General features: G+C 47.6%; 1 protein-coding gene and 1 pseudogene across 3 annotated transcripts; one reads left to right on the forward strand and one right to left on the reverse strand.

Annotated features, from left to right (window-relative positions):
- Nucleotides 1–50,134: 50,134 nt before the first annotated feature.
- On the forward strand, nt 50,135–101,157 carry LOC146763182 (zinc finger protein 131-like). 3 transcript variants are annotated; one of them, XM_085571097.1, is made up of 9 exons: nt 50,135–50,298; nt 53,850–53,988; nt 58,412–58,513; nt 60,153–60,297; nt 79,056–79,413; nt 79,516–79,738; nt 92,944–93,074; nt 96,209–96,859; nt 99,960–100,308. In XM_085571097.1, the coding sequence occupies exons 2-9, from the start codon at nt 53,865–53,867 to the stop codon at nt 100,044–100,046; spliced, it is 1,821 nt and encodes a 606-aa protein (XP_085427223.1). In that variant the 5' UTR covers nt 50,135–50,298; nt 53,850–53,864; the 3' UTR covers nt 100,047–100,308. The 3 variants fall into 3 exon arrangements, with proteins under 3 accessions (XP_085427223.1, XP_085427221.1, XP_085427222.1); XM_085571095.1 differs by having other exon boundaries at nt 79,056–79,738; nt 99,960–101,157; XM_085571096.1 differs by lacking the exon at nt 99,960–100,308 and having other exon boundaries at nt 79,056–79,738; nt 96,209–98,355.
- A 2,756-nt stretch (nt 101,158–103,913) lies between these two features.
- LOC146763183 (uncharacterized) lies at nt 103,914–106,096 on the reverse strand (annotated as a pseudogene).
- Nucleotides 106,097–143,062: the final 36,966 nt, after the last annotated feature.

Here is a 143,062-nt window from a genome sequence, read left to right on the forward strand (position 1 = left end):
TTTCCGGAGTTTGAGTGTAAGGCTCGGCAGGACGTTCGACCTTACCTCGGCAGGGAGACCAAGCTTCCTAAGCCTAGTAGGAGTCAGGCAAAGGGACTTGGCCGGAGTTTGAGTGTAAGGCTCGGCAGGACGTTCGACCTTACCTCGGCAGGGAGACCAAGCTTCCTAAGCCTAGTAGGAGTCAGGCAAAGGGACTTGGCCGGAGTTGGAGTGTAAGGCTCGGCAGGATGTTCGACCTTACTTCGGCAGGGAGACCAAGCTTCCTAAGCCTAGTAGGAGAGTTAGGCGAGGGGACTTGGCCGGAATTCGAAAGTGAGGCTCGGCAGGACGTTCGACCTTACCTCGGCAGGGAGACCAAGCTTCTTAAGCCTAGTAGGAGTCAGGCAAAGGGACTTGGCCGGAGTTTGAGTGTAAGGCTCGGCAGGACGTTCGACCTTACCTCGGCAGGGAGACCAAGCTTCCTAAGCCTAGTAGGAGTCAGGCGAAGGGACTTGTCCGGAGATCGAGTGTAAGGCTCAGCACGACGTTTGACCTTACCTCGGCAGGGAGACCAAGCTTCCTAAGCCTAGTAGGAGAGTTAGGCGAGGGGACTTGGCCGTAGTTCGAAAGTGAGGCTCGGCACGATGTTCGACCTTACCTCGGCAGGGAGACCAAGCTTCCTAAGCCTAGTAGGAGTCAGGCAGAGGGACTTGGCTGGAGTTCGAGTGTAAGGCTTGGCAGGACGTTCGACCTTACCTCGGCAGGGAGACCAAGCTTCCTAAGCCTAGAAGGAGAGTTTGGCGAGGGGACTTGGCCGGAGTTTGAGTGTAAGGCTCAGCATGACGTTCGACCTTACCTCGGCAGGGAGACAAAGCTTCCTAAGCCTAGTAGGAGAGTTAGGCGAGGGGACTTGTCCGGAGTTCGAGTCTAAGGATCGGGAGGACGTTCAACCTTATCTCGGCAAGGAGACCAAGCTTCCTAAGCCTAGTAGGAGTCAGGCGAGGGGACTTGTCCGGAGTTCGAGTGTAAGGCTCGGCAAGACGGTCGACCTTACCTCGGCAGGGAGACCAAGCTTCCTAAGCCTAGTAGGAGAGTTAGGCGAGGGGACCTGTCCGGAGTTCCTGTGTAAGGCTCGGCAGGATGTTCGCCCTTACCTCGGCAGGGAGACCAAGCTTCCTAAGCCTAGTAGGAGAGTTAGGCCAGGGGACATTTCCGGAGTTTGAGTGTAAGGCTCGGCAGGATTTTTGACCTTACCTCGGCAGGGAGACCAAGCTTCCTAAGCCTAGTACGAGTCAGGCGAGGGGACTTGGCCGGAGTTCGAGTGTAAGGCTCGGCAGGACTTTCGACCATATCTCAGCAGGGAGACCAAGCTTCCTAAGGCTGGTAGGAGTCAGGCGCGGGGACATGGCCGGAGTTCGAGTTTAAGGCTCGGCAGGACTTTCGACCTTACCTCGGCAGGGAGACCAAGCTTCCTAAGCCTAGTAGGAGAGATAGGAGAGGGGACTTGGCCGGAGTTCGAGTGTAAGGCTCGGCAGAACGTTCGACCTTACCTCGGCAGGGAGACCAAACTTCCTAAGCCTAGTAGGAGAGTTAGGCGAGGGGACTTGGCCGTAGTTCGAAAGTGAGGCTCGGCAGGATGTTCGACCTTACCTCGGCAGGGAGACCAAGCTTCCTAAGCCTAGTAGGAGTCAGGCGAGTGGACTTGGTTGGAGTTCGAGTGTAAGGCTTGGCAGGACGTTCGATCTTACCTCGGCAGGGAGACCAAGCTTCCTAAGCCTAGTAGGAGATTTAGGAGAGGGGACTAGGCCGGAGTTCGAGTGTAAGGTTCGGCAGGATGTTCGACCTTACGTCGGCAGGGAGACCAAGCTTCCTAAGCCTAGTAGGAAAGTTAGGCTAGGGGACCTGTCCGGAGTTCCTGTGTAAGGCTCGGCTGGACGTTCGACCTTACCTCGGCAGGGAGACCAAGCTTCCTAAGCCTAGTAGGAGAGTTAGGCGAGGGGACATTTCCGGAGTTTGAGTGTAAGGCTCGGCAGGACGTTCGACCTTAACTCGGCAGGGAGACCAAGCTTCCTAAGCCTAGTAGGAGTCAGGCAAAGGGACTTGGCCGGAGTTGGAGTGTAAGGCTCGGCAGGATGTTCGACCTTACCTCAGCAGGGAGACCAAGCTTCCTAAGCCTAGAAGGAGAGTTTGGCGAGGGGACTTGGCCGGAGTTCGAGTGTAAGGCTCGGCAGCACGTTCGACCTTATCTCGGCAGGGAGACCAAGCTTCCTAAGCCTAGTAGGAGTCAGGCGAGGGGACTTGTCCGGAGTTCGAGTCTAAGGCTCGGGAGGACGTTCAACCTTACCTCGGCAGGGAGACCAATCTTCCTAAGCCTAGTAGGAGTCAGGCGAAGGGACATGGCCGGAGTTTGAGTGTAAGGCTCGGCTGGACGTTCGACCTGAACTCGGCAGGGAGACCAAGCTTCCTAAGCCTAGTAGGAGAGTCAGGCGAAGGGACATGGCCGAAGTTCGAGTGTAAGGCTCGGCAGGACGTTCGACCTTACCTCGGCAGGGAGACCAAGCTTCCTAAGCCTAGTAGGAGTCAGGCAGAGGGACTTGGCTGGAGTTCGAGTGTAAGGCTTGGCAGGACGTTCGACCTTACCTCGGCAGGGAGACCAAGCTTCCTAAGCCTAGAAGGAGAGTTTGGCGAGGGGACTTGGCCGGAGTTCGAGTGTAAGGCTCAGCATGACGTTCGTCCTTACCTCGGCAGGGAGACAAAGCTTCCTAAGCCTAGTAGGAGTCAGGCGAAGGGACATGGCCGGAGTTCGAGTTTAAGGCTCGGCAGGACGTTCGACCTTACCTCGGCAGGGAGACCAAGCTTCCTAAGCCTAGTAGGAGAGTTAGGCGAGGGGACTTGGCCGGAGTTCGAGTGTAAGGCTCGGCAGAACGTTCGACCTTACCTCGGCAGGGAGACCAAGCTTCCTAAGCCTAGTTGGAGAGTTAGACGAGGGTACTTGGCCGGAGTTCGAGTTTAGGGCTCAGCAGGACGTTCGACCTTACCTCGGCAGGGAGACCAAGCTTCCTAAGCCTAGTAGGAGTCAGTCGAAGGGACATGGCCAGAGTTCGAGTGTAAGGCTCGGCAGAACGTTCGACCTTACCTCGGTAGGGAGACCAAGCTTCCTAAGCCTAATAGGAGAGTTAGGCGAGGGGACTTGGCCGGAGTTCGAAAGTGAGGCTCGGCAGGACGTTCGACCTTACCTCGGCTGGGAGACCAAGCTTCCTAAGCCTAGTAGGAGTCAGGCGCGGGGACATGGCCGGAGTTCGAGTTTAAGGCTCGGCAGGACGTTCGACCTTACCTCGGCAGGGAGACCAAGCTTCCTAAGCCTAATAGGAGAGTTAGGCGAGGGGACTTGGCCGGAGTTCGAGTGTAAGGCTCGGCAGAACGTTCGACCTTACCTCGGCAGGGAGACCAAGCTTCCTAAGCCTAGTAGTAGAGTTAGGCGAGGGGACTTGGCCGGTCTTCGAAAGTGATGCTCGGCAGGACGTTCGACCTTACCCTGGCAGGGAGACCAAGCTTCCTAAGCCTAGTAGGAGTCAGGCAAAGGGACTTGGCTGGAGTTCGAGTGTAAGGCTCGGCAGGACGTTCGACCTTACCTCGGCAGGGAGACCAAGCTTCCTAAGCCTAGAAGGAGAGTTTGGCGAGGGGACTTGGCCGGAGTTCGAGTGTAAGGCTCGGCAGCACGTTCGACCTTATCTCGGCAGGGAGACCAAGCTTCCTAAGCCTAGTAGGAGTCAGGCGAGGGGACTTGTCCGGAGTTCGAGTCTAAGGCTCGGGAGGACGTTCAACCTTACCTCGGCAGGGAGACCAAGCTTCCTAAGCCTAGTAGGAGTCAGGCGAAGGGACATGGCCGGAGTTTGAGTGTAAGGCTCGGCTGGACGTTCGACCTTAACTCGGCAGGGAGACCAAGCTTCCTAAGCCTAGTAGGAGAGTCAGGCGAAGGGACATGGCCGGAGTTCGAGTGTAAGGCTCGGCAGGACGTTCGACCTTACCTCGGCAGGGAGACCAAGCTTCCTAAGCCTAGTAGGAGAGTTAGGAGAGAGGACTAGGCCGGAGTTCGAGTGTAAGGTTCGGCAGGATGTTCTACCTTACCTCGGCAGGGAGACCAAGCTTCCTAAGCCTAGTAGGAGATTTGAGCGAGGGTACTTGGCCGGAGTTCGAGTTTAAGGCTCAGCAGGACGTTCGACCTTACCTCGGCAGAGAGACCAAGCTTCCTAAGCCTAGTAGGAGTCAGGCGAATGGACATGGCCGGAGTTCGAGTGTAAAAGTTCGGCAGGACGTTGGACCTTACCTCGGCAGGGCGACCAAGGTTCCTACGCCTAGTAGGAGAGTTAGGCGAGGGGACTTGGCCGGAGTTCGAAAGTGAGGCTCGGCAAGACGTTCGACCTTACCTCGGCAGGGAGACCAAGCTTCCTAAGCCTAGTAGGAGTCAGGCAAAGGGACTTGGCCGGAGTTGGAGTGTAAGGCTAGGCAAGACGTTCAACCTTACCTCGGCAGGGAGACCAAGCTTCCTAAGCCTAGTAGGAGTCAGGCAAAGGGACGTGGCTGGAGTTCGAGTGTAAGGCTCGGCAGGACCTTCATCCTTACCTCGGCAGGGAGACCAAGCTTCCTAAGCCTAGTAGGAGAGTTAGGCGAGGGGACCTGCCCGGAGTTTGAGTGTAAGGCTCGGCCGGACGTTCGACCTTACCTCGGCAGGGAGACCAAGCTTCCTAAGCCTAGTAGGAGTCAGGCAAAGGGACTTGGCCGGAGTTGGAGTGTAAGGCTCGGCAGGATGTTCGACCTTACCTCGGCAGGGAGACCAAGCTTCCTAAGCCTAGTAGGAGAGTTAGGCGAGGGGACTTGGCCGGACTTCGAAAGTGAGGCTCGGCAGGACGTTCGACCTTACCTCGGCAGGGAGACCAAGCTTCCTAAGCCTAGTAGGAGAGATAGGAGAGGGGACTTGGCCGGAGTTCGAGTGTAAGGCTCGGCAGAACGTTCGACCTTACCTCGGCAGGGAGACCAAGCTTCCTAAGCCTAGAAGGAGAGTTTGGCGAGGGGACTTGGCCGGAGTTTGAGTGTAAGGCTCAGCAGGACGTTCGACCTTACCTCGGCAGGGAGACCAAGCTTCCTAAGCCTAGTAGGAGTCAGGCAAAGGGACTTGTCCGGAGTTCGAGTGTAAGGCTCGGGAGGACGTTTGACCTTACCTCGGCAGGGAGACCAAACTTCCTAAGCCTAGTAGGAGAGTTAGGCGAGGGGACTTGGCCGTAGTTCGAAAGTGAGGCTCGGCAGGATGTTCGACCTTACCTCGGCAGGGAGACCAAGCTTCCTAAGCCTAGTAGGAGTCAGGCGAGTGGACTTGGTTGGAGTTCGAGTGTAAGGCTTGGCAGGACGTTCGATCTTACCTCGGCAGGGAGACCAAGCTTCCTAAGGCTGGTAGGAGAGTTAGGAGAGGGGACTAGGCCGGAGTTCGAGTGTAAGGTTCGGCAGGATGTTCGACCTTACGTTGGCAGGGAGACCAAGCTTCCTAAGCCTAGTAGGAAAGTTAGAATAGGGGACCTCTCCGGAGTTCCTGTGTAAGGCTCGGCTGGACGTTCGACCTTACCTCGGCAGGGAGACCAAGCTTCCTAAGCCTAGTAGGAGAGTTAGGCGAGGGGACATTTCCGGAGTTTGAGTGTAAGGCTCGGCAGGACGTTCGACCTTAACTCGGCAGGGAGACCAAGCTTCCTAAGCCTAGTAGGAGTCAGGCAAAGGGACTTGGCCGGAGTTGGAGTGTAAGGCTCGGCAGGATGTTCGACCTTACCTCAGCAGGGAGACCAAGCTTCCTAAGCCTAGAAGGAGAGTTTGGCGAGGGGACTTGGCCGGAGTTCGAGTGTAAGGCTCGGGAGCACGTTCGACCTTATCTCGGCAGGGAGACCAAACTTCCTAAGCCTAGTAGGAGTCAGGCGAGGGGACTTGTCCGGAGTTCGAGTCTAAGGCTCGGGAGGACGTTCAACCTTACCTCGGCAGGGAGACCAATCTTCCTAAGCCTAGTAGGAGTCAGGCGAAGGGACATTGCCGGAGTTGGAGTGTAAGGCTTGGCTGGACGTTCGACCTTAACTCGGCAGGGAGACCAAGCTTCCTAAGCCTAGTAGGAGAGTCAGGCGAAGGGACATGGCCGAAGTTCGAGTGTAAGGCTCGGCAGGACGTTCGACCTTACCTCGGCAGGGAGACCAAGCTTCCTAAGCCTAGTAGGAGTCAGGCAGAGGGACTTGGCTGGAGTTCGAGTGTAAGGCTTGGCAGGACGTTCGACCTTACCTCGGCAGGGAGACCAAGCTTCCTAAGCCTAGAAGGAGAGTTTGGCGAGGGGACTTGGCCGGAGTTCGAGTGTAAGGCTCAGCATGACGTTCGTCCTTACCTCGGCAGGGAGACCAAGCTTCCTAAGCCTAGTAGGAGAGTCAGGCGAAGGGACATGGCCGGAGTTCGAGTGTAAGGCTCGGCAGGACGTTCGACCTTACCTCGGCAGGGAGACCAAGCTTCCTAAGCCTAGTAGGAGAGTTAGGAGAGAGGACTAGGCCGGAGTTCGAGTGTAAGGTTCGGCAGGATGTTCTACCTTACCTCGGCAGGGAGACCAAGCTTCCTAAGCCTAGTAGGAGATTTGAGCGAGGGTACTTGGCCGGAGTTCGAGTTTAAGGCTCAGCAGGACGTTCGACCTTACCTCGGCAGAGAGACCAAGCTTCCTAAGCCTAGTAGGAGTCAGGCGAATGGACATGGCCGGAGTTCGAGTGTAAAAGTTCGGCAGGACGTTGGACCTTACCTCGGCAGGGCGACCAAGGTTCCTACGCCTAGTAGGAGAGTTAGGCGAGGGGACTTGGCCGGAGTTCGAAAGTGAGGCTCGGCAAGACGTTCGACCTTACCTCGGCAGGGAGACCAAGCTTCCTAAGCCTAGTAGGAGTCAGGCAAAGGGACTTGGCCGGAGTTGGAGTGTAAGGCTAGGCAAGACGTTCAACCTTACCTCGGCAGGGAGACCAAGCTTCCTAAGCCTAGTAGGAGTCAGGCAAAGGGACGTGGCTGGAGTTCGAGTGTAAGGCTCGGCAGGACCTTCATCCTTACCTCGGCAGGGAGACCAAGCTTCCTAAGCCTAGTAGGAGAGTTAGGCGAGGGGACCTGCCCGGAGTTTGAGTGTAAGGCTCGGCCGGACGTTCGACCTTACCTCGGCAGGGAGACCAAGCTTCCTAAGCCTAGTAGGAGTCAGGCAAAGGGACTTGGCCGGAGTTGGAGTGTAAGGCTCGGCAGGATGTTCGACCTTACCTCGGCAGGGAGACCAAGCTTCCTAAGCCTAGTAGGAGAGTTAGGCGAGGGGACTTGGCCGGACTTCGAAAGTGAGGCTCGGCAGGACGTTCGACCTTACCTCGGCAGGGAGACCAAGCTTCCTAAGCCTAGTAGGAGAGATAGGAGAGGGGACTTGGCCGGAGTTCGAGTGTAAGGCTCGGCAGAACGTTCGACCTTACCTCGGCAGGGAGACCAAGCTTCCTAAGCCTAGAAGGAGAGTTTGGCGAGGGGACTTGGCCGGAGTTTGAGTGTAAGGCTCAGCGGGACGTTCGACCTTACCTCGGCAGGGAGACCAAGCTTCCTAAGCCTAGTAGGAGTCAGGCAAAGGGACTTGTCCGGAGTTCGAGTGTAAGGCTCGGGAGGACGTTTGACCTTACCTCGGCAGGGAGACCAAACTTCCTAAGCCTAGTAGGAGAGTTAGGCGAGGGGACTTGGCCGTAGTTCGAAAGTGAGGCTCGGCAGGATGTTCGACCTTACCTCGGCAGGGAGACCAAGCTTCCTAAGCCTAGTAGGAGTCAGGCGAGTGGACTTGGTTGGAGTTCGAGTGTAAGGCTTGGCAGGACGTTCGATCTTACCTCGGCAGGGAGACCAAGCTTCCTAAGCCTAGTAGGAGAGTTAGGAGAGGGGACTAGGCCGGAGTTCGAGTGTAAGGTTCGGCAGGATGTTCGACCTTACGTTGGCAGGGAGACCAAGCTTCCTAAGCCTAGTAGGAAAGTTAGAATAGGGGACCTCTCCGGAGTTCCTGTGTAAGGCTCGGCTGGACGTTCGACCTTACCTCGGCAGGGAGACCAAGCTTCCTAAGCCTAGTAGGAGAGTTAGGCGAGGGGACATTTCCGGAGTTTGAGTGTAAGGCTCGGCAGGACGTTCGACCTTAACTCGGCAGGGAGACCAAGCTTCCTAAGCCTAGTAGGAGTCAGGCAAAGGGACTTGGCCGGAGTTGGAGTGTAAGGCTCGGCAGGATGTTCGACCTTACCTCAGCAGGGAGACCAAGCTTCCTAAGCCTAGAAGGAGAGTTTGGCGAGGGGACTTGGCCGGAGTTCGAGTGTAAGGCTCGGGAGCACGTTCGACCTTATCTCGGCAGGGAGACCAAACTTCCTAAGCCTAGTAGGAGTCAGGCGAGGGGACTTGTCCGGAGTTCGAGTCTAAGGCTCGGGAGGACGTTCAACCTTACCTCGGCAGGGAGACCAATCTTCCTAAGCCTAGTAGGAGTCAGGCGAAGGGACATTGCCGGAGTTGGAGTGTAAGGCTTGGCTGGACGTTCGACCTTAACTCGGCAGGGAGACCAAGCTTCCTAAGCCTAGTAGGAGAGTCAGGCGAAGGGACATGGCCGAAGTTCGAGTGTAAGGCTCGGCAGGACGTTCGACCTTACCTCGGCAGGGAGACCAAGCTTCCTAAGCCTAGTAGGAGTCAGGCAGAGGGACTTGGCTGGAGTTCGAGTGTAAGGCTTGGCAGGACGTTCGACCTTACCTCGGCAGGGAGACCAAGCTTCCTAAGCCTAGAAGGAGAGTTTGGCGAGGGGACTTGGCCGGAGTTCGAGTGTAAGGCTCAGCATGACGTTCGTCCTTTCCTCGGCAGGGAGACAAAGCTTCCTAAGCCTAGTAGGAGTCAGGCGAAGGGACATGGCCGGAGTTCGAGTTTAAGGCTCGGCAGGACGTTCGACCTTACCTCGGCAGGGAGACCAAGCTTCCTAAGCCTAGTAGGAGAGTTAGGCGAGGGGACTTGGCCGGAGTTCGAGTGTAAGGCTCGGCAGAACGTTCGACCTTACCTCGGCAGGGAGACCAAGCTTCCTAAGCCTAGTTGGAGAGTTAGACGAGGGTACTTGGCCGGAGTTCTAGTTTAGGGCTCAGCAGGACGTTCGACCTTACCTCGGCAGGGAGACCAAGCTTCCTAAGCCTAGTAGGAGTCAGTCGAAGGGACATGGCCAGAGTTCGAGTGTAAGGCTCGGCAGAACGTTCGACCTTACCTCGGTAGGGAGACCAAGCTTCCTAAGCCTAATAGGAGAGTTAGGCGAGGGGACTTGGCCGGAGTTCGAAAGTGAGGCTCGGCAGGATGTTCGACCTTACCTCGGCTGGGAGACCAAGCTTCCTAAGCCTAGTAGGAGTCAGGCAAAGGGACTTGGCCGGAGTTCGAGTGTAAGGCTCGGCAGGACGTTCGACCTTACCTCAGCAGGGAGACCAAGCTTCCTAAGCCTAGTAGGAGTCAGGTGCAGGGACATGGCCGGAGTTCGAGTTTAAGGCTCGGCAGGACGTTCGACCTTACCTCAGCAGGGAGACCAAGCTTCCTAAGCCTAGTAGGAGTCAGGCGCGGGGACATGGCCGGAGTTCGAGTTTAAGGCTCGGCAGGACGTTCGACCTTACCTCGGCAGGGAGACCAAGCTTCCTAAGCCTAATAGGAGAGTTAGGCGAGGGGACTTGGCCGGAGTTCGAGTGTAAGGCTCGGCAGAACGTTCGACCTTACCTCGGCAGGGAGACCAAGCTTCCTAAGCCTAGTAGTAGAGTTAGGCGAGGGGACTTGGCCGGTCTTCGAAAGTGATGCTCGGCAGGACGTTCGACCTTACCCTGGCAGGGAGACCAAGCTTCCTAAGCCTAGTAGGAGTCAGGCAAAGGGACTTGGCTGGAGTTCGAGTGTAAGGCTCGGCAGGACGTTCGACCTTAGCTCGGCAGGGAGACCAAGCTTCCTAAGCCTAGAAGGAGAGTTTGGCGAGGGGACTTGGCCGGAGTTCGAGTGTAAGGCTCGGCAGCACGTTCGACCTTATCTCGGCAGGGAGACCAAGCTTCCTAAGCCTAGTAGGAGTCAGGCGAGGGGACTTGTCCGGAGTTCGAGTCTAAGGCTCGGGAGGACGTTCAACCTTACCTCGGCAGGGAGACCAAGCTTCCTAAGCCTAGTAGGAGTCAGGCGAAGGGACATGGCCGGAGTTTGAGTGTAAGGCTCGGCTGGACGTTCGACCTTAACTCGGCAGGGAGACCAAGCTTCCTAAGCCTAGTAGGAGAGTCAGGCGAAGGGACATGGCCGGAGTTCGAGTGTAAGGCTCGGCAGGACGTTCGACCTTACCTCGGCAGGGAGACCAAGCTTCCTAAGCCTAGTAGGAGAGTTAGGAGAGAGGACTAGGCCGGAGTTCGAGTGTAAGGTTCGGCAGGATGTTCTACCTTACCTCGGCAGGGAGACCAAGCTTCCTAAGCCTAGTAGGAGATTTGAGCGAGGGTACTTGGCCGGAGTTCGAGTTTAAGGCTCAGCAGGACGTTCGACCTTACCTCGGCAGGGAGACCAAGCTTCCTAAGCCTAGTAGGAGTCAGGCGAATGGACATGGCCGGAGTTCGAGTGTAAAAGTTCGGCAGGACGTTGGACCTTACCTCGGCAGGGCGACCAAGGTTCCTACGCCTAGTAGGAGAGTTAGGCGAGGGGACTTGGCCGGAGTTCGAAAGTGAGGCTCGGCAGGACGTTCGACCTTACCTCGGCAGGGAGACCAAGCTTCCTAAGCCTAGTAGGAGTCAGGCAAAGGGACTTGGCCGGAGTTGGAGTGTAAGGCTAGGCAAGACGTTCAACCTTACCTCGGCAGGGAGACCAAGCTTCCTAAGCCTAGTAGGAGTCAGGCAAAGGGACGTGGCTGGAGTTCGAGTGTAAGGCTCGGCAGGACCTTCATCCTTACCTCGGCAGGGAGACCAAGCTTCCTAAGCCTAGTAGGAGAGTTAGGCGAGGGGACCTGCCCGGAGTTTGAGTGTAAGGCTCGGCCGGACGTTCGACCTTACCTCGGCAGGGAGACCAAGCTTCCTAAGCCTAGTAGGAGTCAGGCAAAGGGACTTGGCCGGAGTTGGAGTGTAAGGCTCGGCAGGATGTTCGACCTTACCTCGGCAGGGAGACCAAGCTTCCTAAGCCTAGTAGCAGAGTTAGGCGAGGGGACTTGGCCGGACTTCGAAAGTGAGGCTCGGCAGGACGTTCGACCTTACCTCAGCAGGGAGACCAAGCTTCCTAAGCCTAGTAGGAGTCAGGCAAAGGGACTTGGCCGGAGTTTGAGTGTAAGGCTCGGCAGGACGTTCGACCTTACCTCGGCAGGGAGACCAAGCTTCCTAAGCCTAGTAGGAGTCAGGCAAAGGGACTTGTCCAGAGTTCGAGTGTAAGGCTCAGCAGGACGTTTGACCTTACCTCGGCAAGGAGACCAAGCTTCCTAAGCCTAGTAGGAGTCAGGCAAAGGGACTTGTCCGGAGTTCGAGTGTAAGGCTCGGGAGGACGTTCGACCTTACCTCGGCAGGGAGACCAAGCTTCCTAAGCCTAGTAGGAGAGATAGGAGAGGGGACTTGGCCGGAGTTCGAGTGTAAGGCTCGGCAGAACGTTCGACCTTACCTCGGCAGGGAGACCAAGCTTCCTAAGCCTAGAAGGAGAGTTTGGCGAGGGGACTTGGCCGGAGTTTGAGTGTAAGGCTCGGCAGGACGTTCGACCTTACCTCGGCAGGGAGACCAAGCTTCCTAAGCCTAGTAGGAGTCAGGCAAAGGGACTTGTCCGGAGTTCGAGTGTAAGGCTCGGGAGGACGTTTGACCTTACCTCGGCAGGGAGACCAAACTTCCTAAGCCTAGTAGGAGAGTTAGGCGAGGGGACTTGGCCGTAGTTCGAAAGTGAGGCTCGGCAGGATGTTCGACCTTACCTCGGCAGGGAGACCAAGCTTCCTAAGCCTAGTAGGAGTCAGGCGAGTGGACTTGGTTGGAGTTCGAGTGTAAGGCTTGGCAGGACGTTCGATCTTACCTCGGCAGGGAGACCAAGCTTCCTAAGCCTAGTAGGAGAGTTAGGAGAGGGGACTAGGCCGGAGTTCGAGTGTAAGGTTCGGCAGGATGTTCGACCTTACGTTGGCAGGGAGACCAAGCTTCCTAAGCCTAGTAGGAAAGTTAGGCTAGGGGACCTGTCCGGAGTTCCTGTGTAAGGCTCGGCTGGACGTTCGACCTTACCTCGGCAGGGAGACCAAGCTTCCTAAGCCTAGTAGGAGAGTTAGGCGAGGGGACATTTCCGGAGTTTGAGTGTAAGGCTCGGCAGGACGTTCGACCTTAACTCGGCAGGGAGACCAAGCTTCCTAAGCCTAGTAGGAGTCAGGCAAAGAGACTTGGCCGGAGTTGGAGTGTAAGGCTCGGCAGGATGTTCGACCTTACCTCAGCAGGGAGACCAAGCTTCCTAAGCCTAGAAGGAGAGTTTGGCGAGGGGACTTGGCCGGAGTTCGAGTGTAAGGCTCGGGAGCACGTTCGACCTTATCTCGGCAGGGAGACCAAACTTCCTAAGCCTAGTAGGAGTCAGGCGAAGGGACATTGCCGGAGTTGGAGTGTAAGGCTCGGCTGGACGTTCGACCTTAACTCGGCAGGGAGACCAAGCTTCCTAAGCCTAGTAGGAGAGTCAGGCGAAGGGACATGGCCGGAGTTCGAGTGTAAGGCTCGGCAGGACGTTCGACCTTACCTCGGCAGGGAGACCAAGCTTCCTAAGCCTAGTAGGAGTCAGGCAGAGGGACTTGGCTGGAGTTCGAGTGTAAGGCTTGGCAGGACGTTCGACCTTACCTCGGCAGGGAGACCAAGCTTCCTAAGCCTAGAAGGAGAGTTTGGCGAGGGGACTTGGCCGGAGTTCGAGTGTAAGGCTCAGCATGACGTTCGTCCTTACCTCGGCAGGGAGACAAAGCTTCCTAAGCCTAGTAGGAGCCAGGCGAAGGGACATGGCCGGAGTTCGAGTTTAAGGCTCGGCAGGACGTTCGACCTTACCTCGGCAGGGAGACCAAGCTTCCTAAGCCTAGTAGGAGAGTTAGGCGAGGGGACTTGGCCGGAGTTCGAGTGTAAGGCTCGGCAGAACGTTCGACCTTACCTCGGCAGGGAGACCAAGCTTCCTAAGCCTAGTAGGAGAGTTAGACGAGGGTACTTGGCCGGAGTTCGAGTTTAGGGCTCAGCAGGACGTTCGACCTTACCTCGGCAGGGAGACCAAGCTTCCTAAGCCTAGTAGGAGTCAGGCGAAGGGACATGGCCAGAGTTCGAGTGTAAGGCTCGGCAGAACGTTCGACCTTACCTCGGTAGGGAGACCAAGCTTCCTAAGCCTAATAGGAGAGTTAGGCGAGGGGACTTGGCCGGAGTTCGAAAGTGAGGCTCGGCAGGACGTTCGACCTTACCTCGGCTGGGAGACCAAGCTTCCTAAGCCTAGTAGGAGTCAGGCAAAGGGACTTGGCCGGAGTTCGAGTGTAAGGCTCGGCAGGACGTTCGACCTTACCTCAGCAGGGAGACCAAGCTTCCTAAGCCTAGTAGGAGTCAGGTGCGGGGACATGGCCGGAGTTCGAGTTTAAGGCTCGGCAGGACGTTCGACCTTACCTCAGCAGGGAGACCAAGCTTCCTAAGCCTAGTAGGAGTCAGGCGCGGGGACATGGCCGGAGTTCGAGTTTAAGGCTCGGCAGGACGTTCGACCTTACCTCGGCAGGGAGACCAAGCTTCCTAAGCCTAATAGGAGAGTTAGGCGAGGGGACTTGGCCGGAGTTCGAGTGTAAGGCTCGGCAGAACGTTCGACCTTACCTCGGCAGGGAGACCAAGCTTCCTAAGCCTAGTAGTAGAGTTAGGCGAGGGGACTTGGCCGGTCTTCGAAAGTGAGGCTCGGCAGGACGTTCGACCTTACCCTGGCAGGGAGACCAAGCTTCCTAAGCCTAGTAGGAGTCAGGCAAAGGGACTTGGCTGGAGTTCGAGTGTAAGGCTCGGCAGGATGTTCGACCTTACCTCGGCAGGGAGACCAAGCTTCCTAAGCCTAGAAGGAGAGTTTGGCGAGGGGACTTGGCCGGAGTTCGAGTGTAAGGCTCGGCAGCACGTTCGACCTTATCTCGGCAGGGAGACCAAGCTTCCTAAGCCTAGTAGGAGTCAGGCGAGGGGACTTGTCCGGAGTTCGAGTCTAAGGCTCGGGAGGACGTTCAACCTTACCTCGGCACGGAGACCAAGCTTCCAAAGCCTAGTAGGAGTCAGGCGAAGGGACATGGCCGGAGTTTGAGTGTAAAGCTCGGCTGGACGTTCGACCTTAACTCGGCAGGGAGACCAAGCTTCCTAAGCCTAGTAGGAGAGTCAGGCGAAGGGACATGGCCGGAGTTCGAGTGTAAGGCTCGGCAGGACGTTCGACCTTACCTCGGCAGGGAGACCAAGCCTCCTAAGCCTAGTAGGAGAGTTAGGAGAGAGGACTAGGCCGGAGTTCGAGTGTAAGGTTCGGCAGGATGTTCTACCTTACCTCGGAAGGGAGACCAAGCTTCCTAAGCCTAGTAGGAGATTTGAGCGAGGGTACTTGGCCGGAGTTCGAGTTTAAGGCTCAGCAGGACGTTCGACCTTACCTCGGCAGGGAGACCAAGCTTCCTAAGCCTAGTAGGAGTCAGGCGAATGGACATGGCCGGAGTTCGAGTGTAAAAGTTCGGCAGGACGTTGGACCTTACCTCGGCAGGGCGACCAAGGTTCCTACGCCTAGTAGGAGAGTTAGGCGAGGGGACTTGGCCGGAGCTCGAAAGTGAGGCTCGGCAGGACGTTCGACCTTACCTCGGCAGGGAGACCAAGCTTCCTAAGCCTAGTAGGAGTCAGGCAAAGGGACTTGGCCGGAGTTGGAGTGTAAGGCTAGGCAAGACGTTCAACCTTACCTCGGCAGGGAGACCAAGCTTCCTAAGCCTAGTAGGAGTCAGGCAAAGGGACGTGGCTGGAGTTCGAGTGTAAGGCTCGGCAGGACCTTCATCCTTACCTCGGCAGGGAGACCAAGCTTCCTAAGCCTAGTAGGAGAGTTAGGCGAGGGGACCTGCACGGAGTTTGAGTGTAAGGCTCGGCCGGACGTTCGACCTTAACTCGGCAGGGAGACCAAGCTTCCTAAGCCTAGTAGGAGTCAGGCAAAGGGACTTGGCCGGAGTTGGAGTGTAAGGCTCGGCAGGATGTTCGACCTTACCTCAGCAGGGAGACCAAGCTTCCTAAGCCTAGAAGGAGAGTTTGGCGAGGGGACTTGGCCGGAGTTCGAGTGTAAGGCTCGGCAGGACGTTCGACCTTATCTCGGCAGGGAGACCAAGCTTCCTAAGCCTAGTAGGAGTCAGGCGAGGGGACTTGTCCGGAGTTCGAGTCTAAGGCTCGGGAGGACGTTCAACCTTACCTCGGCAGGGAGACCAATCTTCCTAAGCCTAGTAGGAGTCAGGCGAAGGGACATGGCCGGAGTTTGAGTGTAAGGCTCGGCTGGACGTTCGACCTTAACTCGGCAGGGAGACCAAGCTTCCTAAGCCTAGTAGGAGAGTCAGGCGAAGGGACATGGCCGGAGTTCGAGTGTAAGGCTCGGCAGGACGTTCGACCTTACCTCGGCAGGGAGACCAAGCTTCCTAAGCCTAGTAGGAGTCAGGCAGAGGGACTTGGCTGGAGTTCGAGTGTAAGGCTTGGCAGGACGTTCGACCTTACCTCGGCAGGGAGACCAAGCTTCCTAAGCCTAGAAGGAGAGTTTGGCGAGGGGACTTGGCCGGAGTTCGAGTGTAAGGCTCAGCATGACGTTCGTCCTTACCTCGGCAGGGAGACAAAGCTTCCTAAGCCTAGTAGGAGTCAGGCGAAGGGACATGGCCGGAGTTCGAGTTTAAGGCTCGGCAGGACGTTCGACCTTACCTCGGCAGGGAGACCAAGCTTCCTAAGCCTAGTAGGAGAGTTAGGCGAGGGGACTTGGCCGGAGTTCGAGTGTAAGGCTCGGCAGAACGTTCGACCTTACCTCGGTAGGGAGACCAAGCTTCCTAAGCCTAATAGGAGAGTTAGGCGAGGGGACTTGGCCGGAGTTCGAGTGTAAGGCTCGGCAGGACGTTCGACCTTACCTCAGCAGGGAGACCAAGCTTCCTAAGCCTAGTAGGAGTCAGGTGCGGGGACATGGCCGGAGTTCGAGTTTAAGGCTCGGCAGGACGTTCGACCTTACCTCAGCAGGGAGACCAAGCTTCCTAAGCCGAGTAGGAGTCAGGCGCGGGGACATGGCCGGAGTTCGAGTTTAAGGCTCGGCAGGACGTTCGACCTTACCTCGGCAGGGAGACCAAGCTTCCTAAGCCTAATAGGAGAGTTAGGCGAGGGGACTTGGCCGGAGTTCGAGTGTAAGGCTCGGCAGAACGTTCGACCTTACCTCGGTAGGGAGACCAAGCTTCCTAAGCCTAATAGGAGAGTTAGGCGAGGGGACTTGGCCGGAGTTCGAGTGTAAGGCTCGGCAGGACGTTCGACCTTACCTCAGCAGGGAGACCAAGCTTCCTAAGCCTAGTAGGAGTCAGGTGCGGGGACATGGCCGGAGTTCGAGTTTAAGGCTCGGCAGGACGTTCGACCTTACCTCAGCAGGGAGACCAAGCTTCCTAAGCCTAGTAGGAGTCAGGCGCGGGGACATGGCCGGAGTTCGAGTTTAAGGCTCGGCAGGACGTTCGACCTTACCTCGGCAGGGAGACCAAGCTTCCTAAGCCTAATAAAAGAGTTAGGCGAGGGGACTTGGCCGGAGTTCGAGTGTAAGGCTCGGCAGAACGTTCGACCTTACCTCGGCAGGGAGACCAAGCTTCCTAAGCCTAGTAGTAGAGTTAGGCGAGGGGACTTGGCCGGTCTTCGAAAGTGAGGCTCGGCAGGACGTTCGACCTTACCCTGGCAGGGAGACCAAGCTTCCTAAGCCTAGTAGGAGTCAGGCAAAGGGACTTGGCTGGAGTTCGAGTGTAAGGCTCGGCAGGACGTTCGACCTTAACTCGGCAGGGAGACCAAGCTTCCTAAGCCTAGAAGGAGAGTTTGGCGAGGGGACTTGGCCGGAGTTCGAGTGTAAGGCTCGGCAGCACGTTCGACCTTATCTCGGCAGGGAGACCAAGCTTCCTAAGCCTAGTAGGAGTCAGGCGAGGGGACTTGTCCGGAGTTCGAGTCTAAGGCTCGGGAGGACGTTCAACCTTACCTCGGCAGGGAGACCAAGCTTCCTAAGCCTAGTAGGAGTCAGGCGAAGGGACATGGCCGGAGTTTGAGTGTAAGGCTCGGCTGGACGTTCGACCTTAACTCGGCAGGGAGACCAAGCTTCCTAAGCCTAGTAGGAGAGTCAGGCGAAGGGACATGGCCGGAGTTCGAGTGTAAGGCTCGGCAGGACGTTCGACCTTACCTCGGCAGGGAGACCAAGCTTCCTAAGCCTAGTAGGAGAGTTAGGAGAGAGGACTAGGCCGGAGTTCGAGTGTAAGGTTCGGCAGGATGTTCTACCTTACCTCGGAAGGGAGACCAAGCTTCCTAAGCCTAGTAGGAGATTTGAGCGAGGGTACTTGGCCGGAGTTCGAGTTTAAGGCTCAGCAGGACGTTCGACCTTACCTCGGCAGGGAGACCAAGCTTCCTAAGCCTAGTAGGAGTCAGGCGAATGGACATGGCCGGAGTTCGAGTGTAAAAGTTCGGCAGGACGTTGGACCTTACCTCGGCAGGGCGACCAAGGTTCCTACGCCTAGTAGGAGAGTTAGGCGAGGGGACTTGGCCGGAGTTCGAAAGTGAGGCTCGGCAGGACCTTCATCCTTACCTCGGCAGGGAGACCAAGCTTCCTAAGCCTAGTAGGAGAGTTAGGCGAGGGGACCTGCACGGAGTTTGAGTGTAAGGCTCGGCCGGACGTTCGACCTTAACTCGGCAGGGAGACCAAGCTTCCTAAGCCTAGTAGGAGTCAGGCAAAGGGACTTGGCCGGAGTTGGAGTGTAAGGCTCGGCAGGATGTTCGACCTTACCTCAGCAGGGAGACCAAGCTTCCTAAGCCTAGAAGGAGAGTTTGGCGAGGGGACTTGGCCGGAGTTCGAGTGTAAGGCTCGGCAGGACGTTCGACCTTATCTCGGCAGGGAGACCAAGCTTCCTAAGCCTAGTAGGAGTCAGGCGAGGGGACTTGTCCGGAGTTCGAGTCTAAGGCTCGGGAGGACGTTCAACCTTACCTCGGCAGGGAGACCAATCTTCCTAAGCCTAGTAGGAGTCAGGCGAAGGGACATGGCCGGAGTTTGAGTGTAAGGCTCGGCTGGACGTTCGACCTTAACTCGGCAGGGAGACCAAGCTTCCTAAGCCTAGTAGGAGAGTCAGGCGAAGGGACATGGCCGGAGTTCGAGTGTAAGGCTCGGCAGGACGTTCGACCTTACCTCGGCAGGGAGACCAAGCTTCCTAAGCCTAGTAGGAGTCAGGCAGAGGGACTTGGCTGGAGTTCGAGTGTAAGGCTTGGCAGGACGTTCGACCTTACCTCGGCAGGGAGACCAAGCTTCCTAAGCCTAGAAGGAGAGTTTGGCGAGGGGACTTGGCCGGAGTTCGAGTGTAAGGCTCAGCATGACGTTCGTCCTTACCTCGGCAGGGAGACAAAGCTTCCTAAGCCTAGTAGGAGTCAGGCGAAGGGACATGGCCGGAGTTCGAGTTTAAGGCTCGGCAGGACGTTCGACCTTACCTCGGCAGGGAGACCAAGCTTCCTAAGCCTAGTAGGAGAGTTAGGCGAGGGGACTTGGCCGGAGTTCGAGTGTAAGGCTCGGCAGAACGTTCGACCTTACCTCGGTAGGGAGACCAAGCTTCCTAAGCCTAATAGGAGAGTTAGGCGAGGGGACTTGGCCGGAGTTCGAGTGTAAGGCTCGGCAGGACGTTCGACCTTACCTCAGCAGGGAGACCAAGCTTCCTAAGCCTAGTAGGAGTCAGGTGCGGGGACATGGCCGGAGTTCGAGTTTAAGGCTCGGCAGGACGTTCGACCTTACCTCAGCAGGGAGACCAAGCTTCCTAAGCCTAGTAGGAGTCAGGCGCGGGGACATGGCCGGAGTTCGAGTTTAAGGCTCGGCAGGACGTTCGACCTTACCTCGGCAGGGAGACCAAGCTTCCTAAGCCTAATAGGAGAGTTAGGCGAGGGGACTTGGCCGGAGTTCGAGTGTAAGGCTCGGCAGAACGTTCGACCTTACCTCGGCAGGGAGACCAAGCTTCCTAAGCCTAGTAGTAGAGTTAGGCGAGGGGACTTGGCCGGTCTTCGAAAGTGAGGCTCGGCAGGACGTTCGACCTTACCCTGGCAGGGAGACCAAGCTTCCTAAGCCTAGTAGGAGTCAGGCAAAGGGACTTGGCTGGAGTTCGAGTGTAAGGCTCGGCAGGACGTTCGACCTTAACTCGGCAGGGAGACCAAGCTTCCTAAGCCTAGAAGGAGAGTTTGGCGAGGGGACTTGGCCGGAGTTCGAGTGTAAGGCTCGGCAGCACGTTCGACCTTATCTCGGCAGGGAGACCAAGCTTCCTAAGCCTAGTAGGAGTCAGGCGAGGGGACTTGTCCGGAGTTCGAGTCTAAGGCTCGGGAGGACGTTCAACCTTACCTCGGCAGGGAGACCAAGCTTCCTAAGCCTAGTAGGAGTCAGGCGAAGGGACATGGCCGGAGTTTGAGTGTAAGGCTCGGCTGGACGTTCGACCTTAACTCGGCAGGGAGACCAAGCTTCCTAAGCCTAGTAGGAGAGTCAGGCGAAGGGACATGGCCGGAGTTCGAGTGTAAGGCTCGGCAGGACGTTCGACCTTACCTCGGCAGGGAGACCAAGCTTCCTAAGCCTAGTAGGAGAGTTAGGAGAGAGGACTAGGCCGGAGTTCGAGTGTAAGGTTCGGCAGGATGTTCTACCTTACCTCGGAAGGGAGACCAAGCTTCCTAAGCCTAGTAGGAGATTTGAGCGAGGGTACTTGGCCGGAGTTCGAGTTTAAGGCTCAGCAGGACGTTCGACCTTACCTCGGCAGGGAGACCAAGCTTCCTAAGCCTAGTAGGAGTCAGGCGAATGGACATGGCCGGAGTTCGAGTGTAAAAGTTCGGCAGGACGTTGGACCTTACCTCGGCAGGGCGACCAAGGTTCCTACGCCTAGTAGGAGAGTTAGGCGAGGGGACTTGGCCGCAGTTCGAAAGTGAGGCTCGGCAGGACGTTCGACCTTACCTCGGCAGGGAGACCAAGCTTCCTAAGCCTAGTAGGAGTCAGGCAAAGGGACTTGGCCGGAGTTGGAGTGTAAGGCTAGGCAAGACGTTCAACCTTACCTCGGCAGGGAGACCAAGCTTCCTAAGCCTAGTAGGAGTCAGGCAAAGGGACTTGGCTGGAGTTCGAGTGTAAGGCTCGGCAGGACCTTCATCCTTACCTCGGCAGGGAGACCAAGCTTCCTAAGCCTAGTAGGAGAGTTAGGCGAGGGGACCTGCCCGGAGTTTGAGTGTAAGGCTCGGCCGGACGTTCGACCTTACCTCGGCAGGGAGACCAAGCTTCCTAAGCCTAGTAGGAGTCAGGCAAAGGGACTTGGCCGGAGTTGGAGTGTAAGGCTAGGCAGGATGTTCGACCTTACCTCGGCAGGGAGACCAAGCTTCCTAAGCCTAGTAGGAGAGTTAGGCGAGGGGACTTGGCCGGACTTCGAAAGTGAGGCTCGGCAGGACGTTCGACCTTACCTCAGCAGGGAGACCAAGCTTCCTAAGCCTAGTAGGAGTCAGGCAAAGGGACTTGGCCGGAGTTTGAGTGTAAGGCTCGGCAGGACGTTCGACCTTACCTCGGCAGGGAGACCAAGCTTCCTAAGCCTAGTAGGAGTCAGGCAAAGGGACTTGTCCGGAGTTCGAGTGTAAGGCTCAGCAGGACGTTTGACCTTACCTCGGCAGGGAGACCAAGCTTCCTAAGCCTAGTAGGAGTCAGGCAAAGGGACTTGTCCGGAGTTCGAGTGTAAGGCTCGGGAGGACGTTTGACCTTACCTCGGCAGGGAGACCAAACTTCCTAAGCCTAGTAGGAGAGTTAGGCGAGGGGACTTGGCCGTAGTTCGAAAGTGAGGCTCGGCAGGATGTTCGACCTTACCTCGGCAGGGAGACCAAGCTTCCTAAGCCTAGTAGGAGTCAGGCAGAGGGACTTGGCTGGAGTTCGAGTGTAAGGCTTGGCAGGACGTTCGATCTTACCTCGGCAGGGAGACCAAGCTTCCTAAGCCTAGTAGGAGAGTTAGGAGAGGGGACTAGGCCGGAGTTCGAGTGTAAGGTTCGGCAGGATGTTCGACCTTACGTCGGCAGGGAGACCAAGCTTCCTAAGCCTAGTAGGAAAGTTAGGCTAGGGGACCTGTCCGGAGTTCCTGTGTAAGGCTCGGCTGGACGTTCGACCTTACCTCGGCAGGGAGACCAAGCTTCCTAAGCCTAGTAGGAGAGTTAGGCGAGGGGACATTTCCGGAGTTTGAGTGTAAGGCTCGGCAGGACGTTCGACCTTAACTCGGCAGGGAGACCAAGCTTCCTAAGCCTAGTAGGAGTCAGGCAAAGGGACTTGGCCGGAGTTGGAGTGTAAGGCTCGGCAGGATGTTCGACCTTACCTCGGCAGGGAGACCAAGCTTCCTAAGCCTAGAAGGAGAGTTTGGCGAGGGGACTTGGCCGGAGTTCGAGTGTAAGGCTCGGCAGCACGTTCGACCTTATCTCGGCAGGGAGACCAAGCTTCCTAAGCCTAGTAGGAGTCAGGCGAGGGGACTTGTCCGGAGTTCGAGTCTAAGGCTCGAGAGGACGTTCAACCTTACCTCGGCAGGGAGACCAAGCTTCCTAAGCCTAGTAGGAGTCAGGCGAAGGGACATGGCCGGAGTTTGAGTGTAAGGCTCGGCTGGACGTTCTACCTTAACTCGGCAGGGAGACCAAGCTTCCTAAGCCTAGAAGGAGAATTTGGCGAGGGGACTTGGCCGGAGTTCGAGTGTAAGGCTCAGCATGACGTTCGTCCTTACCTCGGCAGGGAGACAAAGCTTCCTAAGCCTAGTAGGAGTCAGGCGAAGGGACATGGCCGGAGTTCGAGTTTAAGGCTCGGCAGGACGTTCGACCTTACCTCGGCAGGGAGACCAAGCTTCCTAAGCCTAGTAGGAGAGTTAGGCGAGGGGACTTGGCCGGAGTTCGAGTGTAAGGCTCGGCAGGACCTTCGACCTTACCTCGGCAGGGAGACCAAGCTTCCTAAGCCTAGTAGGAGAGTTAGACGAGGGTACTTGGCTGGAGTTCGAGTTTAGGGCTCAGCAGGACGTTCGACCTTACCTCGGCAGGGAGACCAAGATTCCTAAGCCTAGTAGGAGTCAGTCGAAGGGACATGGCCAGAGTTCGAGTGTAAGGCTCGGCAGAACGTTCGACCTTACCTCGGTAGGGAGACCAAGCTTCCTAAGCCTAATAGGAGAGTTAGGCGAGGGGACTTGTCCGGTGTTCGAGTCTAAGGCTCGAGAGGACGTTCAACCTTACCTCGGCTGGGAGACCAAGCTTCCTAAGCCTAGTAGGAGTCAGGCAAAGGGACTTGGCCGGAGTTCGAGTGTAAGGCTCGGCAGGACGTTCGACCTTACCTCAGCAGGGAGACCAAGCTTCCTAAGCCTAGTAGGAGTCAGGCGCGGGGACATGGCCGGAGTTCGAGTTTAAGGCTCGGCAGGATGTTCGAACTTACCTCAGGAGGGAGACCAAGCTTCCTAAGCCTAGTAGGAGTCAGGCGCGGGGACATGGCCGGAGTTCTAGTTTAAGGCTCGGCAGGACGTTCGACCTTACCTCGGCAGGGAGACCAAGCTTCCTAAGCCTAATAGGAGAGTTAGGCGAGGGGACTTGGCCGGAGTTCGAGTGTAAGGCTCGGCAGAACGTTCGACCTTACCTCGGCAGGGAGACCAAGCTTCCTAAGCCTAGTAGTAGAGTTAGGCGAGGGGACTTGGCCGGTCTTCGAAAGTGAGGCTCGGCAGGACGTTCGACCTTACCCCGGCAGGGAGACCAAGCTTCCTAAGCCTAGTAGGAGTCAGGCAAAGGGACTTGGCTGGAGTTCGAGTGTAAGGCTCGGCAGGACGTTCGACCTTACCTTGGCAGGGAGACCAAGCTTCCTAAGCCTAGAAGGAGAGTTTGGCGAGGGGACTTGGCCGGAGTTCGAGTGTAAGGCTCAGCAGCACGTTCGAACTTATCTCGGCAGGGAGACCAAGCTTCCTAAGCCTAGTAGGAGTCAGGCGAGGGGACTTGTCCGGAGTTCGAGTCTAAGGCTCGGGAGGACGTTCAACCTTACCTCGGCAGGGAGACCAAGCTTCCTAAGCCTAGCAGGAGAGTCAGGCGAATGGACATGGCCGGAGTTCGAGTGTAAGGCTCGGCAGGACGTTCGACCTTACCTCGGCAGGGAGACCAAGCTTCCTAAGCCTAGTAGGAGAGTTAGGAGAGAGGACTAGGCCGGAGTTCGAGTGTAAGGTTCGGCAGGATGTTCTACCTTACCTCGGAAGGGAGACCAAGCTTCCTAAGCCTAGTAGGAGATTTGAGCGAGGGTACTTGGCCGGAGTTCGAGTGTAAGGCTCGGCAGGACGTTCGACCTTACCTCGGCAGGGAGACCAAGCTTCCTAAGCCTAGTAGGAGTCAGGCGAAGGGACATGGCCGGAGTTTGAGTGTAAGGCTCGGCTGGACGTTCGACCTTAACTCGGCAGGGAGACCAAGCTTCCTAAGCCTAGTAGGAGAGTCAGGCGAAGGGACATGGCCGGAGTTCGAGTGTAAGGCTCGGCAGGACGTTCGACCTTACCTCGGCAGGGAGACCAAGCTTCCTAAGCCTAGTAGGAGAGTTAGGAGAGAGGACTAGGCCGGAGTTCGAGTGTAAGGTTCGGCAGGATGTTCTACCTTACCTCGGAAGGGAGACCAAGCTTCCTAAGCCTAGTAGGAGATTTGAGCGAGGGTACTTGGCCGGAGTTCGAGTTTAAGGCTCAGCAGGACGTTCGACCTTACCTCGGCAGGGAGACCAAGCTTCCTAAGCCTAGTAGGAGTCAGGCGAATGGACATGGCCGGAGTTCGAGTGTAAAAGTTCGGCAGGACGTTGGACCTTACCTCGGCAGGGCGACCAAGGTTCCTACGCCTAGTAGGAGAGTTAGGCGAGGGGACTTGGCCGTAGTTCGAAAGTGAGGCTCGGCAGGACGTTCGACTTTACCTCGGCAGGGAGACCAAGCTTCCTAAGCCTAGTAGGAGTCAGGCAAAGGGACTTGGCCGGAGTTGGAGTGTAAGGCTCGGCAGGATGTTCGACCTTACCTCGGCAGGGAGACCAAGCTTCCTAAGCCTAGTAGGAGAGTTAGGCGAGGGGACTTGGCCGGACTTCGAAAGTGAGGCTCGGCAGGACGTTCGACCTTACCTCAGCAGGGAGACCAAGCTTCCTAAGCCTAGTAGGAGTCAGGCAAAGGGACTTGGCCGGAGTTTGAGTGTAAGGCTCGGCAGGACGTTCGACCTTACCTCGGCAGGGAGACCAAGCTTCCTAAGCCTAGTAGGAGTCAGGCGAGGGGACTTGTCCGGAGTTCGAGTGTAAGGCTCAGCAGGACGTTTGACCTTACCTCGGCAGGGAGACCAAGCTTCCTAAGCCTAGTAGGAGTCAGGCAAAGGGACTTGTCTGGAGTTCGAGTGTAAGGCTCGGGAGGACGTTTGACCTTACCTCGGCAGGGAGACCAAACTTCCTAAGCCTAGTAGGAGAGTTAGGCGAGGGGACTTGGCCGTAGTTCGAAAGTGAGGCTCGGCAGGATGTTCGACCTTACCTCGGCAGGGAGACCAAGCTTCCTAAGCCTAGTAGGAGTCAAGCAGAGGGACTTGGCTGGAGTTCGAGTGTAAGGCTTGGCAGGACGTTCGATCTTACTTCGGCAGGGAGACCAAGCTTCCTAAGCCTAGTAGGAGAGTTAGGAGAGGGGACTAGGCCGGAGTTCTAGTGTAAGGTTCGGCAGGATGTTCGACCTTAACTCGGCAGGGAGACCAAGCTTCCTAAGCCTAGTAGGAGAGTCAGGCGAAGGGACATGGCCGGAGTTCGAGTGTAAGGCTCAGCATGACGTTCGTCCTTACCTCGGCAGGGAGACAAAGCTTCCTAAGCCTAGTAGGAGTCAGGCGAAGGGACATGGCCGGAGTTCGAGTGTAAGGCTCGGCAGGACCTTCGACCTTACCTCGGCAGGGAGACCAAGCTTCCTAAGCCTAGTAGGAGAGTTAGACGAGGGTACTTGGCCGGAGTTCGAGTTTAGGGCTCAGCAGGACGTTCGACCTTACCTCGGCAGGGAGACCAAGCTTCCTAAGCCTAGTAGGAGTCAGGCGAAGGGACATGGCCAGAGTTCGAGTGTAAGGCTCGGCAGAACGTTCGACCTTACCTCGGTAGGGAGACCAAGCTTCCTAAGCCTAATAGGAGAGTTAGGCGAGGGGACTTGGCCGGAGTTCGAAAGTGAGGCTCGGCAGGACGTTCGACCTTACCTCGGCTGGGAGACCAAGCTTCCTAAGCCTAGTAGGAGTCAGGCAAAGGGACTTGGCCGGAGTTCGAGTGTAAGGCTCGGCAGGACGTTCGACCTTACCTCAGCAGGGAGACCAAGCTTCCTAAGCCTAGTAGGAGTCAGGCGCGGGGACATGGCCGGAGTTCGAGTTTAAGGCTCGGCAGGACGTTCGACCTTACCTCAGCAGGGAGACCAAGCTTCCTAAGCCTAGTAGGAGTCAGGCGCGGGGACATGGCCGGAGTTCGAGTTTAAGGCTCGGCAGGATGTTCGACCTTACCTCGGCAGGGAGACCAAGCTTCCTAAGCCTAATAGGAGAGTTAGGCGAGGGGACTTGGCCGGAGTTCGAGTGTAAGGCTCGGCAGAACGTTCGACCTTACCTCGGCAGGGAGACCAAGCTTCCTAAGCCTAGTAGTAGAGTTAGGCGAGGGACTTGGCCGGTCTTCGAAAGTGAGGCTCGGCAGGACGTTCGACCTTACCCCGGCAGGGAGACCAAGCTTCCTAAGCCTAGTAGGAGTCAGGCAAAGGGACTTGGCTGGAGTTCGAGTGTAAGGCTCGGCAGGACGTTCGACCTTACCTTGGCAGGGAGACCAAGCTTCCTAAGCCTAGAAGGAGAGTTTGGCGAGGGGACTTGGCCGGAGTTCGAGTCTAAGGCTCGGGAGGACGTTCAACCTTACCTCGGCAGGGAGACCAAGCTTCCTAAGCCTAGTAGGAGAGTCAGGCGAATGGACATGGCCGGAGTTCGAGTGTAAGGCTCGGCAGGACGTTCGACCTTACCTCGGCAGGGAGACCAAGCTTCCTAAGCCTAGTAGGAGAGTTAGGAGAGAGGACTAGGCCGGAGTTCGAGTGTAAGGTTCGGCAGGATGTTCTACCTTACCTCGGAAGGGAGACCAAGCTTCCTAAGCCTAGTAGGAGATTTGAGCGAGGGTACTTGGCCGGAGTTCGAGTTTAAGGCTCAGCAGGACGTTCGACCTTACCTCGGCAGGGAGACCAAGCTTCCTAAGCCTAGTAGGAGTCAGGCGAATGGACATGGCCGGAGTTCGAGTGTAAAAGTTCGGCAAGACATTCAACCTTACCTCGGCAGGGCGACCAAGGTTCCTACGCCTAGTAGGAGAGTTAGGCGAGGGGACTTGGCCGTAGTTCGAAAGTGAGGCTCGGCAGGATGTTCGACCTTACCTCGGCAGGGAGACCAAGCTTCCTAAGCCTAGTAGGAGTCAGGCAGAGGGACTTGGCTGGAGTTCGAGTGTAAGGCTTGGCAGGACGTTCGATGTTACCTCGGCAGGGAGACCAAGCTTCCTAAGCCTAGTAGGAGAGTTAGGAGAGGGGACTAGTCCGGAGTTCGAGTGTAAGGTTCGGCAGGATGTTCGACCTTACGTCGGCAGGGAGACCAGGCTTCCTAAGCCTAGTAGGAAAGTTAGGCTAGGGGACCTGTCCGGAGTTCCTGTGAAAGGCTCGGCTGGACGTTCGACCTTACCTCGGCAGGGAGACCAAGCTTCCTAAGCCTAGTAGGAGAGTTAGGCCAGGGGACATTTCCGGAGTTTGAGTGTAAGGCTCGGCAGGACGTTCAACCTTAACTCGGCAGGGAGACCAAGCTTCCTAAGCCTAGTAGGAGTCAGGCAAAGGGACTTGGCCGGAGTTGGAGTGTAAGGCTCGGCAGGATGTTCGACCTTACCTCGGCAGGGAGACCAAGCTTCCTAAGCCTAGAAGGAGAGTTTGGCGAGGGGACTTGGCCGGAGTTCGAGTGTAAGGCTCGGCAGCACGTTCGACCTTATCTCGGCAGGGAGACCAAGCTTCCTAAGCCTAGTAGGAGTCAGGCGAATGGACATGGCCGGAGTTCGAGTGTAAAAGTTCGGCAGGACGTTGGACCTTACCTCGGCAGGGCGACCAAGGTTCCTACGCCTAGTAGGAGAGTTAGGCGAGGGGACTTGGCCGGAGTTGGAGTGTAAGGCTAGGCAGGACGTTCAACCTTACCTCGGCAGGGAGACCAAGCTTCCTAAGCCTAGTAGGAGTCAGGCAAAGGGACTTGGCTGGAGTTCGAGTGTAAGGCTCGGCAGGACCTTCATCCTTACCTCGGCAGGGAGACCAAGCTTCCTAAGCCTAGTAGGAGAGTTAGGCGAGGGGACCTGCCCGGAGTTTGAGTGTAAGGCTCGGCAGGACGTTCTACCTTACCTCAGCAGGGAGACCAAGCTTCCTAAGCCTAGTAGGAGTCAGGCAAAGGGACTTGGCCGGAGTTTGAGTGTAAGGCTCGGCAGGACGTTCGACCTTACCTCGGCAGGGAGACCAAGCTTCCTAAGCCTAGTAGGAGTCAGGCAAAGGGACTTGTCCGGAGTTCGAGTGTAAGGCTCAGCAGGACGTTCGACCTTACCTCGGCAGGGAGACCAAGCTTCCTAAGCCTAGTAGGAGAGTTAGGCGAGGGGACTTGGCCGTAGTTCGAAAGTGAGGCTCGGCAGGATGTTCGACCTTACCTCGGCAGGGAGACCAAGCTTCCTAAGCCTAGTAGGAGTCAGGCAGAGGGACTTGGCTGGAGTTCGAGTGTAAGGCTTGGCAGGACGTTCGACCTTACCTCGGCAGGGAGACAAAGCTTCCTAAGCCTAGTAGGAGAGTTAGGCGAGGGGACTTGGCCAGAGTTCGAGTGTAAGGTTCGGCAGGACGTTCGACCTTACCTCGGCAGGGAGACCAAGCTTCCTAAGCCTAGTAGGAGAGTTAGGCGAGGGCACTTGCCCGGAGTTTGAGTTTAAGGCTCAGCAGGACGTTCGACCTTACCTCGGCAGGGAGACCAAGCTTCCTAAGCCTAGTAGGAGAGTTAGGCGAGGGGACTTGTCCGGAGTTCGAGTGTAAGGTTCGGCAGGACGTTTGACCTTACCTCGGCAGGGAGACCAAGCTTCCTAAGCCTAGTAGGAGAGTTAGGCGAGGGGACTTGGCCGGAGTTCAAAAGTGAGGCTCGGCAGGACGTGCGACCTTACCTCGGCAGGGAGACCAAGCTTCCTAAGCCTAGTAGGAGTCAGGCAAAGGGACTTGGCCGGAGTTCGAGTGTAAGGCTCGGCAGGACGTTCGACCTTACCTCGGCAGGGAGACCAAGCTTCCTAAGCCTAGTAGGAGAGTTAGGCGAGGGGACCTGTCCGGAGTTCCTGTGTGAGACTCGGCAGGACGTTCGACCTTCCCTCTGTAGGGAGACCCAGCTTCTTAAGCCTAGTAAGGAGGTTGGGCAAAATGCCAAGTAAGAATTGGAGCGAGACCTCTCCAGGGTCCAAGCTTAGAAAGTCCATCAAGAAGTCCAGAAAAAAAAAAAAGGAACAGGACAGCAGAAGACAAAATATGTGAGTGGTATTAGTGGTTATCCTGGGGAAGGGACAGATATAAATGCCAAGAGTGGGAGGTTAGCTCAAAGAGATTAAGTTCAATCAAGAGATTTAGAATACTAAGTTGTGGGAAAGAGCCAGATGAACTATAGTTGCATATCTGTATATTCTGTTTTAGAGGGGGGCACCATTTGAGGTATTTTTTTCTTTTCTTTTTGAGGCCTGGAAATGGGTACAGGTTATAGCAAAAGGAGCTGATCGTTCAAAAGAGATAGCAAAGAGAATTTGCCCTTAACAGGCCATTAGGGCAATAGTTTGACCAATGGGATTCTTGAGAGACCACAAAGGGTTTTGACAAGAGTACAGAAGTATGGCCAGAGTTAAAATTACAGGGAGAGTGGCCATGGTATGGAGCTCAATATCAGTAGATGTATAATCAGCTAAACCAACACCTAGAAACCCTAAGAATATATTTAAAAAGGGAGGAAGAAAAGGCCAAAACCAAAGCCAGAATTATGGTTTCAATTGCTTCAGAAATTGTAAGAGTAGAAACCAACCAATACCATCATATGAAATAAATAAGAGTCTTAACAAGTTCAGGAAACCTGAGGCCTCACAAAGCAACAGGAGGTGCTATTACTGTGGTGAGATAGGACACCTTAAGAAGAATTGTAAGAAATTTCTCCTTGATGAAGCAATTCAAAAAGAACAAGAAGTCTTAAAAGAGATTTCAAGAGGAGACAACTAGGGGTGTCAGGGGCTCTATAAGTTAGGAGATCCGATGAACCATCAAGAAGAGCCCTTGGTAAACTTTGAAGTAGGTCACCATTATGAAGATTTTGAGTTCTTAGTTGACACAGGGGCAGATAAGTCCAGTACCAGTAGGAGTCACCATTGGAAAGAAGGTCTGTGAAGTTTTAGGGGCGGAAGAAAGGCCATTTAAAGCATCTATAGCTGAAAATATAGAAATCAAGGGGAATTGCATATGGGGTATTAACTCAGGAGTGGGGAAGGCATAAAAAGCCAAGAGCCTCCCTCTCAAAGCTACTAGACCCAGTAGCCAGAGGATGGCCAACTTGTCTGCAAGCAATTGCAGCAGCAGCCATCCTAATTGTCCTGGGTTATTAGATAAGCTTGTATTCTATTTGCCATCTGTTGGAGGTTGGGCAGGTTTGTTATCTTTTCCAAGAACAATGGTTTGCTCCAAAGAGGTAATGGTTTGTTAATGGGCCATTGACTGATTCAGTGCAGGGCTGGTAACGTAACACCATCCCATTGTGAGATGCTCCACCCAGAGGGGGAAGCCAAGCACTCTTTTATTGGATAAAAGGGGTACCTTTTGGGGGACAGAGCAGCTCTCTCTTTGCGGGATTCCCAGGGAAGCGGCGGAAGCGCGGTGAGGCGGCGGTGGCGGAGCTCAGAGGCAACCCCAGCGCAGAGGAAGACCGGCCCCACTGCCACCAGATCTTCAGAGAAAAACTATACCCTTCTAAAGATCACCACTTCAGCTGCAATTCATCAGCCACTGCAAGAGGAGCAGCTATCATTTCAACCGGACTGCTACCAACACCCCGAATCCTCAGGTTGTGGACTTTATCACTAGTTTTGTTTGTATTGATTGAATTTGCTTTTTTTAAAATTGTTATCTAGTTTTCTCCTAGTAAAGAATTGTTACTCCCATTCCCATATCTTTGCCTGAGAGCCTTTTAATTTAAAAATCCTAGTAATTCGGAGGGAGGGGGTTTACCTTCTCCATTGCACAGGAGGCTTTTGCCCTCCTTCACAGACTCCTGTCTTGTCAAACCAAGACACTAATAGAAGAAGCTCAAAAGTTAACCCTGCAAGGAAAAATTAAAGTCCATACACCCCACGACCTAAAAACGGTACTAGGCCAAAAAGCTCAGCAGTGGTTGACTGATCCTAGAATATTGAGGTATGAAATCATCTTAATGAACACAGGTGACCTAGAGTTAGTCACCTCCAAATGTCTAAACCCTGCACAGTTTCTTGCTGGAGAACCCCTGGCTGATCTAGAACATGATTGTATTGAACTCATAAATCTACAGACCAAAGTGAGAGAGGATTTAGAAGATGTACCCCTACCATATGGGAGATCTCTTTTTATAGATGGGTCCTCAAAAATAGTAGTAGGGAAAAGAGCCTCAAGGTATGTGTTGCCTTCAGGGGAAGGCAAGGCGACCTGGTTTCAAGGAACAGCACGGCAGCCCAGTCTCCCCTGGGCCACTCGGGCCAACGACACACGCAGGCACCAGTGTGGTGGACGGTCGAAAGCCTTTATTATCTTATTTCATGGGTTTAAATAGTCTTGGGGGACTCTGCTACGTCAGGGGGGGTTGGTAGGGTCTCTAGGGTTAGTCAGGAGTGGAAAACTACTGGGTTAGGTGTGGTTACATTCTTTGGGGTAAATGGATAACATGTTGCAGGGTGAGAGGGGGAAGGGGTCTTTCTTTCCGTCACATCCCGAAATCTTCCGTTCGCCTGTCCCTATCTACTACATCTCCCCCCTCCTTTTCATAAGTAACATGAGGTAGTCGTAGATATAGGCACTGGAGTGAGGTACAAACTTGTAACTTGGTAAGGAAAAAAGGGTTTTTGGTAAACCTGAGTAAATCTCGCAAGGTGAGTTTCGAAGGCTTTTGCAGCTGACTGTGTTCGCACTTTTTGGTTTACAGCATTTGTTGCTGGCCTACAAACAGAATGTTTGCCCGTTCTAGACGGGCCTGAACAAACGAGACTAGCTTGTTCAGCAGGCATGGTCCTATGGTAACAGCTAAAAGCAGTATTGCCAGTGGACCTACCAGGGCAGAAATTAAAGTGGTGAGCCAAGGTGATTGATTGAACCAGGATTCGAACCAGCTCTGCTGGGTTTCCTTGTCTCTCTTTCTTTGAGCCAGTCTATCTCGGAGTTCTGCCATAGAGTCTTTAACGACTCCTGTATGATCTGCATAAAAGCAGCATTCCTCTTTCAAAGCTGCACACAGTCCTCCTTGTTGCATGAACAAGAGGTCCAGTCCTCGCCTATTCTGTAAAACTACTTCTGAAAGCGAAGAGACTGATTTCTCTAGATAGGAGATGGATTTCTCGATCCTCTGCAGGTCTTCATCGATGGTCATTTGCAGCTGAGAGAGTCCGTGCTGTTGGGTTGCGATGGCTGAGACACCTGTGGCTGTACCAGCTGCTCCCAGGCCGAGCAGCATTGCGATAGTTATACCTGTGATTATTTCTCTTTTGTGCAGTCTGTCAGATTCTTCGAAAAGGTGGTACACTTCTTCATCTGAGTGGTATAGGACCCTAGGAACAATCAGAACTTGGACACAGAAGTCAATAGAGTCATTAAATTTGGCAAGGAACACACAAGGACTCACTCCGGATCGCTGGCAAACCCACATCCCAGATGCGGATGGGACTACCCACTTACTGGTCTTTCTGTTGGGCTTGACAACTTTAGTGCAGAAGTTGCCTTTCTGCTTTGCTAAAGTTGCATTACCAAAACATTTGCCTTGTCCTGTGATTTGACTCAGGGTGATCCCTCTGCGGGGAGTGTCCCATCTGCACTGGTGGGGGGCACTGGCTGTGGAGTAACTGAAGGGGGTGTCTAAAGCGATGCCTTCGTAGAAAGGGGGTTTAACATCATAACAAAGCCAACAGGAGTTAGTCAGGTTTGGTTTGGTTTTGTTTAGGGTTAGAAAGGTAGCTTCTAGCATACGAAAAATTGGGTTTGGATCGGACTCGGCTGTGCGGCTTATCTGGAATACATCTGCATGGCCAGCCGGGGTGTCGGTGACTTTTGGGGGCAAGGTTTTGGGGTGGGTTGTGTTTTTCCCTTTTATTTCTCCCCAGTCGGTTAACTGGGCTGGTTCGTATTGTGGCTGCTTTTCGGTGCGGCTTAAAGCTTTACTTGGTTTTGTTTTAAATTGCATTGGCTCTATTCTCTTTGTCTCAGAGTCCCAGCCGGCTCCCGTCAGCTCTTCTGAGCTGCCGGAGCTGCTGCTGGACTCAGAGTCGGAAGTCGAATGCCAGCGCACTTCCGGGGCTCGGTGCCGTTTTGTGCGGCTCCGACCCCGCTCCTCCCCCCGGGGGTGGCGCCGCTGCCGCCCCCCGGGCTCGCCCTGCCTCCTGCAGGGGTGGGTTTCTCCCTTATATGGTGGCAGCGTCAGGCGCGGCTGCCGATCGGCTCCGAGCCCTCTGCCGCTCTCCTCCTCTTTCTCCCGCGCACGCGCATTAGCAAAACTCCGCGCCTCTGGGCTCTTCGCGCCGAGACTGCCCGCGCCCCGCCCCTCCCCTTGGCTGCCGGCGCCATTTTCAAAGGCGTATGGAGGCGGCGTGGGCAAGATCTCCTCCCAAGCCGCGGCTCCCACGGCTCTGGCTTCCCCCGCCAGTCCCTGCCAAAAGAACTCTGCGCGCTGCTGCACCTCCGGTACCGGGTCACCGACCGGCGGTGGCGGGGCGGATGGGGAAGCCGCGGATCTTTGGGAGGTTTCCGCGGGGGGTCCCGGGCCCCGGCCCGGGGAGGGGGGCGACGCGCCGGCCCCCCCCAGATCCCCGCTCCCGGGCGGGTCACCCTCAGGGGCAGTTTGCGTTGCCGCTCCTACCCCTAGCTTGGGTGTAACCAATAAACACGTACGCGCTGCGCTCCATGTCTCCTGCTCTTCTATTGCTTTGCGCAGGGCTTTCTCTACTTTTCCCCACGCCTTAAGGCATTTGCCGCTGCCTGAGGATTTCGTGTCCTCGGCCAGCGCGGCTGTGCATTTTTCCCATATCTCCGGATGCAAAACATCCACAGGGCGTTCAATTGCCCCAAGCTCAAGCAGCCTTGCTATAGCAAGATAAAAGTCTTTGAGCTTACACTCAATTCCCCATTGCTTATGAACCTCACTTACGACCCTGGCGATGGCATCCATGATGATCGCGGGTCCTGGGACGTCTCCCTTGCCGAGAACACGGTCTCACCGGTCTGGCCGCTGCTCTTGTCCAGGCGACACCCGCTGCCCGAGCGAATTATTCCCGGGTTTCGGCACCAGTTATGTTGCCTTCAGGGGAAGGCAAGGCGACCTGGTTTCAAGGAACAGCACGGCAGCCCAGTCTCCCCTGGGCCACTCGGGCCAACGACACACGCAGGCACCAGTGTGGTGGACGGTCGAAAGCCTTTATTATCTTATTTCATGGGTTTAAATAGTCTTGGGGGACTCTGCTACGTCAGGGGGGGTTGGTAGGGTCTCTAGGGTTAGTCAGGAGTGGAAAACTACTGGGTTAGGTGTGGTTACATTCTTTGGGGTAAATGGATAACATGTTGCAGGGTGAGAGGGGGAAGGGGTCTTTCTTTCCGTCACATCCCGAAATCTTCCGTTCGCCTGTCCCTATCTACTACATCATGCTGTCATAGATGGAGAAAGCATGAAAGTCGCAGAAAAAGGGAAACTACCCTCAGATTGGTCAGCCCAGTGTTGCGAAGTCTATGCCTTGAAAAGAGGACTAGACCTATTAAAGGGAGACCAAGGAACTATTTACACAGACTCGCAATATGCGTTTGCGATCATCCATACCTTCGGAAAAATTTGGGAAGAACGGGGCTACCTAAACTCAAAAGGGAAGAATTTGGTGCATGAGAGGCTGATAAAACTAGTATTAGAATCCTTACAAAAGCCCACAGAGATAGCTGTGGTGCACATAAAGGGACATCAGAAAGGACATACCCATGAAGAAGAGGGAAACAGATTAGCAGATCAGATAGCTAAAGAAGCAGCCTCAGACACAACAAGCCCAGTAAAAGCTTTTAGAATGGAAGTAGGACTAAGTAGAGATGGAGAAGAGCCAAGGTTCAGTGAGAAAGAACTAAAATTAATAAAAGAACTAAGATTACATCAAGGGGAACAGGGAGAATGGTTAACTCCAGATGGGCATAAATTCCTGAATAAAGCCCTAGCTCGAAGAGTGCTAGTAGAGTTACATGAACTGACATACTGGGAAATCCAAGGTTTGTGTGACCACTTTTTATGGGAAAATTTATGTATTGGAGTATATGATTTGGCAAAAGCAGTCACAAGAGGGTGTGCAATTTGTTTGAAAACTGACCAAAAGGTAATGAGAAAAACAGCATATGGGGGAGGAAAACTTGTTTTAAGACCTTTCCAGAACATACAAGTAGATTTCACTGAAATACCTTCTATGCAGAGGTACAAACATTTACTAGTGATCGTAGATCATCTCACTCACTGGGTGGAGGCTTTCTCAACCAAAAAGGAAACCACACAAAAAGTTCCAAGAATAATCTTAGAAAATATCATACCTCAATAGGGGCTAGTCAATGAGATTTACTCGACCGAGGTCCACATTTTGTTGCTCAAACTTTGCATCAAGTAACAAAAAGCCCTGGGCATAAGGTAGAGATTGCACACCCCATGGCATCCTCAAAGCTCAGGAAGGGTAGAAAGGATGAATAAAACTCTTAAAAATGTAATAACCATATTAATTGAAGAGATAAAAATGAATTGGCTCAAGTGTTTACCTCTCGCTCTCTTACGCATCAGAACAAGACCTCGGTCCAACATAGGGGTTTCTCCTTATGAAATGATGTTTGGACTCCCTTTTCTAATCACCCCTTTCAGTACTGCAGATTATTTAGAAGGGGAGGCAGCAACTCAAAAATATTTTAAAATCATAGGAAAATCCCTAGAAGGCCTCAGAAAGAAGGGGTATCTTCCCCAGACCTCCCCTCTGGATACCAATGCCCACAACATCAGTCCCGGGAATTGGGTGTTAATAAAATCCTGGAACACCACTCCACTAACCCCCAAATTTGAAGGACCTTTCCAGGTGGTACTCACCACACATACTGCGGTGCGAACCCAAGAAAAAGGCTGGATCCATATCCCCAGAGTAAAAGGACCAGTGCCACCCCCAGACGCCAGACCAGACCCAACAAGGTCACCCACCTCCTCTTGTGCATAGATGGTAATTAAGGGACCAGAAGACTTAAAATTTACTTTAAAGAAGACTTGCTAGAAGCTGATATACGGTAAGGTGGTAACCGCTTCTGAGTTAAGGTACCATGGTCAAAGTTTAAGTACTTTGTAACTATTTAATAAGAGTAAGTGTCCTTTAGAGGGTCACCCAACCCACCTCCTCTTGCGCATAGACAGCAATTAAAAAACCAAAATACTCAAAATTAGCTTTAAAGAAGGCTTGCTAGAAGCTGATATATAAAATTAAGAAAATTACCCAAAGAAACTAACCCTCAAAAGCCAGAGACTGTAAGTTGATGCGGGCTTAAGCCCGATCAAAGAAATAGAGGAGGGATTTGTTATGAACAAAACAGCCTGGCTGGGACACTTGGCTCGACCTAAGTACTGACATTGAAATGTTAATTAGCTAATCGATCCTGGGAATCACCTACACCCCCACCCAAACTAGGACTAGGATGCAAAATAAGCCAGTGGAATTATGGGAGGGGGTTTTGGGGATGAAAAACACCCCAAAATGAAAAAGAGTGGCACAGTGGAGGGGGCTGGATGGGTGTGCTGGTTGGGGAGAAGGGAACCCCATCCCTAGTCTGTGTTTAACCTGTCTCTATAACCTGCAGAGGACCAGATTGGACTGGGCTGTGGGAAGCAGGCACAAGGAATCAGACACTTCCTGGTGTTACCAGGAAGGAAGGAGAGGGATAGCTGCTGCTGGATCTCGGCAGCAGGCTCTGCATATCCCCCCACCCTTCGGCTAACAGTGTGCCAGGAGGAAAGGAGAGAGGACGGTCTGCTGATCGGGACTTCAGATACAGACTGGACACCTCTTCACCTCCGGCTACCAGTGTGTGACGGAGACTCCAGGGACAGACTCTGCACGTCTTCTCACCCTTCGACTTCCGGAAGAAGCTACAACACCCCCCCTGCCGAGCTGACTTTTTAATAAAGAGCTGAACACTAATAAAAGCATAAAACCTGTTCATTTTACCATCTGATTTTTGAACTGCCAAGATAGGTGTATTATGTCTTGACATGCAAGGCTCTAAGGTGCCCCTTTTTATTAAATCTTTGATTACTGGTTTTAATCCTTTTCTTCCCTCTAGAGGGATGTGTTATAAATGAGAATTTATTCAGCCAAATTAAAAATAAAAATCATTTTATTTGCAGTCAAATTCTATCTAGTCAGCCACACGGAAAGGACAGAGCCGTGCCCTGGGTCGACCCTGGGTGTGCAACAAGGAGTCAGCCTCAGCACAGGTTTTCTCCTATGCCTACACACCTCCATCCTGGCACAGGCGGTTTTTATAGGGAAAATTCTGCCTGAGGCCAAGGTTTTAGCAATCAGTCCTTTCTTCTATTCGGAGTCCATATGTTAATAAGGATTTCTTTTTGGTGATGAGGAGAAAAAATTCAATGTTGAGCGTTTACGGGAAGGCTTCATTCACATGGATCTGTCTGAGTATTTCCATGATATTCATCTTGGACGATCAGCACAGACGATCAGCACAGACAATGGCCCATCTCCCGGCCGAGCCACATCCGTTTACTTGTAAATCAGTTTCTAATATACATCCAGTCTCGCCTGTAAAGGGGGGGGGGGGGGGGGGGGGAACTAATACGATGGGCATGATTTAACAGATATCCAATATTACATATTTCATACGAGGAATGGCGCGAATTATATTTACTACACATAACAATCCCCCACCTTCTATATTAGCTCATTAATTCGAGCCTTAATTTCTACCTCTATTCACTCTCAAGGTAGTGTGTTGACTACCTTGAGACTGGCTTTTAGTTTACATCTGGAATATCTTGGTAAATTTTGTAGTTTTGTTCTTTTCCCTTTATTCGCCTTTCAAATTTTGCTAGAGCCTCAGCCGCCCTGCTGTGAGGAATTTCTTCTCCCACTGTCATTATTTTTGGTATTTGATTTGTTTTTCCAAGGGCAGCTTCTGGGTCTGTGGGTAAAGCTGCTATTTGCAACCCCTGTACCACCAAATGGATGAGTCTTATAAAACAGGGGATGAGACAGGGTAGGATATGACTCCTGCTATTGAACATAAAATGAAGAAAATTATTTTCTTCCACCAAGCCCCATCAAACAAATGATCCCACCACGATGCCTGGAGAAGTGAGTTCCACTTTTGTACTGGAACATGGGCTACTTGTTTAATTTTTGTGGTTAGATTTCTAATGTTTTTTCTATAATCATCTATTTCTACACAGCACTGAGATTCGTTAAATTTTCCACACACACCTCCTTCTCCAGCTAGTAATTAATCAAGGGCTATCCTATTTTGATATACAAAAGCCCTCATTTGAGAGTGTTGCTGGGATAATAATTCAAGAGCACCTGAGGTGTGATTGGAGACAATCTCCACTACAACTTGCAACTTTATTAAGCGATTTAAATAGATGGGGGGTTGGTATCCCCACGACCCATCTACTACAGTTACATTCATTATAAACTGGAATTGAGATTTCTCTGTGCTCTTTTGATGTAGTTGATGAGCTGACTGTCCGTTTTCACGGTATGTTTTTGATTTCCCCTTTAATTTGTATACCACCTCTTGTTGAGTGTTTGTCTCAAGACACGGTTTATCAGGCTTACCCCTGCTGCAGTTCTATGAGGTGAGGGATAACTTCTCTGGGTATTTATCCCCAAGTTTCCCCTTGAGGCACATGGCTAGGCTCAGGCTCACCAGATAACTCCCACTGCTAGGATCCCTCTGCCGTTCCCAGCGCCCACTGGGGTGCTCCCAGTGGTGGGGAAAACCACCTTCTTGGCAACAGGAATCTTCATCTGTGATTTCATGATCAGTCTGAGCTGCATACCTGTTTAAAAATGCCTCCCTGGTGTAGTTCAGCAGAGCTTGTGCGTTGTTCAACCTATGACACTCAACAATCATAATTTTAGTTTTGCAAGTAATTTTTCCCTTAATCCGTTCTAATATGGGAAAACATCAGATTATTGAATTTAATTGAAACAATCTCAGCCTTGTGGCTATTACCAGAAAGCGGATAGTCAGGTCTTACTCCTGCTCAAAGCACTCCCACATAACCCACTTAGTTGGAGCAGTCTAACAGTATTCATAAGGGAAGCATACAAAGAGGATACTAGTTACACTCTGGCACTGAAAGTTTGATTGAGATGTTTTCAGTCATTTACTTTGCCGGTGCAGGGTTATCTTCATATCTCCAGGGAAGGAGGTGATTTTCCACTCTGGTGCCTGATCCTGGAGTTCGACTTTCTTTATCCTTGATGCGTGTGTCCACCCCTTTTCTGCAGTTCGTATAGCAGTATCTGTGGTCAAAAGAACAATGAAGGGTCCCTCCCAATGAGACGTTAATGGATATTCTCTCTACACTTTAACAAGCACTTTATCCCCAGGTTGTATTTTATGTATTGAGAAGCTAAGAGGACTTGTGCTGCATTATCACCCCTTGCTTTCACAATTTTTTTAAAATTCTTATTTAACACAATTAGGTATGGTTGTATTTGTCTTATCCTCTAATCTCGGATGCCTTACAGGCATACTGTGGGTATAAGGCATCCTATATAACATTTCAAAAGCTGAAAGTCCTGTTTCAGAGTGAGGCATAGTCCTTATATTTAATAAGGCCAAGGAGAGGCATTTTGTCCATGACATTCTTGTTTTTGACATCACTTTGGCTAATTGGGCTTTTAGTGTTTGATTCATCCTCTCAACTTGTCCTGAGCTCTGGGGGTGCCACGGGGTGTGGTATTCCCAACAAATGCCTAAAGCATCTGCCAATTGCTTAATAATTTTTGATGTGAAATGTGTTCCCTGATCTGAATCAATGTAGCTTACTAACCCATATCGTGGTATAATTTCTTCCAATAAAATTCTTGACACTGTTTGGGCTGTAGCCCGAGAGCTTGGGAAAGCCTCTATACAGTGGGTTAGTTTGTCCACTACGACTAATAGGAATTTGTATCTCCCGACCTTAGGTAGATCAGTGAAATCTACCTGGACTCTTTCAAAAGGCCGGTAAACTGCTGGGCGACTCCCCATTGTTAACCTTTGGGAGTTTGCTCGATTTATTTTTCTGCAAATTATACACCCCTGTACCTCTTGTTTAGCCAATTCGTATATACCTCTGCAGCCAAAGAATCTTAGGAATTGTTCTGCCAGAGCTTGGGCCCCCCAGTGTGTTTGTTGATGTAATCTTTTAAAATTTTCCTGGTGTATTCCTTTGATAACAATTCCCGCCCATCTGGTAACTTCCACTTACCTTCTTCTAACCGTTCCCCGATCTCTTGATAAGCCTTTATCTCTTTTTCAGAGGGGTGGTGGGGGAATTCTTGAGCTTTTCCTTTCCCAAGTTCTGGGGTAGTTTTAACAAAGTAGCACTCTTTGCCTCTTTGTCGGCTAAATTGTTTCCTCGAGTCCTGAATTGCATCCCAGTTTGGTGTCCCTTTACATGGACCACAGCGATAGCTTCTGGTCCCCTAATGGCTTTTAGGATTTGTCTAATTATTTCTTCATGAATTAGCCCTTTTTCCCCATGTGTTTAGCAGAACCCCTATTTTTCCAAAGGTGTGTACTACCCAAATGCATATTTGGAGTCAGTGAAAATTGTTCCCTTTCTCCCTTCAAGTCCCAGTAGAGCCCTGTATACTGCATACAGCTCACAGGCCTGAGCTGACCACCCTGCACTCAGGGGCCCGAATTCTACCACCCTTCCCATCTTCCCATCTATGACTGCATATCCTGACTTTCTTTTACCTTCCACAATTTTTGCAGAACCGTCCACAAACCATTTTTCCCCTTCTTCGAGTTCTTCTTCTTCTAAATCTGGTGGTATTTTGGTCTGTAATTCTACAATTTCAGCACAGTTATGGAGGGGGTCCCCTGGGACTGCCCCAAACAGGAATTGGGCAGGATTTTGTGCCGGGGTAGTCTTTAGCTCTAGGTCCTGGGAATGGGTTAGAATGGCTTCATATTTTGGAAGCCTGGTGTCTGTCAGCCACTTGTCAGCTTTTTGCTGCAAGATGCTTCTTACATTATGGGGGGAGTAGATGGTTAATGAAGCCCCGAATGTTACCTTTTTGGCTTCTTCGACTAATATTGCCACTGCCACAATTGCATGTAAGCAGGTGGGCCACCCGCTACTGACAGGGTCCAGGAGCTTGGATAGATAACCGACTGATTTCTTGGCCCCTGCCCAGTCCTGGGTCAGAACCCCGTGGGCAGTGTGGTTACTCACATCCACAAAGAGCTGAAAGGGCCTTTTTATGTTAGGGAGTATTGGAGCTGCTATGAGGGTTTCTTTTAATCCTTGGTAACTCTCTTCGTCTTTTTTTTTAGTCCACTTAAGTCTGTCTGTGGTAAGTTTGTCATATAAAAACCTTACCTTTTCACTGTATCCTTCAATCCATTGTCTGCAAAAGCCCAGAAGTCCCAGTAATTGCCTGATTTCTCTTTTTGTCTTAGGAGAGGGTAATGCAATTTTCCTGGACCCGGTCTGGATCTAGTTTCTTTTTCCGTTTTTTTAACTAGTGCCCTAAATATTTTACTTCAGGTTCAGTGAATTGTAATTTAGACTTTGAAACTTTCAACCCTTGTCCTCCCAGGAAGTTTAATAAAGCTATGGTTCCAGCCCTGACTTCTTCCTCCTTAGAGCTAGCTACCAATAAGTCATCTACATATTGTAACAGTTTGGTCCCATTCTCATTTTAGGCGTAAAATGCACAACACAACTTTATACTGACTAGCAACAAAACAAATTCACTACTGATTTCTAAAAATTGTGGTTGAGAAGCGAAACGCGCTTAGATTTCAACCCTGCAGAGCAGCAGCAGCTTGTGCTGCTTTTAAAACTGCCGCCTGCAGGATCGGAGACTTCTCACCCTACCTGGCAGAGCCGTGCTCCCCCGCCACCCGTGTGTGGCAGGGAAGCCCGAGCCGGGATCCCCCCGCCACTCACGCTCCCCGCCGCCTCCGGGAGCCGCCGCCACCTCCTGCCGCTATCGGGGTGGGTCGGAGCCCTCTCCCCCTCCTGCCACGGAGAAACCAAAGCCGCTTCGCACCGCTGCGAAGGGCAGGGGCAGGCAGAGCCCCCCGCTCCCTCTGAGCCGGCACTGCCGCGTCTGCCGCTGCCGCAAGGGTTCTAAAAACTGCAGAGCCACGCAACCTGCGGCTGCACGGGGCTCCTCAGCCTTTTTAAAACATTAACTTAAGGGGCATTTTACTGCTCCCCTGTCCCATATTTAAAAGTTTTCCTTACCGTATTCCAAGTCAGTGTCTGTAAGCCGTTCCACGAAGTCAGCAACCCGCGTGCTAAAATGTGTATTTCAGTCCTGTCCCGGACTGAGCCTTACCAAGTGTTTAAACCGGTCTGTTTCCGACCGAACCTTGACAACCTTGTTACCTCACGGCGAACCGGTCCGTGGGTTTTCAGTTGGAAGAACAGTGAGCTCTCTTTTACCTTTTTGTCGGGCTCCCCGAGCCCGGGGCCAGTGAGGTTTACCATTTTCTCAAATCCACGAGAACGTACCTTCCCTCCCCCGACCCGTCCATGGGTGGATCCCTGCAACTCCCCGAGTTTCAGGTCGTATGCGTGTTGTGAGTATACCGGAATCCTTTCGCTTCCCCCGTGACCGATCACCTCCCTCTCGGGCTAGTTGGAACTGCGACTCGTTGGGGTTTGCACTTGCGCCATGACTATGTCACGTCTCACACACACACCCACTCACACCCCACTCAACCACGCGATACTCATGGCTCCTTTTCCCGCGTGGATTCTTCGTGCACGTTGATTTTACAAGTGAAAGTTTGCTGCTGCAGCCTCGGAGATTTAGCTCTGAGTTCCGAGAGCTCTGGGCCCGTTTATACCCTTTCCTTAATGTGGCTTTTCGGCTGTTTTCGGAATCTGGTTGGTCCCGTGGAGTTTCTCAGTCCTGTCCGGCCGCTGAAATCAGCGAGGCGCCGCCCGGATCAAGGATAGGGGAACCCCCTGGATACCCCAAACCAGATCGCGTCGGGGTCACCAAGATTGTTATAAATGAGAATTTATTCAGCCAGATTAAAAATAAAAATCATTTTATTTGCAGTCAAATTCTATCTAGTCAGCCACACGGAAAGGACAGAGCCGTGCCCGGGGTCGACCCTGGGTGTGCAACAAGGAGTCAGCCTCAGCACAGGTTTTCTCCTATGCCTACACACCTCCATCCTGGCACAGGCGGTTTTTATAGGGAAAATTCTGCCTGAGGCCAAGGTTTTAGCAATCAGTCCTTTCTTCTATTCGGAGTCCATATGTTAATAAGGATTTCTTTTTGGTGATGAGGAGAAAAAATTCAATGTTGAGCGTTTACGGGAAGGCTTCATTCACATGGATCTGTCTGAGTATTTCCATGATATTCATCTTGGACGATCAGCACAGACGATCAGCACAGACAATGGCCCATCTCCCGGCCGAGCCACATCCGTTTACTTGTAAATCAGTTTCTAATATACATCCAGTCTCGCCTGTAAAGGGGGGGGGGGGGGGAACTAATACGACGGGCATGATTTAACAAATATCCAATATTACATATTTCATACGAGGAATGGTGCGAATTATATTTATTACACATAACAGATGGGATATTGCTTTACTCTTATGGGGTCTTCTGGTCTCTCAATTTTAATGTGTATTGGTTCCATGTCTAATTTTCCAGCTTTCTCCGGGTGTGTGCCAGACCCTGGGATCAATTTTATTTTCATCTTCGGTAGTTAGGTTGTATAAACTTACCGTGAGTTGTGAGTCTTTTGCAATTATACTTATTCCTAATGTTACCATAAAATCCCTTCCCAGTAAATTGTATTCTGTTTCTTCCACTAATAAAATATCTCCAACACAGATTTTATTATCTGATTCTATTTCTACATTTTTTAGGATAGGGACCTGAAAAGGTTCTCCTTTTGCCCTGATCACAGTCATAAAATCTGTACCTTTGATGCACCCAGGAGGTAGTTGTTTGACTGTGTTTTTTTCTGCTCCAGAGTCAACTAAAGAGACTAGTTCCTGTTTTTGGGGTCCAACATTTAATTTTATCAAGGGCTCTCTAGATGTCCTTGACCCCAGATTGTAAAGCCCCTGACACCTCTATTCCTCTTGAAAGACCATTTCATCCTTTATTCGTTTCTTACAATCCTTCTTGAGGTGTCCTTTCTTTTTACAGTAAAAACATTCAGGGGCACTTACCTGTTTGTTTGTCTTTTGTGTGTGCGCCGGCTTTCCCTGGTGCCCCGGGGCTGGAGCTGATGTCGCAGCCGTTTGTGTTTGTGCTTCCCTTACTGCTGCTACCAACACCCTGGCTTGTGTTTTTTGTTTTTCCTCATCCCTCCTCATATATACCTTTTGCGCTTCACTCAATAGTTATTGTAAACTTCTTTCTTGCCAATTATCTATTTTCTCTAACTTCCTTCGAATGTCCTCCCATGATTTAGCCACTAATTGTGTTTTTTAAAAGGACCACCCCCACAGGGGATTCAGGGTCCCTACCGGAATACATTTGAAGGCTTTTTCTGAGTCTCTCCAACCACTCGGTGGGAGTTTCATCCTTTCCCTGGCATTCCCCCAATGCCTTGCTAATGTTTTGTCCCTTGGGGACCGCTCCCCGAATACCTTATATTACCATGTTCCTCAATTTGATCATTTTTGCTTGGTCTGCCTTCGCCTGAGCGTTCCATAATGGTCTTTGTTCTGGCCACTTTTCCATCCCACTCCCGCCCTGGGGGTTCCTGAATTCCCAATCCTTTATGGCAGCCTGCCTTATCATATCTCGTTCTTCAGCATTAAACAAATATCTTAATATACTTGAGATATCGTCATATGAATATATACTATTTCCCAAAAATTCATCTAACCTCTCCACCACACCCAAAGGGTCATCCATTAATTTCCTCATTTCCTTTTTGAAAGCCCTTACATCCCCGGTGTTGATGGGAACATTTACAAACCCGATGATTCTGGGAGCTGTAGGGACTACTCTTAAAGGGTATAGATTAGGTCTGTCCCTTTCATTATCGCTATCTCCCGTGTTTTCTCTCCTCGTTTTCTGCTGGGTTCTACTGGCAGGAAGAGATGTCTTTTTCCCCGGTGTGGTGTGCATGTGTGTGTGTGTCGCTGTGCTGTGTGGAAGGGGGGTTTGGGGACTGAGAAGGTCCCGGGGCGCCTGCATCAGGGACTTGTACATTAGGTGGCGGTGCAGGCTGAGCCGAGGGTACTGATGGGGGAGCTGCCAGGACCCGTGCTTGAGCTGGGGGAACCTGGTATGGGGGGGGCAGGTTCTCTAGGGGTTCCCAGGTTTTTTCTGAGCTTACCCTCTTGCCAGAGGTCTTAATAGGGAACAGCCGTGCACTGGCATATTCCCATAGCCTGGCATAGTCCAATTCCACATCGTCCCACTCCTCTTCCTTGTACAAGTGATCCGAGAGTGCTTGGCAAAGCTTATTTTCGAAGGTACCAAAAATGGGCCAGTATTGGTATTTTCCAATTTCCATATTTCCCCATACTTCTACACAATACTGTATCATTTTTTCTTTGGACCTTTTCCGTCTCACAGAACAGTCCTCCCAGTGTTCTAACATCCAACCCAGGGGACTTTCCCTCGGAATCTCAGGGAATTCCTCTGTTTCCCCTCTTCTTGTTTTTGAGTGCATACCTTTTCTTGCTCTCAGGTGTTCACCCTTTCCTGGTTTAGGATTTTTTCCTTTTGGTCCCCCCTGCACCTTACTGTTTTTTTGTCCCATATTAAAGTTTTCCTTACCGTATTCCAAGTCAGTGTCTGCCAGCCGTTCCAAGAAGTCAGCAACCCATGTGCTAAAAATGTGTATTTCGGTCCTGTTCTGGACTGAGTCTTACCAACTGTTTAAACCATCTGTTCCCGACCGAACCTTGCCAAACTTGTTACCTCACGGCGAACCGGTCTGTGGGTTTTCAGTTGGAAGAACAGTGAGCTCTCTTTTACCTTTTTGTCGGGCTCCCCGAGGCCAGAGCCAGCGAGGTTTACCATTTTCTCGAATCCACGAGAACTTACCTTCCCTCCCCTGACCCGTCCGTGGGTGGATCCCTGCAACTCCCCGAGTTTCAGGTCGTATGCGTGTTGTGAGTATACCGGAATCCTTTTGCTTCCCCCGTGACCGACCACCTCCCTCTTGGGCTAGTGGAACTGTGGCTCGTTGGGGTCAGAACTCGTGCCGTGACTATGTCACGTCTCACACACACACCCACTCACGCCCCACTCAACCACGCGATACTCACGGCTCCTTTTCCCGCGTGGATTCTTCGTGCACGTTGATTTTACGAGTGAAAGTTTGCTGCTGCAGCCTCGGGGATTTAGCTCTGAGTTCCGAGAGCTCTGGGCCCGTTTATATCCTTTCCTTAACGTGGCTTTTCGGCTGTTTTCGGAATCTGGTTGGTTCCTTGGAGTTCCTCACTCCTTTCCGGCTGCTGAAATCAGCAGGGCGCCACCCGGATTGAGTATAGGGAACTCCCGGATACCCCCAAACCAGATCACATTTGGGGTCACCAAGATTGTTATAAATGAGAATTTATTTAGCCAGATTAAAAATAAAAATAATTTTATTAGCGGTCAAATTCTATCTAGCCAGCCACACAGAAAGGACAGAGCCGAGCCCGGGAGTCGACCCTGGGTGTGCAACAAGGAGTCAGCCTCAGCAGAGGTTTTCCCCCATGCCCACACACCTCCATCCTGGCACAAGCGGTTTTTATAGGGAAAATTCTGCCTGAGGCCAAGATTTCAGCAATCAGTCCTTTCTTCTATTCAGAGTCCATAGGTTAATAAGAATTTCTTTTTTGGTGATTGTGGGAACCCCAGCCTTATTCTGGGTTCCCATGTGGTGGTGAAATTCCTCCTCCAACCCGTGCTTCCAAAGAAAAACTCCGCAGGCTTTAGCTGTTCGGCCTCAAGGCAGTTTATTGCTGGTTATCTAAAAGATTGTCTTCTTGGGCTGTAGCTGCTTGGTCAGCGGCCTGGGAAGAGGCACACACACACCCTGACATCCTCTCTATCTGCTGTCTTTTTCTTCTCTCTCTCTGCCCAGGGCTGCTGCTATCTTTTATATGATATATTACGTAGTACATGTTTATAGTTTTCCCCCAATACCTACTACCTATATTACAAAGTGCTTTTCTACTCTAAACCAATCTGTGAGTGCCAACATCACCAAGAACATGGAGGTAAGGAAAAAGAAGGAGGAAGAACAGGATCAGCCCACTTTCCTCCATCTTAGAATTTCTGACCCCCATGTACAAAGTGAAAACCCCCCTATACATGTGCTAAAACCCCCCTGTACAATACTAAAAAAATTTCCCCTCTACTTTGTAATTACTTTTACTATACTATCTAACCTTTTGTGACTGCTTGTTCCACCTCCAAAGTTGGTAATTCATTCCATGGCTCAAACTCAAAATCACAGCTGTTTTTCAGCTTTCTGCCAGGGTCTAAAATGCTTCTGACCAAGGCCTGGAACCTCTAAAAATGTCTGAGAGACATTTTGAGTTCCCACAGGTGATGAGGAGAAATAATTCAATGTCCGGAGTAGGTGAATTCTTGTTGGGAGTTTATGGGAAGGCTCCATTCACATGGATCTGTCTGAGTATTTCCATGATATCCATCTCGGTCGATCAGCACCGATAATGGCCCATCTCCCGGCCGAGCCACATCCTTTTACTTGTTAATCAGTTTCCAATATACACTCAGTCTCGCCTGCAAAAGGCGGGGGGGGGGGGGGGGGGGGGGGGAACTAATACAATGGGCATGATTTAACAAGTATCCAATACTACACATTTCATAGAAGGAATGTCGCGAATTATATCTACTATGTGTAACAGATGGCAATGGGGATGCCATCTTGGATATAGCCAAGGATATCAGAAAAATAGGCCATGTCCAAGTCCAGAAATTGGAATCAATACCAGAAGCTAGTTGGTGGGACAATTTATTTGAAATGGAATGGTGGAAAAAGCTAAGCTTCTTCCTCTTATGTGCAGCAGCTGCTTTATTATTTCTTCCTTGTTTGATTCCCTGTTTTATTCAGTTAATCCCCAGTGTAGTCCAGGGTATGTCAGTAGTGGCAATGCCTATGGATTCAAAGTTGGCTATATCCATAACAGAACAAAAGATAAAAGTGTTAAAGAAACAAGACAAAACAAAGGACCCATTCAATGAAGCTAAATTGATTTATTAAAAACATGAGCATATCACCAAAGTTAAAAATAAGAATTACTGGTCAAGCCAAATGATTTATAAAAAGGAAGAGGAGGGATTGTGATAAATGTATTAGTGTTGGCTTTCTCAATTGTTAGAGTGAATACATGTGTTTTATAATGTTGACTTTTGTAAAAGAAGTTTTGCTGAAGTTTAGAGTTATTTTAATGCAAATGTTGTGTTTTGATGCCAGTGTTGGTGAAGAGTTGTTGTAATGTTAACATTTAACCAATCAAGGAATCAAAACCTGTTGAATGTATCAAAAAGTAACAAATGACCACAACTAGGACAACTGCACATGCTCAAAAAAGGCGGGATGGAGGAGGAACTATGTTAAAATTTTTGAATATGTATAACCGTTTCTAAATATGTATTTGGCTGATGCAATACCCAGGGTATATAAGGGGTGTTGCTGTATTGACTGGCATGCCTCTGGCTGTCAGTCAGCTCTTCTTTGCCATTTATTGGTAGAGATTGCTTTCTTGTAACTTGATTGGAGGTCAGGTTTTGCCATGCTGCACACCCAAAGCAACAAGCTTTTCCGTACCCAACTGCCCCATGTAAGGGGCACATGTGCACGCCTTCTTTCTACCTGTCCTAGACAACCCAGGCTGTCTGATGGCAACAATACAGAGGTGGGGAAAATGGAACTATGGAGAAACCAGAGGACATCTAAACAACAATAACATAACTATACATCACTAAAGCTTTTCTTAATATTCACACAATAGTAATTCCTTAATTGCGAGAGCCAATCATCTAATTATCCATCTATAACACATGAGGGGTGAGGAATTGAGATTATAAAGGTATAATTGCCCAGGGATTTTTTTTGTTTGAGGTCCCTCTTAAGAAACATCCAGCTTAAGCTATAGTGTTTTTGTGAAAAATGCATATTATATGGCTCTACGCAGATAGTTACTATATGTATTATGTTATATTGATTAGTTGTGCTGTATTAACATTTTAATAGTATGGTAAATGTAGTTTTGTAGTTAAAATGAAGCTTTAGTAGTTAAAATAGAAACTATGTATGTGGAGTTTTTTTTAAAGGAATGAGATACTCTCTTTGAGATAACAGTCACAGAACACGTAAATCTTCCTAAGTAGAATTTATGGTTTTCTTATCAGAAGAAGCTAATTTCTTCAGACTTTGGTCAGACTCGAAGACACCATGGGGATTAAAGGAAGCAGTTGAAATATGACAGTTTCTTGTTTTAAATAAAATGTATGCATAACCATGAAGTATATATGAATATGCAACAGTATTGTTTTAAAGGTTATTCCTTTGTTCACAAGGCATGCTTGTAGTGGCTTAAGTGCCCGAGAGCATCTGGACACCCGTAATTCTTTGCTTTTTATTGTCTTATAATTGTCCTAAATCTAAATTTTATTACTCTAATTGTATTACTATTTTTATACCCATTTTATTATTATTAAATTTTAAACATTTTAAAAATCAAGTGATGGCCTTTTTCACATTATTAATAAAAAGGACTACATAGAAGAAGCTCCTTTCGACTTATTGATTCAGCAGAAACCTAGATTGAACCCTATTATGGTGGTTAGCAAGTATAATTTCTGTAACACTGTAAAGGCAGTCGATTATTGCCAACACTTGGTTACAAGTAATTTGCACGTACTTGTCGGTTCATTTATGAAACTGGCAAACGTAGATACTTTAAGTCTGGGGGAAAAAAACGACGGTGTTTAATCTTATCCTAATGTTGAATTAAATTGCATTTTTCTTTCATGTTCGGAAAGCATCCGTGCTCCTCCCAGGGGCGGAACAGTCAAAACCCCTCTCACAGCCAACCGCCCTGCCAGGCGCCATGGCCAACCGCCGGCGCTAGGATTCCCACCACAGCTCAGGACCGCGACTGCGCGAAATAACCGTCGGACCCGCTAGTTCCCGCGGCTACCCCACCCCGCGTGGGCACTACCTGCTCCCCTGCGGAGAGAGCTAGCGACACGGAAGCGGGCTAGGGGAAGTAGCACCCCTGCCCCCCCCCCCCCCCCCCGCCGTTCCAAGGCCCAACCCGGCCGGCTGCGGCGCCTCACGGCAACGTCACCGACCCCCAACGGCCGCTCCCCACCCGCAGCCATACAGTGTTGACACACGCACACGTCCCATACTACAACTCTCAGGATGCTCCAAGCAGTCGAACCACTCCCCTCACTACTTGCGCACCCTGTCGTGTGAAAGGTGACCCTACCGTCACTTCCGCACGCTGTGCAGGCCGGGAATGCGAGTAACGATTGGCCGGCGCCTGCCCTGCTTTTCAACGTGCAGGGGAGCAGGAAGCGGTAACGGCAGAGCGAGCGCGACAGGGTGAGGGGCTCTTTACGGTGAGTTACCCAGCAGAACTGTCTCCAGAGTGTGACCCAGCCGGGAATTGAAAAGGAATCGATTTAATGCGCCCTTTGATGACGTAATAACGACTAATGAGGTGGCGGTGTGCTAAACGCATGGTTCGGGCCGGCACTGGTTGGGTCCCTTCCTCAGGGGAGCCCTTGTGGAATACTTGCGCCTGCCGGTGGTTGCACATACCTCTCTCGGAATGCCCGTGCCCGTGTCCGGCAGGCACTTAGCGCTGATTAGGCCTTTTGTCACTTCTGAGACTCGGCGGACGCACATTTGCTTCTCCGCCTGAGGCGGGCTCTGCTGCCGCCTTTCGATTGGCGGGGTTCGCGCAGACTACTGTCAGCGCCCGCCAGTGGGGCTGCGGCTGTCCGCGGGGCTGTGAGGGGCTTTGACAGGGCTGGGCCTCGACCTCGCTTTCGAGAGCTTCGCGCAGACTCGAGCTGACGGGAACTACAAAGGGTTTTGGCGGCGGGTCGCAGCTCTGCCTCTCAGCTGCTCTGGACAACGTGAGGCTTCTGCCCCTTGGAAGTGCGACACTCCAATGTATGCCATGTATGCCCTGCCCTGCTTGTCAGGGCGTGGATGCCTTGGTTATCTCTGTCTTAGTGATAGCGAGGCCTTTTATGTGATTGAGAGGGAACTGAGGGGCTGGCTTGTGTCCTTGCTCTGTGGTTGCTATCTTTGAAGAAAAATAAATAGAAAAGTGCACAAGAAATTCTCATGTCTGTGTTATTTTCCAGCAACTACTGCTGTTACCCACCAAACACCCCTCATTCTCCTTTCCTGATGTGGCTACAATGAAATGGCAGGGGTTTGTCCTGTTTTCAGTCTGCCGTTCTGTGTTGTCTGCTTTGCCTGCCTGCATTTGCATACAAATATAGACAAAGAAAACAAATATCTTGTGCCTGAAATAAGAGGAGTTCCTGTTGAAATCCAGGAGTGTGGAAGTAACAAGATGTCTTTATTGAGGTAGATTTATAAGAAAAAAATTTGTTAATTGTGTGCATATTGTGAGATGCATCTAGTGTCAGAAGTTAATAAGGTTAAGTCAGTAGTCAACTAGGTCTACTGAAAAATCCAGGTAAATAACTGGATGAATCCAGTTTTCATCATTCATAAATGAGTCTGCATGTTAGTGTCAACTTGGATCACTTCTGTCTGTCTTCCTTGGTATCTTGGTTTTTCTCTGAGGACTGCATTTCAGTTCTTGCTCCAAAGTAGTCATGCTCTCATTGAACATATGCTGTTCTGTTGGGCTTTCTTCTGCAATACCACTGAGTCTGAAATGAGAAGATTCAATGAATGCTACAACTGTATTTAGATGGGCGATAAATTCACTTTTTTTTTTACTAGTCTTGTGTTAATTCAGGACAATAAATTATCTATCATAAGTTGTTTTTTTTAATTTGTGAATTGTAGTGTTCTGAGAGACTGTAACTTTTTAAAATTTCTTGGATTGGGGGCTTGCTCTGTTATTTTGGGGGTGTAAGATCTCCCTATAAATACAATTTGGAAGTAAATTCTGGATAGGTGGAAATAATGAGATTTGAGCTTGAAATTTAGTTTGGTTTAACTTCTAGGGAATTACACTTTTAACTGCAAGTCATTTATCAATGTACAATATGTCAAAAGTGGGCAAGAAAAAATTAAACAGTGGAGTAAATGGCTGACAATTTTCTACATGAAACTTTATGGATGAAACTTTATGAATGATGGATGGAAGAAAGATGCTGATCATCTCTTAGAGCCGTCATTACAGATGAGGTGAAGGCAGCAGCATTCTTTTCCTTCAACCTCACTTTCTCTCTTGCCCTCACAAGATCATGATATGTATTTCAGCATCTGCTTGGCAAAGCAGTGATAGCAGATAGAACTAGACTTCCATAAGCAGTTGCTTCTGCTCTTTTCCATCTCTTGGCAAAATGATTTCTCTGTGGGACAGTTTTTCTGAGATGCAAGAAAGTGTGTTTTGTGGCAAAAATAAGAATTCCACAATTTCTTTTACCTTATGTCTGTTAGAAGACAATAACTTTGCTTTTATCATAATCAGGTAATTCTTCTTCAGTATGTGTTTGTTGGAAGCAAGGTAGAATTTACACATATGCTCAGGGATGTTAGCAAGCATGGTGGCATCAGCTCAGGAATTTACAATTCCAGTCACATACAAAAAATCTGCACAAGTTAGGGAACACTTGCTATCTAGTTTCTTCTAGCAGTCTAAAGAAAACTGCTTCTTAGCCAGACCTAATTTTCCATCTCTGTATTCAATATTTGGTTTGATACTAGCAGCTCTCCTAACTTTCTTCCTTTTGTCCATACTAAGTACAAAAATAAAGGATTTTGAGACATACCCTTCACTATAAAAGTAATTCAAAACCTAATGACAATCTTCTTTCAGAAACCATATGTTCTTCAAAGTGAGTTAGACTATGACAAGAAACAAAGTTTCTGCATTAATGTGACTTTGAAATGTCTTTGCTTTTTCTGTGGCATTCTCAATGTGAGCCATGTGAATGTGGAAGTTTAAGATGAGTGCTGCTGCACAGATCTGAAGTAATTTTTCCCAGAGTTAATTTGTAAAATGCTTTCATTGAAGCATTTGAACTCTCTCCAGAGATTCTTTTGCATCAGCAGCACACCCTCTGTGTCTCATCCACAGGCACAGACTTCTGCTGAACTTTTTGAAGTTTGAGGATCTCTGCAACTCCCACCTCCAGCTATGTTTGTTGTATAAGTGAGGGAGGAATAGCCATGAGATTACAAGCCTATATGTCTCTTTTAAAAGTTGGCAAAGAATATTTCACCTTGTAGGGGGAGAAGTGTAAGAAGCCTGGGTGAATAAGAAGCTCTTTGCTCCTGGGTGTGACAACACATTAAATCCCTGGCAACTCCTGTGTACCCAGAAGCTGAAAAGTGCTGTTTTATTACATCCTTATTTAAAGGAAGTAAACATCTTGCATTTACTAGATACAAAATGTGACTTAAGTATGAAAAATTTTAGAACCATTCTTTCACAAAGAGGATTGATAGAATTGCACGAAGTAACTATAAAAATTATGACATTATGTTGCCAAGATGGAGAACAGTTAGCTTTGGAGATGTTACACCCCTGCAGCATTTGCTTTGAGGGAGGTGGATCCTTGCTGAATTTGTAGAATAAAGAAATGCATTTATGAACTTTGACTATTTCTTCATGCTGTCGCAGTTTGAGACAAGTTAGGAGGAAACATTCTGAAATTGTCTCCTCTGAAGAAGGCAGGTCTTGGCACTCCCTCCCTCCACCAAAAGGAATTTCTTGGAGGAAAGTGAAAATAACTGTTTATAAACTACATATAAAGAAAGCCATATTTCATTAACCCTCATGTTTCCTACCTGACAGCTACAATCAGGTAAACCTGTTACCAAGACAGTTTGATGTTTCAATTGGTTTTGTAGTCTATGAAAAGTGCTAGTTCATGTCTGTATAATAAGATGACTGTGCATAGTACTTTCTAAGTGGCACAGTATTCTTACTGTTCTACCACATCTTTTGCAGACTAATCCTTTTGCCATGGAAGCCAAAGAAATTATGGAATGTATCCAGGAATTCCCTGAACACTATAAAGTTATTTTGGATAGACTCAATGAACAACGTGAGCAGGACCAGTTTACAGATATCACGCTGATTGTTGATGGTATGTATACACTTGAGAACCAGTTGGTACCCACAGAATTCTGAAAGCTGTGCTGGGAAGCTGTTGGGTTTGTCATGGGTCAACTGTCAAACTGGGCTGCTAACATTCTTGGCTCCGTATTGGTGTGTGAGTTGCTTGCAGAGTTTCAGTTATAAATCTTGGGCTGAACAGAGTCTCCAGCAGAGATTAATAATTTTGTTTCTGCTTTTAATAGAATCCCAGAATGGCCTGGGCTGAAAGGGACTTTGAAGCTCATATGGTTCTAACCCCCTGCAATGGGCAGGGACACCTTCCATTAGACCAGGTTGCTTCCAGCTCCATCCAACCTAGCCCTGAACGCTTCAGGGATGGGGCAGCCACAGCTTCTCTGGTCAACCTGTGCCAGGGCTTCACCACCCTTACAGGGAAGAATTTCTTCCTGACATCTAATCTAAATCTCCCCTCTTTTAGTTTTAAACCATTCCCACTTGTCCTATCACTATCTGCCCATGTAAAAAGTCAGTCTTTTTTTAAGCCCCCTTTAGGCACTGGAAGGTGCTCTAAGGTCTTCTCAAAGCATTTTCTTCTCCAGGCTGAATAGCTCCAACTCTGTCTGCCTGTCTTCATAGGAGAGGTGTTTCAGCCCTGTGAACATCTTTGTGGCCTCCTCTGGACCTACTATAACAAGTCCACATTATTCTTGTGCTGAGGACTCCAGACCTGGATGCAGTGCTCCAGGTGGGGTTTCATGAGAGCAGAGTAGAGGGGGAGAGTAAGGAGCCCCTTCCAAACAAGGGGCTGATCTTGTACAAATATTGGTTGATTATTTAAAAAGAAAAAAAAACAGCTTGAAATAAGGTTGCCTTCTTGCTTCTTGGGTATCTGCCTACTATTTTAATCTATAGTTAAAATAAGGTAGAACAACTCACTTATCTTTTTCTATGTGTTTGAAAGACATAAGTATTAGCTTAAAAGGAAGATAGAGATGCAAATGCTTATTATCTCATTAGAAAAGGTGGTGTCTTATAGGTCACCTAAGATTGCTTCTTATCCCAAACATGTTTTAGAATGGGTGAGCACTTCAGTGAAGATAGGCAGTGTCTACTAGGACAGACCTAGGTAAAGGAGTACCACTTGATCCTTAAAAGGATAGCAAGAATTCACTTGAAAGAAAAGGGACCTACAGAGCCTGGATTAGAAAAAAGTAAGCATATGAAGAAAAAAATCATTACTTGGAATCACCATAGTTTCACTGACAACACTTGCACAAAACTTATCCTGAATGTTTGTTCCTGCTCTAGTATTACCAAATCCACATGTTGAGCTCAAAATAGTTTTCTTGTGCAGCTGTGTAGTTCTAATACATGTTGGTTCTCTTTCCTCTGTCCCATGGAGCCTTCTGGATGTTCATGCCTGGACCAGGGGGAAGGCAACACTGTGATGGGAATACACAGTCTGGAAAACAGCAAGAATAGAGCTAAACCAATTTTGCTCTGCAGGGATCTTTATGATGGCAGAAATGATGATTGAATACATCCATATGTAAGAGCAGCAAAATCCAAGGAGACCTTTGTGTTGATTTTGCACAGCCTAGATTTTGGTAGCAGAGGAGGGCCACAGAAGTAGCTTCTGTGAGAAGCTCCTATAAGCTTCCACCATGTCTAACAGAGCCAATCTCTGATAGCTCTGAAGATGGACATGCTGCTGGCCCAATTAGAGAGGTTGGTAATGCCTCTGTGATGACATATTTGCAAAGAAAATCAAAACAGTGCACGTGCAGTTTTTCCAGGGGTGGTGAGATGCTGTGGCCGCCGCCATCTTGGTGCAGCCCGTGGTGAGACTTGCCTGCCTGGCCGCCCCTAGCTGGCCACCCCGTAGCTAGCTGCACCACGGGCAGAAGGGCAGGGGTGGCAGCAGTGGCTTCTCCTTCCCAGTGCCCCACATGAAGAGAGGCATTAAATAGCGCCAGCTGCCACTGCCCACATGGTGGTAGTGGGGCCGGCTGGCCACAAACATGGCGAGCAACTCCCTGGTGCAGAACCTAAACACGATTGACCTTTTGGCACTGTGGTATCCTGCAGGAATCTTTGAATTGGTGGAACTTGTTGACAATTGTACTTATGGACAGTAGTTTTTCTTCTAGTCAGAGAAGAGGAGGAAGTGAGGACATGTGAGGGAAAACAATATGGTGGCAGCAAGGTCAGTGGAAAAAAGGGGGGAGGAGGTGCTCCAAGCACCGGAGCCGAGATTCCTCTGCAGGCTGTGGTGAGGACTGGTAAAGTAAGCTGTCCCTCTGCAGCCCATAAAGTCCACGGGAGATGCAGAGATCCACTCACAGCCTGTGAAAGAAGTACTCACGCTGGAGCGGGTGGATGCTGGAGAAAGCTGTGATCTAGTGGGAGACCTGGATAGAGAAAGTGGGCCCATGCTTCCACAGAGAGGGCTCTTGCTTCCAGGCTGGAGCAGCCTATCCTTAGAGGACTGAAGCCTGTGGATGAGTGACCCATGCCGCAGCAGTTTCAGAAAGACTGTTTGCCTGTGACAGGGACTCACATTGCAGCAATTTTGGCAGGACTGCTGCTCATGAGATTGGAGCCATGCTGGAGAAGTTCACGGAGAACTGTCTCCCATAAGAGGGACGCCACAGCATAGCAGAGGAAAGACTCCTCTCCCTGAGTGAACAGAAAAAGGTCTTGGGTGACGAACTGACCAAAATCCCCATGCCCTGTCTCCCTGCACTGTTGGTGGGAAAGAGGGAGGGGTTGGGAGGGAAAAAAGGTGATTCAAAGTCTTATTTTACTTCTCATTATCCTCCTCTGACTCTGTTAATAATAAATTTAACTTATACCTTTAAATTTGAACCTGTGTTGCCCTTGGAATGTTTTCTCCTAATCCTCATCTGTCATGGTTTGACACTGGCCCAATGCCAGTCACCCATGAGAGTCACTCACTCACCCTTCCCTGCCACAGCTGAGCAGAGGAGAGAAAAAAAATTTATGAAGGGTTCATGAGTTGAGATAAGGACCAGGAGAAAAACACTTCAAGGGCAAAACAGGCTCAGCTTAGAGGTACAAAGTGAATTTATTACTAACAGAATCAGAGGAGGATAATGAGAAGTAAGATAAGCCCTTAAAACACCTTTTTTCCCCCCCCAGCCCCTTCCTACTAACAATGCAGAGAGACAGGGCATGGGGGTTTTTGGGTCAGTTCATTACAGAGACTTTCTTCTGCTGCTCTGGGAGAGGAGTCCTTCCCCTGTGAGACCATGGGATCCCTCCCACAGGAGACAGTTCTCCATTAACTTCTCCAGCATGGGTCCACTCTCACAGACATCAGTCTTACTGCACCTGCTGCAATGTGAATTCCCCCCACGGGCAATCAATCCTCCCAAAACTGCTGCAACGTGGGTCACTCTTCACAGGGTGCAGTCCTCCAAGGACAGACTGCTCCAGCCTGGAAGCAGGGGCCCTCTCTCTCCACCGGATCTTTCACTGGATCACAGCCTCCTCCAAGCATACACCCACTCTGGTGTGAGCCCTTCCCCCACGGGCTACGGGTGGATCTCTGCATCCCCCATGGACCCATGGGCTGCAGGGGCACAGCCTGCTTCACCATGACCTTTGCCACAGCCTGCAGAGGAATCTCGGCTTCAGTGCCTGGAGCACCTCCTCCCCCTCCTCCACTGACCTTGGTGTCACCATGTTGTTTTCTTTCACATGTTCTCACCTCCTCCTCTTCTCTGACTAGAAGAAAAACTGTGTGACTTTGCTTTGATTTTCCTCTTAAATATGTCATCACAGAGGCATTACCAACCTCTCACATTGGCCCAGTTTTGGCCAGCAGCATGTCCATCTTCAGAGCTATCAGGGATTGGCTCTGCTGGACATGGTGGGAGATTGCAGCAGCTTCCCACAGGAGCCACCTCTGTGGCCCCCCTGCTACAAAAAGCCAGGCCATGCAAAAACAATACATCATCTCAACTCATGAGCCCTTTGTTAATTTTTTTCTGTCTCCTCTGCCCAACTGAGAGCAAGAGAAGATGAGCAAACAGCTTTTGTGGGTACCTGGCATTTGGCCACTGTTAAACAGCGGCAATCTTGGATAAAATCTGAGAGCTGAGCCCAAGACACACAAGAAAAAGTTTGAACAGGAATTTCCCACAACCTAAATATTTGAAAAGAGAAACTCTTGAGTGAGTCCTTCAGCTGACTGAATTGAAGAGCTTCAACAAGGTCACTGATGTCAGCAAGGATCTGCATAAGATGGGACAGGCTAGCTGCAGTGGTATCCCATATTACAAGGAGACATGCTAAGTATGAGCTGCTGGAATAGATTTGTAGACTGGGTGATTCTGCAGCTGTTCTCTTATCTGCATCTGCACTTATTCTGCACCATGAGTGAAGAAGGTGTTATCCAAAACCAAATTTTTTCTCTCTCTTTGTAGGTCACCATTTCAAAGCTCATAAGGCTGTTCTTGCTGCCTGTAGCCAGTTCTTCTACAAATTCTTCCAAGATTTCACTCAGGAGCCCTTGGTGGAGATTGAAGGTAGTCTTATTCATGCAAATTAAAGCCTTCAGAGTTGTGTGCTCATGCTCAAAATGAATGTAGTATCCCTGGTATGGGCTTAAATGCATGCTTGATCATATTGATTAGTTTTCTAGATATCAGCTCTTGAGTTGTGAGGTAATGTTGTGGTTTAACCCCGACTAGCGACTAAGCACCACAAAGCCAGGCTGGCTAATTTTCCACCAGTGGGATGGGGGGGAGAATCAGAAGTGTAAAAGTGAGAAAGGAACTCGTGGATTGAGATAAAGCTAGTTTAATGATTAAAAAAAATAGTAATTTTGTGAAAATTATAAGTAAAAGAGGAAAGGGAAAAAAAAACTCAAGGAAGACAAGTGATGCAAATTAAAACAGGTGCTTGCCACCAACTGACCAATGCCCAGCCAATCCCCTAGCAATGGCCCCTCCACCTGCCTCCCACACACACTTTATATGCTGAGCATGATGTCATATGGTCTGGAATATTCCTTTGGTCAGTTGGAGTCACCTGTCCTGGCTGTGTCTCCTACCAACTGCCCACACACCCCCAGTCCGCTCGCTGTCAGGGCAGTGTGAGAAGCAGAAAAGGCCTTGGCTCTGTGTAAGCACTGCTCAGCAGTAACTGAAACAGCAGTGTGTTATCAACACTGTTTCAGCACAGGAAGGACATCGACCTCTTGTAGCAAGTATGGAGGAGGCCACCAAGATGATCAGAGGGCTGGAGCACCTCTGCTATGAGGAAAGGCTAGGAGAATTGGGATTGTTCAGCCTGGAGAAGAAAAGCTTCAGGGTGACCTAATTGGGGCCTTCCAGTATCTGAAGGGAGTCTACAGGAAAGATGGAGAGAGACTATTTACAAAGGTCTGGAGTGACAAGACAAGGAGGAATAGCTTCACACTGACAGACAGTAGGTTTAGATTAGATATTAGGAAAAATTTCTTTACTGTGAGGGTAATGAGACCCTGCACAGGTTGACCAGAGAAGCTGTGGCTGTCCCATCCCTGAAAGTGTTCAAGCCCAGGTTGGATGGAGTTTGGAACAACCTGGTCTAGTGGAAGGTGTCTCTTCCCATGGCAGAGGGTTGAAATAAGATGATCTTTAATGTCCCTTCCAAACCAAACCATTCTATGATTGAGCAGAGATCCAAAACATAGCCCTATGCTAGCTACTGTGAAGAAATTTAAATCTGTCCCAACCAAAACCAGTACAGGTAGCTATTGCCACTGGAAAAAACTTCCCCTGAAGAAAAATTAGAAAAAAGATACCTTTGCTGGGATGCAAGAACAGGATAGATATGGAGTAATACCTTCCTAGTAGGTAAGAAGAAATTTCCTGGAGCAATACAGCTTCTAATAACTTGCTGCTCAGAGATCTCAAGAGAGAGAGGTAATATTTTTATGTTTAAATTTGAACCTTTTTATTTTATACAAGTAGCTTTTTGTCCATCTTATCCTTTTTATCTTTGTCATGGAATGACTGTAGTTGTTCCACATTTACCTGTTTCTATAGTAGACTTTTTATTCCACTGTGAGCCTTTCAAGGGTGGCATCTTCTTGAAACTGGCTATTGGAGTACTGTGAGCAGGCAAGTGTGAAAGACTGAGGAAGTGTTAAAAGAGACTGTTTTTCTTGCTTGTAAACAGGTGTAAGTAACATGGCATTTCGTCACCTAATTGAGTTCACCTATACAGCAAAACTAATGGTCCAAGGTGAGGAAGAAGCAAATGATGTTTGGAAAGCAGCTGAGTATCTACAGATGTTAGAAGCTATCAAAGCACTTGAAATCAGGTAAACACATAAGCTTTTTTCTTCCCAACACTGAAATGTAGAGTCTTAAGAATCTTTGTATGAGAGCTGCCAGTATTTTCTAGTGCTCTTCTTTATCCTGAAACCTCCTAAACTCATGTGGTATTGTAAACTCTTCTACTATATACTATAAGATATGAGTCAGAATTATACAAGCTAAACAAATGAATGTCACATTCTTTGGGCTAGAACTTGATGACAAGTGATATGGCTGGTAAATGTTGCAGACATTGTAGGGCTGTGACTTTGTGATAACTAATACCAGGCCTCTATACTGACTGCCTGCACCTGATTGACAGCTGGCTGTACAGAGATGATATCTCTCCGATAATTAGACCATATTAACAAGTTTGAACTACTCTTTTGATTTCATGCAGCTTTATGCTTTCAAGAGAATAGGAAGTGTTTTTAAAGCTTCTTGTTGCAAATTTGTCTCTCAAATTTCTTGAACAAATGTAGTTGTTATAATTGGTTTTATATAGGATCAGTACTTAATCAAATGTTGCTGTAGCACCTGTTATCCAGTACAAGGAACTGTAATCCATTACCAAACTTCAACCTGAGAAAAGCAGGTGCCATTCCCATCATGCTATTTTTCTTCCCCTTCCTTCTCTTTCACAAAGTGCTGTCATGTTCTCATTTCTTCTGTATGCTATACTGTTCTTCTGTCATTGTCTAGGTTTGGAAAGACAGGTGTCTTCTAAGGAAGGCAGAAGCCTCCCCTGAAATGGAAAATGTAAACCCCCTCCCTCTGAATTGTCATAAAATTGAAATTAAGGGGATCTCAAGCAAAAATATGGGAGCAGGAATAACAGTTCTTTATTAGGGAAGAAAATAAAAAAAAAAAAACAAAAAACAATGCAGTAAATCAAAACAACACTGACAGAGTCAGAATACAACCTGACACCTTGTTAGTCAGGGTCTTGGTAGCAGTCCAATTGGAATTGTGGCTGCAGTCCTCCTGGAGTGTCAGGTGTGGTTCTGTTGGAGCAGTGATCCTGTAGAAGGGTGTAGTCTTCCTCTGAAGATCCAGTGGAAGAGACAGCTGTTCCTCTGGGAATCCAGTGGAAAAGCTGTTTTACTGTCCCAAAATTTCAGATTATATCCAGGTAGGAATGCTTGGCTCCTCCCTCTGGGTGGAGCATCTCACAATGGGATGCTGTAATTTTATAAGTCATGCAATGACAGTCAATGGCCCATTAACAGAAGATGTCTCCCTGGAGGGAAGATTGCTTTATGGAAGAGATAAGGAAAACTGCCCAATTAACAGAAGATAACTGCCACACCTCCAACAGATGGCAAATAGAATACATCTTGCCTTTCAATCTAGGACAGTCATGAATCAGGGGGAGTGGCAATAAATAACTCCCAGCATTACAGTTATCCTTGCTTTCTCTTCTAGAACACTAAAAGGTTTTTGTGTTCAGGCTAAGGAAAGACTTGTTTCTTTTTTGTTTCCCCATAAACACACTAAGCTAAGGAGAATGGCTCTGACACTGAGTTCCTCTAATAACCAACCAAACAAAACCTCTATGACATGGTACCCTGGAAACTTGGTTTTCAACATCACAACATCAGTGGTTTTTTTTTTGTTTGTTTGTTTTTGTTTTTTTTTGGAATCAAGCAATTCTGTTCATTGGTAGTAGAGCTCAATAACTATGTTGAGTTTTTTTGATAGAAAAGATAGGATTGTGCATTTCTAGTTCTGCTCTCCAACCCAAACAATACCCTTTTTTGACATTTTTGAGATTAAACATGGTATCACCAAAATAACTTTTTTTTTCATTTAGGGAAAAGCAGACCTTTGCTGTCTGAGAAATTTAAGACACTTGAAATTGAAAAACTGTATTCTAATTGGTAATACTTTGAGTCTCTGTACACTGGTAGAGCTGTTTAACCGGAATTCATATCAGTCCATCAGGCTAAACTGTCTAGTCTGCAATTAATTCTCACTAATGTATAATGTTTGTTGGTTATGCAGCACTAGTAAATGCTGTAATTCTTATGTTGCAAGGAAATAAATGTTTGGCTTAACACACACATGGTGCAAGCCAGTCTATTCTTAGAATTATTTCAATTTTTCATAGATTTTTGGGTGAGTGTTTTTCATTAGAAAAACAAACTTGAGTACCACTCAGTCTCAGTTTTCTCCTTCACAGTAGGAAGGGGAAAAATTGAAATACAGTGCCTCTAGCTGAGCTTTAATTAAAAGGGGCAAGCATCAGAAACTTCAGCTAAAGTAGAGGTTATTATAGAACTAACCATTTGTGTAATGCATCAAAGAGTTGCACAGCACATAATCTAGACTTGAAAGAAAACAACTAGCTGTTATTCCTTGAGGTCCAGTGTATTGTATGTATGTATCCTCATTCAGTTCCACACCTGAGCCACACAATGTACTCAAGGACAGTAGTCTCCTCTTTGCTGAACTGATTATTATTTTTGTATGTGTTCCTGGAGCTCCTTGCAGTAACGTGCAAAGTAACTGTCACATTCTAGGCATCAGAAATATGTCCTAGATGAAACTTAAGTTTAGCTGCTGTGTCTTCCTGTGTCTGAATATAGTAAAGTGCAGTTTAATAAGCTGTATCCTGCATTAGGTCATTAGTCACACATCTCTACTGTATGACATACTGATACTGGAGAAAAACCTTATCACCCCTATTACTAGAAAACCTGAAAGTGATAGGAAGTAGGTTACATAAAAGGATTTATAAGGCTGCAAAGGAAGGTAAAGGTACAAAGTACTGTGATTACAGTCTGATTTGAGAGGAAGATAGCCACTCCTTTTCAAAACTGATAATCAGTAGTTAGACCTCCAGTATGTAAGTGCTGTGGATAATGAGTATGTGACTTGAAAGCATAGCCCCAGTGTCTTGGGGTGATTTTATGATGATGCTTTATTCCCTGTCTGCTTTATGACCAGAAAACAACTGCTGTAGCTTTAAGATGGACCTGGGGGATGGGGCAGGGAGCCTTGGGCTCCTGCGCGGTGCTCTGTTCAAGCTATCTCTCTCTGAAGTGGTTGGCACCTACATGGATTGTTACTTCATTGACTTGTTTGCTGGATTAATTTTCGCCAACTTAGGCAAGAAGCTTCTGGGCTTTTTTCTGGTTTTTTTTTTCCCTTCCCCTGGCCTGGAGGCTTTTCATTGGCAAATCCTATCGGTAGGTGTTTTTGGGTTTGTGGTTTGTTTTTTTTTCTCCTGACTGAGGAGCCTGCGGGGTGGCCCCGGCTGGTCCGAACCCCAGAAAGACCGAGCCAGAGAAAGAAGGGACATTAAGCTCCACCAACTTTTCCGGCTGAGAGGAGAAGGCTCACACCAGAAATCCAGTAGGTTCCCAGCTGCTTTATGAACTCTTTTCTTCTCCCCTGACAAAGAGCAGTCGCCGTCTTTGCCTCTCAGCCACACGGCAAGGTGGGAGTGGGGGTGTAAAGTTCAATTTTCTTTTTTTTTTTCCTGTGCTTTGTGGGTATCTTGCTTTGTTAGTAAAGAGTTTGTGTTTGTTTGTTTTTTTTTTTTCAATTTCATCCCCTGGTATCCATTTTTCTCATTGACAGAAGAAAAGGGAGCTATTGAAGCCTTCTCATTTTAGAGAGAAAAGCTCATTTTACAGCGTTTTTCTCCTAGAATTTGTCTCCAAACTGAGACACCCCATCCACTCTGTCTGTGTTTGAGATGGGATGCTATCTCTGACATCTTGGAGGAAGGGGATTTTGTATTTATGGTGCAAGGAAAAGAAGATCAGAGCTGGAAGCTGTGCTTAAGCCCAGATAAATTAAATTAAAATACTCTATTCACATCCCAGTGGCATTTTTCTTTTTTACTACAACTGATAGCTGTGTGTTTTCCTAAAGTATGAGGTGTTATAATAATCACTGTGTGAAGTCACAGCTGTAGTGTTTTGTAAGAAGCTCTAAGTGCTGCAGGCACTTTCATGCACTCCAGAGCTTGAGAGGTGAATCATGTAGGAAGAACTTGAATCTTATTTCTGAGTAGGCAGGCCAAAATACAGCATTTTACATTTCTTGTATAAACCTATGTCATTAGGCTAACTGACCTTTCTTCTTGATAGGTGTTTTCTATCATTCAAATGGAGCTCTTAGCATTCAGAAACACACATAATCATGGGATATGATTATATGCAGGTGCTTTTATTAAGAGCTCTGGGAGTCGGGGTACAAACCCAAATCTGACTCTGACATGGCTTTCGAGCTGAACGTATTTTATATTCTATCGTTATATAACTTACATATTAATTATTAAACTTATATTGTTCTATTGTATACATTGACATGAGTTTCTTGTGATCTTTCTTAGGTCCCTGACCACAGTTTCTCATGATTATTCTTATGATTGTTATAAATGAGAATTTATTCAGCCAGATTAAAAATAAAAAATAATTTTATTAGTGGTCAAATTCTATCTAGCCAGCCATGGAAAAAGACAGTGCCGAGCCCGGGGTCGGCCCTGGGTGTGCAACAAAGAGTTAGCCTCAGGAGAGGTTTTCCCCTATGCCCACACACCTCCATCCTGGCCCAAGCGGTTTTTATAGGGAAAATTCCACCTGAGGCCAAGATTTCAGCAATCAGTCTTTTCTTCTATTCAGAGTCTATAGGTTAATAAGATTTTCTTTTTTGGTGATGAGGAGGAATAATTCAGTGTCTGGAGTAGGTGAATCCCTGATGAGATTTATGGGAAAGCTGCATTCACATGTATCTGTCTGAGGATTTCCATGATATCCATCTTGGGTCGTTTATGCGATGATCAGCACCCGATGATCAACACCTGGAATCCCGATGGTCAGCACCTGGAGTCCAGACATGGCCCATCTCCTGGCCAAGCCACATCCTTTTACTTGTAAATCAGTTTCCAATATACACCCAGTCTCGCCTGCAAAGGGGGGGGTGGGAACTAATACAAACGGGCATAATCTAACAAGTATCTAATATTACATATTTCATACAAGGAATGGCGCAAATTATATTTACTACACATAACAATCCCCCACCTTCTATATTAACTCATTAATTCGTGCCCAAATTTTTACTTCTACTGACTCTCAAGGTAGTCTACCTTGAGACTGGCTTCTAGTTTATATATGGAATTTCCTGGTAAATTTTGTAGTTTTGTTCTTTTCCCTTTATTCGTCCTTCAAATTTTGCCAGAGCCTTAGCCGCCCTCCTGTGAGGAATTTTTTTTTTCCAGTGTTATTATTTTTGGTACCTGATTTGTTTTTCCATGGGCAGCTTCTGGGTCTGTGGGTAAGGCTGCTATTTGCATCTCTTGTACCACCAAATGGATGAGTCTTCTGTGGATTTTAGCCCCCCACAGACCCAGCAATCAGACAACTTTAGCTCTGTGGATATTTCCTGCATTTGATCCACAAAAAGATTCTGATCTAAGGCAGGCAATCCCCATTTTGTATATTGTTTTTCCAATTGGTCATACTGTTTGCTTATGGATTTCAGCCTTTCTTGTTCGATTCTCTTTTTCCTCATCTCAGCTTTACCTCTTGCATTACTTGTTTTATCTTATTTTTTTTGATCTATCCTTTCTTTATCTTTGGTGAAACAAAACATTTTATCATACTGCAGACAGACTCTGTCATCCTGATCCCCTAAGAGGTCTAGAATGATTGGCTCAGCTTCTAGAGGTATCTTATTTTTATATTTTACGTTATTCTCCACCCAGTAGGTTTTTCTTCCCCATTACACACATATCAATTTTATTCGGATTGTAACACATTGGGTTAGCTTGGAAATAAGCAACAAAGATAGACTCCTGCCTTCCCCCAACCCATACAGTACGGTTACATCTGTTATAAACCGGAATTGAGATTTCCCCTGTGCTCTTTCAATGCAGTTTATGAGCTGACTGTCCGTTTTCACGGTATGTTTTTGATTTCCCTTTTAATTTGTAAAACCGCTGTTGAGTGTTTGTCTCTAGACACGGTTAATTAGGCTTACCCCTGCTGCAGTTCCATGAGGTGAGGGATAACTTCTCTGGGTATTTATCCCCAAGTTCCCCCTTGAGGCACGTGGCTAGGCTTAGGCTCACCAGGACTATTCCCACTGCTAGGATCCCTCTGCTGTTCCCAGCGTCCCCTGGGGTGCCTCCAGCGGCGGGGCAAACCATCTTCTTGGCAGCAGGAATCTTCGTCTGTGGTTTCATGCTCAGGCTGAGCTGCAGACCTGTTTAAAAATGCCTCCTTGGTGTAGTTCAGCAGAGCCTGCGCGTTGTTCAACCTATGACACTCAACAATAATAATTTTAGTTTTGCTAGTAATTTCTCCCTTAATCTGTTCTAATATGAGAAAAAAACAGATTATTGAATCTAATTGAAACAATCTCAGCCTTGTGGCTATTACCAGAAAATGGTTAGTCAGGTCTTACTCCTGCTCAAATCACTCCTACACAACCCACTTGGTCTGAACAGTCCAAACTTTATAACAGTATTCACAAGGGAAACATATAAAAGGATAATAGTTACACTCTGGCACAGAAAGTTTGATCGAGATGTTTTCAGTCATTTACTTTTTTGCAGGGTTATCTTCATATCTCCAGGGCAGGAGGTGATTTTCCACTTTGGTGCCTGGTCCTGGAGTTCAATTTCTTTATCCTTGATGCGTGTGTCCACCCCTTTTCTGCAGTTCATATAGCAGTATCTGTGGTCAAAAGAACAATGAAGGGTCCCTCCCAATGAGGCGTTAATGGGGATTCCCTCCATGCTTTTACAAGCACTTTGTCCCCAGGTTGTATTTTATGTATCGAGAAGCCAAGAGGACTGTGCTGCATGATCACCCCCTGCTTTTGCAATTCTTCAAGATTCTTATTTAATGCTATTAGGTATGGTTGTATTTGTTTATTCTCTAATCTCGGATGCTCTACAGGCATACCATGTGTATAAGGCATCCCATATAACGTATCAAAAGGTGAAAGTCCCGTTTCGGAGTCAGGCATAGTTCTTATGTTTAATAAGGCTAATGGGATGCATTTTATTTATTACATTTCTTTTTAATATCAATTTGGCTAATTGGGCTTCTAACATTTGATTAATTCTTTTGACTGGCCCAGAACACTGAGGGTGCTACGGGGTGTGATAGCCCTATCGAATATCTAAGGTATTTGCTAATTGTCTGATAATTTTTTAAAGTAAAATGTGTTCCTTGGTCTGAATTAATGCAGCTTACTAACCCATATTGAGGTATGATTTCTTTTAATAATATTCTTGATTCTGGTTGGGCTTCAGCCCGGGAGCTTGGGAAAGCTTCTATCCAGTGGGTTAGTTTGTCTACTATGACTAATAAGAATTTGTATCTCCCGGCCTTGGGTAGATTAGTGCAATCTACCTGGACCTTTTCAAAAGGTCAGTAAACTGCTGGGTGACTCCCATTGTTAATTATTTCTTCATGAATCAATTTTTTTTCTTGTCTGTTTAGCAGACCTCTTTTTTCCTAGATTTGCCCAAAGGTGTGTACTACCCCAAATGAATATTTGGAATCAGTGAAAATTGTCTCCTTTTTCTTAAGAAGTTTAATAGGGCTATAGTTCCTGCCTTTATATCTTTCTCCTTAGGACTAGCCACTAATAGATCATCTATATATTGCAACCATTTTGTCCCAGGAACTGGCACGAACTCAATAATTTTTTAAGGGATTGGCTAAAAAGATAAGTCTACAAACCCTTGAGGGAGAGAGGTTTATCTTAATTGCTGTTTTCTTTGTGTCTCCAGGTCTTCCCACTGGAAGGCCAAGTAGTCCCGACTTTCCTCAGCTAGAGGACAAGTCTAAAAGGCATCTTTTAGTTCCATTACACTATAATAGAGTATAAGGATTAGAGACCGTGGGTAACTGTTATTAGGTTTTGTATTGCCAATTTAGGTGTGTTATGTCTGGACATGTGGGGTTCTAAGGTGCCCCTTTTATTAAATCTTTCATTATTGGTTTCAATCCCTTCTTTCCCTCTAGAGGGATGGTATACTGCTTTACCCTTATGGGGTCTTCTGGTCTTTTAATTTTAATGTGAATTGGTTTCATGTCTAATTTTCTAGCTTCTCCCGGAGTGTGCCAGACCCTGGGATTAATTTTCTTTTCATCCTCAGTAGTTAGGTTGTATAAACTTACCATGAGTTGTGAGTCCTTTGCAATTATACTTAATATTACCATTAAATCCCTCCCCAATAAATTTTATTCTGTTTCTTTCACTAATAAAACATCTCCAACACAGATTTTATTATTAGATTCTAGTTCTACATTTTTTTAGGACAGGGACTTGAAAGGGTTCCCCTTTAGCCCCAATAATAGTCATAAAATCCTTTATTTTGATACATTTAGGAGGCAGTCCTTGGATTGTGGTTCTTGAATAAACTAAAAAGATTTACAGTAAGAGCATTTAGGAGCACTTGCCTGTTTTGTCCTTTGTCCCGGCTTCCCTGGGGGCTTTTGAGGTAGCGCTGGTTTTCCGGTTGTTTGGGCGGTTTTACATTCCCCGTATGGGAATGTTTACAAACCTGATGACTCTGGGGGCGGCTGGGACTCCTTTAAAGGGTATAGATTAGGTTTGTTCTTTTCTTTATCGCTACCCTCTGTGTTTTCTCTCCTCATCTTACACTGAGTTCTACTGGCGGGACGAGATGTGTTCTTCCCCTGTGAGAAGCGTGTGTGTGTGTGTGTGTGTGTCCCCATGTTGTGTGAGATGAGGGGGGAAGGTTGAGAAGGTCTCGGCGTGTCTGCAGCTGATATTTGTGCATTAGGGGCGATGCAGACTGATCTGGAGGTGGGGGGTGACTGCCAAGACCTGTGCTTGTGATGGAGGAATTTGGTATGGGGGTGGCAGCTTTCCCCATACTTACCTTACAGCCAGTTGTCTTAATAGGGAATAGCCACGCGCTGGCATATTCCCACAGCCTGGCATAATCCAGCTCCTGATTGTCCCACTCCCATTTTAGGCGTAAAATGCACAGCACAACTTTATACTGACCAGAAACAAAATTAATTCGCTACTGATTTCTAAAAAACGTGGTTGAGAAACGAAAGCACTTAAATTTCAGCCTTGCAGAGCAGCAGCAGCAGCTTGTGCTGCTTTTAAAACTGCCGCCTGCAGGAACGGGGACTCTTCCACGCCACATGGCTGAGCCATGCTCCCCCGCCGCCTGCGAGTGTCAGGGAAGCCCGAGCCGTGCTCTCCGCCACCACCGGGAGCCCCCTCTCCCTCCCCCTCCCACCGTGGGGAAACTAAATCCGCTCCGCACCACTGCGAAGGGGAGGGGCAGGCAGAGCCCCCCCCCCCCCCCCCCCCCGGTCCCTCCGAGCCGGCACCACCGCATCTGCCACTGGTGCGCAGGTTTTAAGAACAGCAGAGCCACGCTGCCTGCGGCTCTACGGGGCTGCGCAGCCTTTTTAAAACATTAACCCAAGGGGCACCTTACTGCTCTCTTGTCCCACATTTAAAAGTTTTCTTTACCGTATTTCAAGTCAGTGTCTACAAGTCGTTCCAAGAAACCAGCAACCTGCGTGCTAAAATGTGTATTTCAGTCCTGTCCCGGACCGAGTCTTACCAAGTGTTTAAACCGGTCTGTTCCCGACCGAACCTTGCCAACCTAGTTACCGCACAGCGAACTGGTCTGTGAGTTTTCAGTTGGAAGAACAGTGAGCTCTCTTTTACCTTTTTGTCGGGCTCCCCGAGCCCAGAGTCAGTGAGGTTTACCATTTTCTCGAGTCCACGAGAATGTACCTTCCCTCCCCCGACCTGTCCGTGGGTGGATCCCCGTAACTCCCCGAGTTTCAGGTCATATATGTGTTCTGAGTATCCCGGAGTCTTTTCGCTTCCCTCGTAGCCGACCACCTCCCTCTTCGGCTAGTGGAACTGCGGTTTTATTGGGGTCCGCACTCGCGCTGTGACTATGTCACGTCTCACACACACACCCACTTGTAATGAACAGGTTTTATGCCTTTATAAGTGTTCAGCTCTTTATTAAAAAGTCAGCTTGGCAGGGGGGGTGTTGTAGCTTCTTCCGGTAGCCAAAGGGTGAGAAAGACCAGAGTCTGTCCCTGGAGTCTCCGTGGCACGCTGGTAGCCGGAGGTGAAGAGGTGTCCAGTCTGTATCTGAAGTCCCAGCAGACCGTCCTCTCTCCTTTCCTCCGCAGGGTGGGGGGGGATGTGCAGAGCCTGCTGCCGAGATCCAGCAGCAGCTATCCCTCTCCTGCCCCCCTGGTAACACCAGGTAAAGTGTCTCTCTTTCTTGTGCCTGCTTCCCACAGCCCAGTCCAATCTGGTCCTCTGCAGGTTATAGTGACAGGTCAAACACAGACTAGGGATAGGGTTCCCTTTTCCCCAACCAGCACACCTATCCAGCCCCCTCCACTGTGCCCCTCTTTTTCATTTTGGGGTGTTTTTCATCCCCAAAACCCCCTCCCATGATTCCACTGGCTTATTTTGCATCCTAGTCCTAGTTTGGGTGGGGGTGTAGGTGATTCCCAGGATCGATTAGCTAATTAACATTTCAATGTCAGTACTTAGTTTGAGCCAAGGGTCCCAGCCAGGCTGTTTTGTTCATAACACACTCACACCCCCCTCAACCATGCAATACTTATGGCTCCTTTTCCCGTGTGGATTCTTCGTGCACGTTGATTTTACGAGTGAAAGTTTGCTGCTGCAGCCTCGGAGATTTAGCTTCGAGTTCTGAGAGCTATGGGCCCGTTTGTACCCTTTCCTTAATGTGGCTTTTCAGCTGTTTTCAGAATGTGGTTGGTCCTGTGGAGTTCCTCAGTCCTGTCTGGCCGCTGAAATCAGCGGGGCGCCGCCCGGATCAAGGATAGAGGAACCCCCTGGATACCCCCAAACCACATCACGTTGGGGTCACCAAGATTGTTATAAATAAGAATTTATTTAGCCAGATTAAAAATAAAAATCATTTTATTTGTGGTCAAATTCTATCTAGCCAGCCACACAGAAAGGACAGAGCCGAGCCCAGGGTCGACCCTGGGTGTGAAACAAGGAGTCAGCCTCAGCAGAGGTTTTCTCCTATGCACACACACCTCTATCCTGGCACAAGTGGTTTTTATAGGGAAAATTCTGCCTGAGGCCAAGATTTGAGCAGTTAGTCTTTTCTTCTATTCAGAGTCTATAGGTTAATAAGATTTTCTTTTTTTGGTGATGAGGAGAAATAATTCAGTGTCCAGAGTAGTTGAATTCTTGATGAGAGTTTACGGGAAGGCTGTATTCACATAGATCTTGTTATAAATTGTGACACGGCAATTTGAAGTGTCTTAATTCAATAAAGCAATTTTATTGAAATTAGCAAGCGAGTAAGGCAGGCAAAATCCAGCGCTGGGCGGCCGGGGAGTCTCCTGCTCCACCAACGGCGCGCAAAAATGTTCTGTCCCAACCTTCCTTTTATCCCCCCCCTTCTCCTTGCAGACGTGACTCTCCAAATGTAGTCTGAGTCTGGTCGTTGTGATAGCTTCTAAGTCTCTTCTTTTGAGATACAGCAAGCAGACCAGATACACACACACCCAGGACTGTAATCTCAACCTCCTTATCACCTTGTAAGCAAATAAGCATTTCAAAGACACACCAGTACATTCTTAGCCACTATCTTATGCAAAACAAATTAGGTTAACATACCACAGTATATTCTTATGCAAACCAAGGTAAGCAAGCATATTACAGTGAACAAATTATCTTTTACTTATCTCAATTTCCCCCTTTTCTTGTTCATCTTTATTTTGTTCACTGAATTTTTGTAACTCCTGGTGACTTAGTATTAGGGTCTCATCCACATTGTGTATGGGTTCATATTTTGCCCTAATGAGCATTAAATGTGCTGCCTCTAATCGTCCCTTTACTATTTTTATTGCCTTATTGAAGATGCATGGCCTAAAGGTCAGTCCCAATATTATCAGTATCAGAGGTCCTGCAAGGGTGGATAACAAGGTAGTTAACCAAGGAGATTGATTGAACCATGATTCATACCAACTTTGCTGTGCCTCTCTTTCCCTCTTTCTCTGCTCTAATCTTTTCCTTAATTCTGCCATGGTGTCTGTAACAATTCTAGTATGATCAGCGTATGCACAGCATTCCTCCTTCAGGGCTACACACAATCTCTCTTGTTGTAATAATAGCAAGTCTAAACCCCTTCTGTTCTGCAACACTACTTCAGATAGGGACCTTAATGATTTTACCAATCCATCGATGGCCTGCTCAATTTTACTCAGATCTTCATTTACTGAAATTCTTAATGCTTTAAATTCCTTTTGTTGATTTACTAGGGATGCCACCCTAGTTCCAGCTCCTATTCCCCCGATGGTAAGGAAAGTTGCAATAGTTAAGGCAGTGAGGGGTTCTCTTTTCATTAGATGGTGTTCTGGCACAGTTTGTTGTTCATATATGTAGTCACTTGTATGGTAGGTAATTCTGGGCATAATCGTTACCTGGATGCAGTAGTCTTGGCTTGGATTAAACAGTTTCAGTGAGATGCACGGTGTGACACCCAGAGTGTTACATACCCACTTAGTGTTAGCTGCTGGCAATAGCCAGTCAGCCGGTTTCTTTTCACCTGTTTCTATTACTCCACAAAGGTATTCTCTTTGTGTTGGGATTTTTCCTATGCATCTCCCTTTCCCTGTTACCTGAGCCAAGGTAAGCCTCGGTGTTGTCTCTTTACCCTTTTTCCACAAACACTGATTCGGATTAGTTCCATTCACTCTTCTGGGCTTTGCAGTGACCCCTATGGCTTCATAAAATGGGAGTCTTAAATTATAGCACAGCCAACAGTCTTCCGTCAGTTTTGGGTTGGTTCTATTTAGGACACCATAACTTGCTTTCATAACCTTCCAGAGTATATTACCCTCCTGGGTTTTTTCTTGTTCGTCTCCTGAAGTGTTTTCATTCTGAATTTTATTCTGGGTCTGATCCTTTTCTTTTGTTTGGTTAGCTAAAACAACCTTCTTTTTTAATAACACTGGGTTTGGCCCTACAGGTTCAGGATCAGGGGGCACAAGTTCCTTCTTTATAAATATTAAGCTACCAAAATTGCCAAAATCAGCCGAATATAAGCGAACGCCCCAAGTTTTTCCAATTAACCATATACTATCCTCTGGCCTTAATGCAGTAATTTGTATATTCCTGCAAATATTTTCTGGGGGTTTATGACCTGTCCAGTAGCCGGGAGGAATACAACCATCTGGCTTCTAGACCACCTTAATGTATGGATCAGGAGTGGGGGGGGGTCCCATGTACCAGCTATTGTTTCACAACCCCAATATGCACAGTAATATTGTCCAGGACTATTGCAATACCCTTTACCAGGATTTGAAGCAGGACACATATAAAACTATGAAACCCAATGGGAACCCTAACCAGTACCTAAGGATGCCACAGGTAACTGGAAAGTGGGAGCTCCAGCTGTAGTATTGCTCCTTATAACTCGTGAATCTTCCCATCTTCCTAAAGTCCACTTGAAAGGTTCATGAGTTGTTACTTCCGCAGTATTACAATATATACAAAGGAAAATCACAAGCAGTAAGCAAATGGCATGTGGGGTCTGGTTTCTCACACTGCAACAATTATACCCTTGAGCCCAAAAACTATTTCTGCTTTTGTTACTCCCAGTCCCGGGGTAGTTCCGCAAATATTGTTTGCGTATTCCATCCTGAGGGCTCCTTCCTCCACAGCTGTTTACTCCTCTGCCTCGCCTGTCGACTCGGGTGCTTCGAGCCACAGGGGTACCATCTTCTCGGCAGCAAGAGTATTCTTCAGGAGGGGATTTATGCCCTCTAGTGCCTTGCCGCATGCAATAAGAACGCCAATTTTGATCTTCTACCTCTGATGCGGTACAACTGACCCCTTTTAGGTCTTTCTTACAAAGGCCTTCTATGATCTCTGCCACAAATGGGCTCGGCTCGTTTGTATGGTAGCAGTAATTTGAGAAAATTTCCCACCACTCTTTAGATTCCAATCGGATTTTCCCTCTAGTCACTTTACAGGTCAGTACCCAAGCTGTAATCTCTCTTTGTATGTTCCAACAGGAATTGCAAGTTCCTCGTGGAGGATACCTTCTGTTGCAATGTGACTACCACCGTTCCCCACACACCTTACAGATATAGCATACAAAAGGATAGCAATTACAGTTTTGATTTTTACACTTTACTCTAACACTTGAATTACTAATTAGCCCACTATCTAAGTAATATAAGTCTGATGTGTATTCAATCTGATAAGAGTCCATTAGTTTCTCTGTAACTTCAATTTCAGGTTCCCGGGAGGACTGGTTACTTGCTACACAGTGTTGTTAACTGGTCCTTTTACTCGACTGGCATGTGTCCATCTTCTTTCTGCAGTCCGAATTGCAGTTTCTGTAGTGTGTAACACAAGATAAGGACCTTCCCATTGTGGGGTTAGTGTAGATTCTTTCTAGGATTTTATTAACACATAGTCTCCTGGGTATATTTTATGTATTTTTAAATCTAAAGGGGTTCTTTGCGTAATGATTCTTTTTTCCTAAAGTTCATTGCGGCGTTTCATTAAGGCAATAATATATGAGGTTATTTTATAGTCCTTCAACTGGGGGTGGTCTCGGGGTTCCTCTAAATCATATGGCATGTGGGGTCCCCTATCAGAATCTATTGTTTTTACTATCCCATATCTAGGGATTATTTCTTCTAATAATATTCTGACCACTGTCTGAGCAGTAGTCCGAGTAGTGGGGTAAGCTTCTACAAAATGGGTGAGATGATCTACTATTACTAACAAATATTTATATCTACCCACTTTAGGCAATTCAGTGAAGTCTATTTTTATTTTGGCAAAAGGCCTGTGAGCTAATTCCCTTCCTCCCATGGGCCTTTCCCTAAGATGTTTTCTGTTTACTTTTTGACAGATCAGACAATCTCCCACTACTCTTTTAACCAAATCATAGATTCCAATACTTATATATTTAGTGGCAAATTGATCTACTAATGCCTGAGTTCCCCAATGAGTTTGGTCATGCAATCTTTGCAAAATTTCTGAGGCCTTGCTTTTAGGTAAAACAGTTCTCCCATCTGGGAGCTTCCATTGCCCTTCAGACCCCTCCTCAATTCCCATCTTTTGTAATTTTTCCTTTTCTTGAGTGGTAAAACTATATATTTGCCATTTTTCTTTGGGGGAGTCCACAGATACAGTGTCGCTCTGCCCCATGTCCCCCCGAGTTCGTAGGGCTGCTTTCTTGGCTTCTTGGTCAGCTAAATTATTTCCCCTGTTTCTAAAGTCCAATCCTCTCTGGTGTCCCCTTAAGTGGACTACAGCAATTTGAGCCGGGCCCCTTAAGGCATTTAAAACTTGGACAATTAGCTCTTGATAAATTAGATCTTTTCCCTGTGAGTTTATAAGTCCCCTTTCTTCCCAAATTTTCTAAATGTGTGCACTATCCCATATGCATATTTAGAGTCTGTGTATATTGTTCCAATTTTTTCCTTTTAATAACCTTAAAGCCCTGAGTACTGCATATAATTCATAAGCTTGTGCAGACCAGGAGTTACTTAGTGGTCTAGATTCAATTACCTTTACATCTTTTTATGGATTTGCAACTACTGGAAACCGGGCCAAAGTCCTCTTATTTATTTCTCTTAAATCGTGCACCAATCTGTAGGACCCATCTGACTTCTTTACAGGCAGGATGGGAGTATTGAAGGGAGACATACAGGGCTCTAAAAGCCCTTTTTCCAATAACCTATCTATTTCAGGTTTTAGTCCTAATTTTCCCTCCCTAGGGATAGGGTATTGTTTTATTCTTACGGGTTTGCCAGAATCACTCATTTCCACTGAGAAAGGCTTAATCTGCAATTTCCCCACCGTTTCTGGGGTATACCACACCTTAGGATTAATTTTCTTTTCATCCTCCACTCTTAAAGGGCAGAGCTTTATCTGTAATTCTTTATTTACAACTTCTAAATTAATACCCAATTCTATTATCAGATCTCTCCCTAATAAATTGTAATCTGCTTCAGGTACCAGTAGTAAAGAACCTATACCAAATTTGGAATCAGTTTCTACTATCACATCCTTGATAACAGATACCTCAAAGGGCTCTCCTTTTGCCCCAATTACATGTACAGTGTCAGATGACTTTTTACATCCAAGTGGCAAGGCTTGCACCGTGGATCTTTCAGCCCCGGTATCTACTAAAAATTCCATCTCTTGTTGTTGGGGTCCTACTTTAAGCTTTACCAAGGGCTCCTTATGATGTTTCTTCCCCAACAAATAGAGCCCTTGACACCCCTAATCTTCCTTAAAGGCATTCTCATCCGCTATCTGTTGTTTGCATCCCCTCTTCATATGTCCCTTCTTTCCACAGTAGAAGCAGACAATTTCACAACCTCTTCCTTTTCCTTCTCTAGAAATATAACTCTGCTCCCGATTCTCCCTTTGTTCTACATTCCTTGCATGGGAATTAGGGTTAGGCCCTTCCCGCACACTTCCATACAATAATGTATCATTTTAACTTTGTCTTTCCCTTTTCTAGATGGGAAATCATCCTAATTAATTATCATCAAACCCAAGGGGCTTGGGAATCTGGGGAAGCTTAGCATGGGTCCCCTCTCCCATGGGACCAGAGGGCTTGCTTTTCCTCTGTCCCATCTTCCGGAGTGCACTCAATTTCTCACACACGTGCTCCCCTGGTTCGTGGCCCAGCCCCTCGCGGGGAATGGAAAACGCACTAATACAGAGTCCGCACTCACTTGGTCTCCACGAGACCTCTCACACACAGCACTCCGGGAAAACCACCCCAAACCGAGCGGGAAACCGGCCTATACTCACGCGTCCTGCGTCTTCGCTGGTTCTTCGTGCACAAAGATTACAGGGGTAACCGGTTCTCTTTTGCCCGTTACTCAATTTAGGTTCGTCGGTGGAGAGTGATCAGAAAGCCTGGGGCAGCCGGGCCGCCATAAGGGCGGGGCGCCTCCCGATCGTCCCGTAGCGACTGATCTACTTCTCCATCCGAGTCACGGCACCAAATTGTTATAAATTGTGACACGGCAATTTGAAGTGTCTTAATTCAATAAAGCAATTTTATTGAAATTAGCAAGCGAGTAAGGCAGGCAAAATCCAGCGCTGGGCGGCCGGGGAGTCTCCTGCTCCACCAACGGCGCGCAAAAATGTTCTGTCCCAACCTTCCTTTTATCCCCCCCCTTCTCCTTGCAGACGTGACTCTCCAAATGTAGTCTGAGTCTGGTCGTTGTGATAGCTTCTAAGTCTCTTCTTTTGAGATACAGCAAGCAGACCAGATACACACACACCCAGGACTGTAATCTCAACCTCCTTATCACCTTGTAAGCAAATAAGCATTTCAAAGACACACCAGTACATTCTTAGCCACTATCTTATGCAAAACAAATTAGGTTAACATACCACAGTATATTCTTATGCAAACCAAGGTAAGCAAGCATATTACAGTGAACAAATTATCTTTTACTTATCTCAGATCTGTCTGAGGATTTCCATGATATCCATCTTGGACGATCAGCACTGATGATCATGATGATTAACATCTGGAGCCCAGACATGGCCCATCTCCTGGCCAAGCCACATCCTTTTACTTGTAAATCAGTTTTTAATATACATCCAGTCTCGCCTGTAAGGGGGGGGAACTAATGCGACGGGCATGATTTAACAAATATTCAATATTACATATTTCATACAAGGAATGGCACAAATTATATTTATTATACATAACAGTGGTCAAATTCTATCTAGCCAGCCACAGAAAAAGACAGTGCCGAGCCCAGGGTCGGCCCTGGGTGTGCAACAAAGAGTTAGCCTCAGGAGAGGTTTTTCCCTATGCCCACACACCTCTATCCTGGCCCAAGCAGTTTTTATAGGGAAAATTCCACCTGAGGCCAAGATTTCAGCAATCAGTCTTTTCTTCTATTCAGAGTCCATAGGTTAATAAGATTTTCTTTTTTGGTGATGAGGAGGAATAATTCAGTGTCTGGAGTAGGTGAATCCCTGATGAGATTTACGGGAAAGCTGCATTCACATGTATCTGTCTGAGGATTTCCATGATATCTATCTTGGGCCATTTATGCGATGATCAGCACCTGATGATCAGCACCTGTAGTCCAGACATGGCCCATCTCCCGGCCGAGCCACATCCTTTTACTTGTAAATCAGTTTCCAATATACACCCAGTCTTGCCTGCAAAGGGAGGGGGGGGGGGGAACTAATACAAACGGGCATAATCTAACAAGTATCTAATATTACATATTTCATACAAGGAATGGTGCGAATTATATTTACTACACATAACATGATTAAACAGTAATTATATTTACTTACTAAACAATCATCTCATCTAACATTTATATCATTTATCATGTACTAGCTACACAGTGCAGTTCTAGCAAGTACTAGTTCTTCATGTGCTTAATGTATTTATTTTTCTAGGGCCTACTAAGCTTATTTTCATGTTAACCCTAAATCCCCATTATTTTAAAACCCTTTTACTATCAGAGCCATTTAAAACACTTTAATAACCTTATGTTAAAGGCTCCACAGCTTTAACTGTGCTGTTCTACAGCTCTAAGGAGTATAGATTAAAGACAAATTAACATCTGAAATGGGTGCAGGTTGTGTGGGCACTCATCATTCAGCTTTGAGAAACATCTAGCTAGTGTTTAATGCAGAAGCTCAACATCAGGCAGGAATTGTTATGTAAGTTCTTATGGATCTTAACTATGTTTATGTAAATGTTTTGCAGGAACAAAGAAAATTCATCACCCTTAGAATCAAACGAAAGACAAGGTAAAAATAAAGCAAAAAAGAGGAAGATTGCTGAAACGTCTAATGTTATCACAGAAACACTGCCATCTGTAGAATCAGAGCCTGTTGAAATTGCGGTTGAGTTTGCTGAAGGGACGATTGACGTGGAAGATGACAACATTGAAACACTTGAAGTAGCTTCTGCAGAGCAATATATAAAGTACATAAATACAACAGGTACATCAGATGAATCTGCTTTGGCTCTTTTGGCAGATATCACCAGTAAGTATCGTCAAGGAGAGACAAAATGTCAGATTCAAGAAGAAGGTGGTGCAACTGATCCCTCATGCAAACAGGTAGAAGATATTGAACTTGTGGAGCTTCAGCTGTCGCATGTGAAGAATTTATTCCACTGTGAAAAATGTAACCGTTCATTTAAATTGTTTTACCATTTTAAGGAACACATGAAAACACACTCTGCTGAGAGTTACAAGTGTGACATATGCAATAAAAGCTACCTACGAGAGAGTGCTTTGAAACAACACCTCACCTGTCACCACCTTGATGAAGGTAGTGCTAGCAAGAAGCAAAGACCTGGCAAGAAAATACATATATGCCAATACTGTGATAAGCAGTTTGATCACTTTGGACATTTTAAAGAGCACCTCCGAAAGCACACAGGTAAGAACACTGATATGGTCCTGTTCTTGTGGCTTTGGGTCTAGCATGTGTTGCATGTTTTGGGGAAAGAGAAAATATGCTGAAGAAAATGCATGAGTCCTGAGTGCTAGAAATACTTGACTTGTAATTGCAACTAAAATGCTGGTTTTGTTTTAAATTTTTTTTTGTTTGTTTTACATTGATATAAAGTTTGAGGGATTGAGGTGGTTAAAAATAGATGCCTAAAACCAGAAAGCACTAATGAAGCTTCTCTTTTCAGTCTATTAAATCTTAAAATATTTTTCAAAATAATTTCTTAAAGCATGGTTTTTTTTTTCTTGAAAAGTACCAAACTGAGGAGCTGCCATGGCATGCTCTTATTTTCAGAGTTCTACTAGTAAATGTTTCTGTTGAAATATAATCTAAACCATGAGCTTCTCAGTGGAATATATATTTTAGAGTTTATTTTACTAACAAAACATCTGAGCAAATGGCTATTAATGCATTAGGCATAAAGTACCCCCTTGCTCTTGATATCTCATCTGATTTAATTTTCTTTGTTAATTAACTCAGCAAAACATTTCTAGTGACTATAGCAGACTTTTGTTACTGTAAAATCTGCCTCTTTGAACAGTATCTTTTGAGTAGAAAATTACTTGTGTTTCTTCTATATAATATGGGAGGTTAAGATGCTATTTCTTCATGTCACTGAAAAGTCTGTAGTATCTGAATAAGTACTGAGTATTCTATAGATAGCTCTCTGAATGTAAAATATATGTTGTCCTGATCTTTCAGACATTTTTGTTTGATATATCAGTCATGAATCATCACTAAGAATTTAACAGAGGGTAGCAGTCTTATTTCTTTTGCAGATTGCTGTTGCAAAAGCCTTTTAATTGGAACTTCTTTGTATCTGTATATGACACTGAATCAAATCTACTCCAAATAGCCCCTTAAAAGTTGCATTTATGAAAATTCTTTGGCAAATGCTTCTTCCCTATGAAGCAGGGAGTGTTTCTCCATTATGACCAAGCCAAATGCAAGCTACCTAGCAAAAGTCTTTTCAGAGAAAAGTTTGTGGAGGATTGGGTTAACAGAATAAGCCAAATATAACAGTATATTCATTGCTGTTGTGACAGAAGGATTTTGGGGATGAAGCAACTTAGCATATCACAGGAGGTGCAGAATACATTCTAAATATTTATTGATGCAAGTATCACACATGGAATCTAATTACTTACAGTTCCAATGATGTGCTTGAAGCAGCCAAATTAATCAGCCCATGTCTGAAAACTCTGTAATTGAAGTAATTTGTATGCGGATTATACAAACTTCTTGAGAAAAATTCATCAAGGTCTTTGCCATTCTTCATGAATGCAAAATATGTTTCACAGGTATTGTACATTGAACTGCAAATAATATCTCCCATAGGAGTGAATAAATGGACGCTATTTACATACCAGGAATAAATGATCCCAATAAGTTAATTTGATAAATGCCTACCTTTGTGTTTCTGGGGGAGAAAAAAAGAAAGAAACCCAAACAAAAGACCCCAACAACCTTACTATATCTCTCTAAACCCAATCTAAACAATGATATGGCAGCTTTATGGTTATGGGTGAATTCCCTGGTATTTCTTAAATATTGGGCAAGTAGAAGCCACTGTGTTATTATGAATGTCTTTGGGTTAAAAAATATTTATTTTGGGCAATCCCCTTCCTGTGGCTGCAGGATTATAAAGGTCCAACAAAATATTGGACTATCTTAGATCAGAATTTATGTCCTGTGAGTTACTTATGATTGGCAAGTGAAATCTGGCCTGTTCTCATAAATGGAAAAAAATTGTTAGATCAGGCCAAGAACCCTCCCTCTTTAGTCTTATCTAAGCGAGATTTTTTTGAACTCATAGTTTAATGACACCCAGGGGAAGATCAGCAAGTTGTCACCTTTAGCAGAGGAGTTCAGTTACCAGCTCACCAGTGTACTTATAAAGCTAGAGGAAGGCTGATACACTCTCTGTCTTCCATTGCTGCTGCTGAAGTCACTGCATTGATTTGCACTGTGCAAGAAGTCACACAATGTCTTTTTGGCATTTGGATATTGCCACTGTTGTCTTTGAATTGTCAGTTTAAGATACTTTAGGCAGAATATGAAGATTGTTGAAGAATATGGGTAAAAATAGTATAAATCTGTCCTTAACTGGGCAGTGCCTCACTTCAAGTAACTCTTTAAATGCGATGAGATTGCAGAGCAGGTGAAGGTTTGTGGTGTGAGTTTTGTTCTGTAATATTCATAGAATCATAGAATGGCCTGGATTAGAAGGGACCTTTAAGCTCATCTCATTCCAGCCCCTCCTGCTATGAGTGCCTTCCACTAGACCAGGTTGTTCCAAGCCCTGTCCAACCTAGCATTGAACACTTCCAGGGATGGGACAGCCACAGCTTCTTTGGGCAACCTGGGCCAGGGCCTCACCCTCCTTACAGCAAAGAGTTTTTCCTAATATCTAAACCTACTTATTTTCAGTTTTAAACCATTCCCCCTTGTCCTCTCACTCCAGGCCCTTGAAAATAGTCTCTCTCCATCTTTCTTGTCAGCTCCCTTTAGGACCTGGAAGGGAACAATTAGGTCATGCTGGAGCCTCTCTTCTCTAGGCTGAACAATCCCAGTTCTCTCAGCCTTTCATAGCCAAGTGTCTCAGTTTAAAAGACAGATGTCTGCCAAGGAAGGTGGGAATCTTCCCGGAATGGAAAAAATTACCCCCCTCCCTCCAAATTATCACTTTGAAATTACAGGGTTTCCAGGCAAAATTAAGGGAAAAGTAATAACAGTTCTTTACTGGTAAGTTAACTATGACTATAAATATAACTATAAATCAGAACAAACAACAAAAACAATAACAAGTTTTCCCGCCTGTTAATTTTTCCCTTAGGTGTAGTTAGAACCACAACCGACAGGGGGCACTGTTGGCTCCTAGCAGGGCAAAGATACTGCCCCTTGTGGCTTCAGGGGGTGCTCTGACACAAGCTTGGCAACCTCTCAGGTAATGGTGGTGGGAGCTCGAGCAAAGAAGAGGACAGGAGATTGCTCCTTTTGCACAGCTCATGGGCAGCAGGTGTTTCTGGTACCCCCACTGTCAGCTGGCATGCTCTGGGGCTGTGGGCAAGGCTTGGTCACAATGTCGGGCTACTGTGCAGAGAAGTGGCCCAGTGGGAGCAGCCCCAGTCCTGGCAGCACCCCACACGTTGGCTCTGGACCCCCAAATAGCTGAGAAACAGGGAAAAAACAAGCAGGCTTTCAGTGTAGAAACTGCAGCGGATTGAAGTCCTGGAGCCTAACACACAGGAATAGCCATGGCCACCACACTGTAGGCCAGGGTCTGGTGGGACATGGTCCCGGTCCCAGGTGGCACCACATGCGCTAGCTCTGGACTCCTGAATGACAGGGAAGTGGTGCCAGAAAAAAAAAGAGGGCAACAATATTTCAAGCCAGATGCACTCATTGTGTCCCCTTGTGGCCACTGATGCACGGACAGACGACTCTTCAACTAGTTAAAGTTGAAAAGAAGGGTATTTATTGCAGCACGCTGGACATGTGTGGAATCATTTCCAAATACATGTGCAAGGAGTCACAGACTCGTGCTCTCTATTTATACAGAAAAGGTTTTACATATCCAAGCGGTTTCTAAGGACACATAATACATAATCATTACCTGCCTACTTTGTATTATAATCAGCTGAATATCCATTACAGCTGTGCAATTGTACTCCCTTAATTGGGTCAGTGGGATTTTGAAATAAGGGAGAGTGGGCATATTGGAGGAAGAAAGACGTCTTCCTCATGGTGAAATCTTCGCCCATGGCCAGTTGGCAGGACTTTTTGATCTGCTGGTCATGGTCCAAGCCTCTCCTAACTGTTTGACTATTCTTAAGGCAAGGTATTTTTATGGTCTCTGCTACTTCACAATTGCTACATCTATCCCTGTCACTCCTAGCTTCTCTTTCCTAATGTATTTGTTACTCTTTAACTAAGGTACTTGATTCTTGCCACCTATATTACTAATTTAGCTTTCTAACTAATTTTAAAATCTTAATTAAAATATGCAATTTTCTACTATCCCAGTTATATTCCCATCTGGCCCCTCGACTCATCTACAGTTTTCAATTATCCTAAATATATTTCCAGCTGACCCCTTGACTCACTGCTGCCACCTCGATCCTGAACCAGAAGAGAGCAAGAGTGAGAGAGTCCTAAACCCCACCCCCCCTCTAGGTCCCAGGCCGAGCTTACACCTCTCACAATATCCCCTGAGCCACAGAAAACCTGGAAGGCAAGGCTTTTAAAAAAGCCTGTACTGAAACAGGGGCTCTCCCCACCCCCAGCCCCACACACATCTAGTCCCTTGCCTTAAAGATACAGTAACCATTTTTTGGGCACAAAGCAGAGGATCAGGATATATACTATCATAATAACTCACTCCAAGACAGAAAGATGCTCCATCCCTCTGATCATCTTGGTGGCTCCTCTGAACCCACTCTAACCAATCTATGGCCTTTCTGTGCTGGGGACCCCAGAGCTGGCGGCAAAACTGCAAGTGATGTCTCACCAGAGCAGAGGGGCAGAATCCCCTCCTCCCCTGCTGCCCACACTGTGGGATAAGCCCAGTTCACAGGGGGTTTCTGGGTGCCAGTGCACACGGCCAGGGCATGTCCAGCCTCTCACCCACCAGTACCCCCAGGTCCTTCTCCCCAGGGCTGCTCTTGATCTGTTCATCCCTCAGCCTGGATTGATCCTGGGGATTGTCCTGACCCAGGTGCAGCACCAGCACTTGGTCTTGTTAATCCTCTTGAGATTCTCATGGGCCACTTCTTGAGCTTGTCCAGGTCCCTCTGGATGGCCTTGTCCTTCAAGTGTTTCACCTGCACCACTGAGTTTGGTGTCATCTGCAAACCTGCTGAGGGGTGCCCTCAACCCCTTTGTGTGTGTCATTAATTAAGATATTAAATAACACTGTGTAGCAGGTTGACCCTGGCTGGATGCCAGGTGCCCACTCAGTTGCCCTTTCCCACTAGGACAGGGAAGAGAATAAGATGGAGAACAACCAGCAGGGTGAGATAAGGCAGTTTTATTATAGTAAAAGAAAGAAATAAGCAGAGATCTGTGCACGTATGGGTTAAAGAGAAAAAAGGTCAGTCTCTACTTCCCATCAGCAGTGATATTTGGACACTTCCTGGGAAGCAGGGCTTCAGCACACATAATGGTTCTTCCAGAAGGCAAACATTAAAAACTCATTAATTGCCCCGCCCCCCTCCCTTCCTCCTCTCTCCCTTAGCTTATCTATCTGAGCTGATCTCATATGGTATGGAATATCCCTTTAGTCACTTTGGATTAGCTGGCCTGGTTGTGTCCCCTCCCGGGATCTTGTGCACTCCCATCCCCTTTGATGGGGGAAGGAATATCAGAGGGACAGTGCTGCTTAGCAGTAGCCAAAACACTGGTCTGTTATCAACACCCTTCCAGCTACCAATGCAAAGCACAGCACTGTGAGGGCTGTGAACTTTACCTTGGTGTCCTAGTTTAGGGCAAATTTGGGAGAAAAACCTCTGGAAGGAGCCCCCAGAAAACAAACCCCCACGGCCCCTCCCCACCCACCTGGTTCGGGAAAAATTTTCTCTGAGAGAAGTGGAAAAGAACCTGTTTATTTAACAAAGCACTCCCCAACACCAAAAAACAATTAACAACACCAGATGACAACAAAACTCTTTCACCACTCTGAAGAGATGAACAAATCCAGAAAGTCTTTCCTGGGAGTGGCCGCCCGGGTCTGGATGCTGGGGATTGGTCTCCAGCACTGGGGATGGCTGCTGCAGATCACAAAACGCAGGCTCTCAGTGTTCCTCGGTGTTTCCAGGTCCCAGTCCGGAGCAGGTTGGAATGATATTCAGGAAAGGGAAAGGGAAAAAACAGTCCAGGGAAATAATTGGACTCTTTAGCTAAACTAACTAAAAAGCAAAGGCAAAAGCAGAAGCAAGCAAAGCAAAGCAAGCAAAAGCCAGCAAGCAAAGCAAAAGCAAGCCAGCCAGCACTAGCCTCTTCTAGACAACAGACCATGGGGGGAGGTGAACCAGCTGATAACATGACAAAACAAACCTTCACTTTCAGAGTCAGTTCTGAAAGTACAGAACATAATATCAGACATAAACAGAACACACGATTGGGGATACCAGCATCATAACGTCACCCCATGACATTTGGTCAGACCCAATACAATCTCCATCCCTTATTCCATACCATTTGCGTCATGCTCGGATCCCATAAAATATATATGCTCTCATTACTAGGATGCTTAAACCATGTCTATACCAAACATATATTTTATTAACTATTATTGCCTGTCCTTTCACATGCCTCCAGGTGGTCTCCATTCCATCAGGATGTGGGGTCAGGACAGGAAAAATAGTACACTTGATAGTTCATGGTTGAGCACTGCCACCATCCGGTTCATCACTGCATTCTTTTTGCTCCTCGCAAAATTCGTTCTTTGTCAGTTCATGTCCCTCCTGCTGCTTTACCTTCTGTAACATACAACTTACACTATAGGTTATTCTTACCCCAAGGTTGAATCTCCTTGAGGTACACACTGGGTCTCCCCATCCTCCTGCATCACCCACCAAGTACACCCAGGTCCTTGGGCAAAGACAATCCCATGAATGGGTTTGCCTTTTCCCATGGGGGAAGAAATCCACACTGTCTTCACCAGCCACTTCCCTGTGTGTAGTGCAGGGACCTTGTCTCCTCCCACAGTGTCGAAGGGCTTCGTTTGGGTGGGACGAGGGCAGTTAGCAGATCCCCTAGTGTTGACTAACCAAATGGCTTCTCCCAAGTTTGCATCCCAGTGCTTCCATGTCCCATTACCAGAAGCTAGGGAGTTCTTATAAAATGATGGAAGCTGGACTGGACAAAACACAGGTCAAGACAATATGGTTAATGCTACATTCTCCGTTTATTGTTTATAAGATGGCAGTTTATATACACTTCAATATAGTTTACAGATTGTGAGCACACTATCATTTGTCAGCAAACATTGTTTCTGTCTTAAGGTGGTGTCATGGTTTGACACTGGCACAATGCCAGTGCCTCCATGAAAATGTGATCCCTCCCTTGAATGCTGTGAAGTGGAATCTAGAACAGAGCAAAGCAGGCCCAAGCTTAATAACAAGGGAAAAAAAAACTTTATTAAGCTACTACTACAAAAGGAAAAAGAAAGGAAAAAGGAAAAAAAAAACACACAAGGATCAAATGAAAACCTTGCAAAGCATTCCTCCCCCCACCACCCAACTCCCAACAAACCACAGTGAGACACAATCTGGACCCCAATCAGGTTTCCACCCTCCAAACAATCAATACTCAGTCCATCGAGGGAACAGAGTCTCTCCTGTGCCACAGACCCCCCATGAAAACACAGCTCCACATCCTGTGTTTCCATGTCACACATGGCACCGCCCGGAGAAAAGTTTGCCATGGTGACCCTTCTCCTTTCTATGCACAGTGCTCTCACCACCAATGCATGGATGGACAGACTGCTTTTAGGATTTTTTCCTTTCAAGGATGCCCTGCCAAGAGGGAAGAAAACAACAGTTCAGTTTTTCATTGTTTGGGACCACAGTCCCCCCCATTTTCCCCTGGGGCCGAGGGCTCAAGAACAGAGATCTTCTTCTCTTCTCTTTCCTTTCCAGGACAGGGGGCGCCACCACAAACCCCCTAACCTTTTCTCCGTTCACTCCACTTTGTCTTTTTTCCCAGCTGAAGCAGGTCTCTTGACTCACTGGCATCCTCCCAAAACACAGTCTCTCTTGGAGGAGATTGGTTCAGGTTGTGGCTAACACGGAAAAGTCCAGCCAAAAACCACTCCTTGTCCCTCTCCCATCTAGAATTCCTCCTTCTAACATCCCAGGGTCCAAGGTGTCCTTCTTCCTCTCTTTCAAACCGAGGAGGGGAAAGGAAAAATTCACAAAGCTTTCATTTCTCAAGGAAGGGTTAAAAGTCCGAACTCCCAGGGATGGCTCGATGCCCGGACATCCAGCAACTCCCACGCACTGGGCACCTTGCAGCTCCCCCCGCTCCTCCTCCCTCGCGGTGGAATTGCTGACAGAACTGCCGCTGTCTCTTTCTCTCTCCCTCTCGGGAGAGAAACTCTGGGGGGGGAATGGAGACATCCCAGATTTCTTCCACCCTTCCATCTGCAGGGGCCAGCCCGGTTCCAGTTCTTCCACCACCCTTGGGGCCTACCTTCATCAGGCCATGGGCTTCCCCTCCCCCACCCAGCTCGTGGCTGGGCAGGGGAGAGTTTGCACTGCACGCTGACCGGAACCAAAGAGAGTGAGTTCCCCTGGGAATTCTGCTTTCAACCCCTCTGTGTTCTCAGAGGCATGTCCACCTTCAATTGGTCAATATCCAAATTGACCTCTTGCTTCCGTAAAAAATTCTCTTTCCGTGTCAAACCACGACAGGTGGCTAGAGCCTCACAATGCAGACTCACACCAATTCACACTCAGCTCATTACTTTGTGGTCACCTTAACATAATTTCTAACTGCCACAACTATTTTCTTACTGCGTCAGATGCTTCCAAGGCCTCACCGAGGCCCACATCTGAGGCCTAGACTGGGGGGGAGCTCAACCTCCACTCTAAATATAAATTGTGTCCTCCCTCTTCTCAGAAACCCGGTAACAATTACCTAACGCTCTTACCATAGTTTTTAGCAGCCCATTATAGTTTTCAATCTTCCCAGAGGCCTGTGGATGATAGGGAATGTGATATAGCCACTTAATTCCATATCTCTTTGCCTAGGAGTTTATAAGATTATTTTGAAAGTGAGTCCCGTTGTCCAACCAAATTCTATCTGGGCTTCCATGTTGCCACAAAATGTGTCTTTCAAGACCTCAAATCATGTTCTGGGCGATGACATGGTTTACTGGGTATGTTTCCAGCCAGCCAGTTTTGGCCTCTACCAGGGTGAGCATATAACTCTTGTCTTGGTGTGTTCATGGCAGTGGCCCAATGTAATCAATTTGCCAGGCTTCGCCATACTGGAAGCCCAGACACCACACTCCACTCCAAGGAGGCTTCACTCGTGTGGCTCACTTGATGGCAGCACGTTTCACACTGATGGATAACCTGTGAAATAGCTTCCATGGTCAGGTCCACGCCTCAATCATGAGCCCATCTATGTTGCATCCCTTCCAAGATGCCCTGATGTTTCATAGGCACATAGGGCTATAAATAGCTCACCCTTTCTTTCCAAATCTAGGTCCACCTGAGCTATTCCAATTTTGGTGGCCTTATCTACCCATTCATTGTTTTGATGCTCCTCAGTGTCACAACTTCTGGGCATCTACATGATGTACTTTCAGAGTAATGTTTTCTATTCATGCAGCAATGTCCTGCCATAATGCAGCAGCCCAGATTGGTTTACCCCTGCATTGCCAATTGCTTTTCTTCCACTGCTGCAGCCATCTCCATAGAGCATTAGCCACCATCCAGGAGTTGGTATAAAGTATGGGCCACTTTTCTCTCTCAGCAATCTCTAGGGCTAGTTGAATGGCTTTCACCTCTTGTCATGGTTTGACATGGAAGTGAATTTTCTCAGGAAATGGGGTCAAACCAATCAGTGGTCAGGTTTGGATATTGGCACTTGGAAAGGAAGAGTAAGGCTAACCTTTGTTCTTTGTTAGATGCAGAAAGGAACTTTGTAACTGCAGATGAGAAGGCAGAGGTGCTTAACACCTTCTTTGTCTCAGTTTTTAGTGAGAAGACTTGCCTTCAGGATAACTGTCCTCTTGGGTTGTTCGATGATATCAGGGAGCAGAATGGTCCCCCCATTATCCAAGAGGAGGCAGTCAGCACTTCTGAGATGCTTGGATATTCATCAATCCATGGGACCAGAGGGGATCCATCCCAGGGTGATGAGGGAGCTGGCAGATGAGCTTGCAAAGCTGCTCTCCATAATTTACCAGCAGTCCTGGCTCACTGGTGAGATTCCAGATGACTGAAAGCTGGCCAATGTGATGCCTGTTCATAAAAAGGGTGGGAAGGAGGATCCTGGCTGGTTAGCCTGACCTCTGTACCAGGTAAGGCTATGGAACAGTTTATATTGGGTGTCATCACACAGAACTTAGAGGATGGCCAGGGTATCAGACCCAGCCAGCATGGGTTTAGGAGGGGTAGGTCGTGTTTGACCAACCTGATCTCCTTTTATGACCAAGTGACCTACCTGGTGGATGCAGGAAAGGCTGTTGATGTTGTGTACCTGGACTTCAGCAAGGCCTTTGACACTGCCTCCCACAGCATACTCCTGGAAAAGCTGGCAGCCCTCAGCTTGGACAGGAGCACTCTTTGCTGGGTTAAGAACTGGCTGGATGGCCGGGCCCAGAGAGTGGTGGTGAACGGTGCTGCATCTAGCTGGCAGCCAGTCACCAGTGGTGTCCCTCAGAGATCTGTGCTGGGGCCAGTTCTGTTCAATATCTTTATTGATGACATGGATGAGGGGATTGAGTCTTTCATTAGTAAGTTTGCGGATGACACTAAGCTGGGAGCATGTCTCAATCTGTTGGAGGGTAGGAGGGCTCTGCAGAGAGACTTGGAATGATTGAATGGATGGGCAAAGTCTAACAGGATGAAGTTTAACAAGTCCAAATGCCGAGTCCTGCATTTTGGCCACAATAACCTCCTGCAGTGCTATAGGCTGGGGATGGTGTGGCTGGACAGTGCTCAGGCGGAAAAGGACCTGGGGGTACTGGTCGATAGCCAACTGAACATAAGCCAGCAGTGTTCCCTGGTGGCCAAGAAGGCCAACGGCATCCTGGCCTGTATCAGGAATAGTGTGGCCAGCAGGACCAGGGAGGTCATCCTTCCCCTATATTCAGCACTGGTGAGGCTGCACCTTGAGTACTGTGTCCAGTTCTGGGCCCCTCAGTTTAGGAAGGATGTTGAGACGCTTGAGTGTGTCCAGAGGAAGGCAACGAGGCTGGTGAGGGGCTTGGAACACAAGCCCTATGAGGAACGACTGAGGGAGCTGGGGTTGTTTAAACTGGAGAAAGGGAGACTCAGAGGTGACCTTATCACTCTCTACAACTTTCTGAAAGGTGGTTGTAGTCAGGTGGGGGTTGGTCTCTTTCACCAGGCAGCAACTGACAGAACCAGAGGACACAGTCTCAAGCTGCATCAAGAGAAATATAGGTTGGATATTAGGAAAAAGTTTTTTACAGAAAGAGTGATAAAGATCTAGAATGGTCTGCCTGGGGAGGTGGTGGAGTCACCATCCCCAGATGTGTTTAAAAAAAGACTGGATATGGTACTCGGTGCCAGGGTTTAGTTGAGGTATTAGGGACTCAATCTTGAAGGTCTCTTCCAACCTAGTGATTCTGTGAATTCTGTGAATTTTACCCGTTTTAAAGATGGGGACAGTGTTTCTCTTTTTCCAGTCACATGGGACTTCACCTGACTGCCATGGCTTTTCAAATATTGTGAAGAGTTGCTTGGCAACTACATCAGAAAATTCCCTCAGGACTCTGGGATGCATTTTATCACATCCTGTGGACTTATGTGCATTTAGGTTCCTCAGGTGGTCATGAGCCTGATCATAGAGTGGGAGAGACTTTGTTCTCCCAGTCCCCGTCCTGCTGTCCATCCATTTGACAGGTGTGGGATGAGAGGTTGGCATTGAAGACTGAGTCAAAATAGTTGAGTGCCTCAGCCTTCTGTTTGTCTATTGTTACCAGTTTTCCAGCACTGTTTATCAGGAGGTAACACTTTCTTTGACGTTCCTTTTCTGGCTGACAGACCTGTAGAAGCCCTTCCTGTTATTCTTTGTGTCCCTTGCCAGGTTCAGTTCAAGCTTCATCTTGGCCTTCCTCATCCCATCCCTACCACAACCAAACTCCATCTCTATACTCTTCCCAGGATAGCTGTCCTTGTTCCTACTGCCTGTGCATTTCCTTCTTTCCCTTTAGTTTGACCAGCAGTTCCCCACTCAGCCATGCCAGTCTCTTGCCTTGTTAATTTTTTTACTCCTGGGGATCACCTCCTGAGGTATTCTTTGGGCTCACTAGTGTATTTGGTTGCTCGTGCAATTTCTGTGATTTTTGATCTGTGAGACAGATGGTAGTTCAGCATACTCTGCATTACCTGTACAAAAGTTTCCAAAAATGTAGCCTTTTTTAACCATTAAGGGGAATGTTCCCTCCATTTAATGTTTTTCTGTGGCCTTTGGGTGTATAAGTGAGAATTATAGGCTACTTGTGGATTTCTTTTAAAAGTTAGATGCTGCTGAATATCTTTATTTCTCAAAATACAGGTTTATTTGCTTTCCATCTCAGTTGTCAATAATTACTACATCCCTGAAAATGTAGGCTTTTAAACTGAATTGAGCTAGAATAGCTTCTTATGTTACTAAATGAAATGTCTCAGCCTCTTTTGGAGTTCATTAAATAGTTTGTTTCAATAGTGATGTTGGTATCAGTACCTCCACAGATTAATTATCAGACTTAGAAACGCACTGTTACTAATTTTTTGTACTTTAATTTCCTTGAATGTCATTGTATTTGTGCATGATTAAATTAGTAAACAGAGACAACAGTTGTTCTTTGTTACTATTTGATGATGGTAATAGCAGTATACTATTTTGAATTAAAGTTCCTGGGCTTGGTTTGTTTTAATACCAATGCATTGTTACTTCATGCTCATTCTGTGCCAACTTCTTTTTCTGGAGCTTATTTCAGCTCTCAAGCATAAGCTGTCATTGTTCTTGAAAATAAAACTTTGTATTATTTAAATACCTCCTTCTTTAATGTGTCACTTTGTATATACTAATGTTGAGTTTTTAACTGTTATTATCAGGTGAAAAGAGAGAAATAGTTCCTATTTCTTTAAGATATTTCATGAGAGTAGTAGCCTAACTTTCATAAAAACCTGAATATACCCTAAATAACACTGGGAATTATGTTACTTTATCATGTTTGTGGGTTTTGGTTGGTTTTGTTCAGTTTGTTTTGTTTTTATAAATGAGAGTTATGACTCCACATTAGGTTTAGATAGAATGTATTTTTCTTCTGTAGAATAGTCCAGTTGGCCACATCTTTACAGCATATTTATCAACCTACACAAAAGGAACAGCTGACCAAAAACTGGCTGGTTTTATACACTTACAAATCCTCGTGTTTGTCTTAACAGGTGAAAAACCATTTGAATGTCCAAACTGCCATGAGCATTTTGCTAGGAATAGTACACTCAAATGTCACCTGACAGCATGTCAGTCTGGAGCTGGAGCTAAAAAGGGAAGAAAGAAGCTCTACGAATGTCAGGTGGGTAATAGAAGTAGCAGACTCTGAGGCTAGACACCTTCCTGTGCTGAGGGAGGGAGTGTGAGAGTACTGAGCAGGAAAGGCATAGAGAGTGGACTTTTGTATCCAATAACTATTTTTAGCAAACTAAATTATAAAGGCTGCATTCAACCATGACATGAAGGTAAATTCTTATATCTAAGTAGTTGTGGATGTGACAGCCTGGTCAGAGAACGAGAAAACTAGATGAGTTTTCCCAGAATCGGCTTGTGAGACTTTAGGGAGTTGAAGATAAACAATGATAGCTTATTATTATAAACAACCTGCAGGTGTTGTTTTCCTACTCTCTGTTTTCCTGTTTTTCTCAAAGATTGTTTATAAGAAAGGCATTTTGTTAATTAGCCAATCAGGTGAAATGTATTGATTAATTGACCAATCTGGTCTATCTGTATTGGAACAATGTATAAAAGGAGAAAATTTGAAGTAAAGCAGCTATGCTGTGCAAACCAGCCTTCTAGTGAGTCTGTGTCATTTCTAACTCAACAGCGACATCTAGTTCCATTTAAAATATGAAATTACTGATATGGAGCTTCATAATAGTTAATAAGTTAGAGTCTTGTGAGTAGGTAAGTGTTCATCTGCATCTTAATAAGCTTTCTGCTTCTTGATGTACAGACATAGGCCTTTCCTGCTTGTGAGCATGCTTCACTAAAGTACAAAATACAAAGTACTATTTTATTTCCTGTAGTGGTAGCTCTCTGGTCAGAGAGAGAGAAAGCTATAGCTAAATTTTCCCAGAATCAGCCTGGGAAGCTTTAGGGAGCTGGAGATAAACATTGATAGCCAAATATTAAAACAGCCTGCAGGTGGTGTTTTTCTAATAATCTATTTTGCTGTTATTTTCATAAGATTGTTTAAAAATGGGTGTCTTGTTTATTAGCCAATCAGGTGAAAGGTATTGATTAAATGACCAATCAGGTCCACCTGTAGCGAATTAAGCTATAAAAGAAGAGAGGATGAACTAAATGAGGCCTTTGCCACTTTGCCTTCTGATCCAGCTACATGTCATCTCTGACTCAATGGTCACAATTTCCTAATTTATTATCTTTGTTTAATACTGATATACTGACTGGCTGGAAAGTAATTTCAACTTATGATGACAATGTCTTTTAAGCAAATATAAATACTGTAGATGGATAGCTAGGGTACTTGGTTGCTATGCAACTGACGTGAAAAGCTGTTCAGAAGAATATTACTTAGCTTTTAAAAGTTGATTCTGAAAAGCTAGAAAATATGAGAGCTGAGATTGGTTGTAGCATTTTTATTTGCCATTTTACTGTCCCACTTCTGTGACAGTCTCAAATAAGGCTCTCACCTTATTCAATTCACAGAATTGCTGTGGTTTGAAGTTAAATTGGGTCATGTAGTAAAGAAAACTATTGGATATTGGCTTTATTTGTTTGAAAAAAAGAGTGATCTTATTCACAGAAAGCAACAAATACTGCAGGAGGTGAATAAATTAATAATTTAATCAGAAGTTTCTCCAATGCTGTGGCGTTGCTTAGTTGTTATACTAGATTGAAGTTAATTCTTGGGAGCATGCCTTTGTCATAAAAGGTAAGGTTTTTTTTGAACATGAGAACTGCTATATAACACAAAATTGTACCTAGTAGCTTCACTGAAGATACTGTTTTGTCTTTGTGACCCTTTGGTTTAATTACTTCACCTTGTAGCTTTCTGTTACAGATAACTGTGAATGTGGGTTAGTGTTATTTCAGCCTGCAGCAACTACAAGAATTCTTGCATAAATTCTTGATTTTTTTCTTCTTAAAACTGAATTTGAATAGTGCTCAATAAATAAAATCTTGACTCACTGAACAAGAAGGAAAAGACAAAATTGCACTTGCTTGATGAACACTTTGGATGCTCTTTAGTGAATGCCTTGAGTACTGAATTAGGCTCCACATGGCAAGAACATTTAATTATGTGCTTGGGCATGACTGATAGTCATTACCTTTATGTAGAACTAATTAATTTTGAGTACTTATCTATAAGGTTAGTATTTTAAGAAGTCGGTGTGTGCAACTTCTTTCTAAAGCATGAGCCTAGGGGACACACATATACAAAAAGCATGTTGCTAGCATCACAAATGTGGTTTTAAAATTTCAACAGCAAAATGGGGATATTCCGTTCCATTACACAGACCCATTCCTTGTGTTAATCCCAGTCAGATACTCCATCATCCTTTTGTGCTGTTGCTGTAAATTGAGGAGATGGAACATTCTGTTTCAAAATTATTTGTCAAGAGTGAAGGGGTTCCAACAGTGAAATGCATGTTCTTTGCTTCTTTCTGAAGCCAAGAGCACCACTATGGACAAAAACCCCTGACCCTGTTTCTTTACTCCAAGCCTGACTACCCCACTCTTCTCTCTCTTCTACCCTGGCACCTCATTCATTTCTGCAGTCTTTGTGTGTTGTTTTCAAGCTACTTACCTCACTGCCAGCTGAAGGGAAATGTGCTCATGTGCTTTATGAAAATAGTATGTCTGCAGTCAAAGCAGTGCTTTTAGCTGGAAGAGACTTTAAAATAGGGAGTTTTAAGAGATTCTTATCTGCTGAAATCGCTCAAATATTTTTTTTTTTTGAAATGGCAAAATGTGAGAGTTTAGTCTATCCAGCTAAATCTTACAATGCCATGAACAAATGAAAACTGATAAGTAAAAGTAGGCTATTGGTACTGCATCTAGAACTTCAGTAAAAGGACAGTTTGAATTGCACTTTGATCGTATTATTACATAAATAGATTTCCACTCCAAATTCTAGCATCAGATATTTATTGGGGTGTGGATCTGTATGTGAATTTCACATAAAGTTAAAATAAGAAAGCTTTTACATGCTGTACTGACTCATTAATTTTGTAGGCATCCTCTGTATGCACAATTTTAAATGGCTCGCTATATCTTAAAAATAAATAAATACCAGGTCTTCTGTTCATTTGAAGCTGATTTCTCTGCTTTTACCTCTAACATACATGGTGGGATTTTTTAATCCAAGTAGCCAGAAGCTATGCTATGTGAAGCCGTGATCTGAAATAGGCGCTATACTTTGTTATATTTCTGTTGGCACTGTTTAACGCACTGTATCTTTTGTTTCAGGTTTGTAACAGCGTGTTTAACAGCTGGGATCAATTTAAAAATCATTTGGTAATACATACAGGTGTCAAACCCAACCACTGTACCTTATGTGATTTGTGGTTTATGCAAGGCAGTGAGCTGAGAAGGCATCTCAAAGACATGCACAATATTTCAGAACAAATAGTGACAGAAGAAATTCTTCCAGTGGAAGCTATGGAAGCTGAACCAGTAACATCAATGACTATAATAGAACAAGTGGAACAAGTCCACGTCCTACCAGTAATTCAGGTACAAGTGGATCCTGCACAGGTAACTGTGGAACAGATGCACCAGGATCTCATACAAGACAATCAAGTGAAAGGCACACAGATGGAGGAACTGCAAGAACAGGTGCAAATTAGTTATTTAGAAGTTGAACATGTTCAGACTGAACAAGGTGCAGAAGTTCATGTGGAGCAATTACATGTTGGGCGTGTAAATCAAATACAGATGGAAGAAGTACAGGCAGAACTTATAGATGGAACAGACCTTGAACAAGTAGAATATGAAAGCGTTGATCAAGGAGAAGCAGAAGAAAATGAAGCCAGTAAAATACATGATGCTGATACAGAAGATCATGAACAATCTGAAGACTTAAAAACTCAACAATTAGTAGACACACAGAATGAAAAGGTGGATAATTAGGAAAAATTACCACACTGTGCAGCTTTAAGAATGAAGTACCCAATTATTTTTGCTAGCTTTTACATTGGTTTTTGAACCAATGGTCTGTGGTCACCTTTCCAATATGCTGTCCTTAGGAAGCTAGACAAGTGGACCAAAGTTAGTTTTCTTCATGTAGAACTAAACCTCTCATATGTGAAAAATAATTTTACCATTCACGTAATGCCATGGAACAGAAACCACCACAGCTTTGTTAGGATTTTAATAACGAATAGCTTGTATCATTTACATCATCCCTAGGTATATGTAAGAGTAACTTTGCGTCTTTTCCTCTTGCTGTGGCAGAAGAATCAGTAAAATCTGGTGGGTTCTAATCTAAGTGGATAATCAGGTACCTGTGAATTTTCTGGGCAGACTGTTTGCTGTTTCCTAACAGCAGTCCCTAACTTTCAGGCTGGGGAAAAAACATTGTTGCTGGAGGTCTCAGAGCACAAAAATACTGTGCCTTTCCAACAAGGGTGAAATTTCCACAAAGCTCCTAAAGAGAGTGTTCAACCTAGTTTAATTAAAGACAATGCAGATAATGTTATAGCGCTTTATATTTTTTGCTTAAAATTGTCAGCTACTGATTTAGGGATTTTTTTCATTAAATTTAGGAGGGGATGAGGGAAGAAACATTCCATGTGGAGGCAGCAGGACACTTTAAAAGGGACACTTTAAATTAGGAAAAGCTCAGTAGAATCTGTGATAAACATGAGCTGGAAGAAAGCTACCAACAGACTCTTCTTTTATAAATTGCCATTTTTGTAAAGGAATATTTTTAAACATATAGAAAAGGCTCGTCTATATGGTATCAGTTTCCTAACTTTTTTAAATGAAATTCTGACACTTGACACAAAGACATTGTACTAAAAGTAAAAGCCATAGGTATGAATGCTAAAATGTGAATTGAAAAGTAGGAGTGCAAATATTTTAATCAGTATTAGACAACAAAACAATAGCATCTATGAAATATTGCATTATTTTTGTAATTCAATAAATTAGGAACAACTGAGTGACTGTCAATTACAGTGCCAGATCCCAGTGGCAAGAATCAATATAATTTTAATAACTTTACATGAATGGCCTATTAATCTTAAGTTTGTTTAAAAAATACTTGTCTGTCTCTATGTTTAAGGATGCTAAGAACTTCCAATTCTCAATTATTGCCTTGAGATTAGAGGTGCCTCCCTGCTTCTGAAAAACTTACTTTGTTTTCAAAGCCCTAAGTAAAGGAAATTTTTGCAAGGATGTTCCCTAATGCTCTTGGTATTCCTGTAGATCTTGCTTAAAATCAGGCTTTTATATTCAGTCTTCTCCAAATGCAAAATTATTTCTTGAGATTTGTGTTTTTATTTAGTATCATTCAAAATGATTCTTGTGTTTCATCGTAGCTAGCCTTGGAGAAACTGTTGCAAAACAAGCATGAATCTCAATTAAAATTTCAAACAATTTAATTAACGTAATTTGCATTCTTTTTTTGTGATGTTTTGTATCATGGTGCGTTGGGAGACAGAGAGATGACACGACATCGAGGTTTCATGCAGCAGAGAGCCTTTATTGGTGTGCACAGTCCTTTTTATAGGCTATTCAAAAGACTGCATTCAACTCTGGTTACCACTCAGCTATTGACCAATAGCTACCTGCTTGCGTTCATATCAGAGACTGGCTCTCGGTAGCCAAACCCCTCCTCCTCTTATGAGGCATACAGTCCATCTTATGCCATGATAGTTTTGTATGTTCTGAGATGCAAATAATATGGGATGAGATTATGTGCAGAGAAAAGAATGTGGCCTGATGTTAATCATGAAAGATAGTGATTGGATTTATACCTAGCTTCTGATAAGAAGCCTGTCTTTTGATAACATGAAGGGGGTGTAACATGCTTAGCTGCATAACTCTCAATTTTTAGGCATTTATGCATATAGACACCAGATCTGTATCAGTGGAATTAAAGGAACAATCTGGTTGTGTCTAATTAATGAAACTAACTTAGGCAATTTAAGTCCAATGTAAATTGAGCAGTTAGATGATATTGATAGCAGGGCTATAATTTGGTAAGCACAGTTGGGCTATTTTTTGTTTTGTTTGCTCTCTCCTTTTTAAGAACAGCTTGCAAATTTGGTAGGAGAGAAATGATGCTTTGTTGTTGTGCCCAGTGCTGCCTCTATACAGACTTCTGTTGAGCCTGGGTGGGAATGCAGTGTGGGTATGACCAATCTTCTCCTCACCCTGAGGGACAGGGTGAAAGGCTCTCCTCAAGTAATAACTCCAGTGGAAAGTGTTTCCCCTTGCAACCCCCTCTTCCCTAGAATTTCCTTCCCAGTGTCTCTCGGGGCTCTGTATAGGGGGGTTTCTGACCCCCTTGCCAGGGTCCCAGACCTTCCAGGGCAGCCAGAGGGATGCCCTGGATTCCCACATCCAAATTGCTTCTACCAGTGGAGTCCCCCATGCCTCCTTACTGCAACAGCAACTGCAACTGCAGGAGGGATTATTGACTTGGAGAGGCAGAAGTTCTGTTTGCCCCCTGTAACAGCCACCTTGCCATCCTCTTTCTGCCACAAATGTCTGTATAGACCTACAGACCTCTCCAAACTATATACCTATGCTCCATTGGAGGAGTTCTTTCCTTTAAATAAGTATATACTGCTGATCCCCAGAGTGCCCTGTGTTATGCAGGTACTGGTCTGTAGCTTGCAATGAGGCAGCATGCAGCTGCACTTTTTGCCTGGTGCCTGCAGTGGGCTGTGTCACATGAAATGAATGCTTGAATTTATGCTGAATGAAACTAATTGGCTAAAGCACTGGAGTCAGGCAGTGAGAAATGGAAAAGTTGGAATTAAAAAAAACCTGTGAGGTGTGTCTGGATACAAAATAAAAAGTGATCATTAAATTGAGACTTGTGGATTTATATACAATATTCATGAGAGGCCACAAACTACTTCTGAAAGAAGTGCAGGGAGAGGAAAGGGTGTTGATTAATAGTTTGAGATCTGCTAAGTTATTCACACTATAAGAAAGGATTAGCTGCTTTTTTGAAAATAGTTACAAAAGCATGTTTCATTTGCAGGCTTATGAAGATGGAATTGGATGTCAATCCTGTGTGAGATGGTCACTAGAGGAGGATCATGCAGCTTCTGCTGATTCAAGCTTGTAGTGGAATTTTTAATTAGCTAATGGTGCAGAATATGGTGGTCTCTTACACAAATTCTGTAACTCAGTATTATTTCGAGTGAGGAAACATTTAAATAGATGTTTAATTTGGTTGCTTACTTTTAAGGACTGAAGTATGTGTTCTATAGGGACTATTGTGAAAATGTAACATGCAGTTAGAATTTTTTTTTGCTATTTCTAACAACTTCTTAAACTGTAGTGTTTGCTTCTAGAAAATAATTTTTAAATTAAAGCAACCTGTTTACAATGAAAATACAAGTAATTTGTAGCTTGTTAAACACTTGGCAGCTCAGGCAGGTACAACAGAAGCTGGAGCTCACTAGCTCAGATCTTGTAAGGCTTCAGCCATGGCTAGACCTAACTGTGGGAGCATGCCTGTCTTTGCATCTTGGCCACAGCTTTGCGTGCAGTGTTAGTAATGCTCTCACAGCTCTTTCATACTTCTTTCCGTAACTGGAACCTTGACATCTATAAACGTCTCTGCTGGGACTTGTCTTTCCAATTTCTTTGAGAGCTTGGTGGCCTGTTGAGGAAATCGAACTCAGAGTCCTCATAAAACTTATTTCTCTGTACTCTACAAAATTAATTTTCATCAGAACCGGATTTATCAGGGGATGTTCCAGGCAAACTGTCGTCATCGATGTTATTATCACTGTTTGTTGGTATCTCTGCCTGTGGACACACATGGGTGAATCTGCTCAGCACCCAGACTGGACCAGTACCTGTTGAAACACACATATAACCTCTACCATTAAACAACACCGGACTTGGCCCTGCCATTCGCCAATCTGCATGTCCTTGTGATAAATGTAAAGTCCTGGAATTGATTGCAGTCTTCCTTCTTTCACTGCTTGGTGGTGTATCACTACCACAGGTTCTTCTTTACCTTCTCCCAAACACAAATAGTTTAGAGTGAACAATACTTTTGACAATCGGTTAAACACATCGGTTTCATCGCTTTGCTTTTGTTTTCCTAGGTATTCTTTCAGGGTATGATTGGCTCTCTCTACAATGGCTTGACCTGTAGATGAGTGAGAGATCCCTGTAGTATGTTTCACCCCCCACTTCTGCATAAATGTAGCAATTTGTTGACTAACATAAGATGGAGCATTATCAGTTTTGATTTCTACAGGTACACCCATTAGTGCAAAGCAGGCAAATAAATGCCTTTTCACGTGCAGAGCCTTTTCCCCTGTTTGTGCTGTGGCCCAAAAAAATCTAGAATAAGTATCTACAGTGACATGGACAAATTTCAGTTCCCAAACTCGGGAACAGGAGTTACATCCATCTGCCACAACTCCAAAGCTTTCAGACCCCTTGGATTTGTGACAAGTCCGAGGCCAGGCCCATTATGACTACATTGAGGGCAGGTTTGAACAATCCCCTGTGCATCATTCATGGGGATCTGAAACTGTCGGTGCATGGCTCTCGCATTTTGGTGGAATGTTTCATGACTGTTGCGAGCTCTCTCAAAGCTATTCTGTGGGGGAACATGGACAGCATAACTGACCACAGCATCCGCCAGTGCGTTGCCCTCTCCCAAACCACTGTTACATTGATGACTTTGAATGTGCATGATACAAAAGACATGCTGGTGTTGTTTCAACACGCTCTGCAACTGCAGGAACAGTTCTCCAAGATGTTGGTTTTGGGTTCTTCTGAGGAGTGCATCCTCAATTCTCTGCACAACTCCAACTACATATGAGTCTGAAACAACGTTGAGTGGTTCTTTGTTCCAGGTGTGGAAAGCCCAACACACGGCCTTCAACTCAAGGGTTTGTAGACTATCTTCCACATCACCTCTGATTAGATGTTTCAACCATTTCTCTTGTTGTTGCCAAACGCACACAGCTCTTTTTGATCTTTGGCCAGCATCAGTAAAAACTGTCTTTCCTTCCACTGGTTTCAATGAACACAAGGATCTTTCCAACCACTGATAACGACTGATGAAATGCCACATCGGGCCTTTTGGTTGTTTGTTGTGCACCACTCCTGTGAAACCTAACAATGCTTCCTGCAGCACAGCAGAGTGTCTGAGCAGCCATTCCAGATCTTAATTTTTCACAGGAACACTGATGTCTGCTGGTTCTTTTCCATCCATTTCTAAAATTCTGTCTCTGTCTTTTCATATCAATGCAGCAAGAGCATCTGTCCTGCCCATTACACGACTTCTTGGTTGAATGGGTAAAAACACCCACTGAAGCAGGATTGCTGTTGATCCATGTTGGGACTCCGTCTTTTTCTTTTGCCATTGAAAGACAATGGCAAGCGGAGAAGCATCAGCGTTGGAGAGGAACAGTGACAACGGCAAATGTTCAATGCGACGAGCACTTCAACCATGTTGTAATTTTTCTGAAACCCGAATCAAAGCTTCTTGTTGTTCAGGGGTGCAGACTCAAGGGCTGTTGGCATCACTGCCATGGAGTCATGGCAAAAATGGTTGCAGATCATCATTGGTGGTTCCTACAATGGTACGAACCTACTGCAGGTCTCCAAAGAGTCTCTGGGCATCATGTAAAGTAGAAATGTTAACATGTAAGGTAAGTTTCTGGGGTCAAATTTGTGCATCTGTGATCAGCCAGCCTAAGTATTTCCAGGGGGCTGATCGCTGTATTTTTTCTGGGGACACTGTCAATCCATGCTTTTTAAGTTGTGAAAAGAGCCAATTCAAGTCTGCATCTGCCAACGGTTGTTTGGTGGTAATGAGAATGTCATCCATGTAGTGATAAATCATTGCATTGGAAAAATGTCGACAAATTGGTCGCAGGGCCCAGTCAACAAGCAGCTGACACATGGTCGGAGAATTGTGCATTCCTTGAGGGAGATAAACCCACTCATATTGTTTTGGTGGTGCTGCTCTGTTGATAGATGTCACAGTGAAGGCGAATCACTGGGTATCTTGTGGATGAAGTGGAATGGTAAATAAACAGTCCTTTAGATTGATGACAACAATGCTCCACCCCTGTGGAATCATGGTTGGTGCTGGCAGCTCAGGCTGCAAAACACCCATTGGCTGCATCTGTTCACTCACTTTTCGTAAATCATGCACCAGTCTCCATTTTCCTGATTTCTTGGGGATGATGAAAATTGGGGTGTTCCATGGACTGACAGAGGGCCAAACGTGTCCAGCTTCAAGTTGCTCTTGTACTAATTGGTCAGCAATTTGCAGCCATTCTTCTGACATTGGCCACTGCTCAATCCACATGGGTGTTTCAGTCAACCAGGTAATTTTGAGGATGGGAGGCTGCTCTGCTGTGGCCATCATGGAAAATGCTGATCGGTGGTCAAAACCATCCCAAGCTGGGAAAGCACATCTCTGCCTATCAGTCCTGGAAGCAGTTTGGGTAAAGGCATGACATATACTTGAGTCACGATAACTTGATTGTCTTAAAAAATGATGCTGATGGGGTCTCTACTTACTGAAGGAATCTTCATTCCACCCACTCCTACAATGTGGGAACTCAGAGCTCACAAAGGCCAGTTGGATGGCCAGTACATCTGATTGATAATTGAGACATCTGCTCCTGTATCAAGCATTGGTTCCAATCGAACACAGTGTGAACCATGTTGTAGTTGTACTTTCTTGTATGGATGATCTTTCAGGTTAATTGTAAAGAAGACATCGTGGCCAGTGGATCCAAAGCCATTGTCTTGTCTTTCAGATGAAGTTGGCTCTTTTGGGCGCTGGCGATGTGGCAGGAAATTTACAATTGCTACAATTTGGGCAATCTTGCTTCCTTTGGGAATTGTCACAGGTGGTTGCAAGGCATGAACCATTATTTTCACTTGACCAGTGAAGTCTGCATGAATGACGCTGGGAATCACAATCACACCTTGTTTACTTGTGGAAGATCTCCCCAGCAACAAACCTCCAACTAGAGAAGTTGTGCTGTACATTGGACCATTAGTAGGAATTAGGGTTACCTTTCTATCATTCAGAGTGACTTCTGTTACTGTGGCCACATCGATTCCAAGACTTCCCCAGGTGGCAGGTGAGTTGTTCAACAGGAAGCTGTTCTTGGAGTCTGTGGGTTCAGGGCATCGATTATTTGTTCACACGATGCCTCGACGCTGCGCTGGCTGTTTCCCGCTCTGTGACAAGCTTCTGTAGCATGATTGTCAGTGTTGCACCTGTGACACCACACAGTCTTTTGGCAGTCTCGTCGGAGATGACCTGTTCCACCACATCGAAAGCAAGTGGTTTTAGATGATCTAAGGTTAGGTTGACTCTTGCTGCGACAAAGAGAGTTGTTACCATTGCTGCCTGATAAGGCAGCTGCAATTATGTGTCCTTGTTGTTGAATTTCATCCTGGATAGTTGCTGTGAATGCCACAGTTTGATTGCTTTGTTCTGTGTGTGTGGCTCTGACAAGCATCTCATCGACTGGACAGCTTTGAGGAAGGGTGGCTAAGATGGTTCTTGTGTGTGAGTTAGCATTTTCAAAAACAAGTGAGCAGAATAAATGTTCCTGAACGTTTGGTGGCACATCAGGAGCATCCTTCAAAGCAGCTGCCAGCCTATCAATAAATTGTCCAAATGGTACAGTGGTTCCTTGCTTTATGGTCGCATAGGATGCTGATTTTTTCTTATCTGGTACCAAAAGCAAAGCTTGATGGGCCAGCTTCTGTGACAATTGATGCATTTCAATGGGGAAGGTAAGTTGCACTTGGTTGGTTGCTTGTGGTCCATGCCCAGTCAGCATATCTGGCTGGACTCCATAAAAAAGGATCCCCAACATCTGTATGTTTGTTGGCCTCTTCAATTGCGAAACATCTCAATTCCCTTTCAAACATGGGAAACTGGGAGGGTGTCAGTAGCAGGGAGGCAATACTAAATGAATCAGCGGGACAAAGCACATCTGCTGTAAATATATATTGAATGATGTTCCTGGCTACTTCTGACCTGATCCCATAAGTGGACACTGTCTGCTTAGCTGATTGTAGGATTTTCCACTCATGGAGCTCCCACATGGCATCCGTGGGGGGACGAGGGGCTGGCGCCGACTCGATCTCATCTCCACCCCGGTCTCCGCCTTGATTTCCGCCCTTGTGTTCCGCCTCCTGACTCAGCTCCGTTTCGTCACCAACTCCGCCTGCCTCCTCAGGTGTCACCCCGCTTCCCGAGGGACACGGCGAGGCTACTTCCGGGTTCGCATCACTCCGCGGGACCGCCGAGCTGTTAACATCCGCTGTCTGCGGGCGCACTTCCGCCTCTGTCATGCCCGCGCACCCTCTCGGTCTCGCGCCGGCCGGCTCTGCGCTCGCTTCTATATGAGTGACAAAATCCTTAACAGAGGGACTGACTGGAGCCTTCTGCCTTCGCACTGGCCGCATGTTACAAACACTAAAGAATTTTTCAACCCAAGATGGCTTCTGGACCTCTAGCTGTTCCGGTGTGGACCGCTCAAACGCCTGAATTCTGGCTTATGCGGCTTTTTTCTCCGCGGCCATGCTTTGCAAGGTATTTAAAACCTTTTTCCAAATACATCTGAACTCCAGTACCATTTTCTTGTCTTTTCCACCCTCAATCACTGCGTCCCAAAGCAACTGCCCCAGTTCTTGCCGTTCGGTTTCACTAAAAATCAGTGAAGGCTTTTGCAACTTGCCTTTGTTCCTTGCCCACAAAACCAACTGTTCTAAATCGGCTTCTTTAACTTTTTCAGCTCTCTTTGAGAGAATATGGAAGAGAATCCGCAAGGAAGCCTGCAGGTCCCCATCCATGGTGAATTTTCACCCTCTCTGTCTGCGGCTTACCTCAAACCACCTCCGCGGGGCGCTCCATTCACTTTTATTTGGCGCGGCAGCACTCCTGCTCCAGCTCCCAGCCCCGGCCATGTCCCCACCTGCTGTTCAGGCCTCTCGAACACCAGGGTATTTTTTCTGCTCCAGCAGGCTCCCGCAGCCAGTGATGCAAAAAGCCTTTTTTCCTCCCGTCAAGAACGGCACAATTTGGATTCTGGAGTCTTTAGCTTCGTTCACTTGATCCTTGTTTGCAAAAGATCGAATTTAGGATCCCAGTCTCCGTCGCTATAAAGCAATGTGGACCTGATTTTCGTTGCGTGACTCAAACTCGTCTACCCATTAGCCTAAAAGTAATTTGGGAGCCTTCGGAGCGTCCTGGGTCCCTGGTTCAGGGCGCCACTTGAACTCAGGGTCCTCATAAAACAGGAAAGCTGGACAGGACAGAACACACGTCAAACCAATATGATTAATGCAACATTTTTATTCGAGAGAAGATGGCAGTTTATATACACTTCTACATAGTTTGCAGTTTACAAAGGCACTTTCATTGGCAAGCTAACATTGTTTATCTTTGTCTTAAGGTGGCCTAAACCTCACACTATAAACCTATACTACTTCACACCCAGACAGCCCTGTGCTTCTCATCACACCTTAATACAATTTCTAACTGCGCCACAAGCTCTTAATTTCTAACGTTGTCAGAGGCTGGAAGGTCTCACAAGGCCCAGATCTGAGGCCTAGACTGGAGTAACTCAAATGTCATTCCAAACACAAATCATGCCTTCTCTCCTTCAGAAATGTTGCAACATCCCACAATTCCAATAAAGATTTGTAGGAAATTGGTATGTTTATTCATACTGCTGTGGAGCATTTCGGGACTCATTGCCCTTTAATGCACATGCGTACTTCTGAGAACTCTTGATCCTTTTTTATTACCCTTACTAATTTCCATATGCATAGAATGTCACAATAGGTTCATGCATATTCATTCTGCTGATTTCACGTTACACTCACAGCTAGTTACACTTGTACTCAGTTTTTGTCAGAAAGTACAGAAAGAACTCCTGGGTCACTGCCCTGTCTGTTTCAAGGTCCGAGGAGTCTTTCTTATCTCTTATCTTTTAGTGTGGAAATTTGCATTCTTTCTCCTTAGCTGGGGTAGTTTTTCTAGGCCTGCAGTCACCAGACTAAACAGCATATTTAGCAAGCTCAAAGTAGCACATTTCCCCTAAATCCAAATGGATTCCTACCCTGTTAAATTTTTACTGTCTCACCCTCCCTGGTACATCAGAGGCCCATGCCCCGGGAAATACTTGACTTAATATCTCTTCACTAATTTCCTCCTTAATTTCAACGGCTGTTAATGTTAAACTTAACACCTTTATGTACTTTTTATCATTCACCTCCAGAGTAACCTCCCCATTTTTGAATGTAATGGTTGCTCATAACTGCTCCAATAAGTCTCTCCACAAAAGTGCCTTTGGCAAATTTGGCACATACAAAAACTTGTTTCCCCCATTGTTTGCCCAATTTATATTTCAGAGGTTTACAAAAATATGCCTTCTCAGACTGGCCAGTTGCTCCCCGCACTACAACATAATCATTCTCCACAGGTACTAAAGCTTTATTTAAAACTGAATATGTGGCCCCTGTATCAACCAAAAATTCCACTCTTTTCCTTTCTTCCCCCAGCCTCATTGTTATAACCAGTGCATCCGCTGGGATGGAATCCCCTGGTCCTCCTCAGTTGTTTTGTACATGCGCAACCACTTGTCGGTCACCTCATCTTCGTTCTGGGCACTGGTTTTTCCAGTGACCAGTTCTTCTACAGATTGCACACTGGTGTGAAAAATGCATATTTTATGATTGGCTTTTCACAAATGTTACAATGGATATTATATGTGTAATGTTAGAAAGTTATGCTTTAGTATTAATTCTCTTAAGTAGTGTGTTAAATATAGTTTTAGGTTTCAACATAATGTTAAAATAGAGACTATGTATGTGGGGAAGTTTGTTTTTTTTAGGAATGAGATACTCGCTTTGAGGAACACCTAAATCTTCCAAAGGAGAGGAATTTATGGCTTCTTATCAGAAGAAGCTAATTTCTTCAGGCCTTGCTCAGACTCGAAGACGCCAGGGGATTAAAGGAAACAGCTGACATACAACAGACAGAGTTTCTTGTTTAGAATAGAATGTATGCATAACCATAAAGGATGTATGAATATGCAACAAGTGTATTGGTTTAAGGGTGATTCCTTTGTTCACAAGTTATACTTTTCGTGACTTAGTTTCCGAGAGCATCCAGACGTCTGTAATTCTTTGCTTTTTATTATCTTGTAATTGTCCTAACTCTAAACTTTATTACTCTAATTGTATTATTATTTTTATAACCATTTTATTATTATTAAACTTTTTAAAATTTTAAATCCAAGTGATTGACATTTTTCACACTGGTTTCTGCCCGGCTGAGGTGGACCTTGTCTGGGTGGTCCCTGCTTGCGTCTCCCTTGCCTTTCCTCCTGTACCACTGCTACCAACTTTTTCATTCCTTGTTTATATCCTTTTTCCCAGTTACTAAATACTCTCCATGCCTCTTCTAGCAAGACTTCAAGGTTTCTCCCTTCTCGCCCTCGAATTTTCTGAAGTTTGCGCCTAATATCTCCAGCAGACTGTCCCAAAAATTAATTAACTAGCTGATTCATCCGTATCTCAGACCCTGGATCCAATGATGTATGGCGACGCATAGCATCCTTTAAACGCTCTAGAAACTCAAAAGGAGTCTCAGAAGGCCCCTGCTTAATAGAATACAATGCAGACCAATTTATGGTCTTTGGAATAGCTCTTTCCACTCCTCTTGCTATCCACTCCTGATAATCTGCTAATTTCCTTACTTCTGCTGATACATTGGGATCCCATCTTGGGTCTTGGAGGGAGAAATATTCTCTTACCTGCTTGCTCTTGCAGTGATCCTCTGCCAAAGTTCCTGCTGTCTTTAAGATCAGCTGTTTTTCTGTTCCAGTGAAAGCATCCAGTAGTAACTGGATGTCAGCTCAATCTGGATTGTGTTGCTTGATAACATATTGTTCACGTTTGACAGTAAGTATCGGATTGATGTGATAATTCCTAGAAATCCTTTCCTATGCCTCTAAACCAAGAGTGGTAAAATGGCACTTTAATCATTAATTTCCCTCCTTCTGGTCCCACTGCATCTTGCAGAGTGGCCTGTAACGCTGCTTGCCTCCTAGTTCTGGATGAAATTGGACTGCCAGGAGGGGGACGGGTTTGACTGGATGTGCCTTCAGAGTCTGAGCCCTCATCCCTTTTGGGAAAATCCTCCTCATCCTCATCCTCATCCTCCCTTCTCCTAGGAGGAGCTTTTAACAAATCAGATATATCTCATTCTTGTGCCTCAGCATGATAAACTTTGTCCGATCTCATACATTGCTGTCCTGTATTGCATGCTGAACAACATTTGATTTGCCCTCTCTTTACTTTGTTTTCCTTTTCAAGAGCTAACACCAGTGGGTCAGAGAGAGCTCTGAGCCGACAGTCCCTCTGCCATTCCAGATGATTTCTTAAAGCAAAAAACATATCGGCATACCAAACTTCATCCCATTTACCTTCCAGTCTTAAAAACAGCATTAACTGCAATAAGGTATTATAATCTAAAGTTCCAGAGGGTGGCCACTTCGCTCCATCCTCCAAGCTGTATAATGGCCACCAGCGTGTGCAATATTGCATTAGATATTTTTTTTTTTCCGAGCCGCCCCTACTGGCGACTTCCTTCCAGTGGGCCAAGATACACCCCAAGGGTCTAGCCCAGGGAACTTGTTTGCTCTGGTTAGTTCCCATTATCTCCTTGTCCTATATTGTTTCCACCTTCACAGAGCCTCACAGTCCTTTACCAGTTTTCCTCCTACACACACCCCCAGGTGGCAGGTATCAAATGTGATCTTCCGCACACAAGCTTTAAGATCTTAGGTTCTGAATCAGCTTGATCAGGAAACCTTTGATTTACACTTGGGACATATGCCCTGACACCTACTAGAACAGCAATACCAGTGCCTCTCACAAACTCTGCACTGCAATAGTACCCAGGCAGAGTGCCAGCCTCTTGATGCACCAAAGGCTCCCGGGAATTGTCCGCAGAGGCAGGCTATTCCGTTTATCACTTTAGAGATTTCTAAATCCTCTACGGCATGTTGTTCTCAGTCCAGACTTACAATATTACCAGCTGAAGTCTGATAGAGCCCCTTTAAATTAACTCATTTGTCTCCTCTATCTATCCAGTAATTACAGGATTCACAAACGCCCAGGGATCAAGTCCAAACCACTGAGGCAGAGGAACCCCCTGAGTTTGTCTAGCCATGGTTAAAATGTGCACATTCTACACAAATTACCACCTTTAAACACAATAACTGTCCTCACTCACGTTTCTCCACTTGTTCCACTTCTCTGTGGGGCACTCCCTGACCCCACAGCCTGTCCCAGCTGGCACCCTGGGCCTCACCAGGGGTGCTTCAGATGCAGGTAGAACTCCCCTCTGCGTCACGGGTACACTCACTCGCTTGCTTTCTCATACACCATGCACTCACACAATTACAAACACATTAACATTAACCACAATGTCCGGACACCACAAGCACACAAAATTCGGGTTCACTTGACTCACCCCCAGAGTCACTAACGGTCGCTCTATCGAACAATGAACCCGTCCCCAGTCGCTCTATCAACCAGGGGACCTTTGCTGCCCACTGTGCACTCGGCCGATGGCTGCCTGCAAGTACAGGGATGAGGCTGTGCACTCAGACGTCTCTGAGCGGCCTACCAGCAGCCCTATCTCTCTCTTCCCCGGGGCCCTTTGATATACATACCATTTATCCACACACCAGCAGGTTGTTGTCTGTCTCTGCAGGAGGCAAGTCGAGACTGAGCAGAGCTCCTTCAGGGAAAATCCCGGGGTGCACCTAGGAGGTCCGCCCCGCTCTGCCCGTGTGAGGACAGAGATCTCCTGGCTGGCCTTGTCAAAATTATTTGCGGGTGTCATGGTTTGACACTGGCACAATGCCAGTGCCCCCATGAAAATGTGATCCCTCCCTTGAATGCTGTGAAGTGGAATCTAGAACAGAGCAAAGCAGGCCCAAGCTTAATAACAGAAAAAAACTTTATTAAACTACTACTACAAAAGAAAAGAGAAAACTAAAGAAGGGGAAAAAAAACCACACAAAGATCAAATGAAAACCTTGCAAAACATTCCTCCCCCCCCCTCCACCCAACTCCAACAAACCACAGTGAGACACAATCTGGACCCCAATCAGGTTTCCACCCTCCAAACAATCAATACTCAGTCCATCGAGGGAACAGAGTCTCTCCTGTGCCACAGACCCCCCACGAAAACACAGCTCCACATCCTGTGTTTCCATGTCACACATGGCACCGCCCGGAGAAAAGTTTGCCAATGGTGACCCTTCTCCTTTCCATGCACAGTGCTCTCACCACCAGTGCATGGATGGACAGACTGCTTTTAGGATTTTTCCTTTCAAGGATGCCCTGCCAAGAGGGAAGAAAACAACAGTTCAGTTTTTCATTGTTTGGGACCACAGTCCCCCCCATTTTCCCCTGGGGCCGAGGGCTCAAGAACAGAGATCTTCTTCTCTTCTCTTTCCTTTCCAGGATGGGGGCCCACCACAAACCCCCAAACCTTTTCTCCGTTCACTGCACTCTCTGTCTTTTCCCAGCTGAAGCAGGTCTCTTGACTCACTGGCATCCTCCCAAAACACAGTCCCTCTTGGAGGAGAAGATTGGTTCAGGTCGTGGCTAACACGGAAAAGTCCAGCCAAAAGCCACTGCTTGTCCCCCTCCCATCTAGAATTCCTCCTTCTAACATCCCAGGGTCCAAGGTGTCCCTCTTCCTCTCTTTCAAACCGAGGAGGGGAAGGAAAAAAATTCACAAGCTTTCATTTCTCAAGGAAGGGTTAAAAGTCCGAACTCCCAGGGATGGCTCAATGCCCAGACATCCAGCAACTCCCATGCAACTGGGCACCTTGCAGCTTTCCCCCCCCCCCCGCTCCTCCTTCCTCGCGGTGGAATTGCTGACAGGACTGCCGCTGTCTCTTTCCCTCTCGGGAGAGAAACTCTGGGGGGGTGAAATGGAGACATCCCAGATTTCTTCTACCCTTCCATCTGCAGGGGCCAGCCCGGTTCTAGTCCTTCCACCACCCTTGGGGCCTACCTTTCAGGCCATGGGCTTCCCCTCCCCCACCCAGCTCGTGGCTGGGCAGGGGAGAGTTTGCACTGCACGCTGACCGGAACCAAAGAGAGCGAGTTCCCCTGGGAATTCTGCTTTCAACCCCTCTGTGTTCTCAGAGGCGTGTCTACTTTCAATTGGTCAATATCTAAATTGACCTCTTCCTTCCGGAAAAAATTATCTTTCCGTGTCAAACCACGACAGCGGGAAAAAACCTAACTCCACAACTTGTAAAAATTGTAAAGCCGGTATGTTTATTACAGCGCTGGACGCATGTGGGGATGGTTCCCCCTAAAGAACATGCACACCCCTGAGAACATCCAATCCTTTTTTATTCCCCCTTACTAGTACATATGCATGGAGTTTCACAATAGGTGCATGCATATTCATTTTATTGGTTTCACATTACAACTTGCAATTAGTCCTTGTACAGAGAACTCTGATAATTTTGTCTATCTCTTGCAAACTCAGCTTTGGTTTTTTACTTTGTTTCAAAGTTCAAGGGGCCTGTCTTATCTCTTCAGCTTGGAAATTTGCATTCTTTCTCCTAAACTGAGGCATTTTTTACGAGCGCAGCAGAGCTACCAGACTAAACAGTATATTTTACCTATGCTAGCAAGCTACTGTTATGTGTAGTAAATATAATTAGTGCCATTCCTTGTATGAAATATGTAATATTAGATACTTGTTAGATTATGCCCGTTTGTATTAGTTCCCCCCCACCTTTGCAGGCAAGACTGGGTGTATATTGGAAACTGATTTACAAGTAAAAGGATGTGGCTCGGCCAGGAGATGGGCCATGTTGAGACTCCATGGGACTCCAGGTGTTGATCATCAGGGGCTGATCATCGCATAAATGGCCCGAGATGGATATCATGGAAATCCTCAGACAGATCCATGTGAATGCAGACTTCCCGTAAAATCTCATCAGGAATTCACCTATCCCGACACTGAATTATTTCTCCTCATCACCAAAAAAAAAAAGAAAATCTTATTAACCTATGGACTCTGAATAGAAGAAAAGACTAACTGCTCAAATCTTGGCATCAGGCAGAATTTTCCCTATAAAAAAAATGCTTGTGCCAGGATGGAGGTGTGTGGGCATAGGGGAAAAACTCTGCTGAGGCTGACTCCTTGTTGCACACCCAGAGCCGACCCCAGGCTCGGCTCTGTTCTTTCCTTGTGGCTGGCTAGATAGAATTTGACCGCTAATAAAATTATTTTTATTTTTAATCTGGCTGAATAAATTCTCATTTACAACAATCCTGGTGACCCCTTACATGATCTGGTTTGGGGGTATCCAGGGAGTTCCCTATCCTCGATCCGGGCGGTGCCCTGCTGATTTCAGCAGCCGGACAGGACTGAGGAACTCCACGGAACCAACCAGATTTCTAAAACAGCTGAAAAGCCACGTTAAGGAAAGGGTATAAACAGGCCCAGAGCTCTCGGAACTCAGAGCTAAATCTCCGAGGCTGCAGCAGCAAACATTCACTCGTAAAATCAATGTGCACAAAGAATCCACGTGGGAAAAGGAGCCGTAAGTATCGCGTGGTTGAGTGGGGCGTGAGTGGGTGTGTGTGTGAGACGTGACATAGTCACGGCGCGAGAGCGGACCCCAACGAGCCGCAGTTCCACTAGCCCGAGAGGGAGGTGGTCGGTCACAGGGGAAGTGAAAGGATTTCAGTATACTCACAACACGCATATGACCTGAATCTCGGGGAGTTACAGGAATCCACTCACGGACGGGTCGGGGGAGGGAAGGTACGTTCTCGTGGACTCGAGAAAATGGTAAACCTCACTGGCTCCGGGCTCAGGGAGCCCGACAAAAAGGTAAAAGAGAGCTCACTGTTCTTCAAACTGAAAACCCACGGACCGGTTCGCCGTGAGGTAACAAGGTTGGCAAGGTTCGGTCGGGAACAGACTGGTTTAAACACTTGGAAAGACTCAGTCTGGGACAAGACTGAAATACACATTTTAGCACGTGGGTTGCTGACTTCTTGGAACGGCTTACAGTCACTGACTTGGAATACGGTAAGGAAAACTTTTAAATATGGGACAAGGGAGCAGTAAGGTACCCCTTGGGTTAATGTTTTTAAAAGGCTGTGCAAGCCCCGTGCAGCCGCAGGCAGCGTGGCTCTGCAGTTTTTAGAATCCGCGCGGCAGCGGCAGACGCGGCAGTGCCAGCTTGGAGGGAGCGGGGGGCCTCTGCCTGCCCCTGCCCTTCTCAACGGTGCAGAGTGGCTTTGGTTCCCAGCGGCGGGAGGGGGAAGGGGCTCCGACCTACCCCGATAGCAGTGGCGGCTCCTGGAGGCAGCGGGGAGCGCGGGCAGTGGGGGAGCTCGGCTCGGGCTTCCCTGACACTCGCGGGTGGCGGGGGAGCACAGCTCAGCCACGTGGCGTGGGAAGTCCCCGTTCCTGCAGGCAGCAATTTTAAAAGGAGCACAAGCTGCTGCTGCTGCTCTGCAGGGTTGAAATCTAAGTGCTTTTCGCTTCTCAACTGCAGTTTTTAAAAATCAGTAGTGAATTTGTTTTTTTGCTAGTCAGTATAAAGTTGTGCTGTGCATTTTACGCCTAAAATGGGAGTGGGTCAATGAGGAGCTGGAATATGCCAGGCTATGGGAATATGCCAGTGCTCGGCTGTTCCCTATTAAGACCTCTGGCAACAGGGTAAGCTCGGAAAAACTTGGGAACCCCTAGAAAACCTGCCCCCCCCATACCAGGTTCCCCCAGCTCAAGCACGGGTCCCTGCAGCTCCCCCATCAGCACCCCCAGCTCAGCCTGCACCACCACCTAATGTACAAGTCCCCGATACAGGCGCTCCGGGACCTTCTCAGCCCCCAAACCCCCCTTCCACACAGCATGGGGAGGCACACACACACGCACACCACACTGGGGAAAACACATCTACTCCTGCCAGTGGAACCCGGCAGAAAATGAGGAGAGAAAACACGGGAGATAGCAATGATGAAAGGGACAGACTTAATCTATACCCTTTAAGGGAAGTCCCCACAGCTCCCGAAATCATCGGGTTTGTAAATATTTCGATCAACACCGGGGTTGTAAGAGCTTTCAAAAAGGAAATGGGGAAATTAATAGATAACCCTTTGGATGTGGCGGAGAGGTTAGATGAATTTTTGGGAAATAGTATATATTCATATGATGATATCTCAACTATATTAAGATATTTGTTTAATGCTGAAGAACGAGATATGATAAGGCAGGCTGCCATAAAGGATTGGGAATTCAGGAACCCCCCAGGGCGGGAGAGGGGTGGAAAAGTGGCCAGAACAAAGACCATTATGGAACACTCAGGCAGAGGCAGTCCGAGCAAAAATGATCAAATTGAGGAACATGGTAATACAAGGTATTCGGGGAGCCGTCCCCAAGGGACAAAACATTAGCAAGGCATTGGGGGAATGCCAGGGGAAGGATGAAACTCCCACCGAGTGGTTGGAGAGACTCAGAAAAAGCCTTCAAATGTATTCCGGTAGGGACCCTGAATCCCCTGTGGGGGTGGTCCTTTTAAAAACACAATTAGTGGCTAAATCATGGGAGGACATTCGAAGGAAGTTAGAGAAAATAGATAATTAGCAAAAAAAAAGTTTACAGGAACTATTGAGTGAAGCACAAATGGTATATATGAGGAGGGATGAGGAAAAACAAAAGACACAAGGCAGGGTGTTGGTAGCAGCAGTAAGGGAAGCACAAGCACAAACGGTTGGGACATCAGCTCCACCCCGGGGGTCCCAGAGAAAGCCGGCGCACACACAAAGGACAAACAAACAGGTAAGCGCCCCTGAATGTTTTTACTGTAAAAAGAAAGGACACCTCAAGAGGGATTGTAAAAAATGAATAAAGAATGAAATGGTCTTTCAAGAGGAATAGAGGTGTCAGGGGCTTTACAATTTGGGGTCAAGGACATCTAGAGAGCCCTTGATAAAATTAAAGGTTGGACCCCAAAAACAGGAGCTAGTCTTTTTACTTGATTCTAGAGCAGAAAAAAACACAATCAAACAAATACCTCTTGGGTGTATCAAAGGTAAAGATTTTATGACTGTGATTGGGGCAAAAGAAGAACCCTTTCAGGTCCCTGTCCTAAAAAATGTAGAAATAGAATCTGATAATAATATCTGTGTTGGGGATATTTTATTAGTGGAGGAAACAGAATACAATTTACTGGGGAGGGATTTAATGGTAATATTAAGAATAAGTATGATTGCAAAATACTCACAGCTCATGGTAAGTTTATACAACCTAACTACTGAGGATGAACATAAAATTGATCCCAGGGTCTGGCGCACTCCAGGGGAAGCTGGAAAATTAGACATGGAACCAATCCACATTGAAATTGAGAGACCAGTAGACCCCATAAGGGTGGAGCAATATCCCATCCCTCTAGCGGGAAGAAAAAGATTAAAACCAATAATCGAAGATTTAATAAAAAGGGGCACCTTAAAGCCTTGCATGTCAAGACATAATACACCTATCTTGGCAGTTCAAAAATCAGATGGTAATTATCAGCTAGTACAAGACTTAAGAGCAGTAAATCAAAGAACAAAAACCCTATTTCCCACGGTCTCTAATCCATATACTTTGCTGAACAATGTGTCCCCGGATGATAAATGGTATAGTGTGATTGACCTAAAAGATGCCTTCTGGACTTGTCCTCTAGCTGAGGAAAGCCGTGATTATTTTGCCTTCCAATGGGAGGATCCAGACACCCACAGAAAACAACAATTAAGATGGACTTCCCTCCCTCAAGAGTATAGACTCACCAAATCTTTTCAGTCAGGTGTTGGAGGGGTGCTGCGGGAGACAAGACTCAAGATATCATGATCATCAAGTCTCAGTTTATTGTAACAAATTACACAGTTTATATATACTCGCTAATTAGCTCATGCATATTGCAAAAGCCAAGCTCCTAATTGGTTGCTATGTGACTTGTGCAACTATCTCGCTCTACTGTCCTTGTAGTTAGTACCTCTTTGTTCCTCTTTATCTTTTCTACATACCAAGCAGTTTCAATCATCCTGATTTCTGCACACCATCTGCTTTCAGGGTCATGCAGACCTTGCAGCAGTCATGTAGCCCTTCATACTTTGACCAATTTTACAGTTTCATGTCCCTTGCTATTTAACCATTCTTCTGCCAAGCTCTCTACACTTCCCCCATTTTCTTTTTGCACAACAAGGTGTGCATTCAGCATTTTCTGTAAAAGCTGTTGTATCAAGCCTTGCAAGCAAGTAAACACACAGGGCAAAACAAGCAAAAGTATCATAATTATGCTTAGAACTATTATGCCGTATTTGATAATGTCTCTTAACCACGGCCCGATCCCCAATCCCTTCAATGTGTAATGTCGTGTAATGCGCGACGTTGATCTGGCATCAGATGAACTGGAGTACAGGGATCGGTTCCTTTGAGTAGTGGGCGTAGTTTGTCTAAAAGAGTATTAGGAATTCCAGTAACTGGCTTGAGCCATTGTAGGTTGTCCAAAAGCTTTTGCGCTTCATGCAAAGTAGTGACTGATGCCTGAATAGATAGCTTCTGTGGTGTAATTCGCTGTTGAGTGATTGTCCATCCCAAGTATTTCCATGGAGTAGAAGTTTGAATTTTGTTAGGTGCGATGGTGAGAGAAGACTTCTCCAAGGTATGCAGGATATCATGGATTTGAGAATCTGAAAAGGGGGTTGCTTGTGCAAACAGGATATCATCCATGTAGTGATAGATGATGGTATCAGGCATGTGTTGTCTCAACGGTTGCAGTGCTGTATCCACATACAGCTGACAAATTGTAGGGGAATTACGCATCCCTTGTGGCAAAATTGTCCATTCAAATCTTTTATCTGGCTCACCACGATTGAGGGCAGGGAGAGTAAAAGCAAACCTTTTAGTATCTGCAGGATGCAGAGCAATGGTAAAAAAGCAGTCTTTCAGATCTATCACTAAGATGGGCCATTCTTGTGGTAACATAGTAGGATTCGTCAGCCCAGGTTGCAGTGCTCCCATAGGTTCCATCTGATCGTTTACTGCTCTGAGATCATGCAAGAGCCGATAATTGCTCGACTGTTTTAGAATAACAAAAATCGGAGTGTTCCAAGGGCTTGTGGAGGGCCTAAGGTGTCCTTGCCTGTATTGTTCATCAACTAACAGATGTGCCTGCTCCAGACTTTCCCGTTTTAAAGGCCCCTGCTTAACTACCACAGGCTCGTTAGTAGTCAATGTAAGTGGTAGTGGGAAAGTCCAAGTAATGGCCGTCACCGAAAAGAATGATCATTGGTAAGGACTAGGCCCAGCTGAGCCAGTGTGGAGTTGCATTATTTGTATGTTTTATTATCACTATATTGTGTATTGGTTTATTCCTTTGTATCCCCATGTACAACTTGGTTTATCCCCAGTTTTCCCACCTTGTCCTCCCTTCCCGCCTTTCCAGTATCTATCCATCACCCTGGAAGAGGCACTTTACCCCTCCCTGGTGCCTTGTCTGTCACTCGGTGTCCCTTCCCATCCATCCAGAAGCTTCCACCTTGGGCACTGGGTGATTGGGCGAGGGCCTGGGGCCCCTCTCATATTCTTCCCCCATTGGACCACGTTATATCACCCCATCCCGGGGCCACTCCCTACCTCTATCCCTATTGGTTACCGGTCTTCCCCTCCCTTACAGTTTATAAGCCGGTGCAAGCACCTTGTGCTCGTTCCTGTTGGTAGGCACCGTTCTGGAATATTTGGCCCCGTTGGGCTGCAATAAACCTGGACTTCGCCCCCAACAGGATCCACTCTTCATTTATCACCACGAGGCTTGCCAGCGCTGCCCGGGACCCACAAAGGCACTCTCCAAAGCCCAGCTGGGACCAGTGGAGGGTGCCTCAATCGCCCGCCCTCGCCCCAGAACGAGAGCTAGCCGGGGCTGAGAACAGGGATCTGGGGCGGGAGCGCGGCAGCTGGCGCCCAACAAGAGGCCCTTTCCGTGGCGTTGGACCCCTCGTCTGAGGATTTTTAGGGTCGTTCGGACCCGAAGACTCGTCCTCCTGACCGTCAGCTACCCCGGCGGGAGCAGACCCACGTTTTAGTGGGTGGCGCTCCCGGGGACAGGACCGGCAGCTCTGGAACGCACCTCCGGAGACGGTCCTCTCGAGGTGAGGTTTTACGATTGGGCTTTTCGTTTCTTCCCTACCCTCCCGGACCCCCTGGTTGGTATAGGGGCCCCTGGCGCTTTCCCTGTCCTTTTTGGTTGGGGGTTTGTCCCTTTTTGGTGGATTTCTTTCTCCCTGGGGTTCGGGGAAAAGATCCCTGTTTTTGGTGCTCCCTGGCGAGCTTCCGGTGCTTCCCTTCCCGGGCGGGAAGCTATAAGGACTTGGGAAAGAGCGGGTGGGGCAGTCTTCTGTTTTTCGTTTTTGTTTCCCCAATCGTAAACTTTGCGGCACCTTTTAACTTCAGGCAGCATGGGTGCAAGGCTGTCCGTGCCGCAGAAGAGCGTCTATTCCCAGGTTGTGGGTATCCTTTTAGCGGGCGGCATAAAGGTTAAAAAATCACAAGTTAAACGGTTTGTTCGGTGGCTGTCGCAAACCTTCCCGGACATTTCGCCAGCTAAATTATACCAAGTGCCCTTTTGGGACCAGGTAGGGAGAGATATCCTGCGGCAGTCGGATCTCTCTCTCTCCAAATTCACCCATTTGGCTCTCCAAATTCAGGATATTATTAAAAATCATTACGAAAGTCTGCCACAGCCAGCCGCAAACAAACCGATCCCCAGTTCGGATGTTAGTTCGACTAACCCTACTCCGCTTCCCTCTCCCTCTCTCCCGAAGTCGGGTATTCTCAGACAGGCATCCCGGCATTGCCCGCAGGCAGATTCTGGCCCCTCTGAGAATATCCTTGACTCCCCGCAGGACGGTGCAGGCACTGTCTCTGCTTCTACCTGTTCCCCTTCTTCCCCGCGCTGTACAGCCCCGTCCCGTGGAAACTCTGTTCGTTTTAAATTGTTCCAGACCCCCGAAGATCCCTCATCCCCCATCCTCCATCCCCAAACCCCACGAAATGGCTTCCCTTCTTCCCCCTTCCCCAGGACACAAGATGGTGGACGCCACATGGCTTTTCCCGCCACTTGTGCTTCTTCTTCCCATGATCCCTATCCTCCCCCCTCCCAAAATCCCTTCCGGCAGACCAACCCTTTCCGGTCCCACGACTTCTCCGCCCACCTCTCTCCTCCACCCCCTGCAGACTCCTCCTCCTTGAATTATTCAACATCCCACCCCTCAGCTCCACCCCCGGGGAGGGGAGTCCCCAACATACCACTCCCCCTGCCCCAGACCACGCCTCGTCCCCTGGTTCCCACGACCCCACTTCCAGTTCCCACGCTTTCGGTTCCGGGGGGGGGGAGCGTGGGAACCCCGATCCACCCCAATCCCTACCTACCTTCTCGGCCGCACCTGTCACTTATACCCCGCGGCGGGGGGGGAGGCCCCTTGCACAGTGGTCCCCCATCCCCCAGCAGACCATCAAAGAGCTCTGCAAGGCCCAGAAGGAGTTCGGGAGGGAAAGCGAATATTTTAGAGGCTTATTGAAGGCAACCCTCTCCTCCAAAGAATATGTCCCCGCAGACATTCGGACTCTCTTCTACTGCCTTATCACCCATGGAGAATTTTTAATCTGGGAATCCGAATGGAAGCGGGAGATCAGGGAGGTGTTGCCTGACCTCTGGGCCAATGCAGATAGCTCTAGGGATGAAGATGGGGCAATAATATCCGTAGACCACTTGTGCGGGGAGGGGGATTGGAAAATGGGGACCAAGCAGGCAGAAAAAATACCTCGAGAGGCGCTGCAGGTCGGCACCAGGGCGGCAGAAAAGGCGTTTTTTAAGTTAAGACCCAGCGGTATGGCTATTAACTTCTTGTCCCTAAAGCAGGAACCCTTAGAACCTTTTGTCGCGTTCGTGGATCACTTGCACCACGCGATGGAGGCTCAGGACCCGGATGAGAAACTGAGAGAGGGGATGCTTTCTATGGTAGCAAGGCAGAATGCAAACAACACTTGCAGGCAAGCAATCCTCAGTCTGCCCCTGGACCCTGAGCCTACACTTCAAAGCATGATGCAAGTCTGTGCGAGGAAGGTGATGGTTCCTGCTAAGGACATTCCAAGGACTCCTAAACCACCAACAAGGAGAGTGGCTTTTGCTGCAGCCGTGACTCCGCCAACCACCCCTTCTCCGGACCGCCGCCCCACAGGAGCACCCCCGAGGAGTAACCCGCAACATCAGGCTTGCAATTTGTGTAGGCAGAAGGGACATTGGGCTTCCCAATGCCCGCTGAGGGACGAGTTTTTTAAGTTTAGGCAGCAACATGAGGGGAGGACTGCCCCCAACCCTGGGGGAAAACAAAAAAACTAAGTCATCAACGCAGTCCCTCCCTGCGCGAGGACATAAATATGGTGGGCTATATAACACCAGAGGAGGGGAGGGACAAACACCTGCAATGCCCACCTGAGGACATTTCACCGGACTGGACACATCAGACTATGGCTGACGAACCAGCCTATATGAGGGAGGACGTGGATTTCATATCCACCGCTTGGCTGGGTCGAGACCCGAACCAGCCCAAGCCAATACTTAACATCGTATCTGATTTCTCCCCATATAGGTTGGCCCTGACCGAGGCTCTACATCTAAGGGACAGCGACTGTCATTCCATCGCCGTTGACACCGAGAACCCAGGAACCTGGAGGAACCTCCACAGTAAGTACATCGTTCTTGGGGACACAAAGTTCACGCCTCTCGAAGTCACCATTGCACCATCCCTGACATCCAAGAACACCGAGCAATTAGTGGTGTGGCTGCACTGCTCCCATCCTCCGGTCTTCCTTCCCAAGGGCCAAATCATCGCCCAAGCTATTCCAGTACCTGGGCCTCCGGCACACCCTGAGGATCTATGGAAGAAATCAGCAAAGAAGAGTTACCAGGTGTGCCAGGCCCAGGTCATAGGGAAGGAAAGGCCAAAACTGTCCTGCTACATGCGGAAGGATGGGGAGTACAAACACCTAAGCGGTCTCCTGGATACAGAGGCAGACGTGACAGTCATTCCTTCACGGGATTGGCCGTCACGCTGGGAGTTGCAAAACATGGCGGGAAAAATTCAAGGCGTAGGGGGTTCTCAATTGGTTAAACAATCAAAAAACATCGTAAAATTTGAGGGGCCGAACGGGCAATCGGCCTATTTACGCCCGTTCTTATTAGATTACACGGAACCCTTGTGGGGGAGAGACCTGATGGCCCAGTGGGGGGTCACAATTAACATCCCGACCCCCCAGGTTTTTCGGGCAACGGTCACTGAGGAGCCTCCTACCCGGAAATTTAATTGGCTCACAGACACACCAGTGTGGGTAGAGCAGTGGCCGCTCAATAAACAAAAATTAAAAGCACTCCGAGAGCTCATGAAGGAGCAACTCGCCAAAGGGAATATCCAGGAAACAACATCTCCCTGGAATTCCCCCGTCTTTGTCCTGAAAAAACCTGGCAAAGACGAGTGGCGCCTCCTCCACGACCTCCGTGCTATCAACAACGTAGTAGAAGATATGGGTCCTCTCCAACCAGGGATGCCGTCCCCTACGATGTTACCAGAAAATTGGGAATTGGCTGTAATTGATATCAAGAATTGTTTCTTTCAAATTCCCCTACACCCTGATGACGCACCACGGTTCGCCTTCTCGGTTCCTTCCATCAACCGAGAAGCCCCAATGGAGAGATACCACTGGAAATGTCTCCCCCTAGGCATGAACAACAGCCCAACCATTTGCCAGTGGTACGTCTCTTCATTGCTGTCCCCTGTGCGTGCAGCCACCGAGGGCGTGATCATCCAGCATTATATGGATGATATTCTTATTTGTGCCCCCAACAACGATTTACTTACACACGCGCTTGAACTGACAACCAGTGCGTTGGTTGCTGTAGGGTTCGAGCTGCGAGAAGATAAGATTCAAAAGATGCCACCTTGGAAGTACCTGGGTTTGGAAATAAACAAGCGGACCATTGTTCCGCAGAAATTGCCCATAAAAAATTCAATTCGGACTCTAGCCGACGTGCAGCAGCTGTGTGGGTCTTTAAACTGGGTGAGACCCTGGTTAGGTATTAACAACAGAGACCTAGCCCCTCTTTTCAATTTATTGAAAGGGGGGGAAGAGCCTAGTTCTCCCAGGGAACTCACTCCAGAGGCCAAAGCTGCTTTGCAGAAGGTTCAGGAGGCAATGTCTGCCAGGCAGGCCCACAGGTACGATCCGGGCCTGCCCTTCAGATTCATCATATTGGGCAGACTGCCACACCTCCACGGAGTCATCTTTCAATGGGCAGACCCCCTAGGAAAGGGCAAGGATCAGGACAAAAGGGACACACTCTCCATCATAGAGTGGGTATTCCTGAGTCATTCACGATCCAAAAGAATGACACTGCCACAAGAGCTGGTGGCAGAGCTAATCCGCAAAGCGAGAACGCGGATTCGGGAGCTGGCGGGGTGTGACTTTGAGTACATCCACATTCCTTTGAAATTGAAATCGGGCCAATTCACAAAGGCAATGTTGGAACACCTGCTGCAAGAAAACGAATCATTGCAGTTTGCACTGGACAGCTACACCGGAAAAATTTCCGTTTTGAGACCGGCCCACAAAATTTTCAATTCGGAAATCCAATTCACTTTGTCAGAGAAACAGATTCAGAGCAAAAAACCCTTAAAGGCTCTAACAGTTTTTATGGACGCGTCCGGAGGGTCCCACAAGTCAGTAGTGACTTGGAAAGATCCTCAAACTCAGCAGTGGGAGGCGGATGTTGTTGAGGTGGAAGGATCCCCTCAAGTAGCTGAGTTGGCCGCAGTCGTTCGAGCTTTTGAGTGGTTCTCTGAACCTTTCAATTTGGTCACCGATTCGGCCTATGTAACGGGTGTAGTGTCTAGAGCACAGGATGCAATCCTGCAAGGTGTCTCCAACGATGCCCTTAACAGGTTGCTCTCAAAGCTGATAAGGCTAGTCTCCCACTGAGAGCAACCATTTTATGTGATGCACATCAGGTCACAGACCGACCTGCCGGGGTTCTTGGCGGAGGGCAATCGGCGTGCCGATTCCCTCGCTGCCGCCCCCGCACAGCTGGCGCCGCTCCCAGACAAGTTCCAGCAAGCAAAGATCAGCCACCAGCTCTACCATCAAAATGCGCCCAGCCTGGTGAGGCAATTCCATCTCACCCGTGACCAGGCCTGGGCCATTGTGGCCACATGCCCGTCCTGTAAGTCGCTCCCACTACCATCGGTGAGCGCAGGGGCTAATCCCAGGGGTCTGAGGTCCTGTGAGGTGTGGCAGATGGACATTACTCATGTCCCCTCCTTCAGGAGGATGAAGTACGTCCATGTCTCCGTGGACACCTTCTCCGGAGCAGTTTTCGCCTCTGCCCACACGGGGGAGAAGGCCAAGGACATGGAGAAACACCTGATACAAGCCTTCTCCATGCTGGGCGTCCCAAAACTGATAAAAACAGACAATGCCCCCGGGTACACGTCCAAGGAATTTGCAGGCTTCCTGCAGCAATGGGGAATAGAACATAAAACTGGCATCGCCTATTCCCCATCAGGTCAAGCCGTGGTAGAGAGGACTCATCAGAGTATTAAAAGAATGCTCAAACAACAACAAGCGTCATCCAAGAATGAGTCCCCCCAGGTTCAGTTGGCGCGGGCCCTTTTTACACTAAATTTTCTAAACTGTTCCTTTGAGTGCCTCAACCCCTCCATCGCGAGGCACTTCAATTCATATGAGCCAAGCAAGGTCAGGGAGAAGCCGCCGGTTCTCATTAAAGACCCTGAGACCTGGCGGCAGGAGGGACCCTATGACTTGGTCACCTGGGGACGGGGGTACGCTTGCGTATCCACGCCCTCAGGCCTGAGATGGGTCCCTTCCAAATTCGTCAGACCATACGTCCCTAAGACCAAGAAGAGAGAACCAGACAGTCCTCAGGTTAGGCACGCCACCCTCAGACGGCGGAGAAGGTCCCCCTCACCTGCTCCCCCCTCTTCCCTCTCTGGCTCCTGGGATTCTCTGTTCCCCTTTGAGTTGGACCTCCCCTACCTCGAATATTAATTTATATTTCAGTTGTTTTCTAGAAAAACAGGACTTTTGCTGCTGCTGGGACTCATTGTGTTTATTATAAGCTTTAGCGTAGTGATGAACTGGAACCCTTGAACAAGGAAGGGTTCCAAGAAGAAGAATTTCCAGAAGAAGGAAACATCTGGTTTCAAAATGAGCCCAGAGACTGTGAAGCCCCTGTTTAAATACTTATTTTACCCTCTTCCCCTCTCTTTCTTTTTAAGCAAAAAAGGAGGAGATGTGGAGTTGCTTTATTTGTATGTTTTATTATCACTATATTGTGTATTGGTTTATTCCTTTGTACCCCCATGTACAACTTGGTTTATCCCCAGTTTTCCCACCTTGTCCTCCCTTCCTGCCTTTCCAGTATCTATCCATCACCCTGGAAGAGGCACTTTACCCCTCCCTGGTGCCTTGTCTGTCACTCGGTGTCCCTTCCCATCCATCCAGAAGCTTCCACCTTGGGCACCGGGTGATTGGGCGAGGGCCTGGGGCCCCTCTCATATCCTTCCCCCATTGGACCACGTTATATCACCCCATCCCGGGGCCACTCCCTACCTCTATCCCTATTGGTTACCGGTCTTCCCCTCCCTTACAATTTATAAGCCGGTGCAAGCACCTTGTGCTCGTTCCTGTTGGCAGGCACCGTTCTGGAATATTTGTCCCCGTTGGGCTACAATAAACTTGGACTTAGCCCCCAACAGGATCCGCTCTTCATTTACCACCACGAGGCGTGCCAGCGCTACCCGGAACCCACAAAGGCACTCTCCAAAGCCCAGCTGGGACCAGCGGAGGGTGCCTCAATCGCCCGCCCTCGCCCCAGGAGGAGAGCTAGCCGGGGCTGAGAGAAAGGGATCTGGGGCGGGAGCGCGTCAAGCCAGGACATCACGGCCAATTAAGCATTGAACAGCAGGTGGTAAGGTTGTTATAGAGAGTGCTGCAGACGCCTGTCTCCCTTCAATTTCAACAGTCAGCACCGGGGTGCGGCTCGCAAGTGTCATCCCACCGATACCGCTCACCGTGGTTGCTGCAGGCTGGGTGGGCCAAGACGCAGGCCAATGACCTGGGTCAATAACACTAGTATCTGCACCTGTGTCTAAAAGTCCTTTAAGCACAATGCTATGTCCTTGATGAATCAGGCGGCAGGATTTCTTGGGGCGGATGTTGAGATCTAAGGTAAGCAATGCGAGACCTCCTGTTGAACCAAATCCTTCCGGAGTCCTAGGGACTCGGGACATAGGTTCCAGTCCTTTGGTCATTTGTGGGAGTGGGATCAACTGAGCAATCCTTTGACCTTTTGGTACCGTCACAGGGGAATATGACGTATGGGCGATGATCATTATTTCGCCACAACAATCGGCATCGATGATCCCTGGTTCCACAAAGAGGCCTAATATAGCGGCTGAAGAGTGGCCAATAATGAGTCCTCCCATAATTTGTCCGTGTATTTGTAGGGGGCCATGGATTCCAGTTGGAATTTTATATGGTTTCGAAGTTAGGAGATCAGTCTCTACTGCGGCTGCCAAGTCCAGGCCGAGGCTCCCGCAGGTGGCAGGTTGGAGTTGCTGGGGTGCTTCGCTTCTGCAGCTGCCATTTGTGTCCCGGTGCGGCCACTGTTCGCGCTGCTCTGGGAGTTTCCCTGCTTCTTTTGGCATGTGTTGGAGTTGTGGGTATTTGATTGGCACCTGCCGCACCAGACTCCTGTCGCTCCGCATTCTTTTCAAACGTGACCTAAGTTCCCACAGCGGTAGCATCTTATTCGTGCCCCTCCGGTGGTGTTGGAACGGGGGCGCACAGCTGCAGCTTGAAGGGGAGCAAGGGCTGCTAAAACCTGATTTTGAGAGCTTATTGCTTGTTCCCGCAACCCCTGTCCTATTTCTTGCAAAGCATTAACCAATAGCGCCTGAGATCCAACTGGTACTGAAGCAGCCTTCTCTAGCAATGCCTGGACGGTCCAATCCCCAGGGATGGAAGTAATCAAATTTCTGGTTGTGGAATTGCTATTCTGCAGTATGCACTGTTTAAGCAGGGCATCCTGCATATGATCGGCCACCCCTGCTTTGGACAATGCCTCCATTATCTTGTCCACGAAGGCGCCAAGAGGCTCCTCTCTGCCCTGTTTAATCCCCATATATATTGGGATTCCACCCAGGGTTTTGACCTTGTCTATCGCTCTTCTTGCCACTACTGTGGCTTCCCTTAATTTGTCAGGTCCTAGTGCGGCCTGTTGTTCCAAACGTACATGGGCACCCTGTCCCAGAAGCTCGGCTACAGTAAGCCCTGCTAAAGGATCCCCCTGAGCCCTTGGTAAATTGGCGCTTATTTCCGCTTCCTCTCTCCAGCATGCCTCAAAGAGTAAGCGTTGATGTGGCGTAAAGATCAATTTGGCCATTCCCCTGACATCAGATGGTAATAAGGTATGAGCACTAAAGATAAAATCAAGCATTTGCCTAGCAGGCTCACTGGTGATACCATAGCTCCCCACAGTGGCGCGCAGCTGTGTCAAAATTTTCCAGTCCATGCTCTGGACCTGCGCATTGTACCCCCCTTGGCCATTTGGCGTAAATATCACTGGAAAAGCAAGGGTTTCCTGTGCTGCCATGAAGAGCTCAGCGTCCCCCGTCTGCATGCCCTCCTGTGCAACAGCAGCCCATAACTCACGTCTTTCTTTAGCCATGGCCTCCGCGAGGTCAGATTCTGCCCCAGGGACAGGCTCCTGGCCGGGAGACGGAGGAGGTTGCGGGGCGGGTGCTACAGTAACTTTCTGTATGGCCGGAGGGGGATGCGACGGTGGAGGTAAAGGGGGAGCTGACAGCAGCACCTCAATGCTACCAGTGTCTATGGGAGGTACAGGCATTTCAGAAGCAGAGATGGGGACGGGAAAATTTGTGAGAACCGGAGGGCTTGGCTCACTGGAGGGAAGCGAGGGTTCATATTCCTTATTTTTCTCCCGAGACATCCGTATCCCTTCCACCGCCCTCTTTTCTGCCTGACACATTAACAATTCGTTATGAACCACTCTCCAAAGTTTACTCATTTTCTTGCCCGGTTTGTCATCATCTAACACTAATTCCCACAACTTATCCCCATATCTTCTCCATTCTGAAAGTTCATAAGCAGTATGGGGGTTGATGAAAAAACCATAAGAATGAGCTTGATGTAATAGCGAGGGGAGATCCTTATCTAAGTCAATCCCCCTAATCTGCCTTTTTCTGAGAGAAGCACTAAACAAATCATATGCTGCTTGCCTTTCCATGGTTACGTCGGTACCGTTGCTGGCCCCTTCAAGCTTCGGAAGAATGTATCAGCTGAGCTCGCCGCTGCGGTCACTCAGGGCGCGGAGCAGACAGTATCGGCTCTGTCGCCGTCCTTCCAGCTGCAGGACCCGAACCCAACGCAGCACCTCTCCCGCCTTTACCTCGGATGAGGTCCCTGTTCCGGGCGCCAGTTGTTGGAGGGGTGCCGCGGGAGACAAGACTCAAGATAGTATGATCATCAAGTCTCAGTTTATTATGACAGATTACACAGTTTATATATACTCGCTAATTAGCTCATGCACATTGCAAAAGCCAAGCTCCTAATTGGTTGCTATGTGACTTGTGCAACTATCTCGCTCTACTGTCCTTGTAGTTAGTCAGGCCCTTAAAAGGGTGCTCAGCGAATTTGTGCCAGTCCCTGGGACCAAACTATTACAATATGTAGATGACTTATTGGTAGCTGGCTCTAAGGAGGAAGAAGTCAGGGCTGGAACCATAGCTTTATTAAACTTCCTGGGAGGACAAGGGTTGAAAGTTTCAAAGTCTAAATTACAATTCAGTGAACCTGAAGTAAAATATTTGGGGCACTGGCTGACAAAAGGGAAAAAGAAACTAGATCCAGACCGGGTGGCAGGAATAATTGCATTACCTTCTCCTAAGACAAAAAGAGAAATCAGGCAATTGCTGGGACTTTTGGGCTTTTGCAGACAATGGATCGAAGGATACAGTGAAAAGGTAAGGTTTTTATATGACAAACTTACCACAGACAGACTTAAGTGGACTGAAAAAGACAAAGAGAGTTACCAAGGATTAAAAGAAACCCTCATAGCAGCTCCAGTACTGTCTCCCTGACATAAAAAGGCCCTTTCAGCTCTTTGTGGATGTTAGTAACCACACTGCCCATGGGGTTCTGACCCAGGACTGGGCAGGGGCCAAGAAACCAGTCGAATATCTATCCAAGCTTCTGGACCCTGTCAGCAGGGGGTGGCCCACCTGCTTACAAGCAATTGTGGCAGCGGCAATATTAGTAGAAGCCAAAAAGGTAACGCTGGGGGCTTCATTAACCATCCACTCCCCCATAATGTAAGAAGCATCTTGCAGCAAAAAGCTGACAAGTGGCTGACAGATGCCAGGCTTCTGAAATATTAAGCCATTCTAACCCACTCCCAGGACCTAGAGCTAAAGACTACCCTGGCACAAAATCCTGCCCAATTCCTGTATGGAGCAGTCCCAGGGGACCCCTTCCATAACTGTGCTGAGATCGTAGAATTACAGACCAAAATACGACCAGATTTGGAAGAGGAAGAACTCGAAGAAGGGAAAAAATGGTTTGTGGATGGTTCGGCAAAAGTAGTGGAAGGTAAAAGAAAGTCAGAATATGCAGTCATAGACGGGAAGATGGGAATGGTGGTAGAATCCGGGCCCCTGAGTACAAGGTGGTCGGCTCAGGCCTGTGAGCTGTATGCAGTATACAGGGCTCTGCTGGGACTTGAAGGGAGAAAGGGAACAATTTTCACTGGCTCAAAATATGCATTTGGGGTAGTACGCACCTTTAAAAAAATATGGGAGGAAAAGGGTCTGCTAAACACATGAAGAAAAGGGCTAATTCATGAAGAAATAATTAGACAAATCCTAAAAGCCATTAGAGGACTATAATCTATTGCTGTGGTCCATGTAAAAGGACACCAAACTGGGATGCAATTCAGGCCTGGGGAAACAATTTAGCCGACAAAGAGGCAAAGAGTGCTGCTTTGTTAAAGGTAAGTACCCCAGAGATTGAGAAAGAAGAAGCTCAAGAATTCCCCCACCACCCCTCTGAAAAAGAGATAAAGGCTTATCGAGAGATCGGGGGACTGTTGGAAGAAGGTAAGTGGAATTTACCAGACAGGGGGGAATTGTTATCAAAGGAATACACCAGGAAAATTTTAAAAAGATTACATCAACAAACACACTGGGGGGCTCAAGTTCTGGCAGAACAATTCCTGAGATTCTTTGGCTGCAGAGGTATATACGAATTGGCTAAACAAGAGGTACAGGGGTGTATAATTTGCAAAAAAATAAACCGAGCAAACTCCCAAAGGTTAACAATGGGGAGTCACCCAACAGCTTTCTGGCCCTTTGAAAGGGTCCAGGTAGATGTCACCGATCTACCTAAGGTCGGGAGATACAAATTCCTATTAGTCATAGTGGACAAACTAACCCACTGGGTAGAGGCTTTCCCAAGCTCTCGGGCTACAGCCCAAACAGTGTCAAAAATTTTACTGGAAGAAATTATACCATGATATGGGTTAGTAAGCTACATTGATTCAGACCAGGGAACACATTTCACATCAAAAATTATTAAGCAATTGGCAGATGCTTTAGGCTTTCGGTGGGAATACCACACCAAGTGGCACCCCCAGAGCTCAGGACAAGTTGAGAGGATGAATCAAACACTAAAAGCCCAATTAGCCAAATTGATGTCAAAAACAAGAATGTCATGGAAAAAATGCCTCCCATTGGCCTTATTAAATATAAGGACTATGCCTGACTCCGAAACGGGTCTTTCACCTTTTGAAATGTTATATGGGATGCCTTATACACATGGTATGCCTGTAGAGCATCCGAGATTAGAAGATAGACAAATACAACCATACCTAATAGCATTAAATAAGAATCTTGAAGAATTGCAAAAGCAGGGGGTGATCATGCAGCACAGTCGTCTTGGCTTCTCGATACATATAATATGACCTGGGGATAAAGTGCTTGTTAAAGTGTAGAGAGAATATCCATTAACGTCTCATTGGGAGGGACCCTTCATTGTTCTTTTGACCACAGATACTGCTATACGAACTGCAGAAAAGGGGTGGACACACGCATCAAGGATAAAGAAAGTCGAACTCCAAGATCAGGCCCCAGAGCGGAAAATCACCTCCCGCTCTGGAGATATGAAGATAACCGTGCACTGGCAAAATAAATGACTGAAAACATCTCAATCAAACTTTCTGTGCCACAGTGTAACTATTATCCTTTCGTATGTTTCCCCTATGAATACCGTTGTAAAGTTTAGACTGCTCAAACTAAGTGGGTTGTGTGGGAGTGCTTTGAGCAGGAGTTAGACCTGACTATCCGCTTTCTGGTAATAGCCACAAGGCTGAGATTCTTTCAATTAGATTCAATAATCTAGTGTTTTCCCATATTAGAATGGGTTAAGGGAGAAATTACTTGCAAAACTAAAATTATTATTGTTGAGTGTCATAGGTTGAACAACGCGCAGGCTCTGCTGAACTACACCAAGGAGGCATTTTTAAACAGGTCTGCAGCTCAGCCTGAGCATGAAACCACAGACGAAGATTCCTGCTGCCAAGAAGATGGTTTGCCCCGCCGCTGGAGGCAACCCAGTGGGTGCCGGGAACAGCAGAGGGATCCTATCAGTGGGAGTAATCCTGGTGAGCCTAAGCCTATCCATGTGCCTCAAGGGGGAACTTGGGGGCAAATACCCAGAGATGTTCCCCTTCACCTCATAAAACTGCAGCAGGGGTAAGCCTAATAAACCGTGTCTTGAGACAAACACTCAATAGGGGGTATACAAATTAAAGGGGAAATCAAAAACATATCGTGAAAACGGACAGTCAGCTCATCAAGTGCATCAAAGAAGCACAGGGGAAATCTCAATTCCGGTTTGTAATTAATGTAACTGTACTATATGGGTTGGGGGAAGGCAGGAGTCTATCTTTGTTGCTTATTTCCAAGCTAACCCAGTGTGTTACAATCCAAATAAAATTAGTATGTGTGTAATAGGGAGAAAAACCTACTGGGTGAGGAATAATCTGAAATATGAAAATAAGATACCTCTAGAAGCTGAGCCAATCATTCTGGACCTCTTAGGGGATCAACATGACAGAATCTGTCTGCAGTATGATAAAATGTTTTGTTTCACCAAGAATAAAGAAGGGATAGATCCAGAAAATAAGATGAAACAAGTAATGCAAAAAATAAATCTGAGATGAGGAAAAAGACAATAGAACAAGAAAGGCTAAAATCCCTAAGCAAACAGAAGCTGCCCTTAGAAAAACAAATCAGGTACCAAATATAACATTGAGAGAAAAATTCCTCACAGCAAAGCAGCTGAAGCTCTAGCAAAATTTTAAAGATGAATAAAAAAAAAAAACAACACAAAAACCCCCCAAAAACTACAAAATTTACCAAGAAATTCCAGATGTAGACGAGAAGCCAGTCTCAAGGTAGTCAATAGACTACCTTAAGAGTCAGTAGAGGTAGAAATTAGGGCACGAATTAATGAGTTAATATAGAAGGTGGGGGATTGTTATGTATAGTAAATATAATTAGCGCCATTCCTTGTATGAAATATGTAATATTAGATACTTGTTAGATTATGCCCATTTGTATTAGTTCCCCCCCACCTTTGCAGGTGAGACTGGGTGTATATTGGAAACTGATTTACAAGTAAAAGGATGTGGCTCGGCCAGGAGATGGGCCATGTTGAGACTCCATGGGACTCCAGGTGTTGATCATCAGGGGCTGATCATCACATAAATGGCCCGAGATGGATATCATGGAAATCCTCAGACAGATCCATGTGAATGCAGCCTTCCCGTAAAATCTCATCAGGAATTCACCTATCCTGACATTGAATTATTCCTCCTCATCACCAAAAAAAATAAGAAAATCTTATTAACCTATGGACTCTGAATAGAAGAAAAGACTGATTCCCGAAATCTTGGCATCAGGCAGAATTTTCCCTATAAAAAAAATGCTTGTGCCAGGATGGAGGTGTGTGGGCATAGGGGAAAAACTCTGCTGAGGCTGACTCCTTGTTGCACACCCAGGGCCGACCCCAGGCTCGGCTCTGTTCTTTCCTTGTGGCTGGCTAGATAGAATTTGACCGCTAATAAAATTATTTTTATTTTTAATCTGGCTGAATAAATTCTCATTTATAACACTACTAATAATTCAAAGCAGCACATTTCACCGAAATCCAAATTGATTTCTACCCTGTTAAATTTCCACTGTTTCAAAGTGAATAAATATAAGTAACTATGTATCCTATAAATAAAATTAAAATCAGAAGAGACTGAATTTGGTAGACGTTACTAGTCCAAAGGGCTACCCTTCTGAACCCTGGGTTTGTTTTTGCTGTATTCAGTGTAAAAATTTGTGGTATAGACAGACATTTAGGTAGAGAAGGCCGAGACAGGCACTTTGTCATTTTAAATAAACAAAGGCTACTCAGAGGGCTATAAGGATTTTAGTAGTAACTAGTTGTGAGGAGCAAGGAAATAACAAATTGCTTGAGAAAAATGGAAACTAAGAAAATAGAATTTTTTAGTAAACATAAGGGCAACATACTCCGTGTTAAATAAAGCCTTAATCGCGATAACAAATTATTATGTTATGGTAAGGGGAGAAACTAGCCAATCTGAAAAGCATATTTTTGCAAACCATCAAAATATAAACTTAGAAAACAAATAGGAATTTATAAGTTTGAGTAGCAGTTAAAAGCAAAAGACGGGGAAATTAGAGGTAAAGGAATAACAATATGTAGACATACTAAGCTTAATATTAATGAAATTAACAAGAATATAATGGATCAGGTATCTCCTGAGGTGTGAGCTTCTAACATACCAGGGAGAGCAAAGAATGCACCCCCAGTGCAAGTTAAGCTTAAAGAGGGAAAACAGCCAGTTAGAGTTAGACAATATCCCTCAAAGAAGGAAGACAGACAAAGGATTAGCCCAGTAATTATTTTTTTTTTTTTTACAGGTAGAGCTATTAAAAGTGTCAGTCTGAGTTCAATACTACTATTTTACCTGTTAAAAAGCCTGATAGATAATACGGAATAGTACAAGATTTAAGAGCTCTTAATAAGATAACTGAGGATTTATACCCAGTGGTTGCCAACCCCTGCACTTTGTTAACCTGTTTAACACCTGAATTAACCTAGTTTGCCATTTTAGATTTGAAGGATGCCTTCTTTTGCCTCCCTCTCCATGAAGCGAGACAGAAATTTTTTGCCTTTGAATGAGAGAATCCCAAGAGTGGGCATAAAACTGAGCTCAAATAGATGGTATTACCCCAAAGTTTAACAACAACCCCAGGATATTTGGGGAACAACTTGCAAGAGATCTAGAGTCCTGAGAAGCTTAATCAGAAGGACAGCTGCCGCAGTATGTAGACGACCTCTGGATAGATACCTGAACCCAAGAGGCATGTGTGGACTGAACGGTAGACCTCCTGAACTTTATGGGTTTACAAGAGTATAGAGTATCTCAGAAAAAGGCTCAGGTAGTTGTGGAGTTGCGTTATTTGTATGTTTTATTATCCCTGTATTATGTATTGGTTTATTCCTTTGTACCCCCGTGTGCAACTTGGTTTATCCCCAGTTTTCCCGCCTTGTCCTCCCTTCCTGCCTTCCCAGTATCTATCCATCACCCTGAAAGAGGCATTTTACCCCCCCCGGGTGCCTTGTCTATCACTCGGTGCCCCTTCCCATCCATCCAGAAGCTTCTACTCAGGGCACCGGGTGATTGGGCGAGGACCTGGGGCTCCCCCCATATCTTTCCCCCATTGGACTCCACCATATCCCCCCATCCCGGAGCCACCCCCTATCCCTATCCCCATTGGTCGTTGGATACCCCTCCCTTACAGTTTATAAGCCAGTGCAAGCACCTTGTGCTTGTTCCTGTTGGCTGGCATCGTTTTAGGACATTTGGCCCCGTTGGGCTACAATAAACTCGGACTTAGCCCCCAGCAGGATCCGCTCTTCATTTACCACCGCGAGGCTTGCTAGCGCTGCCCGGAACCCACAAAGGCACTCTCCAAACCCCCGCTGGGAGCGGCGGAGGGTGCCTCCATCGCCCACTCTCGCCCCAGAGAAGAGCGAGCCGGGGCTGAGACAAAGGGAACCGGGGCGGGAGCGCGGCAGCTGGCGCCCAACGAGCGGCCCCGTTTTTGCTGCGTTGGACCCTCGTTTGAGGATTTTAGGGTCGTGCGGACCCGAAGAATCGTCCTCCTGGCCGTCAGCTACCCCGGCGAGAGCAGACCCACGTTCTAGTGGGTGGCACTCTCGGGGACAGGATCGGCAGCTCTGGAACGCACCTCCGGAGTCGATCCTCTCGTGGAGAAGCCCTACGATTGGTTTTTCTTTTCCACCCTTCCCTCTCGGACCCCTGTGGTTTGTGAGTATAGGGGCCCCTGGGGCTTTCCCGCTCCTTTTTTTGGTTGGTTCCTTTCCCCTAGGTTTTAGGGAAAGGATCCCTTTGTGGTGGGTTTCTTTTTCCCCGGGGTTCGGGGAAAAAATTCCTGTTTTTGGTGCTTCCCTTTCCGGGCGGGAAGCTTAAGGACCGCGACAAAGCCGGAAGTGTGGTCTTTTGTTTTTCGTTCGTGTTTTCCCAACCGTAGGCGCTGCAGCACGATTTAACATCTAACAGCCATGGGTGCAAGGCTGTCCGTGCCGCAGAAGAGCATTTATTCCCAAGTTGTGGGTATCCTTTTAGTGGGGGGAATTAAGGTTAAAAAATCTGAAGTAAAACGGTTCATTCAGTGGTTATCGCGGACTTTCCCTGACATTTCGCCAGCTAAATTATACCAAGCCCCCTTTTGGGAACAGGTAGCGGGGGAGATCCTGCGACAGTCGGATCTCTCTCTCTCCATATTCACCCATTTGGCTCTCCAAATTCGCGATATAATTAAATATCGCTACGAAAGTCTGCCACAGCCAGCCGCAAACAAACCGATCCCCAGTTCGGCGGGTAGTTCATATAACCCTACTCCGCTTCCCTGTCCCTCAGCCCGGTCTCTGCAGTACGATGCGGCGCTCACCGCTGCGGCGGGGCGCGGGGCAGCTGCCGTTGCTGCTCCCGAGGCTGCGGCTGCGGCAGGGCGCAGGGCAGCTGCTGTCGCTGCTCCCGCGGCTGCGGCTGCGGCAGGCGCTGCGGGAAAACTGCGGCAAAACTCTCCCTCTCTCCCGAAGTCGGGTATTATCAGGCAGGCATCCCGGCATTGCCCGCAGGCAGATTCTGGCCCCTCTGAGAATACCCTAGACACCCCGCAAAGCGGTGCAGGCACTGTCTCTGCTTCTACCCGTTCCCCTTCTTCCCCGCGCTGTACAGCCCCGTCCCGTAGAGACTCCGTTCGTTTTCAGTTATCCCAGACCCCCGAAGATCCCTCATCCCCCATCCTCCATCCCCAAACCCCACGAAATGGCTTCCCTTCTCCCTCCTTCCCCAGGGCACAAGATGGAGGTGACCGCGTGGGTTTTCCCGCCACTCGTGCTCCTTCTTCCCATGATCCCTGTCCTCCCCCCTCCCATAATCCCTTCCAGCAGACCAACCCCTTCTGCTCCCCGGATTTCTCCGCCCACCTCCCTCCTCCACCCACCGTCAACTCCCCCTCTCTTGAATTATTCAACACCCCACCCCTCAGCTCCACCCCCGGGGAGGGGAGTCCCCACCATACCAGTCCCCCTGCTCCAGACCACGCCTCGTCCCCTGGTTCCCACGACCCCACTTCCAGTTCCCACGCTTTCGGTTCCGGGGGGGGGGAGCGTGGGAACCCCAATCCACCCCAATCCCTGCCTGCCTTCTCGGCCGCACCTGTCACCTGTACCCCGCGGCGGGGGGGTAGGCCCCTTGCACAGTGGTCCCCCATCCCCCAGCAGACCATCAAAGAGCTCTGCAAGGCCAAGAAGGGGTTCGGGATGGAAAGTGAATACTTCCGAGGCTTATTAAAAGCAACCCTCTCCTCCAAAGAATATGTCCCAGCAGACATGCGAACTCTCTTCTCCTGTTTAATTACCCACGGAGAACTCCTCATCTGGGAGTCAGAGTGGAAGCGGGAGATCAGAGAGGTGTTACCTGACCTCTGGGCCAATGCAGATAGCTCTAGGGATGAGGATGGGGCTGTAATATCGCTAGACCACTTGTGCGGGGAGGGGGATTGGAAAATGGGGACCAAGCAAGCGGAAAAAATCCCCAGAGAGGCGCTGCAAGTCAGCACTAGGGTGGCAGAAAAGGCGTTTTTTAAGTTAAGACCCAGCGGTACGGTTATTAACTTCTTGTCCCTAAAGCAGGAACCCCTAGAACCTTTTGTCGCGTTCGTGGATCGCTTGCACCACGCGATGGAGGCTCAGGTCCCGGACGAGAGGCTGCGAGAGGGGATGCTTTCTATGGTTGCGAGGCAGAACGCTAACGACGCGTGCCGGCAAGCCATCCTCAGTCTGCCCCTGGACCCTGAGCCTACCCTTCAAAGCATGCTGCAAGTCTGTGCGAGGAAGGTGACAGTTCCTGCTAAAGACATTCCAGAGACTCCTAAACCACCAACAAGGAGAGTGGCTTTTGCTGCAGCCGTGACACCGCCAGCCACCCCTTCTCCAAATCGCCGCCCTACAGGAGCACCCCCGAGGGGACAACAGCACCATCAGGCCTGCAATCTATGTAGGCAGAAGGGACATTGGGCTTCCCAATGCCCGCTGAGGGACGAGTTTTTTAGGTTTAAACAGCAGCAAAAAGAAAAGAGTGCCCCCAACTCGGGGGGAAAACAAAAAAACTGAGTCATCAGCGCAGTCCCTCCCTGCGCGAGGACATAAATATGGTGGGTTCTATAACATCAGAGGAGGGGAGGGACGACTACTTGCAATGCCCACCTGAGGACATTTCACTGGACTTGACACACCGGATTATGGCTGACAAACCAGCCTATATGAGGGAAGATGTGGGTTTCATTCCCACTGCCTGGCTGGGTCGAGGCCCGAACCAGCCCAAGCCGATACTTAACATCGTATCTGGTTTCTCCCCATATAGGTTGGCCCTGACTGAGGCTCTGCACCTAAGGGACAGCGACTGGCACTCCATCGCCGTCAACACAGAGGACCCGGGAACCTGGAGGAACCTCCACAGTAAGTACATCGTTCTTGGGGACACAAAATTCACGCCTCTCGAAGTCACTATTGCACCATCCCTGACATCCAGGAACACCGAGCAATTAGTGGTGCGGCTGCACTGCTCCCATCCTCCGGTCTTCCTTCCCAAGGGCCAAATCATCGCCCAGGCCATTCCAGCATCTGGGCCTCCGGCACACCCTGAGGATCTATGGAAGAAGTCAGCAAAGAAAAGCTACCAGGTGTGCCAGGCCCAGGTCATAGGGAAGGAAAGACCAAAGCTCTCCTGCTATATGCGGAAGGATGGGGAGTACAAACACCTAAGCGGTCTCCTGGATACAGGGGCAGACGTGACAGTCATTCCCGCACGGGATTGGACGTCACGCTGGGAATTGCAAAACGTGGCGGGGAAAATTCAAGGTGTAGGGGGTTCTCAATTAGCAAAGCAATCAAAAAACATCGTAAAATTTGAGGGGCCGAACGGACAATCGGCCTATTTACGCCCGTTCGTATTAGATTACACAGAACCCTTATGGGGGAGAGACCTGATGGCCCAGTGGGGGGTCACAATTAACATCCCGACCCCCCAGGTTTTTCGGGCAACAGTCACTGAGGAGCGTCCTACCCGGAAACTTAATTGGCTCACAGATACACCAGTGTGGGTAGAGCAGTGGCCGCTCAATAAACAGAAATTAAAAGCGCTTCGGGAGCTCGTGAAAGAGCAACTCGCCAAAGGGAATATCCAGGGAACAACATCCCCCTGGAATTCCCCCGTCTTTGTCCTGAAAAAACCTGGCAAAGACGAGTGGCGCCTCCTTCATGACCTTCGCGCCATCAACAATGTAATAGAAGACATGGGTCCTCTCCAGCCAGGGATGCCGTCCCCCACGATGTTACCAGAAAATTGGGAATTGGCTGTCATTGACATCAAAAATTGTTTTTTCCAAATTCCCCTACACCCTGATGACGTGCCACGGTTCGCCTTCTCGGTTCCTTCCATCAACCGAGAAGCCCCAATGGAGAGATACCACTGGAAAGTTCTTCCCCAAGGCATAAAAGTCAGCCCAAGCATTTGCCAGTGGTATGTCTCTTCATTGCTGTCCCCTGTGCGTGCAGCCACCGAGGGCGTGATCATCCAGCACTATATGGATGATATTCTTATTTGTGCCCCCAACAGTGATCTACTTACACACGCGCTTGAACTGACAACCTGTGCGTTGGTTGCTGTAGGGTTCGAGCTGCGAGAGGATAAGATTCAAAAAATGCCACCTTGGAAGTACCTGGGTTTGGAGATAAACAAGCGGACCATTGTTCCGCAGAAATTGGCCATAAAAAATTCAATTCGGACTCTAGCCGACGTGCAGCAGCTGTGTGGGTCTTTAAATTGGGTGAGACCCTGGTTAGGTATTAACAACAAAGACCTAGCCCCTCTTTTCAATTTATTGAAAGGGGGGGAAGAGCCTAGTTCTCCCAGGGAACTCACTCCAGAGGCCAAAGCTGCTTTGCAGAAGGTTCAGGAGGCAATGTCTGCCAGGCAGGCCCACAGGTACGATCCGGGCCTGCCCTTCAGATTCATCATATTGGGCAGACTGCCACACCTCCACGGTGTCATCTTTCAATGGGCAGACACCCTAGGAAAGGGCAAGGATCAGGACAAAAGGGACCCACTCTCCATCATAGAGTGGGTATTCCTGAGTCATTCACGATCCAAAAGGTTGACACGGCCACAAGAGCTGGTGGCAGAGCTAATCCGCAAAGCGAGAACGCGGATTCGGGAGCTGGCGGGGTGTGACTTTGATCACATCCACATTCCTTTGAAATTGGAATCGGGCCAATTCACAAAGGCAATGTTGGAACACCTGCTGCAAGAGAATGAATCATTGCAGTTTGCACTGGACAGCTACACCGGAAAAATTTCTGTTTTGAGACTGGCCCACAAAATTTTCAATTCGGAAATCCAATTCACTTTATCAACAAAACAAATTCAGAGTAAAAAACCCTTAAAGGCTCTAACAGTTTTTACAGACACGTCCGGAGGGTCCCACAAGTCAGTAGTGACTTGGAAAGATCCTCAAACTCAGCAGTGGGAGGCAGATGTTGTTGAGGTGGAAGGATCCCCTCAAGTAGCTGAGTTGGCCGCAGTCGTTCGAGCTTTTGAGCGGTTCTCTGAACCTTTTAATTTGGTAACCGATTCGGCCTATGTAGCAGGTGTAGTGTCTAGAGCACAGGATGCAATCCTGCAAGGTGTCTCCAACGATGCCCTTAACAGGTTGCTCTCAAAGCTGATAAGGCTAGTCTCCCACCGAGAGCAACCATTTTATGTGATGCACATCAGGTCACACACCGACCTGACGGGGTTCTTGGCCGAGGGCAATGCCGTGCCGACTCCCTCGCTGCCGCCCCCGCACAGCTGGCGCTGCTCCTGGACAAGTTCCAGCAAGCAAAAATAAGCCACCAGCTTTACCACCAGAATGCGCCTGGTCTGGTCCGGCAGTTCCATCTAACCCGGGACCAGGCCAAGGCCATTGTGGCCACATGCCCGTCCTGTAAGTCGCTCCCTCTACCATCAGTGAGCGCAGGGGCTAATCCTAGGGGTCTAAAGTCCTGTGAGGTGTGGCAGATGGACGTTACTCATATCCCCTCCTTCGGGAGGATGAAGTACGTCCATGTCTCCGTAGACACCTTCTCTGGAGCAGTTTTCGCCTCTGCCCACACAGGGGAGAAGGCCAAGGAAGTAGAGAAACACCTGATACAAGCCTTCTCCATGCTGGGCGTCCCAAAACAGATAAAAACAGACAATGCCCCCGGGTACACATCCAAGGAATTCGCAGGCTTCCTGCAGCAATGGGGAATAGAACATAAAACTGGCATCGCCTATTCCCCGACAGGTCAAGCCGTGATGGAGAGGACTCATCAAAGCATCAAAAGGATGCTTAAACAACAACAGTCGTCAGCTAAAAATGAGTCCCCCCAAGTTCAGTTGGCGCGGGCCCTTTTTACCATCAATTTCTTAAACTGTTCCTTCGAGTGCCTCAACCCCCCCATCGCGAGGCACTTTAATTCCTACAAGCAGAGCAAGGTCAGGGAAAAGCCACCAGTTCTCATTAAAAACCCTGAGACCTGGCGGCAGGAAGGACCCTATGACTTGGTCACCTGGGGACGGGGGTACGCTTGCGTATCCACGCCCTCAGGCCTGAGATGGGTCCCTTCCAAATTCGTCAGACCATATATCCCTAAGACCCAAAAGAGAAAACCGGACAGTCCTCAAGTTGGGTACGCTGCCCTCCGACGGCGGAAAAGGTCCCCCTCACCTGGTCCCCCCTCTTCCCTCTCTGGCTCCTGGGATTCTCTGTTCCCCTTTGAGTTAGACCTCCCCTACCTTGACTATTAATTTCAGTTGTTTTCTAAAAAAACAGGACTTTTGCTGCTGCTGGGACTCATTGTGTTTATTACAGGCTTTAGCGTAGTGATGAACTGGAACCCTTGAACAAGGAAGGGTTCCAAGAAGAAGAACTTCCTGAAGAAAACAACATCTAGTTTCAAGATGAACCCAGAAACTGTGCAGCCCCCGTTTAAAGACTTACTTTACCCTCTTCACCTTTCTTTCTTTTTAAACAAAAAAAGGAGGAGATGTGGAGTTGCGTTATTTGTATGTTTTATTATCCCTGTATTATGTATTGGTTTATTCCTTTGTACCCCCGTGTGCAACTTGGTTTATCCCCAGTTTTCCCGCCTTGTCCTCCATTCCCGCCTTCCCAGTATCTATCCATCACCCTGAAAGAGGCATTTTACCCCCCCCGGCTGCCTTGTCTATCACTCGGTGCCCCTTCCCATCCATCCAGAAGCTTCTACTCAGGGCACCGGGTGATTGGGCGAGGACCTGGGGCTCCCCCCATATCTTTCCCCCATTGGACTCCACCATATCCCCCCATCCCGGAGCCACCCCCTATCCCTATCCCCATTGGTCGTTGGATACCCCTCCCTTACAGTTTATAAGCCAGTGCAAGCACCTTGTGCTTGTTCCTGTTGGCTGGCATTGTTGTAGGACATTTGGCCCCGTTGGGCTACAATAAACTCGGACTTAGCCCCCAGCAGGATCCGCTCTTCATTTACCACCGCGAGGCTTGCTAGCGCTGCCCGGAACCCACAAAGGCACTCTCCAAACCCCCGCTGGGAGCGGCGGAGGGTGCCTCAATCGCCCACTCTCGCCCCAGAGAAGAGCTAGCCGGGGCTGAGACAAAGGGAACCGGGGCGGGGGCGCGGCAGGTAGTAATGCAAACAGTCATCTACCTGGGTTATGAGGTCAGTTCTGGGCAAGGACTCTAAGGCAAAAATACAAGGAAGCAATATGCCAAACCCCAAAACTGCAAGCAATAAAGGACAGCAAGTTTATAATTATGAACTGTTAATTAAACCCCTGCATGCTCTGATGTCTTGGTTCGACAAGACAGGAGTCTGTGAAAGAGGGCAAAGCCTCCTGTGCAATGGAGAACGGCAAACCCCCCTCCCTCTGAATTACCAGGATCTTTAAATTAAAAGGCTCTCAGGCAAAGATGTGGGAATGGGAGTAACAATTCTTTACTAGGAGAAAACTAGACAACAATTTAAAAAGGCAAATGCAATCGGTACAAACAAAACCAGTGAGAAAGTCCAGAACCTGAGGAGTCGGGGTGCCCGTATCAGTTCTGCTGGGACAATTGCTCCCCTTGCAATGGTTGATGAGTTGCAGCTGAAGTGGTGATCTTTAGAAGGGTACAGTTTTCCTC

This window comes from Lonchura striata, chromosome W, assembly GCF_050655825.1.
Source record: "Lonchura striata isolate lonStrDom1 chromosome W, ASM5065582v1, whole genome shotgun sequence".
Taxonomy (NCBI): domain Eukaryota; kingdom Metazoa; phylum Chordata; class Aves; order Passeriformes; family Estrildidae; genus Lonchura; species Lonchura striata.

Bases quoted from the DNA above. Each gene is read 5' to 3' on its own strand.
- LOC146763182 (XM_085571095.1), top strand. From the start codon at position 53,865: ATGGAAGCCAAAGAAATTATGGAATGTATCCAGGAATTCCCTGAACAC. The intron at 58,514-60,152 runs GTAGTCTTATTC...GCTTGTAAACAG, and splicing joins GCCCTTGGTGGAGATTGAAG to GTGTAAGTAACATGGCATTT. The intron at 96,860-99,959 runs GTGGATAATTAG...TTTCATTTGCAG, and splicing joins TAGACACACAGAATGAAAAG to GCTTATGAAGATGGAATTGG.